At 40.5% G+C, this 144,179-nt stretch overlaps 3 protein-coding genes, 1 long non-coding RNA gene and 1 pseudogene across 8 annotated transcripts in view; 4 read left to right on the top strand and 1 right to left on the bottom strand.

Moving 5' to 3' along the window:
* Positions 1–11,841, bottom strand: part of LOC131407152 (uncharacterized) — a 16,819-nt gene extending 4,978 nt beyond the window's left edge. The window contains exons 1-2 of one of the 2 annotated variants that reach the window (XR_009220452.1): positions 11,720–11,841; positions 6,239–6,292 (exon numbers count right to left, since the gene is read on the bottom strand). This is a non-coding gene — a long non-coding RNA (uncharacterized LOC131407152). Of the gene's footprint in view, positions 1–5,069; positions 6,293–11,719 lie in introns of those variants that run through there. The other variant, XR_009220451.1, reaches the window with a different exon arrangement.
* Positions 11,842–12,101: 260 nt separating this feature from the next.
* VPS26A (VPS26 retromer complex component A) lies at positions 12,102–42,578 on the top strand. 2 transcript variants are annotated; one of them, XM_058543297.1, is made up of 9 exons: positions 12,102–12,186; positions 17,863–18,012; positions 29,915–29,990; positions 31,414–31,570; positions 32,171–32,335; positions 34,407–34,513; positions 36,479–36,547; positions 38,652–38,794; positions 41,293–42,578. In XM_058543297.1, the coding sequence occupies exons 1-9, from the start codon at positions 12,184–12,186 to the stop codon at positions 41,404–41,406; spliced, it is 984 nt and encodes a 327-aa protein (XP_058399280.1). In that variant the 5' UTR covers positions 12,102–12,183; the 3' UTR covers positions 41,407–42,578. The 2 variants fall into 2 exon arrangements, with proteins under 2 accessions (XP_058399280.1, XP_058399279.1); XM_058543296.1 differs by lacking the exon at positions 12,102–12,186 and adding an exon at positions 12,408–12,524.
* On the top strand, positions 38,817–41,286 carry LOC131407150 (large ribosomal subunit protein eL42-like; annotated as a pseudogene).
* A 7,529-nt stretch (positions 42,579–50,107) lies between the features above and the next one.
* Positions 50,108–76,121, top strand: SUPV3L1 (Suv3 like RNA helicase). Its single transcript, XM_058543295.1, has 15 exons — positions 50,108–50,407; positions 58,186–58,263; positions 58,635–58,742; positions 59,730–59,844; positions 61,005–61,173; positions 63,066–63,177; positions 65,922–65,999; positions 67,063–67,154; positions 68,151–68,331; positions 68,873–68,966; positions 69,700–69,919; positions 71,164–71,244; positions 71,601–71,777; positions 74,268–74,416; positions 75,639–76,121. The coding sequence occupies exons 1-15, from the start codon at positions 50,134–50,136 to the stop codon at positions 76,072–76,074; spliced, it is 2,364 nt and encodes a 787-aa protein (XP_058399278.1). The 5' UTR covers positions 50,108–50,133; the 3' UTR covers positions 76,075–76,121.
* A 13,495-nt stretch (positions 76,122–89,616) lies between these two features.
* On the top strand, positions 89,617–137,058 carry HKDC1 (hexokinase domain containing 1). 3 transcript variants are annotated; one of them, XM_058543292.1, is made up of 18 exons: positions 89,617–90,638; positions 95,493–95,655; positions 101,211–101,359; positions 101,460–101,579; positions 105,662–105,757; positions 106,886–106,985; positions 109,130–109,313; positions 112,718–112,873; positions 113,962–114,195; positions 115,028–115,332; positions 117,254–117,399; positions 117,498–117,617; positions 121,997–122,092; positions 122,267–122,366; positions 124,090–124,273; positions 126,304–126,459; positions 131,310–131,543; positions 136,129–137,058. In XM_058543292.1, the coding sequence occupies exons 1-18, from the start codon at positions 90,576–90,578 to the stop codon at positions 136,271–136,273; spliced, it is 2,751 nt and encodes a 916-aa protein (XP_058399275.1). In that variant the 5' UTR covers positions 89,617–90,575; the 3' UTR covers positions 136,274–137,058. The 3 variants fall into 3 exon arrangements, with proteins under 3 accessions (XP_058399275.1, XP_058399276.1, XP_058399277.1); XM_058543293.1 differs by lacking the exon at positions 131,310–131,543; XM_058543294.1 differs by lacking the exons at positions 89,617–90,638; positions 101,211–101,359; positions 101,460–101,579 and having other exon boundaries at positions 95,615–95,655.
* The last annotated feature ends 7,121 nt before the right edge of the window (positions 137,059–144,179 follow it).

Genomic DNA, 144,179 nt, shown 5'->3' with positions numbered 1-144,179 from the left:
AGTTCCCTAGGGGAAACGTTTCCACCAGGGGACACAGTAAGAATCCTATTGAACTTTAAGCGATGGCCATCATCATTCAGGCATTTTAAGCTCTTTGTGCCAAGGGATGAGGGGTCAAGAAGAAGAATTCACCATCTAGGTGGGGGTAATGGACCTGATCATTAGGATGAGGGAGGGCTGCTGCTGCTACACAGTGGGGACAGGGAGGACTATCTTTGACATGCAGGTGATTTACTGAAGCTTCTCTTAGTAATTCCTTACCCAGTTTTGATGGATAAATTCAGCAGCCAGGCCTGAGAAGGGCATGGTAACCAGGGGCTCAGATCCTCATGGTTGAAGGTCTGGGTCAATACTCCAACTAAGCCTCTAGACCAGTAGTGGTGTTAGCCAAGGATGAGAAAAATCTAAATTGATAACAAAGGAGGAATTTGGTGGCTATCAAGTGTAGTCTTTATACCAGCTGCAGTTCATTCCACTGATCTGCCCTTCATAAGTTTTCCCCAGGAAAAGAGCCCTCAAGTGTCCTGAAGGAACTGCTCCCAGAATTTATATGAAACAAATGGATTTGAGTGGCACAGGGGTGGACTGTTATGGATGCTGTGCTGTTCTGTTTTGCCCAGATTTCCCCTTCAGAACTGGAGGGCTTATTCCCCCAGCCACTGGGAAGGTTGGCTGATAGCTACAAGTTTTTGGATGAAGAGAGCCACATCATCCAAGAGCATGCTCTCCTCCCTGGACAGCTCACAGCCAAAGACTCATCACTGTCGGGGTATAGAGGCTCAGACTTCACACTCCACTTGGGACTACTCTGAAGGGACATCCCAGCTTCAGAATTCTTTATGGGGTCAGGTGAAGCTTTGTTGTGATTCCATTGCAGCTCAATTTATACCTGTCTAATCCTACTACTTCCGATCCTGCACAGGTGTTGATCCTAAGAACATTCCCTGATAAGCTTCCTCTATGAACCTGCTTCTCATAGAACCCAACTCATAGGAATTATCTTTATAACATTTTACTTCTGGTGACAGTTGTTAAGTTATACCCTGATCTTTCCATTAATAAATCTATCTGTGATTATTTAACAGGAACTTTATATTTATGCCCAGTAGGGTGTTACTGTCATGAGACCTGTTTTTTGGCTCCCATAGCCATGATAATATAGCAGAGAGAGTAAGGTAAGTTTTAGAAAATATACGTATTGCTTTGTGTTTTCTAGTTAAGCACTAGGTTTTACACATTTGAAGAAGGTGTAGATAGTTTAGATTGATTTTTATAAAAAAATGACACTTTTATTTTAAATGTAGAATATGTCTATCTTTGGAGAGGTCATTAGACTGATAAAAAAGATTATGAGGTTTAGAATTGCAAAGTCCTGGCTTAAATACCAATTTCACTCTTTATTAGCTTTGTAACTCAGGGCAAGTTAATTTTTCTAAGCTTGTCTAGGGAGGGCAATGTTGTGAAGGGGTTAATTGTGTGGCCTCTGGAGCCAGATCACCTGGGTTCAAAGCTCTGTCACTTACCAGATAGGTAACCTTAGATAAGTTACTTAACCTCTGTGTTCCTCAGTTTCCTCCTCTTTAAAATGAAGATAATGATAGTGCCTGCCTTACAGGTTTGTTGAGAAGATTAAATAAATTAATGTATGTAAACTACTTGGAACAATGTCCTTGAGCGAGTGATCAATAAACATGGGCTATTATCATTATCTGTACTATAGGTTAACAACATTTGCCTCCAAGGTTATGGTGAAAATTAAATGAGGCAATGTGTGAGATATGATTAGCTCAGTCCTTGGCACATAGTAAGCCCCTAAAAAACTATAGTCATGAAATGTGTGTTATAGCTACTTTGTAAGATTATTTAATTAATTTATTTTTGCTGAGGAAGATTCATCCTGAGCTAACATCCATTGCCAATTTTCCTCTTTTTTTTTTTTGCTTGAGGAAGACTAGCCCTGAGCTAACATCTGTGCCAATCTTCCTCTATTTTGTATGTGGGTTGCCACCACAGCATGGCTGATGAGTGGTGCAGGTCCACACCTGGATCCGAACCTGCAAACCTGGACTGCCAAAGCAGAGCGTGCCAAACTTAACCACTAGGCCATGGGGCTGGCCTCATGTAAGATTATTTTAAAGATGCCATCTATGTGCCAGGTACTGCACTAGGTGCTGGGGATACAGAGGAAAACAAAGACACACCAGACAGCCTTTGTCCTTGAGCTTAGAGTCTAACAGACTGAACAAGAGTGAATGTAACATGTTAGTCTTGCCCAGCACAAAGGAAGGTAGATAGATGGAAGTCAATATTCTCAGGCACAGAGGGGAAATAGTATATAACCCGTGTAGGTCCTTTATAATTCTTACTCTTTTTAACTTTTGGGTTCTATTTGTCAATCAGTCATTTACCATAATTTTTTTATAGGGGGAGGAGTTGAGGTTTCGTCCAAATTGTACTTTTGAGTAACTCTCTAATTCACAGTCACTTTTTCTCATACAATCAACAAAAACCTACTAAGGACCAACTCAGCAGGAATAAACAGTTAAGACTACTCACAATATAGTGGGGGAAAGATAAATAACTGTAGTACATTTTACATTATAGATTTTTTTTTCAAATCTGTAATAATTATAAACAAAATGCTAAGGTAGCAAAGGGAAGGAAATGATTGATTTTGCAGAAGCTTTTTGTCTCCATTCCCTCAGCATGTAGTCGGTTTTACCATTCGATTCACTGCTTAAAATAGTAATACAATTGATCTTTCAGAACTCTATTTGTCTTCTTAGGTTTATAGTAAACCAGGGTTTCTCAGCCTTGGCATTATTCACATTTTGGACAGGATATTTCTTTGTTGTAGGGGCTATCCTATGCATTGTAGGATGTTTAGTAGCATTTCTGATCTTAGTAGCACTCCCCCAGACCTGACACTCAAAAATGTCTCCAGACATTGTGAAATGCCCATTGGGGAGAAATATCCTCCCCTCTTGAGAACCACTGCACTAAACTAATGATTATTTTTTGACTAAAGTCTTATCAGTTATGTTCCCACCTTGTAATGGAATAGTATTATTTATCATTTATCATTGGTCCCTAGGAACCAGGAACTTTACAACACAATCATTCAGCTACTTTATATGTAATTTGTTACAGAGAAAAATTACATGAGTGATTTATGTACAAATCTACATATTTAGATATTTATATGTTGATTACTAGATGTTTTCTTTCTTTCTCTTCACAGGGACAAAATGCTAATAAAATGGGATTTTCAGAGAACAAGAGCTCTTGGAAATTAAAAATATAACAGTGTCTATTAGTTACCTATTGCTGGGTAATAAATTACCTCAAAATTTAGTGGCTTAAAACAACAATAAACATTTACTGTTTAACGGTTTCTGTGGATCAGAAATTTGGGAGTAGATTATCTAGGTGATTCTGGTTGGAGAGGTCTCTTATGAGATTGCAGTTAGGATGTTAGCTGGGGCTGCAGTCATCCGAAGACTTGACTGGGGTGAGAGGATCAGCTTTCCAAGATGGCTCACTCATATGGCTGGCAAGTTAGTCCTAGCTGTTCACAGGAGGCCTCAGTTCCTCACTATGTGGGCCTCTCCACTGGGCTACATGACATGGCTGCTGATTTCTCTCAGAGTGAGTGATCCAAGAGAGAGCAAATCAGAAGCAGCCTTGGAAGTCACACACCATCACTTCCACCTTATTTTTTTGGTCACATAGACCAAACTTGATAGAATTCGAGAAGAGACTACATAGAGGTATGCATCATTGGGGGCCACCTTAGAAGCTCGATACTGCAATACAGTAATAAAAAAATTATAAGGGTTTGAACATAAAATTGGGGGAAATCACCTACAAAAGGGAACAAAAAGACAGATAGATGGAAAATAGGAAAGAAAAAGTAAGAAAATGACACTGTTAATCCAAGAAGCCCAATATATGACTAACAGAAGATCCAAGAGGGGAGGAAAGAAAAGAGATGGGAGGAAATTATCGAATAAATTCAGCAAGGTTGCAAGATACAAAGTCAATATAAAAAATCATACACACACACACACACACACACAAGCATTGGATGATTGGAAAATGAAATTTAAAAATCTCATTTACAATAGTGTCAAAATAAATGCTAAGGGATAAATTTAACAAAAGATGTATAAGACCTCTACACTGAAAACTATAAAACATTACTGAGAGAAATTAAAGAAGACCTAAATAAATAGAGAAATATACCATGTTCATGGATTGGAAAGCTCAATATTGTTAAGATGTCAATTTTCCCCAAATTGAGCTATACGTTCAATTCAATTCCAATAAAAATTACAGCAGCTTTTTTCTTTTTTGTAGAAGTGGATCAACAATTCAAAAATTTATGTGGAAATACAAAGAACTTAGAACAACCAAAACATTCTTGAAAAAGAACTAAGTTGGAGTAACTACACTTCCTTACTTCAAGCCTTATATAAAGCTATAGTAATCAAGACAATGTGGTATTGCATAAAGATAGACAAATAGATCAATGAAACAGAATAAAAAGTCCAGAAATATATCCATAATTATATAGACAATAGATCTTTTACAAAGGCACCAAAGCAATTTAATGGAAAAAGGAAAGTATTTTCAACAAATGATGCTGGAACTATGTGGACACAAATAAGCCTTCAAATCCTACAGTACGTTATTTGCAAAATTTGATTTGAAATAGACCACATAGCTAAATGTAAAAGCCAAAATTCTCAGGTCATCCAAAAACATTATTAAGAAAATAAATAGGCAAGCTATAGACTGGGAGAAAATATTTGCAATTAATATATCTGATATAGGGCTGGCCCCGTGGCTTAGCGGTTAAGCACGTGTGCTCCGCTGCTAGCGGCCCGGGTTCGGATCCCGGGCGCACACCGACGCACCGCGTCTCTGGCCATGCTGAGGCCGCGTCCCACATACAGCAACTAGAAGGATGTGCAGCTATGACATACAACTATCTACTGGGGCTTTAGGGGGAAAAATAAATAAATAAATAAAATTATAAAAAAAAAAAAGAAAATTTTATAAAAAAAAAATATATATATATATCTGATATAGGACTTGTATCCAAAATATTTAATAAACTATAACTCAATAATAAGAAGACAAACCTCCCAGTAAAAGCTTGGCAAAAGTCTTGACAGACACTCACAAAGGGAGGTATGTTAATGTCCCATAAGTACATGAAAAAGTGCTTGACATCATAAATCACCAGGGAAAAGCAAGTTAAAACCACAGTGAGATAACCACACCCCCATAACAATGGCTAATATTGAAAACATTGATCATACCAAATATCGGCAAAGATGTATAGATAATAAACTTTAATATATTGCTGATGGGAAGGTAAAACGGCAAACCACTTTAGAAAATTGTGTTAGTTTCTTTTTTTTTTTTTTTAATTCTTTTCCCCCAAAGCCCCAGTAGATAGTTGTATGTCATAGCTGCACATTCTTCTAGTTGCTGTACGTGGGACCCGGCCACCGCCTGGGATCCAAACCCGGGCCGCCAGCAGCGGAGCACGCGCACTTAACTGCTAAGCCACGGGGCCAGCCCTGTGTGTTAGTTTCTTATAAAATTAAACATACACCTGTCCTAGACAGCAATTCCACTTTAGGTGTGTTCACAAAAGGACTTGTACATGAATGTTAATAGCACTTTATTCACAAAACAGATGTCCATTAACGGAAAAAAGATAAATATCCTGTGATCTATTCATACAATGGAATATTACTAAGCAATAAAAAGGGACAGACTGCTGATGCATAGAATAACATGAATGAATTTCAAAATCATTATGCTTAGCGAATGAAGAGAGACACAAAAGAGTATTTACTGTATGATTCCATTACTATGACATTATAGAACACTCAAAGCTAACCAGTATTGAAAAAAATCAGAACTATAGTTTATTCTAGGAGATGAGATTGACTGAGAGGATATAAGAAAGTTTTTTGGGTTGATGGCAGCATTCTATATCTTGATAGAGGTGTGGGTTAAATGAATGTATGCATTTGCCAAAACTGATCAAACTGTACACTTAAGACTTGCACATTTCATTATATGTAAATTATATCAATAAAAAAAGAAAAGGGGAGATAAAACATTAAGTATGGGTACATTTAAGAAAAGAACCGTATATAGTGAAAGAAACATTTGGCATTTACAATGCTAACTCAAAAAAGGAAACAAGAATATTTACCATAATTTCAGGTTCACTGGCTGAAGTTGTTAAGCAGAATATATTCTGTCTGGTCTGGAAGGTTAACAGAAAAAAGTGTTTTTATACTCATTGGCATGCTTTAAATTAGATTTTCATTTTTTCTTTTGGTGTATTTGTATTTGATTCTCTTTCCTTAGCTTTGGCTGTCAGCTCTGCAAACAGCTAGCTGCTCCTTGACACTGTCGCAGTTATCAATATGACTTTTTAGTCTTTATGAATTTGGATAAATGGCTATTTTTCTCTTAACTGGTTCCTGGTAGATAAAGGCTCAAATTATCTTTTCACCTAATACTTTTTTACCTAAACCTGGCACTTTTGCTTATGAAAGTAAACGCTTGCAAGTTAGTCACATTTTCCCACCTCTTTTTTCGCAAAGGGATAAGCATAGTGTTTTGCCTTGGCTGGCAGAACACTATGCTTCTCCCAACCTAGCTTTAACATTCTGGCTTGCCAAATATATAGATAGGTAGATAGATAAATAAATAAATAACTTTCTCAACAGTTCCCTTGGTCCCTTGTCTTTATTATGATAGCACAATTATTGGGTTTTGATTAGTAGAAAAAATACTTAGTATAAATTGGCCTCTAGTGTGACCTTCTTTGCCAGCTCTTATATATACTTGGCTTCATCAGTATTTCTTTGCTGCTACTACTTTTCTTTCATTTATTCTCTCTGATGTGTTGATATTTAAGCCCCCTAGACAAAAGTAGGCAGGACCCAGAATAGCTGTCAAGGTAATAGGCAAATCTTCTAAGTGAAAAAAAGCTATCTTCCTCTTTCATTAACAATGTCTTATTTTATGAAGAGTTGCTTTGTTTTTACTGGTTTCTTCTCAGAGTTCAAATGACAATAGCAGTGTCACTATAGTTATGAATAATACACTAAAACCTAATACACAGCTTTAAAATAGCTTTTAGAAATCACTGGACCCCATCCATCCTGATTCTATCTGACTTATTAAATGTGCTTTCACTATACTCTTATTTACTGACGTCAAGTGGGCAGTCTGATAGAGTTAAAAAGAACTCTGTACTGGGAGTCAGGAAATCAGCATCTACACTAACCAGTTGTATGGTCTTGGCCCTAGTAAAATAAAAGAGTTGGATTAGTTGATCTCCAATTAGATCTATAGCTCTAATTAAAAATTAAAACAGAATATTTATTGTGGGGTTAGAGTTTAGGCATTGCACTTGGTCAGAGAGGTGCAGGATGAAGTTGTAGCTTTTGGTCCCTTCCCAAATCCGGTAGGGAAGACAGATTATATTCAAAGGGAATAAACAGAGTGCTCTGTTGCAATGAGGGTGGAAGAAGAGAGTTCTCCTCAAGGTGGTGAAGAGATACACAGGCAAAATCAGAACATGCTGCTTTAAAATTCTGACCTAACACTCCTGCTGGATCTGGAGTTAAGAGAGAAACATCCATGGATCCCCCTCTACTCAACTGTTCTCTAACTACACGTCACCCTTCCCTTCTGTCCCTGTCATTCATGTTTTAAAGTTCATCTCTATTATTGTTGATGCTCAGGTCAGCATTATAAATGCGAGGCTTTGGCTACACTGTCTTTCCATTTCTGGAAAGAATCAAGCTTTTTCCTAGTTCAGGACCTTTGCACTTGATGTTCTTTCTGCCTGAAATGAATTTCTTCCTTCAGTTCTTTTAATAGGTGACTCACCCTTTCAGATTTCAGTTTAAATGTCACTTTCCTACCTCCCTATCTAAAAATAGCTCTTTTCCACCCATCATGTCATGTTTATTTCTTTTTATTGCTTTCTTTCTAACTGAAAATATTTTATTTAATTACTTTTTATTGACCATTTCCTACACTACAATGTAAGGTCCTTGGGGGCAAGGATCTTATTATTATTATTGTTATTGTTATTATTATTTTTGCTAACTAGCTCTAATCCCCACAGCCTAGAACACTTGGCATTTAGTGAGCACTCAATAAATATATGTTTAATGAATGAATGTTAGGATCCCAGAATCCAAATAACTGGCTCCAGCAAATACTCTCAACTATTTCACAGACTCTTACAAAAAACAATCTAAGAAGGAGAAAACATAAAACATATTCTCTAATTTATCCTTGTTTCCTTCATAGTCAGAGATAAAAGGCTTGTACTTGTTTCATTTCACATTTTATCTTCATTTATAACACACCAGCAGTAATAGAGATGAACGTTAAAACATGTATAAAGATGTTGTCCCAGTCTACCAAATAGGAATTTTACAGGTACACAAAGGAGCACATGTAGGGCTAATCCACAGATCGCTAGTTTTACAGAAATTTCTGCTTTATAAACTTGGTTTAGGATTCTTGCAGCTAAGTTCATGAAGGATATTTTTTTTAAATAATTTTATTTATTTATTTTTGTTCCCCCAAAGCCCCAGTAGATAGTTGCACATCCTTCTAGTTGCCGTATGTGGGAGGCGGCCTCAGCATGGCCGGAGAAGCGGTGCGTTGGTGCGCGCCCAGGATCCGAACCCGAGCCGCCAGCAGCGGAGCACGCGCACTTAACCGCTAAGCAACGGGGCCGGCCCGATGAAGGATATTGATATGCAATTTTCTTTGCTATAACGTCCTTGTCAGATGTTGGTATCAGGGTTATGCTGGCCTCATAAAAGAAGTTGGCAGGTGTTCTCTCTTCCTATATTTTCTTAAAAAGTTCATGTAAAAAGCTTGGTATTATTTCCTCCTTACATTTTGGTAGAACTCACCAGTGAATTCTATGGCCTAAAGGTGTTTTGGGATGCGAAGCTTTTAAATTTTGTATTCAATTTCTTTAACTGATGTCAGACTGTTCACGTTTTCTATTTCCTCTTATGTTCATTTCAGAAAGTTGTGTTTTTAAGGAAGATGTCCATTTCCTCTAGTCAAACTTATTGACATAAAAATTGTTAATATATTCCCCTATTATCCTTTTGATGTCTGTAGAATCTGAAATGTCCTCTTTTTCATTCCTAATAATGTTAATTTGTGTTTTCTCCTTTAGTATTGCTAGAGGCTTATCAATTCTAAAGAACCAACTTTTGGATTTCTTAATCTTCTCTATTGCTTGTCTATTTTCTATTCCCTTGACTTCTGTTCTTTGTTTTCTTTCTACTCTCTTAAAGTGTAATTTGTATCTTTTTATTGTAGTAAAAAACATAATATAAAATTTACCATCTTGACCATTTTTAAGGGTACAGTTAAGTAGTGTTAAGTATATTCACGTTGTTGTGAAACAGATCTCTAGAACTTTTTCACCTTGCAAATCTGAAACTCAACACCCATTAAAAAGCCCTCCCTTTTCCTCCTCCCCCTAACCTCTGGTAACCACCATGCTACTCTCTGTTTTGATGAATTTGACTATCTTACATACCTCATATAAGTGGAGTCCTATAGAATTTGCCTTTTTGTTACTGGCTTATTTCCCTTAGCATGATGTCCTTATGGTTTGTCTGTGTTGTAGCATGTGACAGGATTTTCTTCTTTTTTAAGCCCAAATAATATTCCATTCATCTGTCCATGAACATTTGGGTTGCATCTACCTGTTGGCTATTATAAATAAACATGAATGTTCCTATGTGCTATGAACATAGGCATGCAAATATCTCTTTGAGACCCTACTTTTTTGGATACACACCCAGAAGTGGGATTGCTAGATCATACGCTAGTTTTATTCTCAATTTCTTGAAGAACCTCCATACTGTTTTCCATAGGGACTGCACCATTTTGCAATCCCACCAAGAGGGCACAAGGATTCTAATTTCTCCACCTCCTTGCCCATACTTATTTTCAGTTTTTTTTTTTATAGTAACCATCCTAATGGGTGTGAGGTGATATCGTGTGGTTTTGATTTCCATTTCTCTGGTAATTAGTGATGTTGAGCATCTTTTCATATGCTTATTGGACATTTGTATATCATCTTTGAAGAAATGTCTATTCAAGTTCTTTGCCCACGTTTAATCAGGTTATTTGATTTTTTGTTATTGAGTTGTAGGAGTTCTTCATATATTCCGAATATTAAGAATATTCGTTATTGGGTTGTAGGAGTTCTTTATGTAGTTTAGATATCTTATCAGATATATGGTTTGCAAATATTTTCTTCCATTCCATATGTTGCCTTTTCACTCTGTTGTGTCCTTTGATGCACAAAAGTTTTTAAGTTTGAATGTAGTTCCATTGGTCTATTTTTGCTTTTGTTGCCTGTTCTTTTGATGTCATGGCCAAGAAATCATTACCAAGTCCAATGTTGTTGGATACTCTTCTAGGAGTTTCATATTTTTAGGTCTTATGTTTAGGTCTTTACTCCATTTTGAGTTAATTTTTGTATATGGTGTAAGGTAATGGTCAAACTTCATGCTTTTGCAAGTGGATATCCAGTTTTCCCAACACCATTTGTGGAAGAGACTCTCCTTCCCACTGAGTCACCAGGGCAACTTTGTCAAGGTCCTTTGACCATATATGCAAAGGCTTTTTATTTTTTTAATAGACTTTATTTTTTACAGCAGTTTTAGGTTCACAGCAAAATTGAGCAGAAAGTACAGAGTTCCCATATACCCTCTGCTCCTCTCTACTTGGTATATGCTCTTTTTAGCTTCCTGATGTGAACTTAGATTGCTGATTTTAAACCTTTCTTCTTTTCAAATACATGCATTTAAAGCTACAGATCTCCCTCCCAACACTACTTCAGCTATATCCCATAAACCCCGTTATGTAGTATTTTCATTACCTTTTAGATCAAATATTTTAAAATTTCCACTGATGTTTTCTTTGACATAGCAGTTGAGAATATGTTGCTTAGTTTCCAAATACTGGTGGATTCTCTGGCCATCTTTCCGTTATTTCTAGTTTAATTCTGCTGTGCCTAGGGACCATACTGTAATTTCAAGCCTCTTACACTTGGAACTTGCTTCACAGCCCTGCCTCACAAACTTGATTTTGTTTTGTTGTGATGGGATAATTATGGTGTGTTCAGAATGTCATTTCTTTTCTGCTTTGGATATGTGTAGAGAGCACTGTGGTGCTTCAACACTGTTTTGAAACCCTAGAGCAGTATTCCACCCATCTGGAGGTCCTCTAGGCTTACACTACAGTGATTAGGATGCGGTTGAAGCCAGGGTACTCTTCTGCCGCAGCATCAGAAGGCTTTTCCCCCTCTCGGAATGGCTGGGCGGTGCAACTGATCTGTGAGCCCTCTACAGCTGGGTGGAGAGTTCATGAGCTAGCCGCGTACTTTACCAAGCAACGGACGTAGCACCCTAACATTTTTTCTATTGGTCGTTTCTTCAGAGACGACAAAGCTAACAAGTTCTCAAAAACCCAGACTCTCTCAGAAAGAGAGGGAGCTGGGAAGAGTTAGAGAAAGGTGGAAGAATGCCTCATCCTGGATTAAGAGAGCACGTCTTTTGCGAGGCCTAAGGAAGCAGGGCCTCGGCTAAGAGCTCCCCTTCGCCTCCGCAGCCCAGTGACCCACCTGCGGAGAGCGCCTCCCCAACGAACCCTTCCTTTCTTCCATCTTTCCCAGCTACTCCAACTTGCAAGGCGTAGAGGAAACGGGTGTGGCAAAAAGGCCAGTCAACCAACCGCCGGTCACGTGACGGAAGAGACGGCGAGGAGGACCTCGGGCGCCTACGTCCGCCCAGGCCCCTCCCACTCACGTCATCTCAGTGGCCCCGCCTCCTCCACCGTAGGGTGGAGCTCGACGCCCCGCCTCCAAACGGCCTACCCTCGGAGGGCAAGGCTGGCCTGTAGGGCGGGGCGAGAGGCCGGAGGGGGCCGGTGCAGGGGGAAGGGAGGAGAGGAAGGGAGGGGTCACGTGCAGCCCGCGGCCCGGGGTCACGTGACGGGGCGCCGGGGCGGAGGGAGCTGGGGCTGGGAGTTCTCCTAAAGGAAGGGGAGTGAACTGGAGGGGACGCGGCGGCGGCGGCGGCGCTGACAATGGTGAGTGCGCGGCGGGCCGCGCCCTCGCCTCCAGCCTTTACGCCGGAGCGCACGGCGGGACGGCCAACGGCGGGCCCGGCGTCGCGGGGAGCTGCTGGAGGGGTCAGGCGAGCAGGGCGGGCAGCCGGGTTAGGCCTGTCTGGCCACCGCGGGGTCGGGGAAGAGCGGGCGGCGCCGCCTCTTCCCGGTCTCGGCGAGGCCTGAGCACCTGCGGGCGGCGGCGCGCTCTCCCGGCCATGTCGGAGCTTCTGCCCGGGTTCCTCGACCGGCTGTGGGGGCCCTGGCTGGGTACTCGGACCCTGCCTCTGTGGGGGCTCGCCGCTGGCTCCCCCTCCAAGGTAGCCAGTCCTTCCGCTGCTCCCGGGCAGCCTCGCTTCCCTTCACTTGGGGTGACCCGGGACTCAGGGGCTTGGTCACTCTCTTCCAGGGTGTTACGAGCTTGATAAACTCCTTGATTTTTCCTTTTTTTATCTGGGTATGATGACTTCCTGCGATTTCCTGACGCCAGTACAGCCTTGACGTTGACACTTGTAGAATAGGAGAAAAAGAAAAGGACGTTGGAATGGGGGACGTCTATAACTCGAAAGACACTAGTTTCGTGCCCGGTGGTTTAAGCATTGGCTCCCATTTTCTTCCCCAAGCCGTTTCTAGAAACTTAACGCTTTGGGATGTTGAAATGGCCTAGGGAGAGAGGAGGGAGGGAAATCAGAGTAACTAGTTAGTGGGAAGCATCAGCGTGGACACGATGGCGTTTAACTTTGTGTTGGCAATGTCGTAAAGGTTGGGTCTCATTTGGCTCTTTTATGGTAGTATTCGTTTATTCGTTTCATTGAGCAAGCATATGTTGAGCGCCTACTGTGTCATTGAGCAAGCATATGTTGAGCGCCTACTGTGTGCTGTCACACCTACCCGCTTTTCTGAAGCTAACTGGTTCAATAAACTGCTTGAAACTTCTGGCTAAAGACCAAGCTAGGTTTATTTAAAAAACGTTACTTTAAATAAGTATATTGTAAAGTCAGAAATCTTGTTGTTTTAATTAAAAAAAAAAAAGAGACATTCATTCTTAGAGCCTTTTTTTCTTTCATTCAACAAATGATTATTTAGGTCTGCCCAGAGGCCGTGAGCAAGACTGAAACAGCCCTTGCTCTCTTGTAGCATACAGTCTAGAGGGAGATAAACGTTTATTTTTGTAATTATTTGTTTAACGTGGAAATTACAGATGTCATAAATACTAAGAAGGAAGTATTGGGAGACCTTGCCTCGTCAGGGAGTTAGGGAAGGCTTCTTTAATTGAATATAATTTGCAAAGAAAACTTAAAAGGCCCTCCTATTTTTTGCTTACGTTTAAAATTATTACTTTTAATAAGCTTTTGAATTATGTTCAAGAGCAATTTATTTTCAAGTTACTTGTGAGACATAAACTAAATTGTAAAGCTTTATAACACTGAAATGGGCACAAATATATGTATGAAGATTTGCTGTTTCATTGCTTGTGTGTGGATGGGCTAAGTGAATACATTTTGAGAGTGTCCCTTCCGCCTCACCTGAGTTGCATTTCTTTATGTCAGCTGGAGTAGTGAAATTTCTTTAGTGAGAGCTAAAAAGTTTGTCTTTTAAAGTATCCACATGTAATTTTGCCAGATGGTAATGCTCAGTATTGAGTTTACAAATGATATGAAAAATCTTAAATTAACTTAAAGTCAGTAATACGAGGTTTAGGCCATGATTCGAAAATGTAAAAACAATTGCTGTGTTTTCATAGTCATATTTATTGCAGTGTAGTTATTTAAACTAAGAGTTTTAACTTGTGTGTTAATTGTCTTATATTGTCTAGTACTGCTTCTGAAACCCTCATATTCTAAATGCTCACTTGAAGATATCTTTTCCAGAAGTACTATGTAGTCTTTGACTTAAAAGATGTCAAACTGCCTTCTGTAATTTCAGCAAAAGTCTGTGTTTTGTAGGCTAACCCTCTTTACAATTTTTATTCCCTTTCCTTCTTCTAGACTTCACAGTCCTGACAATTCTGTATTTTATTTCCTCTTTACATATCAGAAGTATTATAATTTGATTGTGAATAATTAAAAAAGATTTTAATTTTATGACTTTGAAATGACAGAAGATGCACATCTTGAAATAAAAACTTCAAAAGCAAGACTTTGGGTAGAGAATCTTTTTCTTTCAACTCCTTTTAGAAGGGAATCAAAAAAGACAAACTTTTGTCCTCAGATATTTTTTTCTCTCTGTTGTCTACTTGTTAAATGTAAGACATCCACAGTTTTCTGGAGGCTTGTAAGACTAGTTCATTTTTGATGTGCCTTGTGTAAAAAACTGGATGTTAACCCAGGGCTAAATTCTCATGGTGTCATTAACTTGTTAAAGTGCTGTAATGTATTACTCAACCTATTATTATTTTGCATATGCTATTCTAGGCTTTTTTTAATACCTTCTGATCTCTCCCAATCTTAGTGTTTTGATTGTGTTGAAAAGTACGTCTACTTATGAAATACTTCATGCATACAGAAAATAATAGAGGATAATGTAGTTGTTTCCACTAACAGATGAGTAGTGTAGGTCTGTGCCCAGGAACCGAACCCGGGTATTCTGAAGCAAAGTGTGCAGAACTTAACCACTGGGCCACCAGGGCTGGCCCAACATATAGTTTTTATATACTTTCAATGCCTAGGAATTTTTAATTTTTACATATGGTGTCAAAATAAGACTTATTGTTCAATTATAATTATGTTATTGTGAAATTTTATAAGACTCTTAGTCTACTTGACAGAATTTTAATTAGTGGCAATTTTGATTTTGTTTTATTTTTGATTATTTGATCTTTTAATATCAGCTTTCAAATCCCGAGTTCAGCTCTGTGTTAAGTATATGTATGTGGAAAAGAGTTACCATAATATTTCTTTTTATCTGTAAAACAATTTTTATGGTTTTCAGATCTCATTTTTCCTGGAAGCAGCTCTGGGAAGTATTAAGGGGGAATGAGAAAATTGAATTTCATTTTCCTGCTTCTGTTTTATAACTCAAATGAAGCAGTTGTCTTCTACCCTTTCATAATGGCTCCTCCCGCAGCAGTGCCTCCCCGCCACCTTTGCTGGCTCAGTTCTTTGCACATAGTTGATAGTTAGTAAATATCAGCTGACTGATTTTGAGCTGCTATACATTCTCATATCTGTAGCCCTTAGGAGAAAATACACCATTTTGAGCAAGTTTTGAGTTTAAAACTTGGAGTATGAAAACTAACTGGGAAGGGACAGTGCATGTGACCTATCATTGATGATTTTCATTCTCTCTAAGTTCAGAATAATTTTCTGATTAAAATTAGTTTCCTGGTTTAAAATTGAGTTTATTTGTAATGTTGGTAGGAAAGATGAAGACATCTTGTCAAAAGGAAAATTTGCTGTTTGTGTCTTTGAAGTATGTCAAAAATACTAATCTAGCAATGCTTTGAGTTGATTTCTTGAAATTAAAATCCTTTTGTTAATATAGGATTAATAAAACCAAAGCAGCAAGCTCAGAATTGAGGAAAATGCTATCTCTTTTGTTCATAGTATCACCCTGTGACCTACATAGCCTTAGGAGGATCATTAGCTTGAGGACTGTTACCCTGCAAGGGCAGAACTGAGGCAATGCAAGTTCCTTGCTCTAGACTTAGCTGCTGCACTAATGCTGACTTCCTGGGGGAGGGCTAGTCTTACCAAATATTCCAGATTGTAGCTCATTTCTTTTGTGTATTCACTTATTTTTTATTATTAGGACAGTATGTGATTTATTTAAAATTAATTTAACTTTCAACAGGTATTTGCCTTTTACTAAAGGCTACACACTGCCTATAGCTACTGTGTCTTCAGCCATTAGCAAAGAAAAGGTATCTGTCCTGTGGAGTTTACAGTTCACTCAGGGTGTCAGGTACTAAATAAGCACACCAGTTATAATAAATGATGAAGTAAAACTACGTGGTGTTGTGAGACCTAAATTTGGAGAATCCAATTTTGATTAGGAAGTTAGTGAAGGCATCTTTATGGAGATGGGTCAAACTGATACTCAAAGGATGAATGAATGAAGTTAAGATTCTTGGTCTAGGACAAGGAGGAGACTGGCAGATTTCATGAACTTGAATCATTTGAGGCTGGTGTGGTTGGAGAGATGGATAGAGTGAGATATACGTAGGTCACCTTGGGGAATACAGTGTGTGTCTGTTTAAAATGACATGTCATTGAAGTAAACATTAACTAAAGAAAAGTACACAAATAAGTGTTCAGCTTGTGAGTTTTCATAAAGTGAACGTGTATCAAGCACTCAGATAAAAACAAGCAGAACATTACTAACACCCCAGAAGCTCGCTTTGTGCTTTCTTCCAACCAATTCCTGACTTCTAATACAGTACTATAATGTACGTGTTTTTGACTTTTTAATCAATGGAATCATGCAATGTGTATTCTTTTTGTCTCTGGCCTCTTTCACTCAATGTTGTGTTTGTGAGATTCATCCTTGTTGTGTGTAGTGGTATCTCATTCCATTTCCCACTGTATGAATGTAGACTAAAAATTATGTATCCATTCTCTTTTTGATGGATATTTGGACTGTTTCCTATTTGGGGCTATTATGAACGTTCTCATAATTGTCTCCTGGTTCGTGTGTATAAGAGTTTCTGTTTAGGGTAGATACCTAGGAGTGTAATTTGCTGGGTTATGGGATATGTATATCTTTAGCTTTACCAGGTAGGGCCAACTATTTTCTGAAGTAGTTGTTCAAATTTATACTCTCACCAGCCCACTGAAGGATTTTTTAACAGAGAATTATATGATCAGATTTACGTTTTTAAGAGATCACTGTGGTTGTTGTGTAGGGCAAGTAAGAAGGCATGTAGGACGAAAGGATAGAAGACTGTTCTCTGTGTAAATTTTAAAAAAGACTAGCTTTCATTAGTGACAAAAATAATCCACAACTGTATCTGATATTGGAATTGCTAATGGATTCTATATTATTACCAACTAATGTGTTTTGGCATTCATAGGCAATTGATCTTTGTCCCTTATATTTCTGTTACATTCAGGATTTACAGAAAAAGGCTTATACCTTTTCTTTGGAAAAATTCACAGAAATTTAATTAGTCTCGTCCATTAGAGCCAGTTTTATTCCAAGGGCTTACACAATGTAACACATCCTGTTCAGACCTATATAGAAGTAGATTTACAGTAAGTAGTACATTGTAATAATTCATTTGGATTGTATGAGTTTTGCTATAATGAAAGAACCTCATAGAAGTATAACTAAAGGTAACTTCAAATCCAGATGTTAAGAATTAATTTTTTAGATTTCTGGTATATGTTAGTATTTGATTATTTATAATGGTTATCTATGGAAATGATTGAAATTACAGCATGTTTAAATTTGTTTAGTTTTCTTTTTGTCTTTTTATTATTGTGGTAAAAACTATATAACATGAATTTATCTTAAGTTTTTAAGTGTATAGTACAGAATTAACTATGTGCATATTGTACTAAATTTATTTAGTTTTGATGTAAAATTTGATGTAAGTTTCCTTGTGAACTCACAGATTTGCAGTCTGTTTAACTGTAGGTCATAGGTAATTAAATTTGAATTACAAAATGTAATGAGTGACAAAACATGATAATTGTGTGCATTTTCTTTTTATTTCAGAGTTTTCTTGGAGGCTTTTTTGGTCCCATTTGTGAAATTGATGTTGTCCTTAATGATGGGGAAACCAGGAAAATGGCGGAAATGAAAACTGAAGATGGCAAAGTAGAAAAACATTATCTTTTCTATGATGGAGAATCTGTTTCAGGAAAGGTAAATCTTTTGTTTGGGAGAATTACCTAGTCGTAGGATATTAGAATTAGTCATCAAAGTGCTCTGTGCTGTTTATAAAATTGAATGATTTTATTAGAGATGGAAATTTTTTTCACAGAAGGTCAGCTAAAATCCTTGATTCATTAGAACATTTACAGGAAAGATTCTTAAACTGGAAGAGTTACAGGGACAGAGTCTAAAGTAAATTGCATACAAAATTTTGTGTTTGTGACTATGTGCATCTGTTTAACTTCAGTTTCTCCAGTGGGGCTGCAAGTCACTCAAAGTTTGTTTCTCCTTTAACGTAAAGTTGAGTTATAGATATTGGGGATAATTCTTGAGTATACCTTTCTAAAAGTTTCTTTCTTATTCTTTGTAGCTTCTCTCTCTGTACTACTACCATTGTGTCTATTGATCTCATTTCTTGGTACTCTGTAGAGGACTTAAGTACATTTGGAATGTGTCTATGCATGATGAGATGCGTTTATGATACCTTCTGTAAGATTTCACTTTTTCCCCTTTTTCTTTTCAAATGATGTATAAGATTGTTTTTATACCTTAGGGAATATGACCAATATTCATTAGTCTCTGATACTGAGGAATGGTAATATCATAGACAAAATCAAGCCATAAAACATTTGAAATAATTTTTTTAATAGAAAATATTAGTTTTTCTCCCCTGTTTGTTAAACTAATATATACACATGGGAGAAAGTTTGGGAAATAGGATAATTATCTATGGTCCCATCATATGGAAATCATTCACTGTTAAAATTTGGGTATGTTTCCTCCTAGTATCTCTGCATTAATTAATATTTACATAAGTAGTATATTAAGCATATTTTTTCCCTATTATTGGATATTTAGTTTCTATTTTTCAGGTGGCTTGTAGTATATCACCATATCTTTGGTGATACAGGCATCTATATACATATATTTTTCTCCAGATTTCTATAGGATAAGATTATTTCCTTAGAATGAATTCCTGGAAGTGAGTTGCTGGACCCAAAGACATGAATATTTGAAGGGTGTTAATACATTTTAAACTGGGAAATTTGCATCAATTCACATGTCCACTTATAATGGCTTGTTATACCCAAGGTAGCATTTTTAATCTTTGCTATTTTGATGGGCAGAAATGATATTATTCTTATAATTAACATTTCTTTGGTTACTAGATAGGTTGAACTTACGTTTATTAACCATTTTACTGCATTGTCTACTCTGGTGCTTTGCCAGATTCTTCTCTTGCCGTCTTAGTGTTGTTTCTGAAATAAAGTTTTTGGTTTTCAACTTTTCTTTCCTGGTAGTCTTCCTTTAAAAAGATGGAGAGAAACAGAAGCGCCCTCTCTCTTTAGAGAGCAGACAAAATCATCAAAAGGATGGACCATGTCAAATGAAAGAAGAGTAAAGGAAGTAGCGTTTGGTTAGTGGAAAAAGAAGACTTGTGGAAAAAGAAGACTTGTTAATGTGGTGGGGTTGCAGTGGGTAGGGACACCAATCTAGTCTTCTTTCTAGGGAGAGATTGAACCTGCGAGCATCTCAGATATTTAGTTTATAGATATGACAAGTAAGTAAATAGCTCTCCAGCGAGGTTATAAGCTTTTTAAGATCAGGGGATCAGAGTATGCTGCTGTGTTCTCCATAAGTGCATCATAGTATTGTTTATATAATAGGCTCTCACCAAATATTTATTTGGTTGGTTTATTTACTGTTTTTAAGTCTAGTAGGGAACATTCCCTGCCTGGCTTAAGGTAATTTTATGTCATCTGGGCCAATTAGGAGTTCATGGCTGATGTTTAAGGGATAAAGAAGAGGGGAATCTTTAAGGAAATAAAGGTACTTCAATGTGCTTTTTTAAAAATAGCTGGCATTCTGGCCCGGTGGCGTAGTGGTTAAGTTCGCGAGTTCCACTTCGGCAGCCCAGGGATCGCAGGTTCGGATCCTGGGCACGGACCTACTCACTGCTCATCAAGCCATGCTAAGGCAGTACCCCACATAGAAGAGCTACAACTCTACAACTATGATATACAACTAGGTACTGGGTCTTTGGGGAGAAAAAAAAAGAAAGAGGAAAATTGGCAACAGATGTTAGCGTAGGACCAATATTCCTCAAAAAGAAAATAGCTGGCGTTCAAATTACATTTTTGGAATTGCTAGAGATTGTATGTAGTCCTAATCAATAACTATAGAGTACATTTAAATAAATGATAAATCTCTTATAGGTAAATATTTTCTGTTGCTCAAAAGATAATCTGGAATCTGTTTATTGACCTGATATTTTTTTCATTTTTAACCTTTTTATTGTAAAATAAAACACATATAGAAAACCACACAAAACAAAAATAAATTATTATAGGGCATATTTTCTTGTAATCACCATTCAAGTCAAGAAGGAGAACTTTGCCAGCCACCCCATATGTCCCATCCCAATCACAGCCCCTTCCCCTCAAAAGTAACCGCTATGCTGACTTTTATAACAAACTTCCTTGTGTTCCTTAATTGTTTAGTCTTGCTCCATTAAAAAAAAATTTACATGGCTTTTAAATCTCTTTTAATCTCAGGTTGCCTCTTCATGCCTTTCTTCTTTTAATTTATCTGTTGAAGAACCTGGGCCATTTGAACTGTCGAGTTCTCTGTGATTGCGTATTCATGATACAGTTATTGCCTGTAAATTGCCAGCAGGATCTAGAGGCTTGATCAGACTGAAGTTCTGTTCTTTTGGCAAGAATATAGGTGGTGGTGTGTTTTTTCATCAAGGGGTTCGTGATGTCTGGTTTTCTCTTCCTCTCTTTTTTTCTTTTTTGCAATTGTTGTAACTGTTAATATTGACTTCTGACATACCTTTAGAACAGGTTATTAAATAGATGACTTAGGAGCACTTTGAAAAGAAAGCTTAGGGCCGGCCCGGTGGCGCAAGTGGTTAAGTGCGCGCGCTCCGCTGCGGCGGCCCGGGGTTCGCTGGTTCGGATCCCGGGTGCGCACCAACGCACCGCTTGGTAAGCCATTCTGTGGCGGCATCCCATATAAAGTGGAGGAAGATAGGCACAGATGTTAGCCCAGGGCCGTCTTCCTCAGCAAAAAAAAAAAAAAAAAAAAAAAGAGGATTGGCGGATGTTAGCTCAGGGCTGATCTCCTCACAAAAAAAAAAAAAAAAGAAAAGAAAGAGAAGAAAACAAGCATTGGTTATTTGTGATGCAGCATGGATCAATAAGAGCAGGTCTTACCATGCCAGTCTAGGTTTTTTGAAATGTCCGAGTATAATAAAAAGATAATTGGGCTAGAGTTGGAAGATCTAGCCCTGGCCTTACCTCTGTTTTGGTAGGTAACTCTGGGCAGTCATTTAACTTTCTGAATCTCACCTGTAAATTGAGGAGGTTCGACTGAATCATTGGTTTCCAAACTTGGCATTGCATTGTGGGGTTCTCTGCATAAAAATCCTTCATATATTAGATATAATCTTAGAGATCTGGGAGGTCTGACATCCCACCCAAAGCAAGAATAAATTCCTTTTATGATATTCCTGACATGTGAGCTTCTGTATGTACACTTTTTTTTTCACATTTTTTTTAAGACTTTATTTTTTTAGAGCTGTTTTAGGTTTACAACAAAATTGAGAGGGAGGTACAGAGATTTCCCATATACCCCCTGCCCTTACACATGCATAGCCTCTCCCATTATAAAGATCACTCCCCAGAATGGTACAGTTTTTACCAAGGATAAACCTACCATTGACACATCATAATCACCCAAAGTCCGTAGTTTACCTGAGGGTTCACTCTTGGTGTTGTATATTCTGTGGGTTTGGACAAATGTATAATGATGTATATCCATCATTATAATATCATACAGGATGTTTTCATTGCCCTAAAATTCCTCTTTGCTCTGCCTATTCATCTCCCCTCCAACCCCCAAAATCACTGATCTTTTTATTGTCTCTATAGTTTTGCCTTTTCCAGAATGTCATATGGTTGGAATCATACAGTATGTAGCCTTTTCAGATTGGCTTCTTTCACTTAGTAGTATGCATTTAAGGTTCCTTTATGTCTTTTCATGGCTTGATAGCTCATTTCTTTTCAGTGCTGAATAATATTCCATTGTCTGGATGTACCACAGTTTATCCATTCACCTGCTGAAAGACATTCCAGTTGCTTCCAAGTTTTGGCAGTTATGAATAAAGGTACTATAAACATCTGTGTGCAGTTTTTTGTATGGACGTAAATTTTCATCTCATTTGGATGAACACCTAGGAGCGCGCTTGCTGGAATGTATGGTAAACCTATCTTTAGCTCTGTAGGAAACTGCCAAACTGTCCTCCAAAGTAGCACTACCATTTTGCATTTCCACCAGCAAGGAATGAGAACTCCTGTCGTTCCACATCCTTGCTAGCATTTGGTGTTCTCAGTGTTCCGAATTTTGTCCATTCTAATAGGTCTGTAGTGGTTTTTCATTGTTTTAATTTGCAGTTCCCGACAAGATGATGTTGAGCATCTTTTCATATGTTTATTTGCCAAATGTATATCTTTGGTGAAATGCCTGTTCAGATCTTTTGCCTGATTTTTAATTGAGTTGTTTGTTTTCTTCTTGTTGAATTTTAAGAGTTCTTTGTGTATTTTGGATAACAGTCCTTTATCAGATGTATCTTGGGCAAGTATTTTCTCCCAGTCTATGCCTTGTCTTCTCCTCATTCTCTTAATTGTTACATGGTGTTAATTTGTATTTCCCTGGCATCTAATGAGGTTGAGCAACTTTTCATATATTTATTGGCCATTGGATATCTTTTGTGAAATGCCCATTCAAGTTTTTTTTGGCTCCTTTTTCTACTCAGTTGACTTTTTTTCTTATTGATGTATAGCATTTTTTTGTATGTTCTTGATAAGAGTCTTTTATGCTTCTTAATATAGAGTCCCTTTGTTTATGTATGTCTTTAAATATCTTCTCCCACTTGCTGGCTTGACTTTTCACTATGTTAATGGTGTCTTTTGATGAACAAATGTTCTTAATTTTAATACACTACAAATGTTATGTTTCATTTTTGTAAGAAATCTTTGCCTACCCTATGGGCATGAAGATATTCTTCTTTTTTCTTTCTCCTATAAATTTTTTTATTTTATGTTTCACATTTAGATCCTCAGTTTGCTTGGAGTTCATTTTGTTTGTATGACATAGGAGTCAAGGCTAGTTCCCCTCTCTTGCCCCCCATATGGATATCTAATTAACCCAACATTTATTGAAAAAGCCATCCTTTCCCCCACTGCACTGCGGTATCACCTTTGTCATGACTCAGAGGTTGTGTGGGTCTATTCCAGCCTTTCTGTTCTGTTCCATTGGTCTATTTGTAACACATATGTTATTTTCTTTTTAAAAAAATAGCCTTATTGATGAGGCTGGCCTGGTGGAGTAGTGGTTAAGTGCACGCGCTCTGCTTCAGTGGCCCAGGGTTTGCAGGTTCGGATCCTGGGCGTGCACTGATGCACTGCCTGTCAAGCCATGCTGTGGTGGCGTCCCATATAAAGTAGAGGAAGATGGGCACAGATGTTAGCAGGGGCCAATCTTCCTCAGCAAAAAGAGGAGGATTGGCATCGGATGTTAGCTCAGGGCTGATCTTCCTCACCAAAAAAAAAAAAAAATAGCCTTATTGAGTTATAATTCACATGCTATAAAATTCACCCTATTTAAGTGCACAATTCACTGGTTTTTACTATATTTTCAGAGTTGTGCAACTATCACCCCTATCTAATTCCATAACATTTTCATCACCCCAAAAGAAACACCTTACCATTAGCAGTCATTCCTTTGGTGCCACAGACTGAATGTTTGTGTCCTCATAAGATTCATGTGTTGAAACCTAATCCCCAGTAGGATGGTATCTGGAGGTGGGGCCTATGGGAAGAGCCCTCATGAATGAGATTAGTGCCCTAATAAAAGAGACCCCAGAGAACCCCCTTGTACCTTCTGCCACGTGAGGAGACAGTGAAAAGACAGCTGACTGTGTACCAGAGAGCGAGTTCTCACCAGACACGAAATCTGCTGACGCCTTGATCTTGAACTTCCCAGCCTCTGGAACTGTGAGCAATAAATTTCTGTCATTTATAAGCTGCCCAGTGTATAGTATTTTTTTTATAGCAGCCTGACTGGGCTAAGACACCTAGCAACCACTAATCCACAAATCTGCTTTCTTTCTCTATGGATTTGCCTATTCTGGACATTTCATATAAATAGAATCATAAAACATGTGGCCTTTTGTGTCTGGCTTCTTGCACTTAACATGATGTTTTCAAGGTTCATTTTTTTAAAAAAAATTTTGGTAAAATATATATATGTAATAAAATTTGCCATTTTAACCATTTTTAAGTATATAATTCAGTAGCATTAATTATATTCACAATGTTGGGTAACCATCACCACTTTCCAAAATTTGTTCATCACCCCAAACAGAAATTTTGTACCTATTAAGCAGTAACTACCCATTTCCCTTTTCTCACAGTCCCTGGATACCTCTAGTCTACTTTGTTTTTCTATAAATTTGCTTGTTCTAGATATTTCATATAAGTGGTCATACAAGATTTGTCCCTTTGTGCCTGCCTTGTTTCATTTAGCATAATGTTTTCAAGGTTCATTCATGCTGTAACATGTATCAAAACATTCTTTTTGTGGCCGAATAATATTCCAGTACATATCCATGTGGTATATGGATATGCCACGTTTCCTTTATCCATTCATCAGTTGAGGACATTTAGGTTTCTAGTTTTGGTTATTATGAACAATGCTGTACATATGTGTACAAGTTTTTTTTTGTGTGATTATGTTTTCATTTCTCTTGGGTCTATACCTAGGAGTGGAAGTGCCAAGTCATATGTTAATGCTACGTTTATCTTTTAAAGGAACTGCCAAACTTTTCCAAAGCAGCTGCACCATTTTACATTCTCTCCAGCAATGTATGAGGGTTCTAGTTTCTTCACATTCTGGGCAATACTTATTATTGTGTGTGTTTTTGGTTATGGCCATCTTAGCGGGTATGAAGTGGTATCTCATTATAGTTTTGATTTGCACTTCCCTACTGACTAATAATATTGAGCATCTTTTAATGTGCTTATTGGCATTTGTATACCTTCTTTGAGGAAAAATCTATTCATATCCTTTGACTATTTTTTATTGGGTTGTCTTTTTAATTGTTGAGCTGTAATAGTTCTTTATATATTCTGGATACAAGTCCTTCATCAGTTATGTTTTGCAAGTATTTTCTCCTGTAAGTTATCTTTTCACTTTCTTAAGGGTGTCTTTTGAAGCAATAAAGTTTTAAATTTTGATGAAGTCCAATTTATCTATTTTTTTTCTTTTGTTGCTCATGCTTTTTGTGTCATCTAAGAAATCATTTCCTATCCAAGGTAATGAAGATTTACACCTATGTTTTCTTCTTAGAGTTTTGTAATTGTAGCTCTTACATTTAGATCTTTGATCCATTTTGAGTTAATATTTATATACAGTGTGAGGTAGAGTTCCAACTTCATTCTTTCGTCTGTTGATATTCAGTTGTTCCAGCACTATTTGTTGAAAAGAATATTCTTTCCCCATTGAATTGTCTTGGGACACTTGTAGCATATACTTTTTAAAGTTAAAATTAATTGTTGCCTGTCAAAAGTTTTTTGGAGAGTTTTTGAAGCATTCTTTAAGACAACTGGAAATATCTAGATTATCATAAGATAAATAGGGGAATTCTTAAAAGCTACTTACTCAGGTTCTTTTTATCCTTAGAATATTTACTGCTTTGGTTCATGTCAAGTGACAGATCTTTCTTAAGTCTAGAACAGTTGGACTGTATCCTAAATTTTTTATGCTTTAAGAATACATTTAACCTAAGTTTCCCCATTTTAAAATACAGCTTGTATCACTATACCTTCTGAGTAATTTTGAGAGAGTCTTGCTGACTGTATGTTTAATTATTGAGGTACAGTGTTGTTTTTTTGAATTGTGAAAAATTTGACTAGTAATTTATCTGGGGATTTTTTGAGGGGGGTTCATTAAGTTATAATTCCTTAACCAGGACATTCTTTTAGATTGGTCAGTGATAAGTAAATTGTCTTGAAGTGGTGGTACCAGTGCCAAGCCACCTGTAGTGAATTCTACATCTATTCCTTGTTGCAAAAGTGAACAAAGGCATATGTTTAGTCTGAGATTATAGGAGTTTATAGTTTAGTTCTTTAAGCAAGGAATGTTATTGTTGTTTCTTTCATCAACATGAATATGGACCATATTCTTCTGGCAGCAGATAGAAACTAATCTTGAAGAACCACAATATCCAGCAACAGTAATGTACAGATATCTTGGTGCCTCACTGTAGATGCCCCTATAAATGGCATGTAGTACATTGATATATGTTTAAGTACAGTGTGGATAAATTTCATTCCTTAAATAGATCCTAGGGCCGGCCCTGTGGCTTGGTGGTTAAGTGCGCGCGCTGTGATGCTGGTGGCCCGGGTTCGGATCCCGGGTGCGCATCGAGGCACCACTTCTCCGTTCATCCTGAGGCCGAGTCCCACATACAGCAACTAGAAGGATGTGCAGCTACGACACACAACTATCCACTGGGGCTTTGGGGGGAAAAAATAAAATAAATAAAATCTTAAAAACTAAATAAATAAATAAATAAATAAATAAATAGATCCTGAATCCAGCATTGTTTGAGACATTTATGGACTATTATATGCTGAAGAATGAGCTTGGAGATTGGCTTGTTAGAGCAGTGAATATGTTTTATATATAGATTGTTTCCCTACAGTCTGTTTTCATAGCCTTTTAAACATATATACATAGCCTTGAGTTTCTCTGCTCAAATTACATTCATAGCAAAGGGGAAAGTAGTAACTTTCAATTGGAGAAACTTGGTCGATCACCTTGACCAAGTGATCAAAGTTAATGTCACCAATATTGGAACAAACTGGCATCATGTGCTTCCTAATAAGATACACTGGGAAGGACACAACTTCACTTCTGTGGTGTTCTTGCCAAAAATGCATAAACTGAGTCTAATGGTGATGAAACATCAAAGAAACCGAAATTGAGGGACATTCTACAAAGTAACTGACCTGTATTGTTAAAAAATGTCAAGGTCAAGAAAGGCAGTGACTGAGGAATGTTCTAGATTAAAGGAGACTAAAGAGACATAACTATATGTGATGTGTGATCCTGGATTGGAACCTGAACTGGAGGCAAAAAGGATATAAATTACCTTATTGGGACAATTGATGGAATTTGAATATAGACTATGGAATTTTATCTTTCCTGATTTTGATAATTGCACTGTAATTATGTAGGAGAAAGTCCATTTTCTTAGGAGGTACACATGAAATGTTTAGGGATAGAGAGGCATAATGTTTCTAACTTATTCTTGGTTGTGAAAGAAAAGTGTATGTATACGTGCACATGTGTATATAGAGAGAAGATGATAAAGCATATGGGACAAAATATAAACATATGCTGAATCTGAGGAGAGGTTATGTGAGATTTCCTTGTGCTGTTCCTGCAACTTTTCTGTAAGTTTGAAATTATAATAAAAGTTAAAAAGTATAACTTGAGTTGGTGTTAAAATTCTTTAATCCAGTTCACTGTCATAGTTTCATTTACTTTTTTATGCTCCCTTGCAGAATAGCTTTTAAACCAAGATGCTTAATTATGCCTTCCGATTCTGGGATCCTTCAGACTCCAGAACAGTTTGTATTAGGCTTAAAAGCAACCATGTTGTAACATCAGTGGGAGATGAGATCAAGGAAAATTTCAGAGTTTAGGCAGTTAGGTGGGAAAACAGTAACTTTGCATTTCTACCTTAATACTGTGGTTTCAAAATGTCTCTTGAAGAACTGTAAATTTTAAAAATATCAGACACAGACATGTTCAAACAAAGACATTCTAAAAAACTCTTGCCAAATTGACATTTTTTAAGGTATACTTTTTTCTATGTGCTTTATTAAATTAGAGAATAGCTCTAATTACTGCCTGGCTTATGAAATAGCTGGGGGTTATGTTTGTTTTATTTGTGGTTCGAACCTGAAATTCAACTTGATAATGTATGTGAAGCCTCTTTAAGTTCTACTTTTTTTCTTAAAATAAGTGTTTTTTTGACTTTGAAAGTATTATTTGCCTATTGTAAAAAAAAAAAAAAAAAAGTTAGAAGAAAACAAAATTACTCATAATCATACATTCCAGAAGTAACTGCTGTTAAGAGTATTTCTTTTCTGTAGTTTAAAAAAATATGATTGGCATTATACTTGTATACAATTTAACCATGCTTCTTTCATGTAATATATCATGCACATCTTCCCACATCATTGAAAATTCTTTGACCTTATTATTTTTAAACTTTAATAATATTCCATCATATGGTGTACTACAATTTATTTATTTACTTTTTTCTGAGATATTAATTTGGAAGGCAAATAACCAACTCATCCTGGTTATACATACGGAATATACAGTAGAGTGAATATTTTAATTTATATAGTTTACAAACAGAAGTAATTGGACCTCTATTTTTATTGGTCCTCGATTTCTGTTATCTTTTGAGAATTGTTTGAAAGAGCTTTTAATAGTCTTACCAGTATTTTTTATAGTAAAGAATAAATCTGGAAGTGTGCTTTTCTTTTGTATGTTAATCCTTAAATGTTTCGAATTTTATTAATTTATTTGTTTGGTGAGGAAGATTAGCCCTGAACTAACATCTGTTGCCAATCCTCCTCTTTTTGCTGAGGAAGATTGGCCCTGGGCCAACATCCATGCCCATCTTCTTCCACTTTATATGTGGGACACCTGCCACAGCATGGCTCAATGAGCAGTGTGTAGGTCTGTGCTTGGGATCTGAACCTGCAAACCCCAGGCCACCAAAGTGGAGCATGTGAACTCAACCACTATGCCACCAGACCAGCCCCTGGAATTTTATTTTTAATGTGTATGTATAGATATTTTATCAAATTAAAAATTTATAGGGGCCGGCCCTGTGGCCTAGTGGTTAAGTTCAGCATGCTCCACGTCGGCAGCCCGGGTTCGAGGGTTCAGTTCCCGGGCACGGACCTACACCACTCATTGGCGGCCATGCTGTGGTGGCGACCCACGTACAAAATAGAGGAAGATTGGCACGGATGTTAGCTTAGGGCGAATCTTCCTCGGAAAGAAAGAAAAAAAATTTATAAAATTAAGATTTCTATTTGGCAGGTATGAATATTTAGGGATTCTTAAGATTATATATTTTACTTCAAAAGTATGTAAGATAAATTATACTCAAAAGTTAAATTGTTAGATATTCGGGGCCGGCCCCATGGCGCAAGTGGTTAAGTGCGCGCGCTCCGCTGCGGCAGCCCGGGGTTCGCTGGTTCGGATCCCGGGCGCGCACCAACCCACTGCTTGGCAAACCGTGCTGTGGCGGCGTCCCATATAAAGTGGAGGAGGATGGGCACGGATGTTAGCCCAGGGCCAGTCTTCCTCAGCCAAAAAAGAGGAGGATTGGCAGATGGTAGCTCAGGGCCGATCTTCCTCATGCAAAAAAATAAAAAAAATAAAATGCCATTGTTGTAGAATTATCTGACTAGAAAACACACGTGAATAGTTGAAAGTTTTCCCTTTTTTTGATTGAGTCTTTATAGTTCTCCAGCTAGAAAGATAGATTCCTTCCTAACAAAGCAGTTGCTTTAAGTGTATGTACTATAAGTAATAGGTTCATTAGTGATTGTATATGAGTAAGTTATACCTTCTCTGGTGCTATAAGGTCATCGTGATCTAAGTGTGTGGTGGTGTCTCAAACTTCAGAAATGAATACCTCAGATAATTATATATTGCATTCATCTGGAAGGAATCTACTAGTAGGCCCACTCAAAAGATTGTTAATGTCTCTTACAATTTCATGTTTTGGCAGGTAAACCTAGCCTTTAAGCAACCTGGAAAGAGGCTAGAGCACCAAGGAATTAGAATTGAATTTGTAGGTCAAATTGGTGAGTTTTGAAATAGTATTACTTTTTTTTTTTCTTTGATAACTGAATTTGAAGAGGGTTGGATTTGGCACTTAAATAATTGAATTAGAGCTTAGCTTTGTGGAAGGAAGGAATTGATTTTGGCATAATAAAAGAAGGATTTATCTTATAAACATTAAATCAAATGTTTCTTTTAATTGTATTAAATGATATTTGATTCATCCTGCCTTTATTTGTTATTAAACTTAATTATTGAAAATAAAAGGAGTCATGTAAGCTGCCAGTCTTGAAAAATAATGCAAATAAATTAGTTGACTCACTTAAATTTCCATCTGCCTACATTTTTCACGAGCTTTACTCACAGTTACCAGTGTCACCTTCATCCCTCACTTTCTAATTACCCATGCCATTTGTCTTCCTAACCTAGTTGTGCCTGTACCCAGACGCACCTGTCAACAGAAAATTCCATGTGAAAAGGAAAGGTGTAATATCTTCTTGACTTAGATCAACTTGTGTATATTTCCATACATGTATTTCAGAGACACTCTTGATTTAGCAGGAGTTAAACTGTATAAATCTTTTGGCACTGCAGATTCAGAAAAGAGAAAAGAAAACAGGTCTTTATAATACTGTATACATGGCTAGGTTTTAAATCTAGCTTTCTAAGTTTTACTGTACATTTTTAAAGTATCAAAATTGGAAAGCGTGGATATTTGTTTACATGTTTGTTCTAGATGAGTTATACTTGAGGGGAAAATTATAGTAATTAACTGATAGTTCATTTTAGTCTTTTGTGTATTTTAGTTTTATCAAGGTAATATATTTGCCTGCCTAAAGCAAACCACAAAACACTTTTTGGGGGCCGGCCCGGTGGCGCAAGCGGTTAAGTGCGCGCGCTCCGCTGTGGCGGCCCAGGGTCCGCTGGTTGGGATCCTGGGTGCGCACCGACGCGCTGCTTGTCAAGCCATGCTCTGGCGGCGTCCCATATAAAGTGGAGGAAGATGGGCACGGATGTTAGCCCAGGGCCAGTCTTCCTCAGCAGAAAAAGAGGAGGATTGGCAGATGTTAGCATAGGGCTGATCTCACAAAAAAAAAAACAAAAAACACTTTTTGCCTTGAAGGGAGGAAGTTCAAATAATTGCTGGAAATGTGTCTCTTAAAACAGCTTCATATTGGGCAAACTCTAACTACATTAGGGAAATGAATTCATTTTTTTATAGTAGAAGTTTTCATTGGGCTGTGCTATGGGAATTTTTTTATGCCGAGGTGGAGCATAATAATAAGAAAGATAATGGAGTTCAGATCATAGCTCTAGTATATTAAAGCAGAGACAAATCCAACTAGTTCTTTTGGTAAAAATTATTTGCTTTGGAGGTAGAAGTTTGGGTTTTAATGAAATGGATATTAACAATAACTGGTCTTTTTGCTTTTTAAAATTTCTTAGAACTGTTCAATGACAAGAGTAATACTCATGAATTTGTAAACCTAGTGAAAGAACTAGCCTTACCTGGAGAACTGACTCAGAGCAGAAGTTATGATTTTGAATTTATGCAAGTTGAGAAGCCATATGAATCTTACATCGGTGCCAATGTCCGCTTGAGGTACGAATGTGTATTAGAAACCGTAGACAGAGTCAAAACCAGAAAGTAATGGCTACTATTGAATGTCTTATTAGAACTTCTGATTATAGTTCTGGACTGGAAGACTTAAGAGTTTAAAAAATTCTGTCAAATATTTTGTTTTGTCTGGATAATGCTGATCTGAGGTACTAAGAGCCTTATATCATTATAGATTTAGAGAACCCCATTATGAGAAATTTTAGTCATACACTTCCCTTGTATTAATCATCCCTTAGGTACTTCATTTGTTGTATAAATAGAATTACTCTCTAAATCCTTTAGTTTCCCAACGACTCTCATTTAGTGTATGGTTAAGAAGTGATCTAGGAAGTAGGCTTGATGGTAGCACTCCAAATTCATCTAAAAAGTATATACACTATTCTTAAAATTAGACTCTGTATTTTTTTCATGGTAGGGGCATTTATTTAACAATTAGAAGTCCTTCATGAAGTAAATGAAGTAAGTTGATTCCAAAGGAGTTGCAGCAAGGAGAAGCTGAGTTGCAGTTCAGGTTTGCTTATTTAAAACACTGAAATTTATCATAGAAGATTTAACTTGTCCTCTTTACCATTAACTTTGTAGGTATTTTCTTAAAGTGACAATAGTAAGAAGACTGACAGATTTGGTAAAAGAATATGATCTTATTGTTCACCAGCTTGCCACCTATCCTGATGTTAACAACTCTATTAAGATGGAAGTGGGTATCGAAGATTGTCTACACATAGAATTTGAATATAATAAATCAAAGTAAGTACTTTTCACAAACAGGTAACTTAGATGTTCAGGGAAAATTAAGAAATAAGCTTTTCAGGTCTTTGTAAATCTGTCAAAGTAAGGGTAGAATTGACATTAATCTGGTGTTAACAGACCAACAGAATCTCTGAGCTGAAGGAAACTTGAGGATTTTGGTCTGGCTTCCGACTCGTTGCAGGTGTCTTTCATATTCTATTCCTGATAAGTCTCTGCTTGGCCATTTTTTGTAGAGGATCTCACCATCTCAGAGGGCAGCTAATCCCTAGGTCTGTAAACATTTATGTTACTGGCCTGACATCACTTTGGCCTGGTCACCTCTTTAAAACTAAACAAAAATACTTTTTTTCTGACTACATAAGCAATACATTTTCATTATGGAAAAATCTGACAATGTAGAAAAGTCAAGTGAAGTAAAAATATCACATATTTTCACCTTACCACTTAACCACAGTTAACATCCTCTTGTATATCTTTACATGGGAGAGAGGGAGATTTATATATATATTTATATATGTTGTATTTTTACAGAAATGGGCTCTTATTTTGTTAATCGTTTAATGCCTTTTTAAACTTTATTATGGAAAATTTCAAACATGTACCAAAGCGTGTGAACAATATAATGAATCCTCATGTACTCACTGCCCAGCTCCAACAGTTATCAACACATGGTTGGATTTGTTTTATCTGTATTCAGCCCCCACACTCCCCATGGATTATATTGAAGCAAATTCCAGATACATAATTTTATCCTTAAAAATTATCTATCATTTTTAATATGACCACAATACTGTTATATCTAAAAATATTAATAATTCCTTAATATCTTCACATATCCAGTCAATGTTCACATTTCCCTAATTATCTCATAAATGTGTTCTTTTTCCTGACTTGGATTGTTTAAATCAGTATCCAAACAAGATTTGTTCAAATCCAGTGCATCCAAAACATATTGCATTTGATTATTTGACTCTTAAATCTCTTAATTTATAGGTTTTCCCCCTATTTTTTTCATTAAAGTTTATTTGTTGAAGAAATGGAAGTACACTCTTTTTTTTTTTTTTATAATTTTATTTATTTATTTTTTTTCCCCCAAAGCCCCAGTAGATAGTTGTATGTCATAGCTGCACATCCTTCTAGCCGCTGCATGTGGGACGTGGCCTCAGCATGGCCGGAGAAGCGGTGCGTCGGTGCGCGCTCGGGATCTGAACCCCGGGCCGCCAGTAGCGGAGTGCGCACACTTAACCGCTAAGCCACGGGGCCGGCCCTGGAAGTACACTCTTTTGTCTCCTTCCTTTGCACTCTTCTGTTATCTGATTTTTATTAGTTGCCACTCCCTGGTTTACATCACTGAAAATGTGATATGCAGGTCTTCAGAGTCTTAAATTATATTGTTGATAAAATTATCAGATCGTTTAGGACCTAAAGACTTTGTCATTGAAAGCCTTCCTTCAGACTGACATAATCGCATTAATCAACGCTTGGGTTATTATTTTGAGATCCAAACCTGGGAAGAAGGCTAAAAAAGCCCTCTGGATATTGTAGGGATTCTCAGATTTATTACCACATCATTTCAAGGTACACCAGGAAAGGTCGTTGATTCTTAGATATTACAGCAAGAAACTCAATCTACAGAGTCTGTCTTTGTGACCAGGTGATTTATTAGCTGCACTGTTCTAGCACTTAGAGTAATAATGACACTAAACTCTATACAAGAGTTTTTAATGTTCAAAAACATCTTCACATACTAAGTAAATATTTCAAGCATAAAAATCTCACTTTTCCATGCTGAAGTTCTTTGGAAACTAAGTTAACCTCTAAGTAAGGACTGACAATTAATTAAGCTATTTCTTCCCTCTAAAGTGTATTAATGGTTAAGTAAAAGTTTGATTCCATGTCTTCATAGTAAAATGATGAATAGTTTTTTGAAAAAAATATGAATAGTCAAAATGGTATTCTTAAATAGTTATTATCCTAAAGATGTCTAATACAGCATTTCAGGACATATTTCACTCTTTTTGTTTTTTAAACTAATATTTAGTAAGTGAGGTATATTCTTTCCCCAAAGGTATCATTTAAAGGATGTGATTGTTGGAAAAATTTACTTCTTATTAGTAAGAATAAAAATCCAACATATGGAGTTACAACTGATCAAAAAAGAGATCACAGGAATTGGTAAGTGGAAAAGAATATTTGGATTAAAATTCATGTTTTAATTGAAATTTAAAATTTTTTAAATAATTTCAATCTTTTGCTGTTACAAACAGTGCCTCAGTTAATGTCGTTTTGCATGTGTGTGGGTATGTGTGCAAGATAAAATTTTAGAAGTAGGATTGCTGTTTCAAAGGGTATATTCATTTGTAATTTTGATACACATTGCCTCGTTAGGGGTTGTACTAATTTGCTTTACTATCAGCAGTGAATATAGGAGGGTGCCTCTTCTTCCTCATAGTCTCACTAGCACAGTGTTATAAAACTTTCAGGGCCAGCCCTGGTGGCCTAGTGGTTAAGTTTGGCATGCTCTGCTTTGATGGCCCAGGTTCAGTTCCCTGGGCACGGACCTACACCACTTGTCAGTGGCTATGCTGTGGTGGCAGCTCACCTACAAAAAAAAAAGAGGAGGACTGGCAATGGACGTTAGCTCTGGGTGAATCTTCCTCAGCAGAAAAAAAACCTTTCAGCTGATCTGATGGGTAGGGGGAAGAAGTTCCCCATTGTAGTTTTAATTTAGTGTTCTCATTTTGAGTGAGAGTGAGTATCTTTTCATGTGTATAAAAACCATTTGTATTTCTTTTCTGTAAACTGCCTATCCATATCCTTTGCTTCATCTCTATTGGTTTATTAGTCTTTTCTTATTGATTTGTAGAAACTCTTTATATATTAGGGAAATCAATCTCTTTTTCTGTATTAAGAGCAGCAAAAATTGCCCCAGTTGGCTTGCTTATGGTGGTTTATGCCATGTAGAAGTTCTTGAGGTTTATGTAGTTAAATTTGTAAGTTTTTCCTTTTATGAACTCTGGGCTTTGTGCCACAATAGGAAAGGCCTTTTTCACACTGAGGTTCTAAAAATAATTTTCTGTGCTTGATTCTACTAAAATAATACATTATAGTTTGGGGATTTTGTTTACATTTTTAATTCATTTGGAATTTGTCCTGATGTAAGATATGAGGTACGGATTCAACTTGACTTTTTTCCAGATGGCTGATCAGTTGCCCCCAAATCATTTATTGGTTCATAACGGCTTTTAAATTTTAATTAGTATATAGATTTAGTTTGTCCCCTTTAACTTTGTTGATTTTTTTACTGAAAATAATTTTAGGCAACACTTTTTAAGAATTTTATAATTGGTAGTCATAATTATAAACATCTACGATTTCTTAATCTCCGTTTTTCACCTGCTAATAAAAGTTGAAGTGATTTAAAGACATGAAAACCAAACTTCAAGTTCCCATTGAAAAGAAATTATTTAAACTTTTTTTATGATTATAAAAATTATATTTGATTCTAGAAAATTTTAAATAAAAAATAATCTGTACTCATCATCCAGAACAGACTTTAGTCTTTGCATATTGTATATTTTACAACATTGAGATCATTACTATATGTTTTGGTATACTTTTTCCACTTAGCATATAATTGACTTTTTAAAAATGTCTAGGTTCAATAATTTCTTAGAGAGTGATAGGTTCAATAATTTCTTAGAGGGTGAATCCCCAAATTTAAAAGAACTATATTTCAATCAAGTATTCAGTTAGATGTTTTGTCTATGTTAAAGTTAACTAACTCTGAGAGAAAACAGTTTGGGTCTTGCAGAGAAAACTAGCATATAAATGGTTAGTTTTGATGTGTATTGCTAGTTTCTATTTTAGCAGATATTAGAAACGAGAGAAAGAATTCTGTCAAGAAGATTCTTTCTACAGTGTATATTACCTTTGGGAAGAAGGGAGTGAAACATTCAGTTGAGTAATAAGTTATGTTAAGTGTAGACCAAGAAATAGAAAAGAATGATCAACATTTTCACAAAATGGGCAGATAAATTAGTACTAAAATAATGTAGTTGGAAAATAGGAAGAAGGTATAAGGCTGGAAATTATATTCTGGAAATATTTAAATTAATATCATTTACATTATTGCGTTAGGACCCAGTACCACAACAGAAACAGAAACAATCGCTAAATATGAAATAATGGATGGTGCACCAGTAAAAGGTAACCCACTTTTCATTTACTTCTTTCGTGTTATAGGTTGTGCAAACAGCAGGGTTCATGGCAGTTTAGTTTGAAAGTATTTATTCAGTGTGAAAGTATTTGTGAATTCTTCTTACAGTGATAGTTTTTAAGATCATCTTTGTATAGATACTGAGAAGACTGTAGTAGTACCTCCTAGTCTAAAATAAGGTTTAGTTCTTAGTTTAAATTTAGAATTTAGAAGAGACATTTATATATCTCTCATCTATTTCTGTATTTGTAATATTTTGATTGTCTTGTTATAATAGTTCATCCCTGTAAATCTTTTTTACTCATGCTGAACATAAGGTACAGTATAGCTGAGCATTAATTCCTGTGGGATTTTGGAGTCCTTTTAGCCCCCAAGAAAATAAGCAGTTCATTACTAGATAACCTTCAGTGTCTAAGATAGTGAAGCCAGTAATTTATCATCTTGAATTTATGTCATTGGCTTTTTCTCAACCTGTTAGTAATTACTTCAAAAAGCAACTAGCATTTATTGAGTGCCAGCTGTAGATGAGGCATTGTACTCTCAGGTGCTCTAAAGTTCCCCACCACCCTTTGCGTTAGGCGGTAGTATCCCTTATTTTACAGATGAAACTGAGATGCAAAGAGGTTAAAAAACTTGTTAAAGGTGATATAGTGTAGGAGAGGCAGAACTTTACCTCTACTCATCTTAGATTTTCAGCTGGGACTCTTTAACAAAAAGACAGATTAATAAGAGAACAACAGGTTATTAATACACGCAGTGCACATCACGTGGGAGAAACCTCAACAAAATGTAACTCAAGGTGGTAGCTTAGAATTTCAGCTTATATAACATCTTCAAAAGAACAATACATTGGAGACAAATGACTGGACAAAGGAAAGCAGTTTTAGGCTTCCAAGGGCGGCAAACTGGGGGAAGGTAAATACATGGAAGGAAACTAATAGAGTAAGGTTTGTTTGCAGATTCCTCTGGTGCTATTCCTGGGCTGATAAGAGTCTGTCTCCAGTAAAAGGAGAATTTATATTGTGCCTTTAGGCAAAAAAGGGGGAGCCTTTTCTGCTTTTGCTCCTTCTTAATTGCCCTCAGCTCAAAATAATTTTTATGTCAAAGAGGCATATTTTGTGGTGACATATTCTGGTTTCCTTCAATAGCTAATCATTGCAGAGTTGGAGTTGGAGCCTAGGGCTTTCTGACTCTAGGACCCCATGTGTGTGTACTCTTGTTGTTATGCAACATTACTTTGTAAAATTCCAGCAGCCACAAATTTTTATGTAAAGTGATGAGTCGTATATCTTTCAGGAAATAGACATGCACAAGAAAAGTATTACATAAAAGATTCAAAGCAGAATATGCAAATAATTACCCTTAGGAAAAGAAAAGCCATGAGAATCTGAATAGCAATCTTTTTGGTAATGACCGAATGTCATCATTCTGAACATGTTTGTTGCTTTGGACGAATTAGTTAATGAGTATTCAAGAATTTATACACATGATTAGACATCTTGGTAGACTTCATGAAAGCAGAAAATAACAAAACTAAAACAGCACTTACCTGCTGGCACTGTTGTAAGCTTTTTATGTATGTTAACCCATTTAGTCCTTACAAATTCTGTATAAGATGGATATTACTGGTATTCCCCATTTCACCGATGAGGAACTTGAAACAGAATGGTTAAGTGACTTGGCCAAGGTCACACAGCCAGTAAGTTGTAGAGTTGGGATTTGAATTCAGGCATTCTGGCTCTAGAGCAGTGGTTCTCATCTAGGGGCAATTTTGCTCTCACAGGGGACATTTGGCAATGCCTGGAGACATTTTGATTGTCACACTTGGAGAATGCTATTGGTGTCTAGTGGGTAGAGGCCAGGGATGCTGCTAAACCTCCTACAGTGCATAAGACCCTACCTACAACAAAGAATTATCAGGCCCAAAATGTCAACAGTGCCAAGGCTGATAAACCCTGGCCTTAAGTTTTTATTATGCTGCAGTCTCATGAGGAACTGAAGCATTAGTATCTTCTCTATAATGCTTAGTTCTAGGTGTTATGTGACTATATTAAATCATCTTTTAGAATTAAATGGAAATTGCTTCTCTTTCAGGTGAATCAATTCCAATAAGACTATTTTTAGCAGGATATGACCCAACTCCAACAATGAGAGATGTGAACAAAAAATTTTCAGTAAGGTACTTTTTGAATCTAGTCCTTGTTGATGAGGAAGACAGAAGGTACTTCAAGCAGCAGGTACGGTGTCACCCATGCTGGTAGTTTGTTCTATGGCAGTTCTGAAAACAGCTGGAAAGCACTCACTTTTCTAAGCCTTATTGTACTGAGCAAGTGGGGGTTTCTAAGGGAAAACACTGGGTGTATTATAAGGAAGTAGGAGGGAATGGAATTGTGTTGTGATAGATCTCTTCCCAGCCATTCTGCAGGACTCCAGGATGGGCTATGATTTGGCTGGGTTTTTATTTTTCTCTTGAAAGTTATGTTTTTCATAAAAACAATACTTGGTGTTTGTTAAAAAAAAAAAAAAATCAGCTTTCCGTGCTGCTAGCACTCTCACAAACATGGTGAACGTTCCTAAAACCTGCCAGACTTTCCGTAAGACGTGTGGCAAGCACCAACCCCACAGTGACACAGTACTAGAAGGGCAAAGATTCTCTGTATGCCCAGGAAAAGTGGCGTTATGACAGGAAGCAGAGTGGTTATGGTGGGCAGACTAAGCCAATTTTCCGGAAAAAGGCTAAAACTACAAAGAAGGTTGTACTGAAGGGTGAATGTGTTGAGCAGATCTAAGAATGCTGGCTATCAAGAGATGCAAGTATTTTGAACTGGGAGGAGATAAGAAGAGAAAGGGCCAAGTGATCCAGTTGTAAGCTTCATCTTTTGTCTTATTATGAAGACAATAAAATTTTGAGGTTATGTTTAAAAAAAAAAAAATCAGGTAATAAAGAACAGAATGGGGGTCAGCCCCGTGGCTTAGTGGTTAAGTTCAGGCACTTCACTTTGGCGGCCCACGGTTTGCAGGTTCGAATCCCGGGCATGGACTAATGCACTGCTCATCAAGCCATGTGTGGTGGCATCCTATAAAGACAGTAGAGGAAGATGGGCACAGATATTAGTTCAGAGTCAGTTTTCCTCAGCAAAAAGAGGAGGATTGGCAACAGCTGTTAGCTCAGAGCCAATCTTCCTCAGGAAAAAAAAAAAACCAGAATGAAGTAGAGATCAACAATAATTCTACCACCACTGTGATTAGTTTTCCAGACAACTTTGTGTATGTGTGTTTAGATCATATTATGCATGTTGTTCTTTAATTTGCTTTTTCATTTGATAGTGTCTTGAATATTTTTCCTTTATCAATGAATATAGATTTCCATGATCATGTTTAATGACTGTATTACTTGATGAATTTAGGGGTTTCCATTTTTCCCTTATTAAACAATTCTGTTATCAATGTCCATGAGATGACCCAAATCTATTAATTTTTTTATATAAAATGTTTATTATAAAACTTGTTCTCATTTGAAAATCAATCAAAAGCCCTTGGTGAATTTGTAATGAAGATTGTGATTAGAATGGTCTTTTGTATTCTGAAACAGATTAATAAATATTTGAATGCCAGTTGACTGTTCAAAACTAAATTAGAAATTATTGTTTGCTGAGTACTGTGAGGAATACAAAAACTACCTTTTATACATATGGTTTGTCCTCAAGGTCCTCACATTGCAGATATATGGAAAAAGAACAAGCATATAAGTTAATTAACAGAAAAATTAATAGTTTAATGGTAATTTAGAAGAGAAAACTTATTCCACTAATGCTTCCATAGTGCTATATAATTAAACATAGGTAATTTATAACTTCAGAATAGATCATATGAAATTTACAATTCCCAAATCAATTACATATTGTGGCCCTATTGAGTAAGTATATTGCTTCCCATGGGCATTCATTTGGATGCTTAAATTCTGATATGTTAGTTTAAAAAAAATGAAATAGCCTTTATTAAGCAAATAATTTTAGGAATTTAGAAGAGAGAGATCTCAGGATGGATTGGTTAGGGTAAGATTTAGATAGGCAAGAAATAGGGGTTTGAAGAATATATCGGGGAAGATGTAGGGCAAGTTTATTTGGAGTGCATTGGAGGCAGAGAGTAACTCATTTTGGCTGGTGGGGGACAGGGGTCTAGGGACAGAAGGGAGTGATGTCAGTAAATTGGATAAAGGCTATGGAGGGCCTTGAATGCCTGGTTGGAGAGTTATCCTGGAGTCACTGAGAACTATTGAAGAGGATTCCAAGCAATGTTTTAGACTAATCTGGTAGTGATAGGAAGGATGGATTAGAAAGGGGCCTCAGGCAAGGGAGGCAGAGCCATCTACTAGAAGCTATTTTAGTATCTAAGGTTGAAGTGTCTAGGGCTTGAACTTGGATAATGGCAGTGGAACAGCAAACCAAAGGACAGATTTTAGGAATTTTTTAAAGCAATAATAGCTAGAACTTTGAGCCTGATTGGATTGGTGATGGTGGTGTGCTTGGGTGCTGGTGGGGGAGCCGAGTTGGCAGGAGGGGCAGTCCAAGATTAGAATTGGAAGAAAGTGGGTCAATCAGGAAAGAGCAGGGCTTGTGTAGGGAAGGATGTAATTTTGTTGTGGATAAAACTGAAGTGGCAGTATTTCCATGTGAAAATTTAAGGCATAATGTGAGAACATTAATTTGTTGATATCTTGCATTTGTTTTATTAGGAGATCATTTTATGGAGAAAAGCCCCTGAAAAACTGAGGAAACAGAGAACAAACTTTCACCAGCGATTTGAATCTCCAGAATCACAGGCATCTGCTGAACAGCCTGAAATGTGAACTGAATAGGAGAAAAAAAGGAAAACTAAAAACTCCTATATCCGTTGAGATTAAGTTTGGCAGGGTAAAGATGGTTGCAGCGTGTAGGGAGAAAAAGGCCAGAACTCCATTTATAATAGTCTTCCTTTATCTTACAGTGCTGCATTTATTTTATGATATAATGAAATGTCCTTCATGTATATACATTAAAGAAAATGCTTTCTTTGAAACACTGGAACTTTCCTAAGCTGCCGGTTTGTTTTTTTACTGCACACTTTGATTTGATGATAAGCACTCAGATATGCCTCAGCATAAACATTAAAGATTTTCATGTGAGTAGGCTGGTATTTGTAATTTTGCTTTCTTTCTGCATAACGTTGATTATAAACCCTTTTCTTCTCCTTTTTCATGCTAATGATTACCTCTTACTCTCTACATGCAAAAATTAACTATTTTGTGTTCAAATAAAATTACAAAACCTGAGTGGCCCTTACATCCTGCAAAGATTTAAAACATGGCATCTCAATATTTTTGAGAACTACATTTATGTTTTTACATATGTGTTTGAGAAATGCATATGGAGTGTTTCACTGTAGGTGCTTCTGAGTCTACCATTCCATGGCTTCCTGGATTTTATCCTCTTTTAAGTCTTCTGTGGTATGACTATTTTTTTTCCCCCAAGGGATTATGTGGCATGTCTTTGTAGCCGCCTTTTTTTTTGGCCATATTAAGTAACCATTTTGCTACTGCTATCCAGCAGGTACCACTGTCTGTTTTCTGCAATGTGGAATTGACTCTATGTTGGCATTTTAGAATTCGTTCAAACTATATAATTTTTCCATATATACTTTGAATTTGTTTTTAATTTAAGGAATTTTTTTACCACATATAAGCAAATATAACTTTCTTGACTTCACAAATATTCTCTTCCCTTTTCAGGAGAAAATTTGAGGATGGGGACTCAGGAGGACCAGTGAAGCATGTAGTTATCCAGATCTGGGGAATTTCATGTTTGTTAATCAAATTTAAACTTTATTGACTCTTTAAATTTTTTTTAACACTAAATTCAAGTCATTTGTTCAAAGTCTCTAAAAAAGAAGGCTGCAGTCATCTGTTCATATGCATGGGCTCTGATCTCAAATACACTAAATGTGGGATGTAGGAACTAAAATAAAGCCTGCTGTGTGAAACTACTTTCACTTATGGTTCATTGGTTTTTGTACCAATAATTTTTTATACACTTCAGTGCAAGTCTTGTCAGTTAACCTTACTTGATGAGTAAGCTAAGTAACCCAAATTACATTTCTTTAAACCTATTTTACTACTATGGCACTTTGATAAAATGGTCAGTAACCAACTTCTTTGCTGGCAAAAGGTTCCATGTGCCATGTGCTGGAGCATCTATTTTAAATATGGGTATCTGTGAATGGTAATGTTTTCCTTCATGTAAGTGCCTGTTCAGAGTTTCAGAATTTAAAAATGCCAAATATTTTCATGGTCACTTGCATGTAGTAATCTAGAAAATACTCGAGATTTTTGAAAACAAATTGTATTTAACCAGCCTCAAATTGTGCAACCATAGTATATAATAAAGAATTTGAAACAGATACTGAGCTGGCTATTTGAATGATTAAAATAGTCCTATTCCCAAATCTCTTCTCATTGTCAGATTTATTGTTGAGGACAGGATTGCTCAGTAGTTTAGGAAGCTATAACTGTGACCATTAGTTTTTATAAATGTTGTCAGTTTCCATTTAAAATAGCTATATAATGCTTTTCATTAGGCAGCTTAAGCCACTGTCATAAATATCAGGCTTACTCACTTTGCTTGAGACTTTGTTGCATAACCAATTTGAAAAATGAAAATTTGAATTCAGTATTTGGTGAACTGAATAAAGTTGGCCAGTTAATTAGAAATAAACTGAAAAAGAAACTTGTCTTTAATAAAGAGGACAATAGGGCCGGCCCCGTGGCTTAGCGGTTAAGTGCACGCGCTCCGCTGCTGGCGGCCCGGGTTCGGATCCCGGGAGTGCACCGATGCGCCGCTTCTCCGGCCATGCTGAGGCCGAGTCCCACGTGCGGCAGCTGGAAGGATGTGCAGCTGTGACATACAACTGTCTGCTGGGGCTTTGGGGGAAAAAAATAAAAAATTAAAAAAAAAAATAGGACAATATCTAATCCAGTGGTTGTCAACCCTGGCTGCATGTTCAAATCACTAGGAGTTTTTAAAAATATGCCAGGTCCTACCTAGACCAATAAAATTAGAATTTCAGGGGCCCAGACATCAGCATTAAAAAAAGTTACCCAGGATTGAGAACCACTGTCTAAACCATTTATATAGTTATTTCTCCACTTGTGAAGAATTTTGGGGAGGAAAAACTTTTCCTCCACCCTCTTATGTTCTTTGTTTGGGAGCCTGCTAATTAAACTGACAAAAGACAGATCAGCAAGAGAAAAGACAAATTTTAATTGAGTATAAGGGAGTTTATTAAAATGTGACAAATATATGGTTAGAAATTGGGGCTTATATATCATCTTGAGAGAGGAAAGAGAGGAGGGGGTGAAGGACACTTACAAATGACTTAATAGGGAAAGTTGCGGGGGAGAAAGGGCACTTCCAGGAAAGCAAATGACTTGTAGGAAAGGTAAATGGGCCCTTAGAATAGATGGTAGATATGATAGCATTGTGACCAAGTGCTTAGCTGTCTGGCTGACTTCTGTCTCTGGTGATAAGTTAATCTTTCCTGGTTGCTCCCTGAGGGGATTTATGAAAATTGAGTTCTGGGAGGCTCTGCTTCTAGTTAGATAGATTTCAGGAACTCAAATACCTCTACTCAAAATTTTTATGCGACAGTAGCATATTCTGGACCCCTTCAATATGGGTCACATAGTTGGAATACTCAATTCTAATTACCATGTGAGTCAGTAAAGTCTTAAGTTTAATTATGTTCCTTTTATATTCAGCTGAACCTGTTGAACATATATAAAGGCACTCGCCAGGGCTTTATACTAATCTGGATTGGAATGTAACATATTTTAAGTTTCAAATCAGACAAAGGCATAGTGAGGAAAATGTGCACCCTTAAGTATAACAGGTCTGTCTTAGGCTTGGGGTCTTCTATGAGCATAACTCTTATGTCACTCCCCTATCTAAAATCTTTTAGTGACTCAATTCCAGGATAAAGTTAAAATACCATATTGCAAAACACCCCTTCAGCTCCAGTTATGCTAGACTCTTTGGAGAATGCCCGCCCTCTTGCCTGCACTCCATCTAACTCCAGCTCTCCTGCCCAATCTTGCCTGACACCATCTCCATCTCCAAGTCAAAGAGTTAGATGTCCCTTTGTTGTGCTGCCAAGACAGCCTATGCACACTTCCAGGACTGTGCTTACCACACTTTTAAAAGACTTTTTCATTCTATGGATTTTAAGCCTCTTGAGAGCTCAGTCTGTTTTGTTTTGGTATACCTTGTGCTTATCACATAATATACACTTGATATCTGAATAAATGGATGAACATCATTTTCCTAGTGATTATAAAATTAAAGGTGTCCTCCTTTAGAAAAAAATATGGGTCCAAATGTAATAAAATTATGGATAAGAACTGTTATTGCGCCTCAGTATTAGAATAAAGGAAACAGCCTAGCTTCCCTAGGAGTGTTGTCAGGCCCTGGAGAGAAAGCAAGACAGAGCAGAGCAGGACCATGTGGGTGCTACCTACGAATTCCACAAATGCATCTGATAGTTGCCCCCTCCCTAGGTTTGGGGAAACTGGACCAAATAATTTCTAAGACCCTTCCTGCTCTAAATTCCATGATTCTAAGAGTAAATCTTAAAAATTCACTTGGAAAAACAATTTAATATCTAGATCATGATAAACTTACATCAGAAAAATACTATAAACTTTAGATTACAGAATTTGGTAGGCAAGATGTGAGGGGGAGAAATCTACAAGGACATGCTTTTGTGAAAACTTCTATACGAGGTTTTGTTAATAGCAAAGGCAAAGAAGAGAAGAACTTGCTGATTTTATTCCCTACCACCCGGGTTATCTTTACTACTCCCACTTCCTTTCTCCCTCTCCCATTTATTTCTGTATTTATGCATACATTCAGCATGTTTCCTGAGTATCTCAGTGCTATTTCATTGGCCCTACCCTGAAAGAACTACAATCCAGAGCAGTCGTTCTCAAAGTGTGGTGCCCAGAGCAGTAGCTTCAACATCATCTGGAAACGTATTAGAAATGTAAACTCTTGGGCCCCACCCCAGACCTACTGAATCAGAAACTCCAGGGGTAGGGCCTCACCAATCTTGTTTATAACAAGTTTTCCAGATGATTCTGATGCACCTTCAAGTTTGAGAACTACTACTCTCGAGACACAATTATGATACAATTTTAGTGCTGTGATAGCAGTTGTACTAGGTCCTCTGGTGTACGAGAGCACCCAACGTGTTCAGAGGTACGGAAGGGAGAAATGATGACATAACTGGTGTGTAGTTCTGGAATGAATAGAAGGATAAATATGGGGAGTAGAGAGATGAGGCTGGAAGAGGCATATAAAGAGAGCCAATTTAGGAAGGGGCTTGGATGCTGTACAAATGAATGGAGTGGGGGCTTTATCTGAACACTTAAGAGTTCGATGAAGGATTTTAAGCAGGAGTAACTTAATCAGATTGGTGTTTCCAAAAGATCATTATGGTAGACTGTGCAAAGTATGGATGGAGGCTTGAGAGCGGGCAAGGATACCAGTTACATGTTATTGCATTCATTCATTCAACAAACAAAACACGTATGGAGGCTCTAATACATGCTAGGTGCTGATAACACTTAGTACTATAAATATCTTTCAAAGAGAATGACAGCTTTCTATCCTGTAAGAATAAAAATGTTATGTTGATTTTTCCCATTTCAGTGTTTATAGAACTCTATGAAAGGCTGAAGGGGAAAACCTATATATACTATCATAAAATTCAGACTGCACTTTATACCTGCAAGAGGTACAAAGTTACCAGCTAAAATAGTTTTAAGATTTTTTTTCCTGCAAAACTATATTAGGGTACGTTACTATGTCCATAAGATTAGCAACAACTGTTGATTCTGGCCCAAAAACTATAAACAGTTGTCAGGAATATTAATAAAAGGAATAATAATGCTTGCCTCGGTTGCATATTAAATGTCTGGCTTATGCATTCTCCAAGTTTCCAAATCTGATGAGACATCCTTGGTTAATGCCGTTTTCTATCATATTTAGTCACTTACTAAATTGTCTAACGATTCCTTTGTAAAATCTCTGCATTACATATACACAGCCTCTACCATAATTCAGACACACTAATCCACCATCTTCAGCTAGAACATTTGCTATAGTTATAATTGGTTTTCCTTCCTCTGTGTTTTTTTTTCCCGGGGGGGGTGTTTGTTCCAGTCTATCCTGGATATTTTCTAAACTGATTTCTCAAAAATTTAATGACTATTTGTAAAACATACAAAGAGGCCTACCTTAACTGTGGTATTTAAAATTTTTCAAGACACCTTTTGCATAGTTAAGCTTCTGCTTACATAGCTTCTTCTGACTAGAATTTCCTGACCACTTCTCTATCTGTCTTGTTTACTTTTAAGTCTTGCAGAAATCTCTTCCATTGATCTGTGTGTCTGTTTTTGTGCCAGTACCATGCTGTTTTGGTTACTATAGCTTTGTAGTATATTTTGAAATCAGGGAGTGTGATACCTCCAGCTTTGTTCTTTTTTCTCAGGATTCCTTTACCTATTCGAGGTCTTTTGTTGTTTCATATAAATTTTAGGATTCTTTGTTCTATTTCTGTGAAAAATGTTGTTGGAACTTTGATAGGGATTGCATTGAATCTATAGATTGCTTTAGGAAGTATGGACATCTTAACTATGTTAATTCTTCCAATCCAAGAGCATGGAATATCTTTCCATTTCTTTGTGTCTTCTTCAATTTCTTTCGAAATGTTTTATAGTTTTTGTTGTACAGACCTTTCACCTCTTTGGTTAAGTTTATTCCTTTTTTTTTTTTAAAGATTTTATTTATTTATTTTTTCCCCCCAAAGCCCCAGTAGATAGTTGTGTGTCATAGCTGCACATCCTTCTAGTTGCTGTATGTGGGATGCGGCCTCAGCATGGCCAGAGAAGCAGCGCGTCGGTGCGAGCCCGGGATCCGAACCCGGGTCGCCAGCAGTGGAGCGCACTCACTTAACCACTAAGCCACGGGGCCGGCCCTGGTTAAGTTTATTCCTAGGTATTTTATTCTTTTTGTTGCAATTGTAAATGGGATTGCATTCTTAATTTCTCTTTCTGCTACTTCGTTGTTAGTGTACAGAAATGCAACTGATTTTTGTATGTTGATTTTGTATCCTGCAACTTTACCATATTCGTTTATTACTTCTACAAGTTTTCTGGTGGATTCTTTAGGGTTTTCTATATATAAAATCATGTCATCTGCAAATAGTGACAGTTTCACTTCTTCCTTTCCAATTTGGATCCCTTTTATTTCTTTCTCTTGCCCTATTGCTCTGGCTAGGACTTCCAGTACTACGTTAAATAGGAGTGGTGACAGTGGGCATCCTTGTCTGGTTCCTGTTCTTAGAGGGATAGCTTTCAGTTTTTCACCACTGAGGATATTAGCTGTGGGTTTCTCATATATGGTCTTTCTTAAGTTGAGGTACTTTCCTTCTATACCCATTTTATTCAGAGTTTTTATCAAAATGGATGCTGTATCTTGTCAAATGCTTTCTCTGCATTTATTGAGATGATCATGTGATTTTTATTCTTCATTTTATTAATGTGGTGTATTACGTTGATTGATTTGTGAATGTTAAACCATCCCTGCATACCTGGGATAAATCCCACTTGATCATGGTGTATAATCTTTTTAACGTATTGTTGTATGCGATTTGCTAGTATTTTGTTGAGGATTTTTGCAACGATGTTCATCAGTGATATTGGCCTGTAATTTTCTTTTTTTGTGTTGTCCTTGTCTGGTTTTGGTATCAGGGTAATGTCAGCTTCATAGAATGAGTTAGGGAGCTTCCCTGCCTCCTCAATTTTTTGGAAGAGTTTAAGAAGGATAGGTATTAAGTCTTCTTTGAATGTTTGTTTGGTAGAATTCACCAGGGAAGCCGTCTGGTCCTGGACTTTTATTTTTGGGGAGGTTTGTGATTACTGTTTCGATCTCCTTACTGGTGATTGCTCTATTCAAATTCTCTACTTCTTGATCCAGTTTTGGAAGGTTGTATGATTCTAAGAATTTATCCATTTCTTCCAGATTGTCAAATTGGTTGGCATATAGCTTTTCATAGTATTCTCTTATAATCTTTTGTATTTCTGAGGTGTCTGTTGTAACCTCTCCTCTTTCATTTCTGATTTTACTTATTTGTGCCTTCTCTCTTTTTTTCTTGGTGAGTCTAGCTAAAGGTTTGTCAATTTTATTGATCTTTTCAAAGAACCAGCTCTTGGTTTTATTAATTTTTTCTATTGTTTTTTTGGTCTCTATTTCATTTATTTCTGCTCTGATTTTTATTATTTCCCTTCTTCTACTGATTTTGGGCTTTGTTTGTTCTTCTTTTTCCAGTTCCTTTAGGTGCATTGTTAGATTATTTGAGATTTTTCTTGTTTGTTGACAAGTCTTGCAGAAATCTCAAGGCTTTGAAATTGCTCCTTTCTTTGAACTCTCATTAGTCTAGAAGTAGTAAATATTTGCATTATTTAATGTATACTTTATCACTAAAACCTGATCAGAAACTCTTTGAGGGGAAGGGACCGTCTACTTTTATCCCTGATGTTTAAAAAGTATTCTGTGAATCAAAGGCACATAGCAGATTGTTACTGGAATCCTATTTGACACACAATATAACGTATTACATGACACGTTCCTTCAAGTCACAAATATACTTAGTATTTTAAGTATAATCAGAGACAGAGAGATGTGGAAAATCGAATGGCGTATTTTGAATTTAATACGTTGCAATCTCACATGACACAGCATCCAACTAACGCAAATAAAACTAAACTTTCGCCGGGGTAGGGAGGACATATTTTGCTATGCGGTCGTGACATATCAGCTACTAGGATGATGTACACAAACTGCTCACATTAAAGTATAAGTACTTACACACTTGTCATACAAGGAGTTTACCTAAGAACTTGCAGAACAAAGTACCTTGGCAACGTTCCTGAAGGGCAAATCAAGTTATGTTCTCTAATGCTACTCTATCAGAAAACAGAAGTTAATAATCCAAGAAACTTTTGGGAAATGCTCTTCAGCGTTCAGGTCCGCAAGCCACACTAGTGCCCACAGCACACGCACTCGCTTCTGCATCAGTCCTCCCCACACTGCTCACCCCGCTGCCCACGTGCCTCTGAACACGCGCTTACGAACAGGGCCTGAGGGGGTCACGTAACACAGCTTGCAGGCCCCTCCTCTCATCTGTGACATCTCCAGAGGTGCCCGATTCTTTTCTTTTCTTTAGAGAAAGCTGGCCCCAATCCCCAATGAAAGAGAGAGAGAACAAGAACCTATCTCTTCTGGTTTCCATTTCTAAGCTTTTCCTTCCTTTTCAGAGCACTCTTACGGCACTACTTTTTCTTTATTGATCGGGCGTTTTTCTGGGCAGCTCCTTTGCGCGGTCTGGGTCTTTCCAGACAGTAGGCGCTGGCGATGCGCGTCACTGTCCACCGCCGTGTTCCCGGGGCTGCTGCAGTCAGCCTCCTGTAGGGCCTGTGGCCACCATGTCCTTCCCTCGGTGTGCCCTGTTGTGGGCTCGGCTCCCGGCGGGGCCCCAGGCTCGCTACCGGGCAGCCGTCTGCTCTGCCCTTCGCGCCCACATTGGGCCCGTTCCCGGGGGTCTGGGGCGCGTTCCTGCCGTTGCCTCCGCCTCCTCTTCTGCCTCAGGAGGCTCCAAAGCCCCGAACACCTCCTTGTTCGTGCCGCTGACTGTGAAACCTCAGGGCCCCAGCGCGGATGGCGACGTCGGGGCCGAGCTAACCCGCCCTCTGGACAAGAGTGAGTGTAGGAGCTAGTGAGGGCAGCGGGGGTGGTGTCTTCAGGGCCCAGACGCGGCTGCGGGAATATGCACCCCCTTCACCTGGAGACCCGAGGTCCCCTCGAGCGTTGTCGTCGTGACTGTCAGAGTTCACCTCCCTCGCTGGTTTGTGAGCCTCTCAAAGCTTGGGGCTGTGTCAGATTGATTTTTTAATGTGCCACTCCAGAAGTGGCATTTTCCCTTTCACTGCTCTCCTTTCTGAATGGTTTAAAGCCTCTTGTGATGGAACCTTTTTTGAGTCGTTAGGTGGATGACGGCTTTTTCTAGCATCCTTCTTTATTCCTGCTTTGCTGCCCAGAACAATTGCTGCCGAGAAGGGGCAAGGGAGTGGGGCAGTGAAAAGCCTGAGGAGGACTTCTTTCAGGATTCTTTGTCACTGAGTGGGCACTTAGGCAAACTGGACACTGTTAGGTTGTATGATGGTTGCCAAGAACAACCAGACTCAAATCCAGATCTACTCCAGAAACTTACAGTCTTGTGGGGAGGAGAGACATATGGATGACTACTGTAACACAAAGTAGAACGTGGTAAGAATGTCTTTGCCAGAAGTGGTACCTACCCTGATCATCCGGGGCTCCGGAGAGAAAGGAGTCGCTTAGCATCAGCAAGTGGCAGTGGGTTTTGTCTCTAAAACTAACTTTGGATAGATTTATTAGGGAGGCATGTAAATGTTTTCACGGAGAATTTCGGATTGTAGGAGTGTACTTCTTTAGTTTCTGGGTGATTAGGGAGGTCAGGGAGTTTCCTCTGACCAAATGAAGCTCTGGGAGGCTGAGGGGATGCTGTAGGCATTAGCCCTCCGGGAACTATCTCCAGGCAGTTAACTTCAACTAGCAACATCGTTGCGTCCTATTGTAATTTCAGAGTATAGAGTACAACATGCTATGGGTCAAATCTTGTTTTTCAGGGCAGAAGTACAATACTTTCACTGAAAACGTGATGGAACTCTGTTATTCTTTAACCAGTTCTTCGAAGCAGATGTTAAGCAAGCTGTTTCACTTTACTTGGAGTTGGGAGCTAGCTTATTTTGGAAATTTTGATAATGTAATTATTTATGTTACTATTTATTATTTTAAAATTGTGATAAAAACACATAAAATTTACCATCTTAACCATTTTTAAGCGTAAAGTTCAGTAGTAAGTATATTTGCATTGTTGTGAAACAGATCTCCAGAACTTTTTCATATAGATCTCCAGAACTTTTTCATATTTTGAGACTCTAAACGTGTTAAACAATTTCCCCATTTGTTTTATATTATTTTAAGGCATTCAGTAATTTGTGTGAGATAATTTGCCTTATTTATTAGATTTAAATATAGATAAATCCTAGGGCTGGCCCCGTGACTTAGTGGTTAAGTGCGCGCGCTCCGCTACTGGCGGCCTGGGTTCAGATCCCGGGCGCGCACCCAGGCACCGCTTCTCCCTCCATGCTGAGGCCGCGTCCCACATCCAGCAACTAGAAGGATGTGCAACTATGACATACAACTATCTACTGGGGCTTTGGGGGAAAAAAGGAGGAGGATTAGCGATAGATGTTAGCTCAGAGCCGGTCTTCCTCAGCAAAAAGAGGAGGATTAGCACGGATGTTAGCTCAGGGCTGACCTTCCTCACAAAAAAAAAAAAAAAAAGATAAATCCTTATTTTGTGCAGCTATTGCAATTGACCTGAAAGTGTAAGTGCTTTTGATGCTGCCAGTAAGGAGGTAGAATGAAGACGTGAATTGTCAGCACCAGGTTTTCTTCTGGTTGAGAATCCTTAGGTACCTCATTGAGTCAGTGTGTGCTGGGTGACTTTTCATTTCCGTTGACTAGGATTGGTCCAGACATTGAACTTGCTAGAATGATTTTTCAGCGTTGCAAGAGAGACTCCAGACAACAGTGAATTACTACAATCCTATGTAGCCACGTGGTTAAGGTATCAAGATTTTCACACAGAGATTGAGACAAGAAGCTGTTACCTCTCAATCTCTTGCCTGCTCTTTGCCCAAAAAGTTGGTTACTTCAAGGCTCTGTCTTATGTCACCTTCCCTCCTTATTCTATGTTCTCTCCCTAGGGTGCTCATTCTCTTTCCTTTCTCCTCAAGTCAGTATTCCTCCCAGATCTTTGTCTCTAGCCTGGACCGTGCTCATTCTCCCTGGACCTGTATATCTAGCTGCCTGCCAGCTATCTCCACTTGGATTTCCTGTGTGCATCTGACCTTCGCATGTCCAGGACAACTTATCTACCTGAGCCTCAACCTGCTCCTCCTCCAGGTCCTCGGTCAAAAACCTGGTAGTCTTGGTTCTTCCCCTCGCCCTCCCCATACATCTAACAATCAGAAAGTCCAGTTGACAAGTCATATTGCTTCTACCTCATAAATATTTATTGAATTAACTTCTGTCCTTCTCCACTGCAACCAACCTAACCTAAATTATCAGCTTCTGTCTTTTGACAGGGCTGTTGAAATAGTTCTTACATGTCTCCTTGAACACCTTTGATCTCTCTAATCCATTCTCTACCTACAGTCAGAATGTTCTTTTTTTAAAATTTTTTTAGTGGGAAAGATTGGCCGTGAGCTAACATTTGCTGCCAATCCTCCCCTTTTTGCTTGGGGAAGATTGTCCCTGAGCTGACATCTGTGCCAGTCTTCCTCTGTTTTGTATGTGGGACCCCTCCACAGCATGGCTTGAAAAGCAGGTGTGTAGGTCCGCACCTGGGATGTGAACCTGCGAATCCTAGGCTGCTGAAGCAGAGCGCACGAACTTAACCACTATGCCACTGGCCTGGCCCCAGTCAGAATGTTCTTTTAAAGAGATCTAATTATGTTGCTCCCCTCCAAAAAATTGTTTAATGTTTTTCCATTGTCCCCAGTTTAAAAGGGTCCTCAATCACTAATATGGACTGTAAGGCCCACCTGATGTGGCCTGGGTACCTCTCCAGCTTCATTGCACACCACTCTTCATGTTCAGCCATATTGATGAAATGTGCACTTTTGCCCTAGGGCCTTTTACACATGCTAGTCCCTCTGCCGAGAATATCCCTGTGGTTCTTTCATTTTCTTTCTTTTTTTTAATAGCAATGGCTAATATTGAATGTTTGCTAGAGACAGGTACCATTCTAAGCATATGACTTATTTAATCTTCCTAATAACCCTTATGAGGTAGACACTGTCTTTATTCCCAACAAATATTTGTTGAATGTCTCCTACCTGCCAAGCACTGGCCTGGTCACAGAGTAGGTGCTCAACATATATACGTTTTTTCTGGTTGATGGTAACACTTTTAGCCGTGTGGATGTAGACTGACTGACTACAAGTAGAAAGATGGTGCATATTTGTGATAGTCGTACAGCACTAAAGTGACTAGCCTGATTTACAGTTTACTTACCTTTTCTCCGTTTCCTAATTGGTAAAATGAGAATAATATTTTCTCTGCCTACATGTCTGGACTGTGAAAATCATCATAACATGTTTGGCAAAGCACTTTGAAAAGTGTAAAGGGATGAACAAATGTAAACTAGTTTTAACAAGTACTAAATCATTTGTACTAAACATTTGCTATTTGAAAAATGGAATTAAAAGTTGTTGGGTTGTTATCCTGCTCTAGAATCTGTGATGTGTGGAAACTGGGAAAACTATTCCCCTAAAGCCCAAATAATCTACCCTATCTGTATAATATAGTTTGATGTGAGGATTTAACAAGATAATGTATGAATTGTTAGCTTATTGTGTAAATAAGGGATTTGTTTTTCTAAGCCTCTCTTTCTTTAGGCTGTTAATAGCTGGTGTAAAATTCCTTAGATATATTTCTACTTATAATCAGCTGGCTCCGCCAGAGCAGGGTTTTTAAGTCTTTTGGGCACTGTGATGAATTTTTAAGTGTTGGGAAGTTCTAGCAATGAGGTACAGCTACCTTTGACAGCAGAGTGGCCCTCCACTTTCTGGGAAAGTTGACTAAGCTGGAAGCTTTGGGTGGTCTCAAGTGGAGCAGTGAAGGAGGAAGGTACCACCCAGGCCTTGAGATCAGCCTAGTGAGCCCGGGCTGCCCACAGGTAACAGATGTACCTCTAGAGCATGATCTCCTTTGATTTTTTTTTTGATGAGAAAGATTCACTCTGAGCTAACATCCGTTGCCAGTCTTCCTCTTTTTTTTTTTTTTGCTTGAGGAGGATTAACCCTGAGCTAACATCTGTGCCAGTCATCCTCTATTTTGTTTGTGGGATGCCTCCACAGCATGGCTGATGAGTGGAGTAGGTCCGTGCCTGGGATCTGAACCCTGGCCGCCGAAGCAGGGCACACAGAATTTTAACCGCTTGGCCGCAGGGCCGACCCCTCTCCTTTGATTTTTGATTCATCACTGGCATATTTACAGGAGGTGGCAGCAACAGATAATATTGATGGTGGATTTTATTAGTGGTTGTGACTCCTAGGGAAGGTATCAGATTAATTGAGGCAGATTGTGCTGGTTTCCTCATAGATTCTAGTAGTGGTAGATGGGTAGGTGCAGATTGGAACTTGGATTTGTGGCAAGAGGGTTAAAGCCACTCACCTCCCTATGAGTAGGGTGAACTGGAGTCAGAGTTTGGGGAAGCTTGCTTGTTAAAACACCTGGACTGGTATGTTCTGGCATACCACTTACAAAGTACAGAATTGGAGTGTAATGCTAAGAGGGTCAAGATTATGGAGACAGTCCCTGTATAGGCTATTAGGCAACACTTTTCTGATCAGAGCACATCTAGCTTCCTGGATGAGAATCATGCTGTTGGTTGCAAGAGGAACCTTATGAAAGAGCAGAGGCTTAACAAAGTCGTCGTAATTTGTTGTAGGTGTATCAGGTAGACATGTCTGGGGGTGTAGGGACTAGCCGAGACTCCTCAGTCTTAATGCTGCCATCAACACCCATCACCCATCATTTCTGAGATGCAGAAAGGTCAGAGGCATTTGGCGTAATGCAGCTGTCTGCTGCAGTAGTGGCAGTTTTAGCAAATTTAGTACCACTTTGTATAATTCCCTTTGTGATGCCATGAAAGATTCAGCATGAGTTCTACCACTACTAGTACAATATCTGCTACATCTTCATATTCAATGACAAGGGTAGTAATACTAGTTATAATATTAATGGGGTAGGAACAAAATGCCACGACTAAGTGGTTTTTGATACAATCTCTTCAGGATTGATTCTGCCTTTCCTTTTTGGATCCTAGAGATTTTCTAACCTATTCTGATCACTTCTCTCCACCTGTGTTTCCACTGTGCCTTTGGCCTTTCCAATTCTATTATGAAGAAGTTGAGTTGCATACCTTCCCATCTGCTTCTCCAACCCTCAAATGAGCACGTAGCTTTGGTGTATTCAGATGGGCTTCTAGTTAATTACTGATGAGTACAGTGAAACAAGTGAATTAAAACATTTTAACAAAATGGGTAAATCACTTGGGTTTAAGTAGTCCCAAGCCTCTGATAATAGCTACTTTGTTCTTCATCTGGATGTAAATGGAGTGAGTAAAGTAGATCATTATTTTCATGTAAAGACTCATGTGAAGACATTTACATTTTAGAAGAGAACCTACTCTTATGGACTGTCTGGAACACTTTGTTTTCTCAAAAGAATATGTAATTGTTTAAAACACAATGCAACTGGCTTAGAGTTTACAGTTGGCCTCTCAATTTTAGCAAATGTAGTTGAATCCCAACATAGGGATATTAAATGGCAGGCTCCCATTGCGGGGAGCTGGAAGAAAGCTATTACCTGGTTAAATGTTGTTGTGACTGAGTCATTTCTACTATCGCTGAAATCCAGAGTGTCTCCTTTAATCACTGTTAATTTTAATGAGAACTAATTATGACCAAAAATCAGGTCAGTCTGTTAGGAACAATGAAACAGTTAAAGCTTAATTTTTATGAAAAACAAAACTGTATTTCCATATACTTCTTTAGATTACAATTTCTTTCAGTGCTATTTCCATTGTGTTAATGTGTTTGCAGTTATCTTTAAAAAATTGATAGTGGATTTTAGAAAGTCCTTTTAGATAAAATAAAGTATTGATACAAAGAAACCTCTTGTTTTGTGTGGGTAATATTCCTTTTTTAAAACAGCTTTAAAATACAATTTACATACCATAAAGTTCATCCATTTAAAGGGTATGATTGATATATTTGCAGGGTTGTACAACTATCACCATAATCTAATTTTAGAACATTTTCATTACCCTAAAAAGAAATTCCATACCCAATAGCAGTCACTCCCTATTCCCCTATCTCCCACTCCCCTCTGTCCAGCCTGTGGCAACCACTAATCCATATTCTGTTTGTGTTTGGACATATCATGTAAATAGTATCATCTGATATGTGGTCTTTCCTGACTAGTTTCTTTCACTTAGCATGAGAAACCTCGTATTCTTGACGCATTTTATCATGATTCTTGTATAACACCGGAGTGTTAGTTACAGAAAATGGGTTAATTGTAAATAAATGTGATGTCATCAGTTTGTATTGAGTTTATACATCAGCAGAATTTCCCCAAGCAATTGTGTATGCTTTTTTCCCATCTTTTATCTGTCACCGATTTTCCCACTATTGGTGCAAAGAAACTGTTGCCTCCACTGGGTACAAAGTAACAGAAACCCAGACTTACGAGGATAGCTGCCTGTAATAGGAGATATATATGTATGTATCTCACAATTAGTTGTGGGCAACTCTAGCAGCTAAACCAGCGATTTTGAAATTCCCTCATTCTGCAAAACAGATTCTTGTTGGTGGGATGTTTTGTTCAGGCTTAATTTCTTCAGTGAGCGTTGTGTGTGTTGTGGTTGCATGAAAATGCGGTTGGTACTTTTGTAGGAGATTAAAAAACAGGCCACTTGGCCTTTCTGTTTCGCGGGCAAAGACTGTATCCTCAATTTTGGCCTGCCTTCCCAGAAATGCAGAGTGTGTAGCTGGATCAGTAAAACATTTTATCTCTACAGAATAATGCAGTAGTATTTTAACATGCACAAAGTTAATACAATCTCAGCTTGATTAATACCTTTAAAGTTATTGGTTCAAAGTGGCATGTTACTTCACTAGGCATCTAATTCAGCCTCTCCTACCACACCGTAGTTTCTCTGCCATCACCCTTGAAATACAGTCATCTAAGCCTTGCTTGAGTACTTTCAGTGACAAAGGGCTGGCGTTTTTGTGAGGCAACCCGTTTTCGCTGTTCTAATTGTTAGGAAGGTCTTGTGTAAATTCCACTGGAATTTGCCTCCCTCATTTCCCACTAACTTTAGTTATGTCATCTAGAACAAGATAGGTATAATCTGTTCTCCCTAAAATCATCATCTTCAAGCTAAAGATCATCCCTGCCTCCTTTAGTCATTTGTGTGAAAGCATGATGATCTGCCTTTGCAGTATTAGGTTGTCTTTCTAGATACCTTTTAGCTGCTGCTATTAGATGTGCAGAATGGCTGTGAGTAAATGAAACAGAACATGGTTATCTAAAAGTGGCCTGATAGAGGCTAGGGATGCTGTCTAATCCTGTAGCGACCTGCTTATTCTTTTGCAGTATAACAGGAATATTGCATTGTTTGACTATAATTTTTCTAGACACTCTATGCCCTTAAACCATAAAGAGCTTGTGATCAACTAAAACCTTCAGGTTCTTGCAACACTCAGTAGACTGCCTTCTTGAGTGTTATGACTTCAAGTTTCTTTTGCTTTTTAGGCGTTTCTCTATCTGGAAAACAAATGGTAAACAAATGTTAAATTTTGATATTTTTCTTCCAGATGAAGTAAAGAAGATCTTAGATAAGTTTTACAAGAGGAAAGAAATTCAGAAGCTGGGTGCTGATTATGGACTTGATGGTAAGGCTTTCATTAGAGATATTTTATTACTTCTTAGATCACAGCTTTATCAGTATTGTATGGGACCTTGTGTGGCCTGGACATAAGTACATTGTAATCTGGAGGACACTCCTGACCTTTGCTTCTGTCTGGGCAGGAGACTGGCAAGATGCCCCTGGTGAACCAGACACATGGCAAAGGAGCTGTGCATTCAGCTTTCCTTCACGTTGTGCTAGGATTTCAGTTTTAGCCCAGATCATAATAAACTAGCTGTACTACTACCAAAAAAAATACATTTTGTTGGGTTAGGTGTGATGTGTATATGTACTTTTTTAAATGAGAAATGAAATGAAAAATAAGCCCTACCTATTTTGGTTTTATGTTTCCCACAGCTCGTCTCTTCCATCAAGCTTTCATAAGCTTTAGAAATTATATCATGCAATCTCATTCCCTGGATGTGGACATTCACATTATTTTGAATGATATTTGCTTCAGTGCAGGCAAGTGTTAAGAGACTTTTTAAAATCCTATTGAACATAACTTTCTATTTCTGCTCATATGCCATGTTTATTTCTCTAGTTAGGGCTTATTTCTTTGAGAATAGGCCCTATTAACATCCTCTGTAGAATATTCAGTGTTTTTATAGGAGGCCTTCTAGGTCCTTTTGCTTTTATAGTAGGTCCCTGAGCTAATTATTAAATCACCCATGTGTCTTAGACTGGAGGAGGGCTGGGGCCCTCATCTGTCACATCTCCTCTCCACTATGTGTTAGTATAGGCCACCATAAAATGAACTCTTGTGCAAGATAGAATTAATACATAGCAAATTCCATCTGTTTCTGCCACTGGGTTTTTCCTCGTATCAGGACAAAGCTCTTGCTATAAAAGAAAAAAATGTAAGAGCATCATTGTTTTGTTCCCATAGGCAGTTTGACTTTGATTATATTTTTAAAATGTGTTTGACTATTAGACCTTTACCTTGTGCCAGGCATTGAGGTAGAACCTGGATACAAAGCAAAATGGGACACAGCCCCACCTTCCTCAGAGCCACTAAGGTGTAGAGACTTCTTGCTGAGGAATCAGTTCACTTGCATGTTTTGTCTCTCAGTGGTCTCTGTAGTTTAAAAAATGTTTGCACCTGCATTTCTCTTCAGTAACCACAGGCCTTCTCTCTAATGTATATTTTCAGGTTCTTTATTTTTAATTTAACTTTGCATCAATACTGATCATTACCTGTTTGCAGTGGAGGAATAGAACATGGTGGTTGGCAGCCAGTTTTCTGTTTTCCTAGAAAATATAAATGAAATTAGGAGGAGAATGTAAGACAAAGCAGGATCTCAGAAAAGGATAGAGTTCCTTGCTCCAGGGTTTTTCTTTTTATCCTGGCAATGTCTCCCTAACTTAGCTCACTAAGAAGAAAGATTTCACTAAATTCAGTTATGGCTAACATGTATATTGCATATGTTAATGCACTGTTTTATTTTCCAGCTCATGTGGATGATTTATTTCCATTTTTCTTGAGACATGCAAAACAGATATTTCCTGTGTTGGAATGTAAGGATGATCTACGTAAAATCAGTGACTTGAGAATACCACCAAACTGGTTAGTTTCTTCATTTGTGGATTTGAAATTTTCAGTTTCTAGTTGGGAGATTAGTGATAATTATATTTTTTTATTCTGTGCTGGGTGATAAATCATAAGGAGTCTAGATTGTGTTATTTTCCCTAAAAAACTGGCAGTTAATTTTGGCAGGTATTTACCTGGTGTCTCCCCTTGATCCTGATCAGACTTGGTTTTAGGTTTTATTAGGACAGATCTAGAGTAGCCCTTACTTTAGAGTATTGTCCTTACGGTTCAGGTGTGGCCTTTCTGGTGTCTCAGCTGAGTGCCCCGGGTATTAAAGAGCCCCCTCCACCACCACTGTGGCTGGAACTTCAACATCTCCTAGCATGTTGCCCCCTCTTTGAGACCATCCCTTCAGACCCTTAGCAAGCTGTTCTCTGCTAGGCCCTGCACTTGTTCAGCCCAGCCCTTGGCCAAGGACCCATGGGGAACCCCCACACAGACTTCCAAGCTCCCTCTCCACTGCCCCCTTTCTTCCCTTCCACACTCTGCCCGTCAAATTCCATCTGCTTCAGCTACTCTGCTGCTCAGCTCAGTGAGACTATTATATTTTGCTTGCATTCCACCTCCCTGTGTCCTGCTGGGATACAGTAGGGCTCATCTCAAGTGTTCCCTTCTTTCGGGGCTTGTAGTCCTGCACTGCCTGTTGTCCATGTCCCCAAGTAGCTACTGCTTATATTTCTTGTTTGTGATGGGAGGGAAAGTCCAGTACCACTCATCCTGGCCAGAAGCAGAAGACTCGGTCCTTGTATTGTGTACATTGAAGTTCAGAAGCTTGGGAATATTTGCTTATAGGGTCATGTGTTTCAAGCTGTCAAAATGATGTGAACCTATCAGTGGAGCTGATAGCAGTTTAAACATATTTTAAGTAACTCCTGAGGAAAAGAGATTTGTACGATGGTAAAAATATCTAGGAGATTAATTTGCATTTTTCTGTCCTCTAGTTAGTAAATGCCATTCTTGGAAAGCAGTCATTATTTTAGTGTGGATATGAAACTTGTCATTTAATTTACTTTTTCAAAGATGCTATCTTGTGAATGTTAAGAGGATGTTTCATTGGAATTTTTTTGAATTGATACCTTTGCCAGGATGGATTTTGAGGTTAATGGGATTAAGCTATTTACCTACTCATGTTTTAGGTATCCAGAAGCCAGAGCCATACAACGGAAGATAATATTCCATTCAGGCCCCACAAACAGTGGAAAGACTTATCATGCAATCCAGAAATACTTGTCAGCAAAATCTGGAGTGTATTGTGGCCCTTTAAAATTACTGGCTCATGAGATCTTCGAAAAGAGTAATGCTGCTGTCAGTATATTATGAAATATTTGCTCTTTTTCTTGTTAATTTTGGGGAGGATAGAGTGAAGGTTGGGGGGAAGAGCATATATAGTATTATTAACAAAAGTTGCTGTATTTCATTGCACCTAAGCAGCTGTCAATTGTAAGATGTACCATTATTTTGTGTACAACTGAGAAAGAAAAAGATGCTGCCAACTGAATTCTGACATGCCATCAATTGTTAAGATGTATCCTGATTTCAGAGATACTAAAATGTGAAAAAATACATGTATTAGAATGAATGAAATACAGTATTACAGAATATTTCACATATACAGAGAAGTGCAGAGAATAACATACAGATAACCTGAGCCCACTATCCAACTCTCATTGGATTCTAACATTTTGCCATAACTTGTTTTATTTACTTTTTTAGGAAATAAAATATTAATATAGTTGAAATTCCCTCTGAACCCATCCTTTGCCTCCTCCAAATTAACCACTACTCTGTTAATTTACCTTTTTTTAGATTAGACCTCTGATGCTATCTACTAGAACTAATGATAAAAGACTGAAGCCACCTTTTCAAACCTGGAAAGGACTGCATGCTTTGTGGTCTAAGGCATTATTTCCCTAAATGGGCCACATTTTGGTTCATTGTTTTATTATAATATGACTTTATAATGTGAGATTACCAGTTTTGGTAGGTAATTTGCATTCTTTATTTTTTGTTCTGAATAATTTGTATAATTTGCATACATAATAACTTCTTATCCATAAATACTTTCAGAACAAAGACTTTTCTTTTACATAACCAGAGGATATTTATCTAAAGCAGGACATTTAATATTGATAGAATACTATTATTTAATCCACAGTCCATATTCTATTTATTTATTTATTTATTTATTTATTTAATGAGGAGGACCAGCCCTGAGCTAACATCCGATGCCAATCTTCCTCTTTTTTTGCTGAGGAAGATTGGCCCTGGGCTAACATCCGTGCCCATCTTCCTCTACTTTATATGGGACGCCACCACAGCATGGCTTGACAAGCGGTGTATTGGTGCGTGCCTCGGATCTGAACCTGCTAATCCCGGGCCGCTGAAGCGGAGCCCGTGCACCTAACTGCTGCGCCGCCGGGCCAGCCCCCGTATTCAAATTTTGCCAGTTGTCCAATAGTAACACCACTCCCCTCCTCCACCAATATTCTGTCCAGGGTCTCACACTGTGTTTGCTTGTCATATCTCTAGTTTCCATTAATCTGAGACAATTCCTCAGTCTTCTTCGTCATAATCTTTACATTTTGGAAGACTACAGATCAGTTGTTTTTTAAGTTGTCACTCAGTTTGCATATGTCTGATGTTTCCTCATGATTAGTTTCAGGCCACCAGGGAGATGAGCTGTCCCAGTTTGCCTGGACTTTCCCAGATTTAACACCAAAAGTCCTTCCTCCTGGGGAACCCCTCAGTCCTGGGCAAACTGGGGTGGTTGATTGCTCTCGTGTGCCATAGCGTTGATGTTGGTCCTTTGCAAGGAATTAACTTAGGAGGCCTTTACATTCTTAAATTTTATTTATAATATTCTTGAATGTAGAAACAATTCATGTTCATTTTATTTTAATAAACTAAAATAGTACAGAAATGTGCAGAGTTAAAAAGTGAAACTGCTATAATTTCTCATGCTTTTGTTACCTGAGAATTGAGCTGATTTGAGATGTTTCCAAGTTTACCTAGGTTATATAAGAGAGTGGCTTTTATTTTTTATTAAAAATTTTTTTAAAAAGAATTGATTGTATTTTGTTTTAGCTGTTAGACAAATTTGATGGTAATGGAGAGAATACTGTATTAAACATCAAAAACTTCTTTTTGCTATTGTTTTCAAGGTGGAAATAATTCCAGGTTTCTTTTCGTCATCCTAGGGTGTGCCTTGTGACTTGGTAACAGGTGAAGAGCGTGTGACAGTAGAGCCAGATGGGAAACAGGCTGCCCATGTTGCTTGTACTGTTGAGATGTGCAGTGTTACAACTCCTTGTATGTATACACCATTTTGAAAACTTTATGATTTAGTATTTTTTTATTTCAAAATACATATGAACATATGAAATGTGTTTTTTATTGTGAAAAAAATTTTAAAATTGAGACAAAGAAGAGAACAGTAGAACAAATACCCAGTACCTACCACCACTAGTAAATCCCAAACTCTGTCATGTTTGCTTTTTTTTTTTTTTAATAATTTTATTTATTTATTTATTTTCCCCCCAAAGCCTCAGTAGATAGTTGTATGTCATAGCTGCACATCCTTCTAGTTGCTGCATGTGGGACGTGGCCTCAGCCTGGCCAGAGAAGCGGTGCGTCGGTGCGCGCCCGGGATCCGAACCCGGGCCGCCAGCAGCAGAGCTCGCGCACTTAACCACTAAGCCACGGGGCTGGCCCTGTCATGTTTGCTTTTGAATGTTCTTTCCTTTTTCTCTTAAAAGAACTAAAATGTTAACAAGTATGAAGTTTCCTTTGTATCACTCCACAGTTCAGTTCCTCTCCCCTCTTTTGATCCAACTGCTATCAAGTATTTGGTGTATATCTTTCCTATCTTGTTTTATATCGCTGATATATATTACCTATCAATACTGTACACTGTGTGTTTTAAAACATTTATGTGATTATTGTATTATACTATTATACAATTTGCTTTTTATTCTACACATGTTTTTAGATCTGGTCTTGTTTTTTATATATATATCAAGTTTATTCATTTAAACTGTTATATAGTATTCCATCTTAGTCACTAAAATTATTCATTCCCCTATTAAAGGATATTTAGGTTGTTTCAAGTTTTCCCTATTATATACAGCACTTCAATGAACTTCTATTTAAGTAGTTTTGAAAATTAAATGAAAATTTTTTTCTGCTTATACAAGCAGTCATATTTTCATTATAGAAAATATAAAAATTCAAAGAGAAAAAAAACATATATAATCTCTCAATCCCACCCATCCAGAATGAACAAGTATTAACCCTGTGGTGTACATTTCCAGACTTTTTCTATGTTTGTGTTCATATTGTGTATTCATATACCTATATGTGCATTGTGGGTATGTATATTAAATAGGGATTATACGTTATGTACTATTTGGCAGCTTGTTTTGTTCATTTTAATAATCTTAACTTTCTGAGTAAATGGATAGTTTTTAAAAATTAATTTATTATAAAAAGAATACATTGTAAAAATTCAAATAGCCCAGAAGTTTATAAATCAAAATTCCCTCTTCTGCCTCCTTTGTTTTTTTGTTTTTGTTTTTTTTTTTGTGAGGAAGATCAGCCCTGAGTTAACATCCATGCCAATCCTCCTCTTTTTGCTGAGGAAGACTGGCCCTGGGCTAACATCTGTGCCCATCCTCCTTCACTTTATGTGGGACGCCGCCATAGCATGGCCTGACAAGCAGTGCGTCGGTGCGCACCCAGGATCCAAACCCGGGCTGCCAGCAGCGGAGCGCCTGCACTTAACCACTATGCCAGGGGGCCGGCCCTGCCCCCTCTTTCTAATCTTGTTTGTATATACCTGGATGCAATAAGTAATTTTTTTATTTTATTTATTTATTTATTTTTTTTTTTGTGAGGAAGATCAGCCCTGAGCTAACATCCATGCTAATCCTCCTCTTTTTGCTGAGGAAGACCAGCTCTGAGCTAACATCTATTGCCAATCTTCCTCCTTTTTTTTTTTTTCACCCCAAAGCCCCAGTAGATAGTTGTATGTCGTAGTTGCACATCCTTCTAGTTGCTGTATGTGGAATGCAGCCTCAGCATGGCTGGAGAAGCGGTGCGTCGGTGCGCGCCCGGGATCCGAACCGGGCCGCCAGTAGCAGAGTGCGTGCACTGAACCGCTAAGTCAGGGGGCCGGCCCAGCGATAAGTAATTTTTATACTTATTGTATAAGTATAAAATTAGCTTTCTTTTGTTTTCCTAAATGTCATTGCAGCCATATTAAAAAAAATTTTTTTAATGTGTCCTTTTCAACTCCTTGGTATTTTGGGAATAAAATTAAAATATAATTTGTATGACTTAAAAAGAATAAAAAAATATGTTTGGAAACATTCTGGCATTAGAAAATAAAATGAGGCACTAATTTTTGCTATAGTGATGAACTTAAAACCCCCAAGAATGAGCATAGCTGGAGCTCAGGGAATTACACGTCCCACTCCACTTTCTGCTTCTGACACCCATTTGGGTTCCTGTGGTAGAGATGCATCATTTACAGCAGGGCTATCTGCTCATTGTTCCTGGAAGCATAGATACTTACTTTCTTCTTTTGCTACTGTGTAGGTGTGTTCGTTCTTATTAGGTAGATTCTCTAGGCTGCCTGCGAAATTGGCAGAAAATAGGACAAATGCACCTGCTCAATTTGGGAGGCAGTGCAGTAGAGTGGTTAAGAGTGTAGACTTTGGAGCTAAATGGCCTGGGTTTGAATTTCATGTTTTTAGATCTTAACACTTACTAACTGCACATACTGCGTAAGCTTGGGCCAGTGACTTAACTTCTCTGGGCCTCAGTTTATTCTTCTGTAAAATGGAGATAATGATGATACTTACTTGATAGGTTTATTGTGAGGATTAAATGAGTTATAACTCTAAAGCACTTAGAACAAGCCTGCCAGAAAAGAAGCGCTTAGTGAGCAATAATGATGATTATAGTGGTGATGAAAGCTTGAATTTTGGTGTTGTAATTTATTTATAATTCTGTTTAAGTAGATCGTATTGTTCATGATAACTTTTTATTTTAAGATGAAGTGGCTGTGATTGATGAAATTCAAATGATTAAAGATCCAGCCAGAGGATGGGCCTGGACCAGAGCACTTCTAGGTAGGTGGTCTTAATGCTATAAAACCTGTGCTTTGTGACATCTACACTGGGATGCATTTATCTGTTTGACATTGCCAAATAGAGCCAGCTAGATCCTCTCTTTTCGACACAAATCAAAGTCAGCTAAGTGTGAGTTTTTATTTTCTAAATATTATTTTAATGATGGGAAGTCCATTTTTCCTATTATAAAATTAGCATAACCATTTAGTTAAAGTTAAAATGTTCACATCTCACCATGTTGAAACAACCACTATTAATATTTTGGTGTCTTTTTCTCACGCATATGGTGTTTTCTGAATATACATAATTATATATCTTGCTTTTTTTCAGTTCTGTTGTTTCATAGACTTTTTTTCACACCACATATTAATGTTGCACATTCTCCATTGAAGAGCTGTGTTATAATTTGTTTCATAGGGTTAAACAGTTTCCCTATTATTAATAATGCTGCAGTAAAAATGTTTGTGGCCGGAGCTTGTTATTTATTTATTTTACTATTTCTTTAGGATAGGCTCCTGGGAATGGAGTTCTTGAGGTCCATGAACATGAAGGAATGTTTCTACTGCTTGATAGTAGAGTGAATTTTTGATCAGCCTGTTGTAGGGCAGGTGTTATCAAATTTAGAAACAAATAGCTGAACTCTTCAAAGAGTATACGTTGAAGCCTGTAATGTAAAACAGATGAAAGTGAATCTGCAGGATTAAGGAGCTTGGAGGTTCTTCTGCTCCAGCCCGTAGTCTCTGAGGCACCTCGGTGATTCCATGGAGCCTAATTTGAAAACCACAGGTGTGGGACTAGTGTTCAGTACTATCCATCAGAATGCCACGTTTTAGTCCTGACTGGCTTTGCCCTCTAATAGACTCAAAACCTTGGCCAAAGCAATGTAAAAGCCCTGAGATTTATAAAAATGGAGATAATCTTTGCCCACTAGAAGGTTGTTGTTTTGAGGTTTGAATCAAAGAAATAATATTTATGAAAACACTTGGTAAAGTTGTAAAGCAATAGGTAAGCAGGCTTAAAGTATTTTTGCTATCTAAAGTGTTGCGTATTTAATTTTATACAGGACTCTGTGCTGAAGAAGTCCATTTGTGTGGAGAATCTGCTGCTATTGATCTGGTTACTGAGCTTATGTACACAACTGGGGAGGAAGTGGAGGTACCAGATCATATGCTTTGTTCTCAAGGATGCATAGCAAATAGCCCAGAGTACCCCAGCAGTGGCTTCATAGGCCCCAGATAGTGGCAAAATCAGAACTTAAATAAAAAGAAAGCTTCATTTCCTTGTAGTTGACTAGATCATACATCTTTAGTTGAATCTCATGATCTGACGTTCTGACAGAGTGGCCATCGCACCCTACGTCTTCCAAAAGTACAGGAGATTCTTCATCTTCTCGTGACAAAAGCTTTTGGAGTTTGAGTAGATCTCTTTACAATTAAATAAATTAGGAATGTTGAAAGTTTGAGGCTCAGCAAAAGGTTGTGGTTTTCAGTCTCAGATGTCAGATATTGGGGCCTTCGATATCCATCTAATTGCTAGAGATAGTTTGTATCTCTTTCTCAAATTCCTAGAGTAGGAGGAAGTAACTGATTTCCTTTTCATCCTGCTTTTCGTTTTCTTTACCAGAATTCTGTAATAAGATGAAGACATATTTTAAAATTGGCCTGTTACTTCAGTTTTGTGCTGAGCTTTCAGGGAGCGATGGAATGTAGTGGAAGAAATTCTGGGTTCTAGTCTGGGCTTTCCTGTTACTAGCTTTGCGTTCTTAGGCAAATCACAGAAGGCTAGAACTAGAACAATCCTCATCAGACCTATCTTTTATTGGGATCTATTTTACTCTTTCATAAAATGGAAATAACAATTAATAACCCTTCTGAGCTTACTGAGTTGTTATGAAAATCATGTATATATGAAAGTGCTTTGAAAATCTATGAAACAGTATATAACACTTTATTAATTTAGAAATACCAATGAAAACTGATGGTAATATTTATAATTTCATAATAAATATTTTTCTATGTTTTCCCTTGAAAAACACTGGAACTTGTCAGGTTTTTAGCTACTGTTGATTGCTTTGCAAGTTTTTCACTTAATTATTACTCACAAGAAGTTGAGTTAGGTGTGTTATTTTACAACATCATGTCTTTATTGTAGGTTCGAAACTATAAGAGGCTTACCCCCATTACTGTGCTGGATCATGCACTAGAATCTTTAGACAACCTTCGACCTGGGGACTGCATTGTCTGTTTTAGCAAGAATGATATTTATTCTGTGAGCCGACAGATTGAAATTCGGGGATTGGAATCAGCTGTGATATATGGCAGTCTCCCACCTGGTAATTATTGGCTTTCATCATGACAGGATATGAAATCTCTTATTTTTGCCATTTATGTTGAGATACGGATAGAAAACACAGTAAAAGATATTGAATTAAGTTGCTTGATATATTAGTAATTTGTTATAGGTCATATAAAATAAATATTTCTCTAATTCATCTTGGTATAGAAGTATTTTAATTATTTTTAGCTCTTGTTATTTGCTGCTATTAGACTATTTTAAATGTTGAGCTGATGATTTTCTTACAGAGGTGTCATTAAAATATGAAGTTGGTAATATTCTTCAAGTTGTAGTCCTGATATCTGTTAATAAGTGTCCTCAGGAGTGATAAGACTAATGTGGTGGGGGATTCTGTTCCTCTATGTGGGCATATTTAAAGGAGTGGAAATAAAGGATAGGTGGCTCTTCTGAGGATATAAAGAAATAAGTTTGAAACAATTAGAATTATATCCATAAAAATGAGAGTTTCCAAGATATACTTAGTTTGATGTAGTAAAAGATTGAGATCACTGATTTAACATAAACTGTTCTTATTTTAGGGACCAAACTTGCTCAAGCAAAAAAGTTTAATGATCCTGATGATCCGTGCAAAATCCTGGTTGCTACAGATGCAATTGGCATGGGACTTAATTTGTAAGTAATTTGTTTTAATAATCATGGATATTCAGTGGGTTAGATGGCAATTAAAAAATTTCTGATTGGCATTAGAGTGACCAAACACTTTGATTTAGGAGAATGGGTACTATAGTATAGATCTGAGATTTATCTTGCTTACAGCTGTTGAGGGATTAAAAAGAAAATATCTCATAGCACTAGGACTTTTGAGTGCTGCTCCTTATCACTGCTAAGCTGTTTTATTACTTCACTTTATTTTCAGTTTCTCAGTCAGCAAGTGTGTGAGTGCCTATTATGCATGTGAGGCTAGCCATTATCTCTAGGGGTGACAGTATTAAGCCTAAATATTCCTCTCTGGGGAATGAAAGCATCTAAACACCTTTGTGAATCAAAGAACTATTCAAAGCCATTAATGGCGGCCAACTTCTAAAAGTAGTCTGAGAACAGATTATGTAGTTTACTTGTAAAAAAGTTATTTTCTGTAGCCTTACTGAGGTATAATTTACATACTGTACAGTTCACCCATTGTAAATGTACAATTTGATGATTTTTAGTAAATTTACACAGTTGTTAAAAAATACTCTTCAAAGGGAAGAAAAAGAATTACCAACAAACCTCTTTATTTTGTAAATAGTGGACAAGATTACAAGTAGGGCTAAACTAGAATTGGAGTGAGCATTTCTGCAGTAACCCGGATGATGGAGGGTTTTTCACACCACAGTCTGTGAGATCACTTTTATTTCTATTTCAGGAGCATAAGAAGAATTATTTTTTACTCCCTTATAAAGCCCAGTATCAACGAAAAGGGAGAGAAAGAAATAGAACCAATCACCACCTCTCAAGCTTTGCAGATTGCTGGCAGAGCTGGTAGATTCAGTTCAAAATTTAAAGAAGGAGAGGTTACAACAATGAATCGAGAAGACCTCAATTTATTAAAGGAAATTTTGAATAGGCCTGTGGATCCTATAAGGGTAAGGTGTAACATGTTAATTATTTCCTCTCTGTGGAGGACAGTCATTCCTTCCTACCTTCGTTCCAAACTCTTGCCTCAGACACCTGGAAACAGCAATAAGCAAAGAAAATTTTGTGCCATGAAAATCATGTCAAGAAAGCCCTACTTTATTGCTTCGGAGAGGCACAGAGACCCCGTTGTCAGAGAATGGTGTGCAAGTGAAAGATCCAGATTGAACAAGTTTACTAACCTGATTTTCCTTTAGTTCTTCCTGTAGTCTAGCAGTGGGTGGGGATAGGGGCACAGTTCCTTCAGGTGGGCACGCAGCCATGTCAGCAGACTGAAAAATTACCAGAAGTTTGAATGTAGAAGAAACCCTTGAGTGTGGGGCAAAAACAGCACTAAGCAATACAACTTGGAGCCAGTAAGGACAAGGTCAAATTTTGGTTGGTGTAGTTAATGAGGCAGAAGTGTACTATTGTAAACAAACTAACTGTTACAGTTTAAAGTGGCCTGGAAAATTCTCTTAACATGGCTCATCTCATTTTTCAGTGAGCCTAGGTAAAAGGAATATAAATGAGATAATGTAAGGAAAAGTTCCTGGAGGAAAGCTGTGGTTGAAATTGTTTCTGTAGCTTTTGTAAAAAGTGCTGTTGGTAATGACACACCCCCATTTCCCTCCTGTGAACCTCATTTCTTGTGCTCTTGCTCCCTCCCACCACTCATATCTCTTTCCTCCTTTCCTCTTTCCCATTCTTTTTCTCTCTTTTTTGCTTATACTTACTTGTGGGCGTTTCTTAGCACTGCAATATACTGTTAAAGAGGTAACTGACCTCCGGTTTAGACAGTTCTCATATATTTATGTATGTTATATGTCAGTTTTATTGCTCTAGTTAAAGCAGTTGGTTTTTTATTGTTCATTTTTGTTCAGTAGAGAGAAATGAGACCCTGGAAAGCATTTTTGGTACTCTATCAGATCATCATAGATTTTAGAAATATAACAATATAACTAAAATGTAAGGGAAAAATTGACTAATTACTCAATGGGTATAATTGGTTAGTTTTATTAAATCATCTCATCAGCTTTCCTAAGTGCTAATAAATGGCAAAATGGTGATGCTTTTCTCTATTTTACTCAAATTCTTGTCATTTAATTCAGCAATATCTTAGACTGAAATATAGGACTTTGTCTTGAAAGAACTTAAGAAAACTTGTCCTTTTTTAAAAAAAGTAAGCTTGCGATTGTTTTTTCTTTTACTAAAGGCAGCTGGTCTTCATCCAACTGCTGAACAGATTGAAATGTTTGCCTACCATCTCCCTGATACAACGCTTTCTAACCTCATTGTAAGTACAAACTCACGTCTCAATCTCTTTTCTGAAAGTGTTGATACATCAGACAATTACTAATTAACCTCGTGGGCATGAATGGATAGTCTGTTTTTGTGAAGTTGCTATTTATGAAGTTTATCTTGAAAGTCAAAACTTTCTCTCAGAATCTGAAACTTTTGTCCTGAGCAATTTTCTGAGTATTTCAGGTTGCGAAGGCTGTGGGGAAAGTCAGTTAGTTTGAGGAGGCAGTGAATTAAGCAGGCCTTTCTAGAAGTCGGTTATGGGTTAAAGAGATAGTCTTTTGTAGACTTAAGTACTTTATTATGCCCAATTAGGCAGTCCAGTAACTTAATATATCTTCCCCCCCCCAGGATATTTTTGTAGACTTTTCACAAGTTGATGGGCAGTATTTTGTCTGCAATATGGATGATTTTAAATTTTCTGCAGAGTTGATCCAGCATATTCCGTTAAGTCTACGAGTGAGGTATGTTTTCTGCACAGCCCCTATCAACAAGAAGCAGCCTTTTGTCTGCTCTTCATTGTTACAGGTAAGCTTTTCTTTATGATATTTTGAGTTGTTTCAGATTGATGCATTTTCCCCAAACAATACTTTGTTACTCAAAATAAAACAATTGGAGAGTACCCTTTAATATGAGATACTACGGAAGAACTTAAATATAAAGTGGCTTTTTTTCCCTTACAGATAATTTTTTGAGGAAAGGAGGACTCTTGCTTTGTATTTGGGCTTATATGGTAGCCTTTGTGAAGAAGCTAAAACAAAAATAATGAAATACAATTTTTTTGGAGGGAAGGGGGTCTTTTCCTTATTGGTGTTGGGTAATATTTTTTGGTGGGGAGAGGAATCAGGGATTAGCAGTGGAGTAGTATTCCTTCTTCTTAACTCCAAGACACTGCCCAGGGATTGCTGTTTCATGTTGAGTTCGGTGGCAAGGTTCCAGCCCCTTTTCTTTTAACTTATTTGCATCAGGATACAAATCTCTGACTTCTGAGGAGCACAAGATTCACCCAAACAAGGGGGCCAGGGAAGGGCAGTGGGAGCTGAACTTCCAGCCCGCTCAGTGTCGTCTCATCTCTCTGGGCCCTTGCTTACCGTATTGCCTCTACTTGGAGTGCCCTCCTCACCTCACTAATCCCAAAGGTCACCTCCTTGAATCTTTTTCTAACTCTTTGTAGTTTCGATGCCATCTTCTCTATAGACTTTGGCATTCTGCATACTAGCTCTGTTCTTATCAAATCTGTTTCTGAATTTTATTTCTAAATTATAAATTACATAATACATAAATACTTTTTCTTTACACAAAATTAAAACATTACAGGTAGGTTAAATTGGGCTACCACCCCCAATCTCAGTCCTCTGACATAATGACTATCAGTTTGTGTGTATCCTTGCACACCTTTTCTGTTGCATTTGCCTGCATGCGTGTAAGTGTAGAAATTCTAGTTTTGTTGTGTGGGTGTTTTCTCATAAATGTTATAATGAATTGTTCTGTAACTTGCCTTTTTCATTTTCCATTAATATGTCTTTGAGGTATTCCACGTCCAGGTATTTACCTAGAAAATATGCTTCTTAGAGCTGGCATTTGTGAGAGAGCTAGCTAGCATAAGGTTGAAGTTCATTCAACAAAGACCTGGATGGAACTCGAACCCGTGGCCCTGACCCCATTCACACCATCCTTCAAGCAGCTATTCTAATGAAGCAGAAGCATTTACTAAGGAGTAGGGAGTCTGGAGCAGTACAGGTCACCAGTTGCTTATGTGTTCTGTTTACAGATTAGAATGTGAAATCTAGAGATTTTTCCTTTTTTCTTAGTTTCCATTATTACTGAACTATAAAAGAGCTCAATTCCATTGATGGCCTCTGATGCCCCTTAGGACAGGTGTTTCGAAACTGGGCTTTACGGAGCTCCTTTAGGGCTGGCTGCTGGATGGAGGTATCTGAATAAATGGGCCTCTCTCCCTCCCCCTCTCTGGGCAGCTCTGTACTTAGCTCTTTTACATATTGGGCTTCCACTAGTTGTTGGTGGCCAAAAATATTAAAGCCACTGCCTTTATAAGAGAACTTGTGTTTGGCATAGCCTGCTTATTTAGCATAGTCACATTTCCATCCTTCATGGCTATCCTACTTGGCATTTATTAAACTTAGCAGAATGCACTGAATTTAATAAAATCGTAACATTATTTAACCACAATTGTTCTAAAACTGCCCTGCCTCTCTAAAGTATTGACCTTGCTTAGGTTAAACATTTAGAGATAATTTTCCCTAATCAGGAAATGAACCTTTTGAAATTGGTTTTATTGTTGAAGCTAAAGATTTTAAACTCTTGCTTGAGAGGTCTTATATGGTTGTGTTTCCGCCTCCTATAGTATATTGTGATATGTAATAATGCCCAGCATTGTCTAGGGGGCGGCGTGGTTTTCAAAGCACATTCTCCAACAGTGTCTTATGGGTCGAGAAGGAGGGTGGGGGTCTATGGTATTGATGAGGAAGCTGAAGCACAGAGTGGTGACTTGGCCAAAACCACACAACTAGTAAAGAGACTTCATCTCGATTGACTCATGACCAACCTTGCATCAAGGCACTTCAAAGAGTTTCTGTATAATAAAAGAGGACATTAACAAGATACAGAAAATCAAGCTCATATTTGAGGTTATAGGACTATCACATGAAGGGATAGAAACGGGAGTCTTCAGGTACAGTCTGCCCAGAACTTAGAACATTAAATGTTCATCAACTCAGGCCCTGGAAAGTTAGTTCTTGTACAACTTCTGATGCACATATTATTGCTCTGGTTTTGGAAAAAGAAGGAAATCATCCTTTTTTTTTTTTTTGAGTACCTCTATAAAGTGTTAAATGCTCTTAAAATATAGAAAAGTATAAAGAAGGAGAGAAACCAGCCTGTCTGCCTATTCAAACACAACCACAGTTAACGTTTTGTTGTGCTTCCTTTTTTTTTCTAATCACAGATTTAAGTGAATTCTGATTCTTTTACCAAACACTTTTCTTCTTTTTCTCTCAGTTTGCCAGGCAATATAGCAGGAATGAGCCCCTGACCTTCTCATGGTTGCGCCGATATATTAAATGGCCATTACTTCCACCTAAGAATATTAAAGACCTCATGGATCTTGAAGCTATCCATGATGTCTTGGATCTTTACCTGTGGCTGAGGTACCAACTTTTTCCTTTATGTGCTCTCATTTTTCTAAGTAATATGGCAAATCAAAGGTTTTATGAATGATCTTTTACTCTTTCAGATTAGGCACATGTTTGCAGGGTGCTCTATATTATGTTTATTGTCCATTAAGACAGTTGAGCCTGGTTTATACCCATTCCAAAAATGATGTAAGGAGTTAATATGATTCTAGTTAAGATAGTTAGGTGAGAAGGGCCACTAGATGCTTGCTACATGAATGGTGGTCCCTGGACCAAAAGCATTGGTATCACCTGAGGGCTTGTTAGAGCTAGAGAATATCAGGGCCACCCCAGACTTAATCAAATTCTGCATTTTAACAAGATCCCCAGGGCCGGCCCCGTGGCTTAGTGGTTAAGTGCGTGCGCTCCGCTGCTGGCGGCCTGGGTTCGATCCCTGGCGCGCCCCGACGCACCGCTTCTCCAGCCAGGCTGAGGCCGTGTCCCATATACAGCAACTAGAAGGATGTGCAGCTATGACATACAACTATCTACTGGGGCTTTGGGGGAAAAAATAAATAAATAAAATTAAAAAAAAATTGTTTACATTTTTTAAAAAAATAAAAAATAAAAATAAAAAGATCCCCAGGTGATTCATTTGTACATTAACATTTTTTTTTTTTTTTGTGAGGAAGATCAGCCCTGACCTAACATCCATGCCAATCCTCCTCTTTTTTGCTGAGGAAGACCGGCCTTGTGCTAACATCTATTGCCAATCCTCCTCCTTTTTCTCCCCAAAGCCCCAGTAGATAGTTGTATGTCATAGTTGCACATCCTTCTAGTTGCTGTATGTGGGACGCTGCCTCAGCGTGGCCAGACAAGCCGTGCGTTGGTGCACGCCTGGGATCCGAACCCGGGCCACCAGTAGCGGAGCACACGCACTTAACCACCAAGCCATGGGGCCAGCCCCCTGTACATTAACATTTGAGAGAGACTGCTCTAGATGGGTGATTCTCAAAGGAGAGGCGTGTCCCACTGGGGAGCATATCGGAGTCACTTGAGGTACGAGTGATGACCCTCATAAAGACGTATTTCTTGGGTGTCTTGGGGCAGAAATAAAGGTTGGGCAAAGGCACTGGACAGAGTTTACAAAAACAGAACATTTGGAATTAATCAGTGTTAACATGTAGTTACATCATTGAGATTAGGTCAGCAACTGTGATAAGAGCTGTTGCTATAATGTAATATGTCTTTTTCCCAGCTACCGATTTATGGATATGTTTCCAGATGCCAGCTTTGTTCGAGACCTCCAGAAAGAACTAGATGGCATTATCCAAGATGGTGTGCACAACATCACCAAACTGATTAAAATTTCAGAAGCACATAAGCTATTGAATTTGGAGAGCTTGTCAGCAGAGAGCCAGTCCCGTTTGTCAGGAACGTTAAAGAGCCAAGGTAGAAGAACGCGCAGCACCAAAACTTCAGGGAGTAAAGCTGCTGAGCCAGCCTGCCCCAGTGCAGGAGAGAAGTCCCTTGCTTCCAGATTGGTTCAGCAAGGGCTCCTCACTGCAGACATGCTGAAACAGCTGGAAAAAGAGTGGTTGACACAACGAACTGAGCATGGCAAAGAAATAACGGAATCTGGAACTTACTCGAAAGGGACAAGAAGAAGGAAGAAGGAACCTGATTCAGATTAGTTTTATTTTATTTATATTTTTGCAAATAAAAATCTATTTCAAAATCCTTTTTTCCTCATATGCATTTACTGCCTGTTACGATATTGTGGCATACTGGGTTTCTTTCACCCCCGCTGAAAAATTAACTCTTGAAGATGACTAAACTGCTGTTTCTTTCAACATTTTGAAAATACAGAATGTCCTAGAGATTTTATTTAAAGTTTTATATAATGGCCATTTGTAGTGTAGCACTAAGACAAGGCACTATAAGGAACTCTGCATGGGAATAAATCTAATTTGGTGAATTGTTTTGACCAGTTTCCTGCACCATTGCTGAGGATGTCATGGATGGTATTCTTGACACATCTTGCTGTCTATTGTACCCACATACCAGAGGCTATGCTAGGTGCTGGAAATATGCAGTAAGCAAGACAGATAATGTTCCTGCCCTCATGGAGATTATATTTTGATATGGAGACAGACAGGGATAAGTTAACAAATAATGTCAGCTCTGTGAGGGCAGAGATTGTTGTCTGTCTAGTTCACTGCTATATCTACAGTGCTTGGAATATAGTAGAAGCAAGATCAGTCTTTGTGAAATGAATGGATGTAATGTCAGAGATAAATGCTAGAAAGAAGCAGAATAAGGGAAGAGAGTGACAAGTGGTGGTGGTGGGCTGTTTTAGATGGAGTAGATGGTCTTCTCATGTCCAAAGGCCAGTCTGATGCATAGTGGCCTCTACTTGTCCCACAAAGTGTTCAGCCCTGGTTTAGAGACGCAGCTAAAGGGAACTTAAGGGCATAGGCTTTGGAGTTGGACAGACCTGGGTTCAGCTTCTCTCATCACTGCCAGCTCAGTGCCCTTACCCTCTCTGGGACTTGGTCTCCGCATCTGAAGAAGATGGACGGTAATGCCTACTTAGAGTTGTTGGGGAGGTTAAATGTGATGAGATGCCGTTTAGCACAGGGCCTGGTATGCAGGAAGTGTTTTATGAATGAAACTGAAGGTTTGGGTTCATTCTGGGCTGTGTATTGAGCTCTTAGGTCATTGCAAGAACTGAACTAATTTCTTGAGCAACTGCTAAATGGTGGCAGGCTTCAGACTAGGGATTAAACCTGATTTAGTTGAAGTTGGGTCAAGGAACAGTCAAGTTTGCCAAGCTAGTCATCTCTCTGGCTTTTTCTTCAGTAGGTCAGAGTTCAGGTGATACTTAATTGAGATGGCAATCTTTATTCTTTTAACCTTTGTCTTCATGGAAATAAAGGCTGAAGAGGTGGCACTGACTATATTTCTGCCTTGCTTGTGAGCAAATGGTAGTGAAATGCCCGGAAGGGCGTATTTCTTCTGATAGTCGATGTTTGAACAACTTCCGCTTCTAGACATTGCTTTCCCCTGTGACTTAGACCATAGCAGACATAGTCTATTCTTGCCCAGATGGGCTCAAGAAATAACCGTGAACTGAACTGAATAATGGATTTGGTCCGTTGTGTTTAAGTGATAAGAAGTATCACTTAGAGGGTTATTAATTCTCCCACTTTCTCCAGTTTGAGGGCCAGAGTTGGTAAGTCAAAGACAAGACAAGCTTAGGCAAGTTAAATGTTAGGGAAGCCTCAGATAAAAGGAGTGGGGGTGGAGAGTGCTATAAGGGAAGGACTGCTTGAACATTGAGCTAAAGAGTGTTTATAAATAATGATAAATAGCTTACCCTTCACCTTTTTCTGCTTTCTGAGGGAAGGAGCGCTCTGTGGTTAGGCAGAAGAAGAGACTAAAGAAAGATGAAATCAGGTGAAACGTAAAAGGGAAAATATTTGGAGTGGCCCTGAATAATCTCTGCAATGTGCTTAAAATTGTCACCATGAAAACAGCCTGGTCATCCTTCTCTGCAACAAGTTTGACATGTCACTTATCTTTCTTTGTGGGCTTCTGGCCCAGCTAAGTTCCAGGCATACATTTGACTAAGGTCATGTTCTCAACCTTTCTAAAACACAACTCTTGTTTTTTTCCCTGCAGTTTTCTAACAGATTTTGAAGTACTTACCTGAAAGCCCTCCTTGGATTATTGTGGATTCAGCTGAACATCAACATGGGGTGTGGTCTGAGGCTTAGATGCTGACCTCAGTTCCATCAGTACAGATCTGGGTAATTTAATAAAATGTGGTTAGTACATAACTGAGTAGGAATAATAACCAATGACTCGTAATGCTTCATACATTGTATTTATGGATGAGTGTAAATCTACAAAATGGAATTGGATCTTTTGAAAAATGTGTTACTGTGAATCACAAATATACAAAACTATTATCATTGATCACCAGTATCTTGCACCTCAGAACTGGGAGTCTGTAATTATGATACAGTCATTCTTTGTGTGTCTAACTCCAAACAAACCTATTAGGATAAAATGAAAAGTTGTGGTTTGCTAAGAGACAAGCAAATGGGTAAATGAGGCCGTTTCTCTCCTCTTATTTCAAAGCTATAAAATACATAGACTTGAGCAAAGATAGCAATGTTTATAAACGTGCTGCTTTTTTTTTGGTGAGGAAAATTGGCCCTGAGCTAACATCTGTTGCCAATCCTCTTTTTGCTTGAGGAAGATTGTCCCTGATCTAGCATCTGTGCCTATCTTCCTCTATTTTGTATGCAGGACGCCACCACTGCATGGCTTGAGGAGCAGTGTGTAGGTCTGTGCTTGGGATCCAGGCCCGCGAACCCCAGGCCGCCGAAGCGGAGCATGCAAACTTAACGACTACACCACCGGGCTGGCCTCATAAATGTGCTTCAAAGTTGTCACTAGCATCTAAAAGCCTGTTACTTAACATAGTGGGACAATTCCATACAGAGATGATAAACAATAGTTGTCTTTATGGGCAAAGGAAAATGCTGGAGAAGGGAACAAAAGCTTTTGAAGTAGGATTGAGCTTTGAAGACAATTTAAGAAGCTACTTTTGGTAAATTTGGGTAGAAGAGGTGATTTTGAACTTTGTCCTTTAAGGCTACACTCTTACAGTCTACCCAGAGGTTCGATATCATGTGCTCTCTATCCACTCCACGCCCTTGAAAAGCCCCTGGTGCTTACAGAAGCTTGGGAAAGGCTTGTAACCTCAATGACTGCTTTGAACTACCATTTGACACACCTCTAAAGTACAGTGAAATTGATAATCCCCCACCGGAAAATCTTTTTTCTCAAGTGCTTGTAATCAGGTTGAGATCATATATATGTATTTAAATTCTTTAGTTTGTAATGTTCACAAATTGCCTTGTTCTTTTCTCTTAACAGCTACATTTTCATTTTCTTTTTTGTGAGGAAGATTAGCCCTGAGCTAACATCCATGCCAATCCTCCTCTTTTTTTTTTTTTTTTTTTGCTGAGGAAGACTGGCCCTGGGCTAACATCTGTGCCCATCTTCCTCCACTTTATGTGGGACGCCGCCACAGCATGGCCTGATAAGCGGTGCATCAGTGCGCGCCTGGGATCCGAACCCAGGCCGCCAGCAGTGGAGTGTGCGTGCCCAACCGCTACGCCACGGGGCCAGCCCCTCCACTTCCCTTTTGCTATAGCTATTATTCCTTTTTTGTTCTTGTTAAATCAGTATTTCGAAATTATACTCGTGACTTTTATACTGCTTTCTAGGCAGCTTCTCCAACTTTATCTTCTAACATATTGAAATTTAAATTTTCTCTATCACAGTTTTCGTTTCTTAGAGCTCTTTATTATTATTTGATAGTTACTTTTTTCATTTTGAAAATAAGAGGAGTAACAATAAACAATGTAATGTCTACATCTGAGAAGAGATTCAGATACACATTTGGAAAGAAAGGGAGTCAGAATTCAGAAGAATAAAGGGGGGTATGGAATTGAGGAAGAAAGAGGGTAACAATTTTGTTGCTTCTTGTGAGAATGTTGGTATTCCAATAGCTGGCAGTCCTGAGGTCTTAGAAAGTGGATGCTCTCAGCGCTGGGCTTTTCTTGGAGGCTTTCAGCCATTAGAAGAGAAGAGTCTCTACCTTGAGATGATGGAAGAAAAAGCTCCCATGACTTAGTCTCCTCAATTCTGCACAGTGATTTTATTTCATCACCACCTGGTCCATGTACCATGACTTTTTACTCAGTTTATATGTGCAAATTTACATAAATGATTTCCAGCTGAATTATCAATTCTGCCTCTTGTTATTTAGTTTTCAGTAATATTAGAACTCCTGTATTTTTACATATTCTTTTAACTTTAAATCTTGCCCTGATCTTAATACTTCTTAGCTTATCTTGCTTGTTTTTCTAGGCTAATGCTCTTCTTTCCTTATCAACTGAATACACCATATCTTGTATTGTTATGGCAAAGTTTACAATGTATGCATATATGTATTATCCTTATTTCATTTACAGATAACTCTAGGTTAGTATTTCTTAGAGGCCGTTATCTTATTAGCTGAAATTAAACTGCTCGAAGCTAATTAAGAATGCTGTAAAATGTAACGTTTAACACTATCAAAAGAAAAAATATTGGAAAATGTGTCAGAGAGTACACCTTTGAATCATTCCCAGAAAGTTTTATTAGGAAATTCTCTATAGATTCATATAACCTTTTAATCAGTTATGGCTTTTCCTAATTAGCCCAAAGTTAAATTTCTCTTTTTGAGTTTAAATCTCTTACTAGGAAAAAAGTACTGAATTTTTTTGTCTTTTTGCTGAGGAAGATTCACCGTGAGCTAACATCCATGCCAGTCTTCCTCTATTTTTGGTACATGGGCCGCCAGCACAGCATGGCCGCTAACAGAGCGGTGTAGGTCTGCATCTGGGAACCAAATCCGGGCTGCCGAAGCGGAGCATGCTGAACTTCACCACCAGGCAACTGTGGCTGGCCCCCTGATTTTTTTTTTTTTAAGTGTCATATAGTTCTTCCCCTGCTGCCCCCAGTTCTCTTGTTTTTAGTTATCATCTTGTTCTTGTTTCATGGTTGCAATATCTTGTGTCCCTAAAGAGACAATTTTTAAATTTTCTGTTTCCTACATTCTTTCTTTTTTTCTTGTTTGGTTTGATTTCTGCCTTTACCATTGGAAACTTTTCTTAAGTGTCTAGTAATCGTTGGCTATGTTCATATTTAAAAGTGAGGAATTAAGCTAATGGGAAGCTCTCTTTACATGAGTAGGGCTTATTGATTTTTGGGTTTTGATGCAGGCTGATTGGACTGTAAGCTGGCTTTTTTTCTAATGGAGAAATAATTGATATATAACACTGTAAGTTTAAGGTGTACAACGTGTTGGTTTGGTACATTTATTTATTGTAATATGATTACTACAGTAGCATTAGCTAGCACCTTTATCATGTCACATATTTATCATTTCCTTTTTGTGTTAAGAATGGTTAGGATTTAGTTTCTTAGTAACTTGGAAGTTTATGATACAGTACTGTTGACTATAATCACTATGTTGTACCTTAGATCTCCAGAACTTATTTATCTAGTTATAAGTTTGTACCCTTAAACAACATCTCTCCAACTTCCCCACCCCCCAACCCCTGGTAACCACCATTCTACTCTCTATTTTTACAAGTTCACTTTTTTTAGATTCCCCATATAGGTGATATTATACAGTTTTTGTCCTTCTTGGTCTGACTTATCTCACTTAGCATAATGCCTTCAAGTTCCATCCATATTGTGGAAAATAGCAAGATTTCCTTCTTTCTCATGGCTGAATAATATTCCATTGTGTATGTATATCACATCTTTATCCATTCATCTGTTGATGGACACTTGGGTTGTTTCCGTATTTTAAAAGGCTATTGTGAATAATGCTGCAATGAACATGAGTGTGCAGACATCCCTTCGAGATACTGATTTCAGTTCCTTCAGATAGATACCCAGGAGTGGGATTGCTGGATCATGTGGTAGTTCAATTTTTAATTTTTTGAGGAACCACCATACTGTTTTCCATAATGGCTGTACTGATTTACATTCCCACCAACAGAATATCAAGGGTTCCCTTTTCTCTATATCCTCACCAACACTTGTTATCTCTTGTCTTTTTGATAAAAGCCGTCCTAATAGGTATGAGGTGATATCTCAGTGTGGTTCTGATTTGCGTTTCCCTGATGATTAGTGATGTTGAGCACCTTTTCATGTACCTGTTCACCATTTCTAAATCTTTGGAAAAATGTCTCTTCAGGTCCTTTGCCCATTTTTTATTTATTTATTTTTTTTTTTGTGAGGAGATCAGCCCTGAGCTAACATCCGCCAATCCTCCTCTTTTTTTTTTTGCTGAGGGAGACGGCCCTGGGCTAACATCAGTGCCCATCTTCCTCCACTTTACATGGGACGCCGCCACAGCATGGCTCACCAAGCAGTGCGTCGTTGCGCGCCCGGGATCCAAACCAGCGAACCCCGGGCCGCCGCAGCGGAGCGCGCGCACTTAACCGCTTGCGCCACCGGGCCGGCCCCTTGCCCATTTTTTAATTGGATTATTTTCTTTTTTGCTATTGAGTTGTGTGAGTTCTTTATAGGTTTTGGATATTAATCTCTTATCAGATATATGGTTTGCAAATATTTCGTCCTATTCTGTAGGTTGTCTCTTCCATTTATTGATTGTTTCCTTTCCTGTACGGAAGCTCATTAGTTTACTGTAGTCCTACTTGTTTGTTTTAGCTTTTCGTTGTCTGTGCTTTTGGTGACTTATCCATGAAATCATTGCCTAGACCAATGTCAGATCTTTTTCCCTAAGAGTTTTACGGTTTCAGGTCTTACATTTAAATCTTGGATCCATTTTGAGTTAACTTGTGTGAGTGGTGTAAGATAAGGGTCCCATTTCATTCTTTTGTATGTGGATATCCAGTTTTTACAACAAAGAAACTGTCCTTCCTCCATTGCGTGTTCTTGGCATCCTTGTCAAAAATTAGTTGACTGTATATGTAGGGTTTATGTCTGAGTCCTCTATTCAGTTCCACTGATCTATGAGCCTGTTTTTATGCCAGTACCATACTGATTTGATTACCATAGCTTTGTAATATAGCTTGAAATCAGGTGTTGTGATGCCTCTAGCTTTGTTCTTTCTCAGGATTGCTTTGGCTATTCAGGGTATAAGCTAGCTTTTTTAGTGCATTCCCTGAATATCACATCTGTAGGATTTTTAAAAAATAAATTAAAAATTTAGGGTACTTTTAAGAGGAAGATTGGCACAGATGTTAGCTCAGGGCTAATCTTCTTCAAGCAGATAAAAGAGGAAGATTGGCAACAGATGTTAGCTCAGGGCAAATCTTTCTCAGCAAAAAAAAAAAAAGTACTTTTAGACTTATAGAAAAGTTGCAAAGATAGTATGAAGAGTTCTCATGTACCCCACATCGGTTCCCCCTACTGTTAACATTTTACATTAGTCTGTCATATTTGTTATAATTAATGAACCAAGATGGATACATTATTATTAACTGAAGTCCACAGATTATTTAGATTTCCTTAGTTTTTAACCTAGTGCCCTTTTTCTGTTCCAGGATCCCATCCAGTCTTCTTCATTACATTTACTCATCATGTCTCCTTAAGGCTTCTCTTGGCTGTGACAGTTTCTCAGACTCTTTTGATGACTTTGATAGCTTCGAGGAGGACTAGTCACATTATTTTATAGAACGTCCCTCAATTGGTATTTGTCTGATGTTTTTCTTATGATTAGGCTGCTGGAGTTATGGGTTTTTGGGAGGAAGACCACAGTGGTAAAGGGCTATTCTCATTACATCACATATAAGATACTGTCATGCATCACTTAACTACGGGGAAACATTCTGAGATATGTGTCGTTAGGCAATTTTGTCATTGTGTGGACATCATAGAATGTACTTACACAAACCTAGATGGTATACCCTACTACACATTTAGGCTATATGATACTAATCTTACGGGACCACCATCGTATATGCAGTTAGTCATTGACTGAAACATCATTATGTGGCACATGACCGTACGTACTATCAATGTGGCAGACCTGATGATGTCAGCCGTGATCATCTGGCTGAGGTAGTGTCGGTCAGGTTTCTCCACTGTCAAGTTACTCTCCACCCCCCTTGCATACTGTACTTTTTGGAAGGAAGTCACTATACATAGCCCACACCTTGGGAGTGGGGAGTTATGCTCTGCCTCCTTGAGAAGGGAGTATATACATAAATTGGAATTCTTCTACATGAGAGATTTGTCTTTCTCCCCCATTTATTTATTCCATTATTTATTTATATCAGTTTGGATTAATGGATAGTTATTTTATACTTTGGGTTATAATCCACTAATACTTGATCTTGTTGCTCAAATTGTTCTAGCTTTGCTTATTGCCAGCTCTTTCGGCTGGCTCCAGGGTCCCTTTGACATATCCCCATCCTTTTGGTGCTTTTTTTTTTTTTTTTTTTTTAGCATTTCCTTGTTTTCTGGCACTACAAGATGCTCCAGGCTCTTCCTGTATATACCCTGCCCCAGCTATAGAATCAGACATTTCTCCAAGGGGCCCTGGTTCCTTTTTTTTTTTGTAGAAAATATTAGAAACCAAGATCTGGGTACTAGGTGTGCTGGTTGCTATGGGTTATCATTGCTTGTAGGGTCTCTCAGCTGACAAAGCAAGGAAATATATGAGTGTACTAACCTATGTACATGCACATATCTACAAGTTTTTCTATATACATATAAGTATATATCCATCTGTATCTATATTAAGCTAATAATGAGTTTATACTGATGTCCTCAACTTGAATCCAGTAACATGGATCATTCTAACCACCCCCCGTGCCATCCTCCAATGCTTTTCTGTAACCTTTCGCTCCAACAGTGAGAAACCTACCTCCCGCCATCCACCCTCCCTTTACTTAAGTGTCCAATTCCAGTATACATGTATAGTAGTTTCAGAATTGTTAAGCCATGCTCCTGGGGGAAACAGCCTTATCAACCAGAGTACAGTGCTGTGTGTAGCTCCTTTTGCCTTTTGTCTTGCTGACTCCATTCATTTCCAGAGTTACTTAGGTCAGCATCTTTTCTCCCTATCCCTTTCAGTGGAGCTATTTCATACATTTGTAAAATAGTTAGATTCTTTTGTTAGTCTGTATTACATCCCTGATCTTCTAAATATTTTCTTAAATTCCCATACATTAAATTTATTCTTTGTGCTGTAAAGTTCTAGGGGTTTTAACAAATGTTTTGTGTCACGTATTCACTGTTACAGCATCCTACAGAATAGTTTCACTGCCCTAAAAACTCCCCTGTGCTTCACTGATTCAAATTTCCTCTCCAAATCCTGGCAACCACTGATCTGTTTGCTGTGTCAATAGTTATGCCTTTTCCATATCTGTAGAAGTTAAAATGTTTGTCTCAGGCCATTTAGTTCTACCAGAGGAAAAACTGGATCCCCCAGTCCCCACCCCCCCACCCCCCACCTCCCCAGTGAGGGAAGAAAGGGATGTATACAGATAGATGTCTGCTACTGGAAACCAGACAGAAAACAGTGGTTTGGGGTCTCATTGTTCTGTTTAGGGGTTTCACTTGGTGGCCTTATTTTCAGTCTTGTGCCTCACTTCCACTTCTCTTGGTGCCTGGTAGTCTGAAGTCCAGAGGCAGTTGGGTTCCATCTCTCCAGAGAATAAACCCCTAGTCTCCTTTAGGGGTGGGGGTTGGGTGGCCATTCATTGCACTAGGTGGAGGGGGACACTTGGGATGTAACTACTTTAGACTTTTAGCCAATCTCTTGTTATTGGCTCTATGTCTTGCCTCCTGATTTTCTGAGGTATCTTGGGTATCTGAGCGTTTCTAGTGTTACAAATGCCATCGCTCATTTCTCAGCAGAATCACTCTGCAGGCACTTAAGTTCAGTGTTTCCTCTGCTAAGCTGTTATTTCTCCATCAGCTTTCTGTCTTCCAAAATTATGTTAAGATCTCTTATCAATAACTGTTTTATTTCTCTTTGTTCTTGTGGGTTTATGCCATGTTTAACCAGAATTCTGATTTGTGTTTAGAAGTTTGCTATTTTGTGCAATTGAGATTGTAATTACTCTGAAAAGTGTTAAAAGCCATATGAATTGGATTTCCTTGTATCACTTGTCTCTCCTTGGTATTGCAAATATGGCTCTTTTGCAAATACAGCTCTTAATGTACAGTTGTTATAAAAAACAATTGTGTGCAATTGGTTTTTCACGAGCCTTCACTGTCTTCTCTTGTGTTAGGAATAAATCTATGAAAAACCATCAGCAGCATTCTTTTGAAACTTGCTGAGGTTAACATTTCTGCTTCATTTGTAGTTGCTCCCATGGCGACACCATAGTAACTGTAACTACTGGCAGGGCTGGGAAGTTTCTACGTTGACTTTCTTTTATAGAAGTTTGTTCTCTCACACACTCTTTCTTATTCTTTTGCAGCAAATGGAATACCAGCAGGTTAGACTGACTTATGTTATGGACAATTTAATTTTGGACTTATCATTAACAAGAATATGGGACAGAATTCAAGATCTATTTTCTTTAGTAACAGGAATAGAATTAATTATAAAATTCCTAACTGTTCCTATAATTCCAGTAAATGGAACTGTACCTTCTAATGGTTTATGGTTATGTTTTGCTGAATGTACTGAAAGGGCTGCATGCATTTTCTTATCCTAAGGGATCAAATGGGATGAGATGAAATAGCAGTTTTAAGGAGTCCCTAGCCAGGTGAAGGCTTAGATTGAAGAGATGCTTTTAGTGTGTCCACTATGGGCCACATGCCTTCCCTTATGTGATGTCATTTACTTTCATTCTCGTAGTGACCACTGAGGTGGCTATGAACCCTCTACAGATATGAACTTGGAGGCTTTGCCTTCAGTGAGGCACAGCCAGAGTGGGAGCCCAGGGCCTGTGCACTTCCCACTGTGCTATCAGGGGCTTTGGGCTGGTTTTCCCAGCTTAGGTCCCATGTTTCCCCTGTGCTTTGCTTCCAGATCAGTGAGAGCCAGTGTAGCACAGTGGTTAAGCATGGACTCTGAAGCCACACTGCCTACATTCAAATATCTATTCCAGGCTTAGTGGTTAAGTGCGCGCGATCTGCTGCTGGTGGCCCGGGTTCGGATCCCGGGCGCACACTGACGCACCGCTTCTCCGGCCATGCTGAGGCCGCGTCCCACATAAAGCAACTAGAAGGATGTGCAACTACAACATACAGCTATCTATTGGGGCTTTGGGGGGAAAATAAATAAATAAATAAATAAATAAAATCTTAAAAAAAAAATCTATTCCACCATGTAGCAGTTGGGCTCTGTGCCTCAGTTTTTCCATCTGCAAAATGGAGAGAATGGTAGTTGCTGTGGGAATTAATATTGTAAAATACCTAGTTAACCCTATACAAGTGTTTACTAAATAAAAAGGTAAATTCTGTTGGACTTCTAGTCTTCCTGCTGTGCTGAGTACTTAAAGGAAAGCAGATATTATTTTTAGGCCTTGCCTTAAGGGAGAGCTTTACAGAAACAAAGATGTATACAGAGGTGATAGAGTTTCCCTTCTTATCTGGAAGATTTGGGCCAGATGGGTAATACACTTTAACTAAAATGTCCTTTAGCAGTGCCAACCCTCAAATGGGTATTTTTAAGCAAAATCTAAGTGCTTATGAGGCTTACACCCAGATATCCTTGAATAGCTACGTAGAGCTTTTTTTTTTTTTTTTTTGTGAGGAAGATGAGCCCCGAGCTAACATCCATGCCAATCCTCTTTTGCTGAGGAAGACTGGCCCTGAGCCAACATCTATTGCCAATCCTCCTCCTTTTTCTCCCCCAAACCCCAGTAGATAGTTGTATGTCATAGCTGCACATTCTTCTAGTTGCTGTATGTGGGACGTGGCCTCAGCATGGCCGGAGAAGCGGTGCGTCAGTGTGCGCCCGGGATCCAAACCCGGGCCGCCAGCAGCGGAGCGCGCGCACTTAACCGCTAAACCACGGGGCCGGCCCCCTACATAGAGCTTTAATGAGGGTGAAAAATTCCAAAGGTTAGAGTGGGATAATCAGATGAGAAATGGTAAAATAATTGAATTATTTTGTCTTTATAAAGTGAAGGGGCAGAGCTAGATGACTCCAAAGGCACGTGATTTTTGTAATCATTAAGCTTCTTGGTTTAGTCAGCTAACTCAGACCTGGAATGTGGATGCCTATGTGCTTAGATAAAAACAGAATGATGTAACAGATGAAAATCCTGTGGTGTCATTTGCCTCATTAAAATTCCAAAGGCTGCCTATCTGGTGATACAAGCAACCCTGAGATTGCAGAGATCTTTGGTTATGGCTTTAGGTCTTTTTGTCCGCTGGTCATTGTAACCTCTTATCCCTATGTTGAATAAATCAGTGACAGTGCCGTCCTGTACTGCCGAGGTTACTTTTTAAATGGAGGAACTAAGACAAGTACCATTATCACTTGTGGGCAGGTGACTTGCCCCATGATGTCATCCTCAGCCGGGGCAGACTCAGGCATAGCATGCCTGTTACAGAATACCAACAATTCCGCATGGTTTCACTAAATAGTTTCAACAACTGAAGGTTAATCTTTGTTTTTCTTGTATGATAGACACAGTACAGGAGCTAAAAGAAAGTTCATAGTCTGAGGGGTAAACAGACTGAAAAGGATAAGGTTTCTCAATATGGGAGACGATTTTATATCAATCTGAGAAGAGTATCTGGAGTAATTTTAACCAAGCACTGCAGGCTTAAGGTGGACTTCCGATGGCTGGTCCACAGGCTGGGTGGGGAAAGAGCACTGATTGGAGAATCACCGGCTTCTGAAGAGGCAGCTGTTGAAGGTTCTCTCACCAGGCAATTGTTTGGTAATTGTTGCGATTAATGAGATTGTGCAGTAGAAAAGCAAACAAAGCTGAGGCTGCTAAGCTGACCAGGAAAACACATTGTTTCCCTTGTATTGAAGAGCAGGTGCTGCGTAGGAGCAAGAAGCCTTGGGGTGCCCAGCCCACCTTCTTTGACATCTGGGCGGTTGCTAATTTTAGGAAGCATTTGATTAGTATTTGGGAAGTTATGGTCAGGAATTCCTTCATTTGCCTTTTTCCCTCACTGGGAAGACCCTATTGAAGAGATCTCTCTGTATTTAGTTTTCCAAGTAGTTGGAATTTTTTTTTTTTTAGTGAGGAAGATCAGCCCTGAGCTAACATCCCATGCCAGTCCTCCTCTTTTTTGCTGATGAAGATTGGCCCCGGGCTAACATCCGTGCCCATCTTCCTTTACTTTACATGGGACGCCACCACAGCATGGCTTGGCATGCAGTGTGGTGGTGCACGCCCAGGATCCGAACCTGCGAACCCCGGGCCGCCAAAGCCGAGCGCATGAACTTAACCACTGTGCCACCAGCCCGGCCCTTGGAATTCTCGATAACAGAATGCTGCTGCTACTAATAGTTATCACTTGAGTATTTATTGCATGGAGAAAGAAGAGAGGCAATATAATATATTGGTTGAGAGCTGGCCCTAGAATCAGACTCCTGGGTTTGATTCCTCACTGTACCATTTACAAGCTTTGTGATTTTGAGTAAGTCACTTAACCTTTCTAGGCCTCAGTTTTCTCAACTAAAAAAATGGGAATAGTAAGTGCTGCATCCATATTAGCTGCTGTCGTTAACACTGTTGTTGTTATTGATTTTGTTAGCTGATCACTGACTGTGGGAAGAGTGCAAGGTCTGTTGTACCCACACATTGGCGCCTTCCTGGGTCCTTCTCACATCAAGTATGACAAGTGAGATAAATGAGTAAACCAAATATCTTAGTGGCGTGAGACATTTCCCATAGTAATTTCAATTTTTCTAACAGCAGCTTCCCAGTGAGTACTGGTGACTTGAGTTCATACTTTCTCATGCATATTTTTTTCTGGGTCACTACCTGTGAAGTCAAGGTTTTCTAGCTTAACATTGTAAATAGATAAAACTTTATCAAATCTTTTCCATTACCAAGGGCTGTTAGCTAAGAGATCTGATCTGTCATGAATGGAGGAATTTGTTCCAACATTCTTGGAATCTCTCTGCCCAGGACAAAGTTTAGTCTTAAAATTAAGACAGTGCTACAGAGGAGCAGGGAGTCGTGGAGTTATACCGCTGGGTTGAGGAGAAAAGGACTAATGAGAAAAGCCTGAGAGTGGACATTTGCAGAGCAGCTCAGCTGGTTGAAAGTTGGCATTGTTTACTGCCCAACATCTCAGAAGATTTTCCTCGGCTGAGTGGGCTTGGTGGAACACTGGCTTGCGAGTGTTGCTTAGCAACAAGATTTTGTGGCACCCGATTCTCAAAGAGGCAAGCAACCCATCAATTCCCTGCCTCCCCCTCCACCAACCCTCAGCTACCATGCGGAGCCTCCTATTAGAGAAATGTGTGCTGAAGGGAGGGACCAGAGAGAGGGGGCGAAGTTTAATCATTGAACTAAGCAGCCTGAAAGTATTTAATCTGTGGCACCAGTTCCCCAGAGGTCTGCAGCTTGAACTGGACTTGGGCAGCACTCTAGAGACGTGGGAGTAAACACTGCACAGAAATCTCTGCCCATCTCAGGAGAAACTAAACTTGGGAAAAATGTTTGCGGTACACTTGATGGCGTTTTACTTCACCAAGCTGAAGGAGGATCAGATTAAGAAGGTAAGGACTCAAAAAGCTGAGAGATGCCTGATTCGTTCTTCGCTAACAGAACTGATATTCTGCCTACATCCAAAAGGATTTAAGAGAGCTTATTAGAAAAGATACAGGGAGCATAGGACCAGTAAAAAAATCATAAAGGGGGAAGAGGAAGTAAATCTCCCACGAACTGGGCGTTGCATATTGTCCTGAGTCTTGAATTTCCCTTGGAATTTGTCGGCAGATATCAGATGGGAGGGAGAGGAGGAAGTCTTTAGAAAGCTTGAAGACGAGTGTGTTTGATATAAGGGATGTCTGGGGAGAAAGGCTACAAAGGAGGGAGTCATTTTTAAAGAAATTTTGAGGACTTTTAAAGTAATTCACATGATTCTTCATGTGCTTGAAAAATATAAATTTGGGCACCCAGAGGGTTGTGAGTTTTAATGTACAATAATTAAATATTTGTTATTGGCATGTGCTCTTTGCCAGTGGTATGCTATTAATGGTGTGCATTATTTTGCCACTTTGCCCAAGAAACCTGTCTACAAAATTTACTCCAAGGTGGGCTGGTTAAAAGTTGCCAAGGCTCCTCAGAGGGCCATGAGCATTCTCCCCTGGTGGCCTGGAATGAGCTCAGCCTACCATTCTAGCTACACCAGCTGCCAGCAGCAGGGCCCTGGGCACTAGCATCTCAATTTACAGAGAACAGAAGTCCTCCCAGCTGGTGAATTATCCGAGGTCACGCAGGTATTTCAGGTGGATCAAGGATTGCACCCAAGTTGCTGACTTCTCCTCCAGCATTCTTTACATTGTGCCATGATGCCACCTGGCCTTTCAAACTGAGAGAGGAAGCATGGCCACTTACAGCCCTCATGTGCTTGGTAGGATAAACTCCCACTATATTCTGTTCATTAGAGAATTGGGTTAGAGATTATAGCAAATCTTAAAATATTATAAATCAATCAGATTTAATCTAAGATTTTCACTTGTTGATTAGATTCAGAGCCCTCTTTTAGCTTCTCAAGGAAGTGGGAAAATCCTGAACAGCACTGCTTAAGAATTCACTTTCTGTTATTACGTGCTTAGTCAAGATGCAACCTGTGTGCTGTCTCTCCAACCCCTAAGGGGGCGTCTGGAACCTTGACGCCTTTGGTGCTGTACGTGTTTCATCTCCTTGGGCCCCTTTGTGATGGTGAACGTTTCGTTACACCCTAGAATCAGGCGGGACGTGTTTGTCCACCAGCACTGGTGCAGGCTCAGGAGGCCCCTTTTCCTGGAATTGGAGCCTCCACTGATCTGTTCCAGGTCCTTTTAGTTGGAGGGTCAGCCTTTGTCCAGGCCTGGAGTTGACCCTTCCCTCTCCCCATGGGAGACAGGAAAGCTCGTGAGAGTGAGCTGAGCAGGGATAGTCAGGAGCACTTTGCAGCCACCTTAAGCAGGTGACCCAACAGGTGTCTGGGGCAGTATGGAAGGCTGATTTATGGGTTGCTGGGATGAGTCACAGTTTCTGAGAACACTGGCTCATTGACTCCTCTGCGGGGTGAAACACGCCTGGTCAAAAGGCACCGGCTCTTGCTCTTTCTAGGTCAGATAACCAGGCCCCTTCTTAGTTCCTGTGCTTCCTGTGTCTAGACTTGTTAAGGTCCTGGGCCATACTTGCCTGCGAGGGTGATTATTCAGACCCTGGAACAATTTTTTAAAAATCTCCATATACCAACATTAAAATCAAACCAAACCAAAGCAAAACAGAAAGAAAGGACAGAAGGAAGGAAAGAAAGAAAAGAAAGGAAGGGAGAAACCACTCTGACAGCTTCTCTTCCAATTCAATATATGGACATTATTTAACCTATTGATAACGTTGGGCTGGGCCTGGTCGCTGACCTGCAGATTGTTCACTCACAAAAGAAGGACTGGTTAGGTTTTCAGTGTGTACTTTTTACGGTTTAGTAAGAAAGTCAACATTACGAAAAGTGGAAATGTTACCTTTAATCCCACCCCTCTCACAAACACATTTGCAGTGTGGAAGAGCTTGTAGTCTTCTTTCATGGTGTATGTTTTTACAGTTATATTGTCCATAGAATTCTGAATCTTGTGTTCTTCACTTATTGTTATATTGTAACCACTTATGTACATTTCTCCATTTCTTCATAATTATCATTTTAATGTCTTCCTAATATTCAATCAAGTTGGATATGCCATAATTTGACCTTTTCCCTCTTGTTGGACATTCGGCTACTTTCAAAAACATTTTTTAACAATTAAAATAGTGCTATGATAAACATTAGTATGTATTTAATGCTCTCCATCTTTGGGATTATTTCCTAAGGATAGATTCCCAGAAGTAAAATCACTAGGTCAAAGTGTTGAACCTTTTATGACTCTCGAATCATAATACAGGACCTTTGGACTAAGTGATCTCTCAAGTCCCTTCCAGCTCCCACATCCTGTAATTCAGCAGCTCTGAGCTTACATTTTTGAATTTACTCTTCCTACGTTAAACGTGCTGCTCGTTGGTTCTTTTGTTTAGAAGATATCCATGTTCTGGTTTGTGAGTCACTCCAAAAGTGGGCTTTGATTTTCTGCAACTCAAGCACCCTCCCTTAGTGCCTGCAACACAGGTGCCTTGTTACACAGGCCCCAAATCACCTGTTTGGATTTAAAATATAGCTTTTTTGTCCCAACATATGTTTCATTCTTTTCTTCTAGTTACCATACCAGGTGTTGTGGAAGATTCAAAGAAAAACAAGCAACGGTTGCTAAGTTGACATTCTGTCTGTCATAACTTGAACTTATCGAAACAGCAGCAACAGTAACCCAAAGTCCTACATGGCTCTGTTAAACTGCAGCTCCTGAACGACCCCGATGGGGCCTCGAACCATTATTTACATAGACGGGATGACACTCTGGGGATGCCCAGAGAAGCTCTTTATACTTTGGGTCCAAGCAAAAATGAGCAGCAGGTTCAAGTGCACTGTCGGAGGGGCCTTGGGATGTTAAAGGAGGAGGTTTAGTTCCCGTTTGGTGCATCTCACCCTTCCCCAAGCCCTAATTACTTGGGTCACGTCCCTTCCTTCGGTTTTCTCTGTGTATGTGGCTGTGCCAACCAATTAGTCATAAACAGACTCAGGGTGAACAAGAAGCCCTAATGAAGCGTGACCTGGTTCCATCCTATCTTCTCAACTATGCTGAAAGCCCAATTGTCCTTCTTTGCTAATGGCTCTCTGATAGTTTTCTGGCCTTTGTCTGGCCCCCAAGTCCCTGGAGCCATTTCAGTCTCTGTATTGGCCCCAGATTGAGCTGGGATGCCTGCCCTCCAGGCCCGGCTGATGACTGGGTGCCTGTCCTATGATAAATGTCATGTGACCCCTGCACTTTTGGCGTAATTCCTTGTGGACCCCCCACTGCGCTATGAACCAAAACCAGGCTGTGGAGTGAAGAGTATGGAGACTGCACTGTGGTCCCAGAGCTGCCACTTAACTACGACTCGACTAATGCCGCTTAAGGGCTCTGAGCCTTGGATTCCTCATCTCTCAACTAAGGACAGTAATTTTGGCCTTACCTAGCTGCCTCAAAGGGAGGTCATGGAGATTAGATGAGGTAACATACATGAGAGCACTTTGTAGACTGCGACATATGTTCTTAGCCATAGATAAAAGTGTGGGAGAGCACTTTCTCCAGGAACGTGCTGGGATCAAGCCTCCTTGTGACCTGGATGGGTAAAGAGGCCACTCAGTATATAAAGAAGGAGTGGCAAATACCGGGCGCCTATGCCACTGTCGCTTCTCCTGCCCCAGCGATAATCCATCCCAGTGGGCTCTGGGAATCCAGGCTGCCAGCACCAATTGATTAACATTAGCATGAGGGAGGAAGCTTTTCTGCCATCCCTGATGGGACATGTTACCTTCAAGTGGACTGAGCACAGCCGCAGTGATTTTTATACCTTCCCTCCACTGGGGCAGTGGTTCTTTGCCCCAGTTTCCTGGTTGCTTGAGTGACATCCACTTATTTCCAATAGCAATTTGAGCTGGCTTTAAAAATTAAAATTTATCTTAATTAGAACAACTTTAGTTAAAAACAAAATGGAAATTTCAAGGACTAGATTTTAGAGATTGCAGTTGGAAACCAAATTTAGCCCTGAGCCTCCTAGCAGCCAATCAACAAAGGGAAACATGTTTGGATACATGTTGTCATCATTGGACAAAAGAAAGCTTCTGTGTTTGGGAGTTTAAGGTTCAAGCTATAGCTAGTGTTTTCCAGTGGAGAGGCAATGGAACAATGGTGAGGGCCCTGAACTGGGAATTAGAAACTCTGAATCCTTCTTAGTTTTTGTCCCTCCATTGTCCCATCAAAAAAATGCAGGAATTGTTTTTTTCCTCAGAGTTTGACCTTCAGTGGAATAAATCCCCACCTCCTCCTCAGCCTTCCATTTCATTCTGTTCTTCCAACTCCTCACCTTATCCCAGCTTGATGAGGAGTCAGGCAAGGAACCTTTGGGAATCCGTATCAAGAAACTATCCCCAGAGCCAGCCCTGATGGCCTAGCAGTTGAAGTTTGGCGCACTCTGCTTTGACGGCCCAGGTTTAGTTCCCGGGCATGGAACCACACCAGTCGTGTGTCAGTAGCCGTGCTGTGGTGGCCATCTCACATAGAAGAACTAGGACTTACAACTAAGATATACAACTGTACTGGTGCTTTGGGGAGGGAAAAAAGGAGGAAGGTTGGCAACAGATGTAGCTCAGAGCAAATCTTTCCCAGCAAAAAAAAAAAAAAAAAAGCTTTCCTGAGAGTCAGGAATGTAGCTTCATAATGGGAATGGGAATTTACAGCCTTGACTGGAGGGCAAGCAGCCAACCCTGGTCACCCCGGTGTCTGTTTCAGGTGGACAGGTTCCTGTATCACATGCGACTCTCGGATGAGACCCTTTTGGACATCATGGCTCGGTTCCAGGCTGAAATGCAGAAGGGCCTGGGGAAGGACACCAGCCCCACAGCCTCAGTGAAGATGCTGCCCACCTTTGTCAGGGCCATTCCAGATGGCTCGGGTGAGTGGGGCTGGGGCCGCCAGGGACTCTGATCCTCCTGGTTTTTTTCTTGGCTGATGGGTACCTGAGGTTTGCTCCTATACCCCAGCTTATCTCTCCAGCTTTTTTTCCACATTCCTCCTCCCACCCTCCCTGACTTTCTCTGCTTCAGTTGCACTGAACACCAGAAGTTTTGAACCAAAGTTCCACGGACAAATGCACCTTGCTTTCTCTCTGCCTGCCTTGCCCTCACACATCCTGTTCCCTCTTCTGCTGGAGCGCCCCCATGTTCTTCCCCCCGTAAACACCAACTTAGCTGTGCCATCTCAGGGTAGAGATAACCGCCTCCATTTGGAAGCATCCCCATGCTGGGTTAGGCACTTGTCAGAGTGCCTGTCATCCTGCTCTTTATGCGAGTCTCCCCACTGGAACAATCTCCATGAGGGCAAGGTCTGTCTTCTTTGCCACAGTGTTCTGAGCCCCTGCGATAGTGCCTGATGCACTAGGCCCTGAAATATTTGTTGAATGAATAATAAATGGCATTTTACTCCTAGGTATCTAGATTCTAGGCTCTAGATAGTAAGTAATGGAAGGAAGCATGATGTAGTGGAAAGAATATTAAATGATAATTCAAGAAACCTGGGTTCCAGGCCCAGCTCTGTCATTCTTCAATGACTTTTGGCAAAATGTGTAGCCTTAGTTTCTCCATCTGTAAAATGAGGGAATTGGCCTATGTATGAATTTTTTATCTCTGCTGTAACAAGTTACCACAAACTTAGCAGCTTCATACCACACAGATTTATTCTCTTACAGCTCTGGAGGTCAGAAGTTTGGAATAGGTCTCACTGGGCTGTAATCAAGGTGTTGGCAGGGCAGCTTTCCTTCTGGAGGCTCTAGGGGAGAATCTGTTTCCTTGCCTTTTCCAGCTTCTGGAGACCACCCACATTCCTTGGCTCATGTCCCTTTCCATCTCCAAGCCAGCCATGTAGCATCTTCAAATCTCTCTCTGACTCTGACCCTTCTGCCTCCTTCTTCCACATTTAAAGACCCTGTGATTACATTAGTCCAACTCTGATAATCCAGGATAATCTCCCAACCTCAAGGTTAACTGATTAGCAATTTTGATTCCATCTACATCCTTAATTTCCCCTGCCATGTAACCTAACATATTCTCAGGATCATGCATTTGGATGTAGACATCTTTAGGGGACAAGTATTTTGCTTACCCCAGCCTAGAGACCTCTAGAGGGAGTCTATGAGGTTCCATCCAACTCCCTTATTCTCAGCCTCTGGGCAAAGCCATAGGAGGGAAAGGAACTGGTATCTACCAGGTACCTCCTGTGGTCATGGGGTGCTAGGGGCTCACTGTCTCACACAATCCCCGTAAGAACCCTGTGGTGTAACTATTATTCCCTGGTCAGATGATAGCATGGAGGACCAAGAGGCTTCCCCAATGTTGGGGACTCAGTGCTCCAACCAAGCTTCAGCAGGGGCTTTTGGGCTCTTGAGGGAGTAGGGACTGAAGTTTGGGGAGCTCTCAGGGGCCTTTGATTATATTAGCCAGGTTCTGGTCCCCTCTGGGACAATGCCTGGGTAGCTTGGCTCTGCCATTTGAGAGGCCCCTGAGAAACTGGGATGGGAAAGGCCTGTTCCCTTGCTGGTGGGTGGGTGCATAGGGTGGTCAGTGTACCACCCTGCAGGAACATAAGCTTTGGGGAGAGACAATCCTGCCTTGAAATCTTGCCTGGTTCCTGACACTGCTCTGTGAGAGTGCTGAGGGGACTTGACAGGTCATCCAGGGCTATTCTGAGGAAGCACCTGAGTCATGGGGTGTGTGTGTGGGAGGAAGACCCAGGGCAAAGTCCTCCTGGCTTCCTGTGCTGTGGCTCCTCCTGCAGAGGTGCATTCCCCAGAAGCAAGGGAAAGCGGACTTGGATGGTGTGGAGGCTGCTGGGCTGGGTGTGCCTTCCCCAGGCCTGGCAGCTTCAGGAAGGTTTAGAAGTGAAATTGACCAAGAACTCCCTCCTCCTTAGGCCAGGAATCACCACCTCCTTTCTTCACTGTCTCCTCAGAGCCTCTCATCACACAATAAATCTCACCAGTGATCCTGTTGTGGTGAGGTCCCTGGGCCCAGAGTCCCTGTGGAGCCAGGTGGCCTCGGTAAGTCCCAGGACCACAGCACTCCTGTCCGCATCAGTAAAAGGGCCGTGGCCAGTTTGTCCCACCAAGTTGCAGGGTCGTTAGGGTCAGATGAGGTCATGTGGAAGGAGCGCTTTAAAATCTCCAGAGCGTCCAAGTCCTGCGGAGCTCCTGTGAGCTGGTAGTGTGATTTTATGATTACTAAGCAACAAAACCACACAAATAAAACTCTCCTGTTCCCTTGGGGTCTTCATGGCAGAAATGTATGCAGTTTCCAGAGAAATCCTCCTCAGTTCACCTGCTGTCTGTAGTTTCCCCTCCTTTCATCTGAACCTACCTGCGAGGGGGGACCTGTTGGAGCCTTAGTTACCTCCCCTTCTTTCAGGCAGGGAACTGCGAGGGACTGTCCTTACCAAGTGCCTTAAAAGTGGTGTTATCATTTGTGCCTTCTCTACTAGTCGCAGGGAAGGGGGACAGGAAGCGCTGACATGGGATTGTGAAGGTGACAGTGATTCCGTAGGCCCCACCCCATCCGCCTCTCTTCTTGGCCTCTGTGTCCAGGCAGTCTCCCAGGCCTCCTGGAGGGTGAGCCCCGGGAGCCCCGAGGTAGTGAGCTGATGGGTCCAGGGGTCTGCACTAGGACAGGGTCCTGGACTCCCCTGAGCATAAGACTCACGTGGGGCAATTCCTAATCATGTGGTTTCCCAGGGCTCTTCTCCCCTGGAGATTCTGAATCTCCAGGAATCTACGCATCGAGTCATTGTGCGCCTCTGGGAGACACTGCACTAGGGAGTGGGGAAGAAGTGGAGGCACAGCCCTGGCCGTGGCTCAGGAGAAGGAAAGCTGGTGCCCTAGGCAACCTGGAGCCACTGAAATTGTCAAGGAAACTTCACTCTCTTGGGAGGTCATTTTCCCAATTGCTGTAAAGACCCTGATGGCCCCACTGCTGCTGTTGCCTTCTTCTTCTGGGCTGGTCCTCCCTCACCCCGGGATTCAATGAGTCCTTTTTCTGGGATCAGAGTCACAGAAGGGTGCGTGTCACGTGGTTTCCATGAAATAGCATCTTGAGTCACTGGTGGAGCGAGCTGATTGCACAGTGATAACGGCGCTGGTGGCTGGAGGGAGGAATGAGTCTGTGCAGACGCTACGCCAGGTCTTGAATATCACCTCCAATCTGGATTGTAGACAAGAACCTCTTCTTTTGTTAAAACCCTCCATTCCATCCTCATTGGTGCCAGAGATGGTTTCCCAAAATCTTAATCAGATCTTGGCACTTCCTTGCTTAAAATCTTTCTGTGGCTCCCCCTTACCTGCTGGATAAAGCCCAAGCTACTTAAGGTGGGTTTCCCAATCTTTCCTAATTTAACCTGAGACTACCTGCTAGCCTCATGTCTGTCACAGCCTCCCTGTTTCCTCAAAAGCATAGACCCACCATGTGCACTCATTCTTTGCTCCCGGTTTCCCCTCCCTGGGACCCCAGCTCTCCCCTGTCTGGCTGCCTGACTCCCTCTCATCCTTCAGCACTCAGCTCTGTATCACCTCCTTGGCATGTTGACTCCTGCTCTGATTTAGAGGCCTCTCCCTGTGCTTCCCATGATTGATCAAAGTACTTGTCCTACTGTATGGAAATGGCTTATGTACTCGCCTCTTTCTTATGGGCTCCCCAGGGAGCCCACGGTCTTTCCATCCCCACTGCCTGGCGGGTTACTTGGCACAGAGTCAGTGCTCAGTAAATGTTCATACATAGATTGTGCGATCTACCCTACTTCCTATGCAATAAGACGACGTCTGTGAAAGCATCTCTTGCTTGGTACATGATGAGTGCTTAGTCAAAGTTGCATAGGATTAGGTCCCTGGATTCCCTCCCTGAATAATAAACAGCTCCATCAGGTTCCTTTCAGGACTGATCTGGGGAGACAAGAATCTCACTTTCCAGATGTCTTCACAAAAACAAAAGATAGAGCTGGCTGGGTTGAGATTCTAAACCCTTGCTTCTCTAAGTGTGGTCCACAAACGTGCAGCAGCAGCAGCAGCACCTGGCAGCTTGTTTAGAAATGCAAAATCTCAGGCCCCACTTCCAGTGAATGGCAATCTGCATGTTAACGAAATTCTTGGGAGATTCACACACACATTAAAGTTTGAAGAGCACTGCTCTACGCCAGTCAGAGGGCCTGCTTGCCTCCAGCTCTTGGATTGCCAGGAACAGAGAAACCCAGTCAAGCTAGGTCATGAAGGTTTTGTTGTACAAGGACACATAGACCAAGAAGGGAGACACATAGGATCTCATGGGAATCCGAGGGCAGGACCTGTGGCACATTCAGGCCTCGAGGGAACTGGGACTCGCGAGTTTTCTTCCCTGTGGTTGCAGCCTACGTACATGTCGCCACCTTGGCTACCCAGATGACCTCTGGTTTTGGGGATGCTTCCATTTCAGTTTTTACCACCTACTAGCAACTTCCCACTATGTTTTATTTCATATTTCACAAGGAGTGAATCTGAATAGCCAGCTGACCCCTTAGATCTACAAGGCTGTGTCTAGGGTCACATGATACAAAGCAAGACCATTCCATGTGGCATGGAGTTTCACTTAGATGTGCTTTGGGCACATATCATGAAGCATGCCTGGTACATGTAGCCACTTTTTAGGCACAGATAATTCTATACAAAGGCTTGTTGGCTTAAGAGTATGAGTTCCTGTTCCATATCTGTGGCTGACACTGAAGGTGCTGGTTGGGGTCCTGGACAGGAATTCTGGCTGGATCCTGAGTAGAAGTCATCAGAGTGGGCTGCCTCACCCCAACACATGTGTCATTTCCACCTTTTTATTAAGAGCATCTATCTTGCACTGGTCTAGGTTGTGTTCCATTTTCTCCTTTTGCAGTGACTCTGGCCCAAAATATTAAGCATCCTTGGCCCTTGAAGATTCATCATTTGGTCCCCACCCGCCTGGATCATTTTCCTTCTGCCTGTGAGACTGAGACTTGATGGGGCTGGTTTCTCTTCCCTGCATTTCCCTTGCCTTTTCCTCTGAGCCGTATCCGCATTTTCCCTAGCATGTAGTATCAGCTGTCTCTTCCTGGTTGTGGCGTGCTAGAACAGTCTCCACCCTCAAGGCCCGTTGCTAATACCACCTGCCTGAAGCGGGTTCACATTCGCCTTCTCCAAATGAGCACATTTATTCCTTACGGCATGGTCCAGCGGGCAGGGCTCAGGCTGCAGAGTCAGGCAGATGGGTCACACCCCAGCTCTGCCACTTACTGGGAGGGCTCAGATCAATGGCTGCACTTCTGGAGTCTCAGCAGGTGGACATAATGATACCTAGCGCATGGGGTGGTTGTGAAACGTAGTGACATTTATTACCTATCCGGCTTCTAATGCAAAGCTTGCTGTATAGCAGACCTTCAAGAAATGGTAACTTTTTATTTGTTTTCTAATAGAAAATGGGGAGTTTCTTTCCCTGGATCTTGGAGGATCCAAGTTTCGAGTCTTGAAGGTGCAAGTCTCTGAAGAGGGGAAACGAAACGTCCAGATGGAGAGTCAGTTCTACCCAACACCCAATGAAATCATCCGAGGGAACGGCTTGGAGGTACTGGGGGAGGGGCCCTACAAGCAGGGGGGAGACTTGGCATCAAGTTTATAAGTGACCGTGCCTTAGCCCAGTGTCCTGTGCTTTTTCTTCTCTGCAGCTGTTTGAATACGTAGCTGACTGTCTGGCAGATTTCATGAACACCAAAGGGTTGAAGCATAAGAAATTGCCTCTTGGCCTAACCTTTTCTTTTCCCTGCAGACAGACTAAGTTGGAAGAGGTAAGGCTGATGCTAGGGAGGAAGAAGCTGTGCAGGACTTGGGGTTGGGGCTGGAGAGTATGGGCGTGTGCAGGAGTGAGGCTGGGGACAGGAGGGATCAACAGGAGTTTTCTTGTTTGTTTTTTTCTTTTTTAAACAATGAGGTGGAAATGTGAGGCAGAGAACTTGTTAATGTGGCTGCAGCTGCCTTGATTTTACACTTAATATGCTCCCATCACTAGGGGAACGGGGTGGTTCTCAATCCTTAGCTCGGTGGTTCTCAGACCTTCATGGGCGTTGGAATTCCTGCAGGGCTTGGTAAATACAGATTGCTGGGCCCCACCCAGGAGTTTCTCAGTCAGTGGGGCCTTAGATTTGCATTCCTAACAGGTTCCAGGTGGTGCAGATGCTGCTGGTCTGGGGACCACACTTAGAACCATGGACATAGCTGACTGGAGAAAGAGTAGGAAGGCTCAGGGAATCTTGCCTCTACTCTGAGCCCTTAGGAGGAGGATTGAGGTGGGGTCATTAGAGTGACAATGTTGTTGAGCGGACACTGCACCTGGGATGTACAGTCTCAGCTGTGCCAATAGCCGCCTGGGGTCTCGGATAACTCATCTGTGTGTAATTTATCTCATTTTTTCAATTTGTTAACAGGGAGAAGTCAAACTTGATCTTATGTAAATCTGTGAAAATAAATATGTCATATAAAAGGACAATGAACTTTCTGGGGCCAGCAGGTTATGGTCAAGAGAGTCAGGTCTTCCCAGGCCATGCCTGTCTGGGGTGGTGGCCCGTGATCTACTGCACATACTGGTCATGCGCCCAGCTCACAGTCAATTCGTGGACCACTGTGATATCATGGACTGCCTTAAGATGTGTTTGATGTTGTTGTTTTGAGCTACTTATTGGTGTAGGCTAGTGGAAAGGGAATGGGTTTTCAGTCTCATAGACTTGGCTTTGAATCATGGCTCAGAACAAGTTGTGTCCCCTGGGCAAGTTACTTAACTTCTTGAGACCCTTGTTTTCTCATCTGTAAAACAGGGATAATGATATCTACTTGCTGGGCTGAGGTGAAGCTTAGACAAAACATGTGTAACCTGCCCAACACTGTGCCTGGTGCATCAATGGCAGCTGAGGGGTACGATGATGATTGTCCCATGACTTGTCTCTTCATGCTTTTGTACCTTGTCCCCCAATTCAACAGATGTTTCTGGAGGGCAGCCACTGTTTTATATTGATCTTCCTCTCCACCTCCAGGGTCTCTAGCACATATCTTGTATTTAATAGATGCTTGATAACTGTCTGATAACTGAAAGGTACAATCAGTCATTTACTTGATTCCATTGAATGGGAATTTGCCATCATCTATCTCTACAGGGAATGGGCTGCGATTTACTTTTTCATTATTTTATAAAGAAAGGATTGGAAGAAAAAGAGTATAAAGAAGTTTTCAGGGAATGTTAGAAGAGGTGGCGCTTTGCTCTGAAGTGTCATCATCTTTGCTGTCTGGAAGAGTAGAGGCCCCCGGAGACGTAGAGGAAGTGGGAGGATGAGCTGGGAATCAGGCCTCAAGATTGGGTTCACCAAACAAACACCTCTTCTTCGAGCTCTGTCAAGGAACAGAGACCACAGCGAGAAGGAAGAAAATTCTCAAGCTCTGTGGGAGTTAATTTAACTTTCAGAACCAAACTTGCATATTTTTTTGAGAACTGGGGGAGTGAATGTATGGTTTGTCCATTCCAGGATTTTGGCATTTATCTAAGTCAAATACCCACCAGCATCTTTCTATAATAATGATAATAATGATAATAATAGCACAGTACTTCAGATTTTGACACTGTATCTTGCACTATGCTGAACTCTTCATGTGTATTATCTCATTAAAATACCAAAACAATCATGTGAGGTAGATATGATTATTTTCATTTTATATTTGAGAAAAACTGCAGCTCAGAGAAATTAAGAGACTTGCCCAAGGCCACACAGCCAAGAGTGGCTCAGCCCAAACTCACAAACTTCCCAACCACACTGCCTTTCCAGAAAGACGCAGGTGTTTAACCTTGTTTAAAATACCAGCGGGTGCCTAAAAGCATTTTGACCCATTTTGTGTTGTATCCCAATAAGGATTTTCAGGTAACATTTACAGTAGGGAAGGGTACTTGATTTATCGAGGAAGGGAGAAATGCTTTTTCTCATCAAAGTCTAGTTGAATTACTTGTATTTTATAAAATTTCCTTCCAAACTGCCTTTTAGTGTAGTCTAGAGTTAAATAGAAAAGCTTCAGCCACAAGAGAATGCATTAGTAATAGTAACTGAGTGTGGCCATGGCTATGTGACCACGGTTCTGCTGCGGGTATAGATTTTGTGACACTAAAATAAGGACTCTGAGAGAAGGTGGGGTCTGATTAGCCATATAAGTGCAGAAGGAGGTGGGAAGGAGAAGCCTTCATGGGGAGGTGTGGTGGCTAAGGGGGCCTCTTTGTGGAACTAAAAAATGGTTGAAAAAGATAAGATTTAATTCTCTTTTTTTTTTTTTTAAAGATTTTATTTATCCATTTTTTTCCCCCCAAAGCCCCAGTAGATAGTTGCATGTCATAGGTTCACATCCTTCTAGTTGCTGTACGTGGGGCTCGGCCTCGGGTTGGACGGAGAAGTGGTGGCTCGGGGCGCGCCCGGGATCCGAACCCGGGCCGCCAGCATCAGAGCGCACGCACTTAACCACCAAGCCACGGAGCCAGCCCGAAGATTTAATTCTCTTAAATGGATATTAAAGGAAGAGGTCACTTTGTTGTTGCTTTAGTTTTTTAAATGAGGGAACAAAAAAGTTTTAGCCAAAGAGAAATTTCTTTGTGTGGGTTTCTGCTGATAAAATGGTAATACTTCTTTAAGGTGGAAAAAGAGAGAGAGAGAATAAGGTAGGAATTGAAAAGTTTAAAGAAGAAAATAGAAATCACCTCTCATCCCAATCTTCAGAGATACTCATACTAGAATTGTTGGGTTTTCCTTCCAATCATATCTATACTAAATACTGGTATTATGCTGCATATATAGTTTTTAAAAATATAGTTCTGTGTGCTGCTGTTTTTTCACTCAACACTATAGCACAAGAATTTATTCCCCACTCCCCCATGCACTCTCCCCGCGTCAGGTCCCACCTTGTTCCTAGCACCCTTTTTGTGGGGGACGCTGCCCTATCATCTCTCACTGCTCTTATCAGGTGAGGCAGGGATGTTACAGCAGCCTATGAAGGCAGAAGTTAGGGAGAGCTGCCACTAGATGGCGCTGTGGTGCAGGGGAAAAAAACCTGGTCGCTAGTGGGGAGTCAGAGACCCCTGGTCCAGTGGACTCTCCTTCCCTCACTGTGGGACCTAGAGCAGTTCCCTCCTCTCTAAATCTCAGCTTCTTTATCCATAAACTGAGGGATTGAGGAAGATGTGGTCAGGGAGTTGTGAGTTTGAGCTCAGCCACTCTTGACTATGTGGCCTTGGGCAAGTCTCTTGATCGCCAAGTTCTCTTCCAGTCTGAAAAATTCTGTGATTATTCGCTATTTTAGACATGAAACTCTTGGGAAACATCAATTTTAAGCAAATAATTGATAATGCAAATTGAGAAGCATTTTTCTAAGTTGAAATTAAGTTCCCAAGGGAGTCCTACAAGGTAAAACCATGTTAGTTCTGTTCTGTAGACCTGGCAAACCATGCATTCTGCACATATGTTATGTATCTACCACATGCCGGGTATTTCCATCAGAGCATTCCTGTGACAGAGGCAAGGAAGTGATATTTCCATTTTACAGATGAGTAAACTGAGGCTCAGAGAGGTTAAATGACTTGTCCAACTCCTTGTGACTCCAGGTGTTCTGCTTCTTCAGCAATTGTTCTTTCTGCCACTGTGTATAAAGTTTCAAACTGCTCAGATGAGGGTAATAAAGATGTCTAAATTATTAGAAAAGGCCTCTGAAGAAATGTTGAAAGAATTAGGGTGATTCAGCTTAAAGAAGAGAAGGCCATGGAAGATGTACTTTAAGCATGAAATTTCCGCAGTTCATTTTCAGACTGAGTGCCTTCTTCGTTTTAACTGGATCTGGAATCTTCCCCCAGGGTGTCCTGCTTTCATGGACGAAGAAGTTTAAGGCGCGGGGAGTTCAGGACACAGATGTAGTGAGCTGTCTGACCAAAGCTATAAAAAAACACAAGGTGAGGAATTCACCTCAGCATGGGGAGCTCTCCCAGTGCTGGCCCCTTTTTCTTGAGGGAGGTCTCATACTGAGCCTGCCTGGAAAAAGAACCAGAGAAGGAACTGATCTTAGGGAAGGTCTCACTGTAGTAAGATGTGGCAAATTTGAATAAACCCTCTGGTGGCCCTTGCATGTGGAGATTGTTCCCATCTCTGTGGAAAGGCGGCCCTCACCTCCCAGGGACCGCTCTAGCTGCCACAGCCGCCTCAGGGGGTCTTGGTTAGACCCCATGCTGTGTGTGCTTCTCCAACCCCTCCTCTCCCCTCTGAGGCTTAAACCATCACTTTCTTTGTAGTCAGCTCCCTATTCCACTTTCCACCCTCTAGTCATTGAATATCTCTATTTTTTGAATAAATTTTACAATAGTTTAAATAATTGCAAAAGCAAGACATGCTCCTTGCTGAGCTGAAAAGTACACAAATAAACCCAAATCACTTGTTACCCTGACGGCAAGAGGAATATTTTGATGGATACCCTTCCAGTCTTTTTTTCTCTTTAAAGATCTGATTGTATTCTTTTGTGTCCTGTGTTTTTCTCCTATTGTTTTCATTTTACTTTAAAATGCTCCCCCAAGCCTTGGGGAACTGTGGTGCAATAACCCAAGTCGACTCAGCAGAACGGGAAACCCCGGTGGGAACCCACGGTGCTGCCCATGGAGAGGACTTGGCTGAGGCTGGTTAATATGTCCCCAAAGGCCCACCAGAATGGCCAAAAAAAGAGGTCCCCAGGGCAAGGACTTTGGTGTTTTCTCCTAGAAACGCCATTGCTCCCAGGATAAACATGCTTTCCTCAGCGTCCCTCAGACAAGGGCTGGAGTCCTGGTCTGTCCCTCATGTTTTCATTGCAGAGAGGACTTCACCCATAAGGCAGGAGCATGGGTTTCCCTCAACTCCCAGCTGCTCTTTCTCTCCCCTGGACCCCTGACCCTTGACAAAGGCCTTGTCTCTTCCAGGCAGGCCCAGCAGGCAGGATCTCGTGATTGTCTCAACCAGTCACTTTCACTACTTTTGCTTCCTTTGTGGGGAAAGATAAAGGGATAACGCCCCCTCCCCCCCACTGATGCCCTCTGGGCCTTGTGTTCCATCAGGACATCCATGTGGACATCCTGGCCTTGGTCAATGACACCGTGGGGACTATGATGACGTGCGCCTACGATGATCCCTACTGCGAAGTTGGTGTCATCATTGGTAACTCAATTTGACTTGTATTTTGGGGGTGGGGGAAAGGGGCTGGTTTGGGGCTTAGTTTCAGCAAACTCTAAGTAAATTCTGTGGGAAGAGTATTGGCACTTTTCTATTTAGGAGAAGCAACACAGGGAGATGGAAAATTAATACACATGTTCATTCATTCATTCATTCAACAAGTGTTTACTGAGTGTCTGCTGTGTGCCAGGCCTGTGCTCTGCATCGTGTTCTCGGTGATGAATTAATACTCAAAGGTTCGTGTACTCATGGGGCCTTCAGTGGGGAGGAGGGTGAGAGGCGAAAAGGTCTAAACAAATAAGATAATTTCAGGTGGTGGTTAGTGTGACCAAGGAAATAAAGCAGGGTGATGTGACTGAGAGTGAGACTGTGGGGTGGTCAGGGCAGGCCTCTTTGAGGGGTGACATCTGAGCAGGGACCTTAGTGGTGAGGATAAGAGAGCAAAGTGGAGGTCGAGAGGGAGTGAGTCCCTGGCAAAGGAGAGAGGAAACCTGTGGCGTCTGAGATGGGATGAGTCTCTGGTGCTTGAGCAACTGTAAGAAGCTGAATGGTGGCTGAGTTCAAGTGAGTGAAGGCTGAGAGCAGTAGGTATTCGGGCCAGAGAGAGTGGACGGGACTGGGCAGATTGCGTAGGACGGGACCCACTGTAAGGTCATCGGCTTTTACCCCAAGGGATACAGGAAGGCACTGGAGGACTTTGGGTGTGGGGTGGATAAATAGGATATGCATTTTTCAAAACCTCGTTTTGGCTGCTGTGTGGAAACGGGACTATTGGGGACAAGAGTGGAAACAAGCTAACCAGCCAAGAGGCCATTGCACTGTGCAGGCGAGATGTTCTGGTGGCCTGGACCAGGGAGGTTGCAGTGCAGCAGAGCTGTTCAGAGGATGGTCAACACCTGAGCTGGGATGCACTCTGCCAGAGGGATCCGTGAGAAGGCAGTTTGGGGGACAATGAAACCAAATGGATTGGATTTATAGGCAGTTCTTGAATATCCCTTCTGCCACCCCATTCCTTTACCACGATTGGAGAAAGTTTTCTGAATTGCTTTTTCTTCATTTCCAACCCCACTCTCCTCAGCCTGACTTTCCTGAAGGGCAGGATCTCTACGCCTGAGGGGCTTGGTCTGCCTTCCTGTTTCCGGAGCCCCACACCTCAGAATGGGATGGGCGCTTGCCAGTCATGGCATCCAGCTACTGTCCACTGTGTCTGTCTTGGTGACTCTGTCGGGTAACCCGCAGATTGGGTGCCATGCTTAAACAGTGTCCACACTTTTCTGAGAAAAGCTTTTCCAAATATTGTATTACATTCTGCTTCTCTACATTTCTTATTTCTCTTGTTGGCCTTTAAAATCTTCAGACCAGAGTATCAGCCAGGGGAAGATGCTTTAAAAATTTTTTTAAAAACAGCTTTATTGAGGCATAAAAATTCTCTCATTTTAGGTGTACAAATCAATGATTTTTAGTAAATTTACAGAGTTTTGTAACCATCACCACAATCTAATTTTAGCACATTTCCATCATCCCATTAGGTCCCAAATGGATTGTGCCCATTTGCAGCCACTCTCCAATACTGAAGTGTTTGAGGCATTTCCTTGGAGTGATTTTGTGTTTGAATATTGGAATGTTGCTTTCTTATGTGATAGCTAATCACTGTTCAAGATACGGAAGTAGCTTATGCTGGGAACAATTTGTGGCAGGCCATGAGTAAAGAATATTTTTAGTATCAAATAGAGAAGAGGCTAAGTAGCTTAGGGAAAGGATTAAAAAATTGCTGTGGATTGGTGATTTTTCTTTGGATATTTATAAGCTTAGGTCAACTCATCCTCCTCTTTGTAAATGTGCTCTGTCAGCTTTCATACATATTCATCAGGGACTTCTTTACAATTGACTCCATTCATAACAGCAAACCATTAACAGCCTGAGAAGTGTAGACTTGACATGTCAGCTTTATCCTCATGAACTCCCTCGCTTGCCAAAGCTGCTTCCCTTGGCGAGAACCAGCCCCGGGAGTGGATCAAAAGCACTTTGTGGTACATTCAGAAGACTCTCAGGCGGTTAAGAGTTCTCTCTGTCTTTGCCCAGCTGGGAGCCCTTCCATCTTTGCACATTCTCTCTGATCCCTTGTTCAGGCACTGGCACCAACGCGTGTTACATGGAGGACATGAGCAACATTGACCTGGTGGAAGGTGACGAGGGGAGGATGTGCATCAACACCGAGTGGGGGGCCTTTGGGGACGACGGGGCCCTGGAAGACATCCGAACCGAGTTTGACCGGGAGTTGGACCTCGGCTCTCTCAACCCCGGGAAGCAACTGTGAGTACCCTCGTGCTGTGATCTGGGCATCGGCACCAGTAAGTACCCAATCACTCAATGCGCTTTCACCTGGGAGGTTTTTCAGTTGTGACTCATTATCCATCACAGTGCGTTTATGAGGCAAGGCTTCTATTTAGTTTCATTGGACAGATGAAGAAAGTGAAGCCAAGGAAATTGAGCGATTTCCCCTGTGTCACCACCTGAATTCTAATTTAATCCATATTTCTGGAGTACATATGTGTGAGGCAGGGGAGATACAGCTGTGAACCAGATGACTCGGGTCCTGCCCTCTTGGCACATTTGGACAAGTGGCCATAGGACAAACCAGTGCAGCCGGAGGAAGCAGGACTCAGCCAAATTCCCCATTTGTGTTTCCAATGCTCCCCTGCCACCCTGCTTTCTCAGGGGCTAATCACACGGCGCCTGGTGTGATTCCTTCCCAGCCTCAGGAGTTGTGGAGCCTGTCTCAGCTTTCATCCTATGCTCACCTGCAGTGTGACTCCTGAGGGTCTGCCTCAGCTCTGGACGCTGAGCTCTCTGAAGGCAGGCTGCACGTGTGATGTTTCTTTCCTTTCTACACATAGTGTCTTAAACATTATTGCAGCTCTTTAAGTGTTTGTTGAATGAAAAAACATTTTTAAAAATTTTAAAATAATTTTACATTTACAGAAAAGTTGTGAAAATAGTACAAAATTCCCCTTCACTCAGATTCCCTAAATAGTAACATTCTCTGTGTGTTTGTGTGTCTCTGTATATAGACACACATAAAATACACACATACATAAATACACATGTCTGTATAAAATTATTTTTCTGAACCATTTGAGACGAAGCTGCAAACATGATATCCCTCTACTCCTAAATACTCAGAGTGTATTATCTTAAAACAAGTGTATTCTCTAATATAACCAAAGTGTAATTATCAAAATTAGGAAATTAACACTTTATCAGTTCTTTTTTTTTTTTTTTTGGTGAGGGAGATCAGCCCTGAGCTAACATCCATGCTAATCCTCCTCTTTTTGCTGAGGAAGACTGGCTCTGAGCTAACATCTATTGCCAATCCTCCTCCTTTTTTTCTTCCCCAAAGACCCAGTAGATAGTTGTATGTCATGGTTGCACATCCTTCTAGTTGCTGTATGTGGGACATGGCCTCAGCATGGCTTGCCGAGCGGTGCGTCGGTGCGCGCCCGGGATCTGAACCCGGGCTGCCAGTAGCAGAGCGCACACTTAACCGCTAAGCCAGGGGGCCGGCCCCACTTTATCAGTTCTGATATCTAATTTACAGACCTTATTCAAAATTCACCAGCTGCCCCACTAATGTTCTTTATTAAAAAAAGAGAAAAGATTGTCCTGGTCGAGGCTCCAATACAGGATCACACATTGCATTTTGCTGCCATGTCTCTTTAGCCTCCTTTAATCTGGAAAACTTCTGTAGTGTCTCTTTTTTTTCATGATACATACAAGCTTGAAGCATACAAGCCATTTATTTTATAGACTGTCCCTCGATTTGGATTTGTCTGATGTTTCCTCGTGATTAGAGTCAGGTGATGCATTTTCGCAGGAATGTCACACAAGCGGCGTGCATCCTCCTCAGTGTGGTATCTGGAGGTGCATGGTGTTTGTTCCATTACTGGGGATGCTAACTCGAATCACTTGGTTAAGGGGATATCCAACGGGCTTCTCCACCATAAGGTTATTATTAATCCCTCTGTAAGGAGTATCTGGTGAAGAGATACTTTGAGACTATGTACATATCCTGTTTCTCTTTAAACTTTCACTTTCTAGTTTTAGCACCCATTGATGAATCTCTGAATCCATCATTCCCTCTGTTTATTAGTTGTTATTCTATTGTAAGGAAGAACTTTCCTGCCTCCTCCATTTATCTATTTATACTAATATGGACTCATGCATTCTATTTTAATTTAATGGGTTATGATTTCTTCCGATCATTATTTATTTTGATGCTCAAATTTTTTCAGATTTGGCCAATGGAAGCCCCTTCAAGCTGATCCCTGTGTCCTTTTGACATACATGTTCCCATCACTCTTTAATAAGTACTCCCTTATTTTCTGGCACTGTAAGATGCTCCAGGCTCATTGGGCATTTTCCTAGCCCCAGCCCTGGAATCTAACATTTTTCCAAGAAGCCTTGGTAAATAAATATAAGTACCTCCTAGAAACCATTCAAACATTAGAACTGCATTCCCAAAAAGCAAATTTCTATTTCTATTTTTTTTTATGGTTTTTTTTTTGGTGTGTGTGCGGAAGATCAGCCCTGAGCTAACATCCGTGCTAATCCTCCTCTTTTTGCTGAGGAAGACTGACTCTGAGCTAACATCTATTGCCAATCCTCCTCCTTTTTTTTTTTCCCCAAAGCCCCAGTAGATAGTTGTATGTCATAGTTGCACATCCTTCTAGTTGCTGTATGTGGGACGCGGCCTCAGCATGGCCGGAGAAGCGGTGCGTCGGTGCGCGCCCGGGATCCGAACCCAGGCCGCCAGTAGCAGATTGCGCGCATTTAACCGCTAAGCCACGGGGCCGGCCCACAAATTTCTGCTTTGGGTGTACCTGCTCCCCAGCACATACCCATTTCACTGGTGACGCAGAGCAGTCACGGCCCAGGAAAGAGGTGCCCATTTTTGGGGCTTGATCATTCTCACTCTCTCTGTTTCACTTAAAGTAAATTCCATTCCCTCAAATCCAACTTGAATTTCTTTTGATTGTCTTCTGTTTCTGCAATGTTCTCAGACTTTTTATAATGAAATAGATAAAGTTGATTAGGAGAGAGACCATCCTTGATTTTGTGTCTTACTATATTTAGAAAATAAAAATTAGATTTAGTAGTTTACCTGGGAAACAATTAGTAATTGCTTGTTGGATGCAGACTCAGAGTCAAGGTGTAGGTAGCCTGGTGGGGTAGTTCATCCGCATGACTGTAGAACCTCTTTGGGGCTTTCCCAGCCCATCTCACAGACACAGCATCTTTCTGTCTTGGATAGAAGCACAGTGTAGGAGTTGGAAGCATCTGAAATTTGGATTTGTCTTCCATGGTTGGTGATCTTGGGAAAGTACCTGAGGTCTCAGAAGTTGAGATTCCTTATGCCTAACATGAGAATGGCACCAAGGGTCATTTGAGATAAGGATTCTTGGAATTAAGAACTTTGTGAGCAGGAATCTCCTCTAGTTTGGTCCTCCCCTTTTCTAGGTGAAGCGAGTGCAGCTCAGAGAGGATAAGTGGGCTCCTAAGGGCACCTCAAGCTGGGACGGGGACTGAGGCCTCCTGACCTGTGGAGCGGCCTTTCCGCTACTCGTGCTCCTGACCGGGGGCCGCGGCTCATGGGCTTTGGGAAAAGATGCTGCATAACCAAAGGGGTTGCTGCCACTGATCCATTCACCAAATTGTAGGTTTGAGAAGATGATCAGCGGCCTATACCTGGGTGAACTCGTCAGGCTTATCTTGCTGAAGATGGCCAAGTCAGGCCTCCTGTTTGGTGGTGAGAAATCCTCTGCTCTCCACACTAAGGGCAAGATTGAAACACGGCATGTGGCTGCCATGGAGAAGTAAGCTACCGGCTGGATGCCCCCTGCCTTGACTCTGCAGAGGGTTAGGGTGGGCAGTCAAGGTGTGGTATGCTCATGGTAGTGGGACAACAAGAAGGAACCAGATCTTCCTTCTTCACCAGGACGATTTCAGACCTGGGCACAGCTTCAGGTGGGTTATCAATGCCTGCCATGACTCAGATGTGGCTTCTTGTTGATTCCATCAGCCAGGGATTCTACTGTCGGAGGTGTACCTCCTCTTCATGTTTTGCTGCCTTCTTCCTCCCTAAAGGGGAGATTTATAACTTTTTTAGGGTCACAGACCCCTTTGAGAATCTGATTCAAGTTCTAGACCCTTTCTGTTTACACACAATTTAACTTACAATATGAGGGCATCCTTAGACCCCTTAAAGCCTACACATGGAATCTAAGTTAAGAACTCCTGCTGTAGCGAGAGCCTTCTCTACCTAGTACTGTTGGGGACTGGCTTTGGTGATCTGAGGCCTCACACACGGGTCCCTACAATGGGGAGTTGGCTGGTGAAGGCAGCTGGCCCCAGTCAACTCAAGGTCCTGTTCCTCAGGCTTAGAAACCCTGGCACTGCCCTGAGCTTTGTAATCAATTTAGATTCTGAGCTCAGCAGTGTGGCATCTGACTCCTAGAGTCTGTGTTTGTGCAGAACTTGGCAGGGACTGAGTTTCTGTGAAAGGAAATATTGTACAGAGTGGTTAAAAGGTTGAGCTCTGTAATCTAACTGCCTGAGTTCAAATCATGGCCCTTGCACTTACTAGCTGTGTGACTGTGGACAAGTTACTTATCATCTCTGTGCCTCAGGTCTCTCTTCTGTACAAGAGGATAATGATAGTACTTTCCCCAGGATTGTTATGAGGATTGAATTAGTACATGTCAAATCCTTAGACACGTGTGTGGCACATAGTAAGTTCTCAATAAATGGTGGCTACTGTGATCATTGTTGATATTATTATTGTTACATTACTATGTGCCAGCCGATTTATTTTCATGATCCTGAGATGTGGGAAAGCTGGTTGTCTGAGGGGGATCCCATGGAGTGAAGAAGTGTAGTCCTCTCATTCCTGTCCCCTGGCCAGGTATAAAGAAGGCCTTGCCAATACAAGAGAAATCCTGATGGATCTGGGCCTGGAGCCTTCGGAGGCTGATTGCATTGCGGTCCAGCACGTCTGCACCATCGTCTCCTTCCGCTCAGCCAATCTCTGTGCAGCGGCCCTGGCAGCCATCCTGACACGCCTCCGGGAGAACAAGAAGCTGGTGCGACTCCGGACCACGGTGGGCATGGACGGCACACTCTACAAGATTCACCCTCAGTGAGTGCTGCTTGCTGCCCACACCCCCGCAAATGAGTCTCCCCTAGAACAGAGTCCCTGTGTCCCCTCTAAACTATGCTGCTTCTCTGGGTTGCTGGAACCAACCATCTCCTATTGGTTCTGCGGTTATAGGGGAAAGGGTAAATTCAGAGTCTACATTCATCTAACTGGCTAGGTTGCTTAGAGGGATCATTCTTAAATATTCTGCTAAAGCCAATTGACTGACTAGAAAGGCCATCCATCCGTGCATTTATTCATCTGTCCATCCATTTATCCATTAATTCGTCTATCTATCCATTATCATTGGATGCCTACTATGTGGTAAGATTGGAAAGTAAGATACACCCAGTTATAGAGGGGGAAACATCAGGATGGCAGAGGTTGCGAAGTTCACATGAAGGATACTGGTAGGAAAACACAGGGAAATGAGTATTTCCCAGGAGGAGGGAGCACAGAAGCCCCTCTGGCTAACAGAGCTGGTGTTGGGAGTCAGGTGGGTAAACCTGGAAAGAACTGGGGAAAGAGCTTCCCCTTTGGGCAGAGATGATGTTCAGCCAATATGTTATATGTGGACATGCCCTACTGGTTGAAGTATTAGTGATAAAATAGTCACTTTTTTGAGCCTCCCAAGTGTCCCTTCCACTGCCCCAGCTGCCCTAGTCCCTGCCCCCAGTCACCCCCTGCCCCCCCACCATCCAGCAACTAAAAGGGTGAGCCCTGGCCCAGCAGGGCTTCCCAGGAGCCCATTCTCCTGCTACTCCTGAGTCTGTTCTTACTGGCTGGGTGCAGGCCTTTATGATTGTTACATGTTTTGCCATCACCCTGCTTTCAGGTACCCAAAACGCCTGCACAAGGTGGTAAGGAAACTGGTCCCGAACTGTGACGTCCGCTTCCTCCTCTCGGAGAGTGGCAGCACCAAGGGGGCTGCCATGGTGACAGCGGTGGCCTCCCGCGTGCAGGCCCAGCGGAAGCTGATTGACACGGTGCTGGCTTTATTCCGGTTGACCCAAGAGCAGCTCGTGGGTGTGCAGGACAAAATGCGGGCTGAGCTCGAGTATGGGCTGAAGAGGGACACCCACCCGCTGGCCACAGTCAAGATGCTGCCCACCTACGTCTGCGGGATGCCGGATGGCACAGGTAGGCTGCGCACAGCTCCCTTCTCTGAAGGGCCACCCAGAGCTCCCATCAAAACTCCTTAAATCTAGTTAGGTTTTTTGTTTTAAGAGCCTTGGATTCATGTCTGTAATGGAGGGAGGGAGAGTAGGGTAGAAGGTCAATACTCCTTCCGAATCTATTTGCCTTGGTTGATCCAAGGCATTTGCAGTGAAAGAATACCTGAGTTAGGTCCCACGCGTGCAAGTATCCATGTAGTTGAGAACACGGAGTGTACCCCATGCTGTTGGCAAACGGAAGACCCAGATGCTGTCCCTGGGAGCTTCCATCTGGACGCTTGGGGTCGTCTGGCTTGTCTTCCCACTCGTTTCCCTGCCTCTCTTCTCCCCTGGGGCTCAGCTCTCTTCCTCTCCCCTCTCATCACTCTCTGCCCCCAACTTCTCCGACACTTGATCCTTCTCCTGGTCCTCTGTGCTCAGCTGAGAGGAGCCACTAAACAGGTGGAGTCAGTTCTTTCACCTCTTTGAGCCTGAAGGGCTCACCCAGAAATAATGACCTTTGTAAAATGCTTTATATCTTGTAATTTGCTTTTGAACCTTTAATTTCATTTTGTCTTCACAACAACTTTGTACGTTACATAAAGAGAGAATGATTCCCATTTTTTTTTTTTTTTTTTTTTTTTTTTTTATTTTGTGAGGAGATCAGCCCTGAGCTAACATCCGCCAATCCTCCTCTTTTTTTGCTGAGGAAGACGGCCCTGGGCTAACATCGGTGCCTATCTTCCTCCACTTTATATGGGACGCCGCCACAGCATGGCTTACCAAGCAGTGCGTCGGTGCGCGCCCGGGATCCGAACCAGCGAACCCCGGGCCGCCGCAGCGGAGCGCGCGCACTTAACCGCTTGCGCCACCGGGCCGGCCCCTGATTCCCATTTTATGGATGCCAAAACTGAGACTCAGAGAGGTTAGATGACATGCTCAAGGTCACACAGCTGTACTTTGGGTCTCTCAGCAACAAATATCTTTGCCAGAGCCAATATCCTTCAAGTCTACATGGGGAAAAAAACTGAGAGCGGTAAAAGACACTATTCAATTATTCATTCATCCCTTTTATCCTTCTGCCTTCATTGCTCAAGTTTCGTTAAGCACTTACTATATGTCAGGCTCTGTTCTAGGCACAGTGATAGAGCGGTGAGGAAAACACAGTCCCTACCCTTGTGGAGCTCACGTTCTGTTGGGCTGGCAGACAATGAACAAATAAATGCCGTATGATGCCATGTAATGACAGGTGCTGTGAAGAAAGATGATCAGGATAAGGGTAAGGGAGCTGGCTGGGAGTGATGTCTTTGGAAAATTCAAGGAACAGCAAAATGTGTGTTCTAGCCACTGTGGCTAGAACAGAGTGAGTGAGGCAGCGAGAAGGTGAAAGTTTACACAGAACAGACTGTGAAGCTCTGCCATGTTGGAGAAGTGAGAGGCACTGCTCTGGGGTGGCCCTGGACAGTAGGGGAGTTGGACTTGGTATGCTTCCTTATTAGTCAGGTGGCATTTGGGGAAAGAGAGAGTGGGGACAGGAAGAATCGTTTCATGCTCTTGGTGAACAGTTCCTCTAGGCCATACAGACAGGATGGAAACACCTTCCGGAGTTCTTTGCAGTCAGGGTAGCCTGGCCTGGATTCACCCTCAGAGGCTCCTTGAGCATAAATATCAGGTGTGACCTTTACCAGATACCGAGAAAAGTGAGCCAGCCTCAGACAGGCTCAAAGTGCTGGCCAGTACTCTCACGCTGTGCTCAGTGACCGCCACGCCCCTCTGCCCCATGAACCCCAGGGGCGCAGGCTCTGGGGCTGCTCTGCTTCAGCGTCTCCTCTTCCTCCCAATGCCTCCACACGAGTCCCTGCTCTGTGCATGCTGGTGGAATGCAGCCCCCACTTTCTCTACCACAGAGAAAGGAAAGTTCCTTGCCCTGGATCTGGGGGGAACCAACTTCCGTGTTCTCCTGGTGAAGATCAGAAGTGGACGGAGGTCGGTGCGAATGTACAACAAGATCTTCGCCATCCCCCTGGAGATTATGCAGGGCACCGGTGAGGAGGTAAACGCTGGGGAGTGGGGTGGTTCTGTGCTCCGAGGTGCCAGCCTGCCACCCCGTATCACTGCTGCCTGGGTGTGACTGCCGCTCTCTCCCTGCAGCTCTTTGACCACATTGTACAGTGCATTGCTGACTTCCTGGACTATATGGGCCTCAAGGGAGCCCAGCTGCCTTTGGGCTTCACGTTCTCCTTTCCCTGCAGGCAGGCGAGCATTGACAAGGTAAGACAGCCCAGCCAGGCTCACAGCTAGCCCAGTGGGCAGAGGAATCTCAAGACGCCTCTGAGTCCCTGTTCATCCTATGTAAGGGTCTCAAGTTCAGGGTAGTTAGAGAAACATGATCGAGAATTTGAACCATTTATTTTTTTCTATTTATTATGTTCCATTTTTGTTATTTTTTGGATTGAAATTCACAAAAGAATTTAGGATAGTATACAATAAAGGGACACATGCATAAGAGTACTGTTAAAAGAGAGGTCAAATCATATTATGAAGAGATAGAAAGAGGTAATGAGCAGTTAAGGCCTGTAATATTATCTGTGTCTTCCTGGGCAGCCAGTGTAAACAAGGAAACACAATAGGTTGTCGGGTTTTTATTGTCTGATGAACAAAAGCTTACCAGTACATCAGAAGAAATGCATTTCTTTCCTGATATTAGAATCTCGGAAGGAATTTATCACAGGGACACTTATTTAGTTGACATTGAAGAACACCATGGATAATAATTTTAATAAATTATTTGTAATAATTTAGAAACATGTATTACAAGGTCTCTCTTGGAATTCTTGGATAAAAACACCATCTACCAGCTTGTGGAGAGCCGAGCGCGCTCTTTCTCTCTAACAGGCTTATGTCAACCAGGCTTATAGGCCTGGCATAAAAGCAGAACACCATTCCTGAATTTATAGGGAGAACTCCAGTCGGCACAGCAAGTCAACCAGAGAGCTCATGACATTAATAAGAAGAGTGACACCAAAGATTTGTTAAGATTTTGTCTAATCCACTCAATGTCCCCATGAGGTACACAGTTTTTGTTTTGTTTTATTTTTTACTATTTATTTATTTAGTTATGGTAAAATAGATATAAAATTTACCACTTTAACCATTTTTAAGTGTACAGTTCTGTGGCATTAAGTACGTTCACATTGTTGTGACACCACAACCATTATCCATCTTCTGTACTTTTTCATCTTCCCGAAGGGAAACACTATACCCATTAAACAATAACTTTCCATTTCTCCCTCCCCCTAGATCCTAGTAACCTCTATTCTACTTTCTATGAATTTGACTATTCTGGGTAATCTCATATAAGTGGAATCATACACTATTTGTCCTTTTGTGACTGGCTTATTTCACTTAGCGTAGTGTCCTCAGTGTTCATCCATGTTGAAGCATGTGTCAGAATTTCCTTCGTTTTTAAAGCTGAATAATATTCCATTGTATGTATAGACACTATTTTTAATCACCATTTTGTGGTTAAGAAAAACAGGCACAGAGAGATTAAGTAAGTTGCCCAAGTTGCCCCATCTATAAATGGTGGTGGAGGGTTCCAACCCAGGACACTGGCCTGAGAGCCCAGGCTCTTGCACTCTGCCCTCAAGGGGACCAGGCCCTGGAGCCCAGTGTTTTAGGGCCATTTTGGCTATAATGCACGTATATTTAATCAAAGCAAAAAATAAAGAAATAATACTTACCTTTATTGTGTACATTACACTCTATTTTCTATCCTATTTCATTTTTCATATGAGGAAATTGAGGGATGCAGGTCTCAACTGATGGGTGGGTGCGAAATCAGAACTGAAGCGGAGCTCCCCGGGGCTCTGAGAACGCCATGAGAACACATGCTTAGCAGGCCTACCCACCCCCCAACCACCCCAATGATTCAGAGAACGGGGCGAAGGGGGTTCAAAAGGCTGAATTATCTGGTAATATGGCTAGATCTCTCAAAATTAAAAATGACAGAATGCTAAGAGCCAGAAGATCCATTTCTCAAGATTCCATTTCTCAAGCATGTGCCCGAGGAGGAATGAACAAGATGTTCACCACAGCATGTCTTTTTAATAATGAAAAATTAGAAATAACCCAAATGTCTGGCAATAGAGAATGACTACATAAACTATGGCATATCAATCATATGGAATTAATTCCTTGATTTTTATAACAAACACATACATAGTGCTTGCTCTGTCCCAGACACTGTTCTAAGTGCGTCACAGATATTACTTACCTGCTGGGGAGGCAGCAGAGTGCAATAGTTAAGAGCACGGGTCTGGAACCACATTGCTTCAGTTTGAATCTTGGCTTCTCCACTAACTGGCTGTGTGACCTTGGGCAAGTTATTTAACCTCTCTGTACCTTGGTTTCCTCATTTGAAAATTGGGGATAAAAATAATACTTATTATATAGGTACGTTTTGTGGGTTTTTTTATTTCTATGCAATTATATTTGAGGAATATTTTTTTCAGTGAAGGAATGTGGCAGATCCATATTAACTGACCTGGAAAGGTCTAGGAGATACATTTTTGAGTGAGAAAAACACATTGCAGTAGTCCACACACAGAACTTATTTATTTAGAAATACGTGTAAACAGAGAGAAAACGGTCTGGAAGGATTCATATGAGAGTGGTAATAGAGGTGACCTCTCAGATTGGGGGGATAGGGAGTTAAAGGAGTTGATCCTTATCAGTAACACTTTAATTTTTTATAAGGATAATGCATTTCTGTATTACTGCTACCGTTAAAAATTGATATACTGTCAGGGAGGGGAGCTGTGTGCAGCTGGTCTTGAACAATCGATGGCACCAGGACACGGCTGGTTCCTCCTGACCCAGGATGCTGGGCCTCCAGGCCCCTCTCCCAGCAGTTCTGACAGGTTCACAAAGACACAGCTAAGAGGGAAGAGGAGACCACGGGACAGCTGGGAGCAAAGCTGCCCATGGCTGGGGAGAAAACAGAGAGACTTTTAAAAAATATTATTTATAATTGCAACTAATAGGAAAGAGAGATTTTTCATTTGGAGGTGAATCTCTAATGTTCTACATACATCCACCAGGAAAGGAGCAAGGCAGTCCAGCTTCCCAAGGGCTGTGGGGAGAAGGAGGGAGACTAGGGCTGAGGGCCTCAGGGTGAGGTGGCCGTCTAGCCCATGGGGTTGGGGACGCTACCATCAGAGTTGCTAGCCACCTCTCCTATTCCAGGACCTCTCCTGGCCTAGATGTCCCAGCTTTACGTTCCCTCGCCCCACCCCTGGCTCTAGGCTATGGAGTCTGAGGCTCGACTAACTCCTGCCTCCAGCTAACAGTGTAAGCTTGAGCTTCCTTTTAAAAATTTAAAATACTTTTTTATCAGTATTATAAAAATTATGCATGCCAATTTTAGGAAAATTAGAAAATATAGACAAACAAAAGGGGGAGACTAAAAGGCACCCATAATCTTGCACTGAGAGAGAACCACTGTCAACCCTCTGGTGCTCCAGATCTGAGTGTGCGTATGTGTTTTTTTTTTTTTTTTTTTTTTTTTTTTTTGTGAGGAGATCAGCCCTGAGCTAACATCCGCCAATCCTCCTCTTTTTTTTTTTTTTTGCTGAGGAAGACGGCCCTGGGCTAACATCGGTGCCTATCTTCCTCCACTTTATATGGGACGCCGCCACAGCATGGCTTACCAAGCAGTGCGTCAGTGCGCGCCCGGGATCCGAACCAGCGAACCCCGGGCCGCCGCAGCGGAGCGCGCGCACTTAACTGCTTGCGCCACCGGGCCGGCCCCTGTGGTTTTTAAAAGAATAATAGAATAACTCACCATCTGTATTTGTTTAATGTGTGTTCACTTAACAGTGTATGGTGAACATCTTTCTCTAACATCATCGTTCTCTTACAGCATGATTTTTTATGGCTGTATAACATTTCCTACATTGATGTACAAGATGATAAATCCATATTATTGGAATGATTCGGTGCCTCTACTTTTTCACTGTGGAACAATGCTTTGATGAATGTTTTGTAACTTTATCTTTAATCACATCCTTTTTTTTTTTGGATGTGATTAGCCTTGAGCTAATGTCCGTTGCCAATCCTCCTCTTTTTTAGCTCGAGGAAGATTAGCCCTGAGCTAGCATCCCTGCCAATCTTCCTCTATTTTTTTGTATGTGGGATACCTCCACAGCATGGCTGGTGAGTGGAGTTGGTCGGCACCCAGGATCCGAACCTGCGAACCCGGGCCGCCGAAGTGGAGCGTGTGGAACTTGAACCACTCGGCCACAGGACCGGGCCCTTTAATCACATCTTAATCTGTCCTTGGCTAAATTAGAAGTGGGACCGCTATGATCCAGGCCTTTGTTCTGTGCAGTCATGGCCAGGGAACATGAGTTGACCCTTGATGAATATGAATTGCTACAATTATTCCACTCAGCGGTAGACCTTGTTTGAGCATCATGCTCTGTGATGCCTCTGGGCCCAGTGTTAGGGGTGCAGAGATGGCAGCACAGTCAAAAGCACATGCATTTGACCAGCAGTCAACTACAGTGCCTTGCATCTATTTGATGTTGAGGTTGTACAGTAGTCCCAGCAAACTATTTCTCAAATGAATTTCCTCTCCTTTCTTTCAGGGAACACTCATTGGGTGGACCAAAGGCTTCAAGGCCACTGACTGTGAAGGGGAAGATGTAGTGGACATGCTCAGGGAAGCTATCAAGAGGAGAAATGTACGATATGGTGTTGAGGCTCATACCTGATCTTGCCCCTTCTCCCAGGCCCCTCTGCTCTGCCATCCTATATCCAGCCCTGTGACTGGCCTCTGCCCCCCTTGGGCTGATATGCCCCTCCTGAGCCTGTTTGGCTTGTACATTCTACTTACAGTAGAGCTGTTTCCTTTGCAGGAATTTGACCTGGACATAGTTGCAGTCGTGAATGACACAGTGGGAACCATGATGACCTGTGGCTATGAAGATCCTAATTGTGAGATTGGCCTGATTGCAGGTAAGTGGTCAGGCATGTCCCATTGGCCTACCCCCATCTGGTCTTTTGGAGGTTCCCTTTTAACATAGTAAGAGGCAAGGGGGTCATTGTTCCATTACCTAGAGGCTCTGAAGCCGGCTTTGTCCGAGGCAGAGATGAAGTTAAGATTGAGATTCCAGGTGTCCTAATTCCTAAGTCATTACTTAATATCTTTTTCCTTAAGGGTTCTAAGCAAAGGTTGTCCTTTCTGTTGAGGAAGGAGAATAACATAGAAAGAGAAGATTTTCAAATTAAGGCCTTGGGGCAGATTATCCTGAGAGGAAGGAGACCACAGTTGGATCATGTTGGCCTGGGGCTGAGGGAGCTAGATTTTCATGCTGGCTCCAACGTATACCTCCTCTGTTCTCTGACCTCTTCTGGCTGTCAGGGTGCACAGGATGGGGAAGAGTTGGAAAGGAATCTAGGAGAGGATAAGGGAGTGGCCTGAGGTTTGACATAGGCATTTTGGGAATCTTCAGGAGAAGTCTAGCAGTGATTAAGGACAAGGGTGGATTCCAGAGGGATGTCTCTCTCTAAGATGTGAGGGCACAGGTGGGATTTGAACAGGTGGAGCAGGGATAATGGGCATTCCAAGTGACAGGCACAGGTGAAGTAATGACAGAATCTGGGAAAGTTGTTCCAGTTGGTTGTCTGGGCTTCCTGAAGGTGAGTAGTAGATAGAACAAGGAGATGGGGATATACTGAGATGTTTTCAATGCCAGGTAAAAGGTTTCGTCTCACGCTAACTCTGACCCATTCTGTGACCTTGGGCAGGTTACTTATTCTGTCTGGACTTGAGTTTCCTCATCTGTGGGAAAGGTTGGGCTAGACCTAGGAGGGCAAAGAGGTGAGACTGTTTGATTGAATATAATAGTTGACGGGACTGTTGTGTTGAGAATAGTTCTGAGACCAGGTCATGGGCAAAGGAGAAGAGGGTGGCTTACAGATGCCAAGTATTTACCTATCCAAGACTAGATGGTTCTTCATGATCCCTTCCAGCTCTGACTCCTAACTCTATGACTACTTGGAAGCTCACTTTGTATGCCTATAGCTTAACAATAATGATGAGGATGATGATGATCTTATATGATGATGGTGATGATGATGATATCACAAGTACCATTTATTGAATACTATCTATGTGGAGGAAACTTACTAGTGTCATCTCATTTTTTTCTTTTTTTTTTTTTTTTGAGGAAGATCAGCCCTGAGCTAACATCCATGCCAATCCTCCTCTTTTTGCTCAGGAAGACCGGCTCTGGGCTAACAACTATTGCCAATCCTCCTCCTTTTTTTCCCCAAAGCCCCAGCAGATAGTTGTATGTCATAGTTGCACATCCTTCTAGTTGCTATATGTGGGAAGCGGCCCCAGCATGGCTGGAGAAGTGGTGCGTAGGTGCGTGCCCGGGATCTGAACCCCGGGCCGCCAGCAGCGGAAGGCGCACACTTAACCACTAAGCCACGGGGCCGGCCCCTCATTTTTTTCTTTATAGGGCAGGTATTATTTCCTTTCTACAGATGAAGAGATTAGGCCTCTGAAAGATGAGATACTTGTCTATGGTTACCCAGCTATGAGTGTAAAGCTAGAATTCATACCCAGTTGTATCTGGCTTTAAGCCTAAATTCCTATCCACTGCACTCCACTGCCTCTTTAAGACCTTGTGGTGTCTTTTGAAGACTGAAGTCCCTTCATGATTCCTTCTAGGAACAGGCAGCAACCTATGCTACATGGAGGAGATGAGGAATATCGAACAGGTGGAAGGGGACGAAGGGAAGATGTGCATTAACACAGAGTGGGGAGGATTTGGAGATAATGGCTGCATAGATGACATCCGGACCCAATATGACAAGGAGGTGGATGAGGGGTCCTTGAATCCTGGCAAACAGAGGTGAGGAGGCAGATGTGTACATTTATGCAGGTTGTGCAGTATATGACTTTACCAGATCTAGGGGGGGTTCCGTTTTCATGTCATAGACACTATAGCTTTGTATATTTATTACAACTCTCCATCAGGTGTCAGTGAAGTGTCTTATTTGAACAAAAGCAAAATGTAATGATAAGTTTCCAACAAGTAGAAAGAAGGGGTGCCTTTTTCTAATTACCATAAAGTACCATGAGGTCTAGTAGTGGCTTTGGAAGTGAGGCAGAGGCTGTCAAAAAGTCCTTTGACTGTGGGCTGGGTGTTACAGAGCAGGGACATGGTGACTTAGTGGGCCCTATAGGGATGGGCTTCTAGTAGGTCCAGTTTAGAGGTCAACATCCTCAGCCTTTCAAGAGCTGGCTGCCAGGTGGATGACCTCTGTTGTTCTGTGGGTGGAGAAGTGGCCGCAGGTGATGGATATGAGTCTGGTTCTCAACCACAATATCATGTCCCACCATGGGTCACAATCACTTGTGAGGTGTATTCCAATTACTAACCATACTGAAAATAATAAATGATTCTTTAAAAAAAAACAAAGTACATTTTTAATTGCATTCTCATATACCTTCCTGAGTCGGAGAGAAAGGGGTAGATAGAGACAGGCTAGCATGCTGGGAATTGATAATTAACCTGGGCCAATCCATTACAACAGGGGTGGGCAAACTTTTTCTGTAGAGGACCAGATAGTAAATTTTTTACTATCATGCCATATTGTCTTTGTTACAACTAAACTCAGTGTCTTAATATATAAAATAAGATGAAAATATAGATTTATCGTGATGGATGATATCCAAGTGAAGAAGTCAGGCAGATAGGAAAAGTAATGGGACGCCTGGGCCTCAGACACATTGGTAACTGCTGAACTGAGAACATTGTATAGGAGAGCCTTGGGCAAGGCCAAGATGAGCCTTGGGCAAGGCCAAGACAGGCCTTGGTGGTCCCTGTCTTCCTTTGTTATTGGTCTTTGAAGCTGGGAGGCAAATGAGTTATGGTAAGCCCAGCTGAACTAGGGTTTGCTCCAGAAAGAAGGGACCTTATCTCTGAATCCCAAGTTGGGACATCTGAATATCATGACCTCTTCTCAAGGGGCAGGTTCCTTCTGACTTAATTTTGTGTCTAAATCCACTGGAGGCTCATATTTTTGGAGTGAGAGTTTAAGGGGGCAACACATTTGAATTTGCCTTGTAGTCACCATTATTTACTCTGTTTCATGTTGGTTCCTTAGACTGATGAGGTCCTGAATGGTTAAGAGAACACAATTCCAGCACATAAGTCTCAGGCACACTCAGATTTCTATTTGGCTCTGCAGGCAGTGGCAGTCCAGCTCCACATCACTGTTATTAATGCTGTCACACATGCCTGTGCAGAGTGCCTGGCCAGTGCCTGTCTGTTACAAAGCCCCTTTTCCTCTTGTTCCTTCCCTCATGGAGCTCACAGCCTGCTAGAAAGGGGGAAGGGAGCTAACATTTTTTGAGCATCCCTGCTATGTGCAGACAGTTTAAATATATTATCTTGAGGAGCAGAGTCTGTAGTGGAAGAGATTTCTTCAAATACAAAGCCAAGGAGAATCTCCAGTAGAACAGGTTTATAATGCAAAGCCAAAGAGAACTGGCTTTGGGGCCAGGAAAGGGACTCACCTTGCTTAGTGCCTACTGTATAGCAGATGCTTGCCTCCCGACAGTCTTGTGGGATCATTGTTTTGCTTCCGGTTTCGTAGATGATGGCTTACAGTGCTTGCTCAGGTCATGCAGCTAGTATGTGTCAGAGGGAGGACCTGGCTCTGGTCAACATGGCTCCAACGCCTGGCTTTCCCACATCATGCTGTCTTCTGCATTACGTTTCTCTTGGCCTGCTGCCCACTCTGAACCACTCCGATCCAGGCAACTGGCTGATGCCAGTGGTGTGCTTTCCACCTCCCGACCCGTGGTCCTTTCGGGAACCACTCGCCAGTGCTGCTTTTCCTGCTCTCACCAACCTCATCCCTTTTCTCCAAACAGATACGAGAAAATGACCAGTGGGATGTACCTGGGGGAGATCGTGCGGCAGATCCTGATTGACCTGACCAAGCAGGGTCTCCTCTTCCGTGGGCAGATTTCAGAGCGTCTCCGGACCAGAGGCATCTTTGAAACCAAGTTCCTGTCCCAGATTGAAAGGTGACATTTGGTCAAGTTTACCTGCTCGGTGCGAGAGGCCCTGATTGGGATGTGCTGCCGTCACGCCAGGGTCCAGCAGATTTGAGATTTAAAAATAAAAACAGTAAGGGCCTGGCTGGGCCGGGGGTTGCCTCCCGGGGCTACTCCCTGTCTCCAGCTACATCAGCACCACAGCACATAGCTGAGGGACCAGCTGCCTGCCTGAACTGTTATGCAGGAGTTAGCCTAGGCTAAAAAATGATCCTCTTTTGTTCCTGAAAAGATGAAGTATCCATAATATGAAAGAAAAGTCTTTAAAAAAATCACCCATATGCTCATTACTAACTATAGCTGTTTTTATTTTTGCATATTGTATTTCCTTTCAAGTTCTTGAATGTGTATAAACATATTTTTATAATTGCAATCATATTACACATATCATTCTGTATATTGTTTATTCAGTTTGTTCATGGAAATTTTCATTTATAATTCTGGTTTTTATTTTATTTTTTATTATGAAAAGTTTTAAACATATTCAAAAGTAGAGGGAATAGTAAGATGAACCTAATATTTCCATCACCAACAATGATCAATTCATGGCCAAACTGGGTTCCTCTGTATGTCCCCACTTTCCCACCCCCAAACTGGATTAATTGGAAACAAATCCCACATTTTATGTCAGTTCATCCATAAATATTTCAAAATGTATTTCTTTTTTTTTTTTTTAATTTTTTGTTTATTGCAGTAACATTGGTTTATAACATTGTAAAAATTTCAGGTGTACATCATTGTACTTCTATTTCTGCATAGATTACATCATGTTCACCACCAAAATACTAATTACAACCCATCACCACACACATGTACCGAATTATCCCTTTCACCCTCCTCCCTCCCCCCTTCCCCTCTGGTAACCACCAATCCAATCTCTGTCCCTATGTGTTTGTTTATTGTTGTTATTATCTACTACTTAATGAAGGAAATCATACGGTATTTGACCTTCTCCCTCTGACTTATTTCACTTTGCATTATACCCTCAATGTCCATCCATGATGTCACAAATGGCTGGATTTCATCGTTTCTTATGGCTGAGTAGTATTCCATTGTGTATATATACCACATCTTCTTTATCCATTCGTCCCTTGATGGGCACTTAGGTTGCCAAAATGTATTTCTGAACATGAGTTCTCAAAAAAATAACATAACCACATTGCCTTACCATCACCACACCTGAAATAGCTAATGATAAACTTTAATCTCATAAAATATCCTGTCACTGTTCCTGTTTCCCAAATTGCCTAAAAATAATGGTTTTTACAATTCATTTGTTTGCATCAGTATCCAAATAAGATTCATACAGTGCATTTGGTTGATATGTTTTTAAAATCCCTTTTAATCTATAGACTTCCCCTCCCTCTCTTGTTTCCCCTTGTAATGTATTTGATGAAGAAACTATCATTTTATCCTGTGAGTTTCCTATGTTCTAGATTTTGCTGATGCAGCATTTAGCATTTTCCTCTGTCCCTTGTATTTCCTGCGAACTCATAGTATACCCGGGTGTGTGGTTAGATTCAGTGTTGAATTCTGGACAAGAATATTTCATAGGCGGCATTGAGTTGTCTTCTTTCTCTCTATGATGTTAGCAGTCACTGATGCTCATTGCCCAGATCTATGATTTCACTAGAGATTGTAAAATGATGATAATTCAGTGCTATCACTCCTTCTGCATTTATTAGCTAGAATACTTCTTGAAAGAGAAACTTCCCCGTATCAACTCTTTGGTGTAATTATCATTTTAAATGGCTGTGTAATGTTATATTATGTTGCTATACTATAATTTACTAAACTTTCCCTTTAGTATAGGATGTCTAGCTTATAATTTATGGATTTCTGCAATTCTGAGTAACACCATAATTATTCTTTTTGTACACATAGACATTTGCATCTCATAAATTATTTCCCTAGGAGTAGAAGCATTTGGTTAAAAGAAGCATTTCTCTATGGACACACTTTTAAAAAGGTAGTCCAGTTTCCACCACCACCAGTTATGTACAAGTACGTCTGTTTCACTGCTTTTCGTAGCAGTGCTGGATGTTATCAGAGGCTTCATGTTTGGAATTTCTCTCAATTTGCCTTCATTCATTTAATTCTCCTGGTCTTTATGGCCAGATGCCAGCAAGCCAAAAATACTTTGGGAAGAAAAGAAACTGTTTATAAATGAAAGTAGTACTCACGGAGGGAAATCAGATGGACTGTTGCAGACGCGCTCTCACTGTCTAAGGAGATGGTGGTAGGAGCAGCGGCAGCAGCAATTTTGTGTTTTGAAGTGTTGATTAGCAGATGTTTGGCGTCCTTCTTTAGTCTGGTCTTCAACCCATCAGATTCAAAAGCGCAAGTTAAAAGTCATCACCTTTGGTGACCAGAGGGATCCTCTTTTGCTGTGGGGGAAAATAGTTTCTCCCTCATGTGCAAGAGATAAGCAGATTGACTTATCATTGCCTTGGTTTTTTTTGGCCTGAATACAGAGAAAGTTGTTCCTGGACAAGAGCAAGTCGGCAGGACCTCGATGCCTCCAGGAATATTTGCTTCTGCCACACAAAATGTGCCTGCTTTGGATGCTTTGATTTCTATAGGCGTTTTTTTTTTCCCCCCAAATTTCATGGAATAAAATGAAAATCATATCCATCTAGCACCAATTGGAAGATAGTAGGTGCTATGCTGACTGTGGCCCATTTCAAAGCATGTTGTTGGTTGAGTGGGCCAGTGATTGTCAGGGGAAGAATCCTGGGTTTACCGTCTCAGAGCCCAAGTTTAAGATTCATCTCTACCACTTCCCTTATTTGTGCTGTGTGACCTGAGGCAGGTTGCTTTACCTCTCTGGACCCCACTTTACTTCTGTATAGGATCAATAATTGCTCTGCTGCTTAACCCCAAGGATTGCTCTGAGGATCGATTAAGGGAATATTTGTGAAAGAACTAGGTAAACTGTGAAGGGTTAGACCGTGGAGGGAATTTCAGGTTTTATTTTTATACATACTAGAAAAACCCACCTTTTTTCTTCCTATACAAATATTACTCATTTATAAGCAAAAGGAAGAAATAAAAATTATTGGTAATCCTACCAGCATCTGAATAGATTTCCTTCTGCTCTTTTTTTCTGTGCAGGGGCAAACATTTGAAAAACAAACCAAGATCATATGGCACATACTATTTTATAAGCTATTTTTTCACTTAGTATGTCATGAACATTTTCCGTAGCATTAAATGTTCTCATGCAAACTCATCTTTAAGGTCTACAAAGAATTCCATTGTCTGGCTACACCACCACTTCTCTGCCGAACCTACTATATGGCCATACGGGTTGTTTCTCAGTTGTTCCCTCTTGATAACACTCTTCTTCCTTAAGTACACTAGTCCCCCCTTATCCACAGTTTCACTTTCCGTAGGTTCATTTACCTGCAATCAACTGCATATTAAATGGAAAATTCCAGAAATAAACAATTCATACGTTTTAAATTGCGCGCCGTTCTGAGTAGCGTGGTGAAATCTTGTGCAGTCTTGCTCCACCTGCCCTGGACGTGAATCATCCCTCTGTCCAGCATATCCATACTGCACACACTACCTGCCCATTAGTCATTTAGTAGCTGTCTGGGTTATCAGACCGACTGTCGTGGTATCACAGTGCTTGTGTTCAAGTAACCCTTATTTTACTTAATAATGGCCCCAAAGTGCAAATTAGTGACGGTGGCAATTCAAATATACCAGAGAGAAGACGTAAAGTGCTTCCTTTAAGTGAAAAAGTGGATGTTCTCGACTTAATAAGGAAAGAAAAAAATCCCATGTTGAGGTTGCTAAGATCTATGGCGACTTTTATTACGGTATATTGTTATAGTTGTTCTATGTTATTATTAGTTATTGTTGTTAATCTCTTATTGTGCCTAATTTGTAAATTAAACTTTATCATAGGTATATATGTATAGGAAAAAACATAGTATATATAGGGTTTGGTACTATCTATGGTTTCAGGCATCCACTGAGGGTCTTGGAACGTATGCCCCACAGATAAGGGGGGACTACTCTATTAGCTGAGACACTCAAGGATATAACTTCACATTGTTTAGCTTGGGAGTCAGAACTCTGTAAGTTCACTGTGAGATAATTAGGGTCCAGACTCGAGACTAGTGTGTATCCACAATGGGTGCTTCTCTGCATGTGCTTATGGTCCTAATGGGTTCCCATTCACTCTGATGCTGATTGTACGTTGTATATGCACTTATTCACTTGCTCATTGAAAGTATGCAGCCCTATGCTAGCTACTATTGAGAATACGGTCTTATGCTCAAAGAGCTTGTGGTCTAGTTGGGAAGAGAAAGTAGAGAATCAGAAAAAGCTAAATAGAAGGAAAGTTGGCCTCCAATGGAATAGGGTCAGAGTACTGGAGCTGGTGGAGCTGGTGTGCTCAATGAGAGAGGCTAGACCTGGTGTGAGAAGGCGTGTGTGTGAATCTCTGCTCTCTACTGTCTGTGGTCGTCTCGAGCACTCTGAACCTCAGATTCCTCTTCTGAAAAACAGGTACCTGGTGTGTTAGTTGCTGAATCTAATGATAGCTCCTAGTGGGATAATAGGTTTGGATATGCCTAACAGTAGAGGTGCTCACACTTTATTTTTTAAAGATGATGGGACTTCCTGGGGGTGGCAGACCTTCTGGAGCCTCAGGTTCTAAGGTGTTCTGTTCCAACTTAGCCATTGCCCGGATCATTTTCTCCTCCCTCCTGCTAGGGCGTCTAGGGATGAGGGGGCTGTGAGCCACGTGGAGCAGGTGCCAGAGCCCCAAGAAGCAGATCCTGACATCCTGCTGTGCTTGCCTACAGCGACCGGCTGGCCCTCCTCCAGGTCAGGAGGATCCTGCAGCAGCTCGGCCTGGACAGCACATGTGAGGACAGCATCGTGGTGAAGGAGGTGTGCGGAGCTGTGTCCCAGCGGGCGGCGCAGCTCTGTGGCGCTGGCCTGGCTGCCATCGTAGAGAAAAGGAGGGAAGACCAGGGGCTTGAGCACATGAGGATCACCGTGGGCGTGGACGGCACCCTGTACAAGCTGCATCCGCAGTGAGTGCCCCAGAAAGGTGGACGTGGGAGGGTGCTGTGTGGACCCGGTTGAATATAACAGGCAAGGTGTGAGCCCTGGGGGATCTGCTTCTGAGAGGTATGATGTGGGAGTGTTAGCCATCTTCTCTGAACCCCAGTCTCCTCATCCATAAAAGGTGGGCAGTAATAATCTCTATCTCATAGGGCTGTATGAGGGTTAAGTGGGTTAATACATGCAAAGTGCTTTACACAGTGCTCAACAAATACAGGTGATTATTATGAACATATTCCCACCCCACCTCAAAAGGGAGGGGACTAATGAGAACTGAAGATTTTGCACAACATAGAGTGTTTGTCAAGTATGAGCTGGTTATAATTTTCTTAGTTCAGAGTCAGTGGACAGAAGAATTAAGAGCCCTGTCAGGCAATGTGAGTTTGAATCCTGGCTCCACCACTTAGAAGCTGGGAGGCGTAGGGCCGGTTTCTTACCCTCTTTGAGCCTCAGTTCTTTATCTGTAAAATGAGCGCAAAAATTGTACCTACCTCCTAGGTAGTTGTGAGGATTAAGTTAAATAGCGTCTGTAGAATGCGTGGCACATCACAAAAACTTCAACGATGAAAGCTATTATTTTTATTTAATGTTTTACATTTTGTTTTGGTGAAGAGGAAAAGTATTAACAAACTTATACAAATTTCCAATCATGCTGAAATGTATCCATGAGCATATTATTATTGTAATCCTTGATCCTTAGCTTTTCCTATGCTGCTAACTAATATCCAAAATAACTGACTGGTGTCTTTTCTCTTGGTTTTCCCCTTGGGATCACATATTTTTAGCGTGGTTGCTGCAAGCCTCTTCCTTGAACCAAGACTTGACTAAGGGACAAAAACCGCACGATCAGGTGCAGACAAAGGATTTGATAAAATCCAACACCTTTCATGATAAAAGGCATGAGGGGATCAACAAACTAGGCATCAGAGAACTTCCTCAACCTAATAAAGAGCATCTCTGAAAAACCCACAGCTGACATCATACTTACTGGTGAAAGACTGGATGCTTTTCCCTTAAGATCAGGAGCAAGACAAGGATGCCCCCTCTCACCCCTGCTATTTTAACACTGCATTGCTTCTAGCACTGCCTCCAGATGGTCATGTGGTTTTTGCTTCTCAGTCAAATCTTCATTTAAGGGACAGGCTTATAGGAACCAGACCAAAAATATGTGACCTCAAGGGAAAAATCAAGGGTGAGTCTAGCCAGGGCAGTTGGGTAAGAAAAAGAAATAAAAGGCATCCATATTGGAAAGGCAAAAGTAAAACTATCTTTGTTTGCAGATCACATGATTTTGTATATAGAAAATCCTAAGGAATCCATGAAAAACTATTAGAAATAATAAACAAGTTCAGCAAGGTTTCAGGATACAAGACCAATATACAAAAATCAGTTGCGTTTCTATGTATTAGCAATGACTAATCTGAGAATGAAATTAGGAAAACAATTCCGTTTACAACAGTATCAAAAACAATAAAATATTTAGTAATAAATTTAACAAAAGAAGTGCAAGACTTGTACATTGAAAACTACAAAACATCGTCGAAAGAAATTAAAGAAGACCTAAATAGATGGAAAGATATCCTGTGTTAATGGATCGGAAGACTTAATATTGTTAAGATAGCGATACTTCCCAAATTGACCTTCAGAGTCAACACAATCACTGTCAAAATCCCGCAGACTTCTTTGCAGAAATCGACAAGTTGATCATCCATAAAGTTCATTTGGAAATGCAAGGAATTCAGAATAATCAAAACAATCTTCAAAGAAGAACAAAGTTGGAGAATTCACACGTCTCTATTTCAAAACTTACTATAAAGCTATGATAATCAAGACAGTGTGGTACTGACGTAAGGATAAACATAGAGATCATTGGAATAGAACTGAGTCCAGAAATAAACCCACATGTTTATGGTCAATTGCTTTTCAACAAGGATGCCAAGACCACTCAACGGAGGAAAGAATATTCTTTTCAACAAATGGTGTGACAACTGATGTCCACATGTGAAAAAATGGAGTTGGACTCCTACCTCATATCCATGTACAAAAATTAACTCAAAATGGATCAAAGACCTGAATTTAAGAGCTAAAACTATAAACTCTTAAAAGAAAACATAGGTGTAAATTTTTGTGACTTTGGATTAGGCAATGATTTCTTAAATACGACATCAAAAGCATATGTAACAAAAGGAAAAATATGTAAATTGGACTTCATCAAAATTAAAAACTTTTGTGCTTCAAAGGACACCATAAGAAAATAAAAAGACAGAAGGGGAGAAAATATTTACAAATCATATATCTTAGGAGGGACTTATATCTAGAATATATAAAGAACTCTTACAGCTCAAGAATAAAAAGACAAGTAACCTAATTAACAAATGGGCAAAGGGTGTAAACAGACCTCTCTCCAAAGAAGATCTGCAAATGGCCAATGAGCACATGAAAAGATGCTCAATATCGTTAGTCACTAGGGAAGTGCAAATCAAAACCATGAGATACCATTTCACACCCACTAGAATGGCTATAATAAAAAAGACTGACAGTAACAAGTGTTGATGAAGATGTGACAAAATTGGAGCCCTGATATATTGCTGATGGGAAACAGTCGGGCAGTTCCTAAAAAAGATAAACATAAAGTTATGATATGACGCAGCAGTTCCATTCCTAGGTGTACCCAAGAGAATTGAAAACGTGTTCACCTGAAAACTTGTTGGATGTTCATAGCAGCATTATTCATGATAGCCAAAAGGGAAAACAACCCAAATATCCAGCTGATGAATGGATAAACAAAATGTGGTGTGTCCATACAATGGAATATTACTCATAAAAAGGAATGAAGTACCAATACATGCTACAACTTTGACAAACCTTGAAAAATATCATGTTAATGTGAAAGAAGCCAGACACAAAAGGCCATATACTATGTGTATGATTCCATTATATGAAATGTCCAGAATAGGCAAATCTATAGAGATAGAAAGTAGATTAGTGATTATTGGGACTCCTGGGGGTTGGTGTAAATGGGGAGTTATTATTAATGGGTATAGGGTTTCTTTTTAGAATGATGAAAATGTTCTGGGATTAGATAGTGGTGATGGTTGCACAACTTTGTGAATGCAGTAAAAACCACTGAATTGTACACTTTAAAAAAACTTAGGAAAAAAAGACTTTGATCCGTGACTGCCAAGCCATTTTCTCCTTTCTCCAGAAAGTCTGGGGCTAACCAACCTATATGTGCCTCCAGTAAGACCTCAAACCTTCTCTTCCACTTAACCAGTAGGGCCCCAGGGAGCTTCAGTGGTTGGCCAGAGTCACCCACTGGCTGCGTGTTAGAGTTGGGTTCAGAACCTGTTCTGGCATGCTCGCCCTCAGAGATGACCACCATCAATACAATTCACAGTAATCCAGGATCCCGGGACCTAAGGCCTAGATGCCCAGGCCTCTGGTAAACACACTTAGACTCCAGAGACTGGCATGGTAACTGACTCCCAAGATGTCCATTCAAATAGATTTAATATTTCAAAAGATAGATGAGAAAGGCCAAGTATCACTGTGATTAAGACTGTGTGTTTTGGGCCGGCCCGGCGGCTTAGAGGTTAAGTGCACGCGCTCCGCTACTGGCGGCCCGGGGTTCGGATCCGGGTGCGCACTGACACACCGCTTCTCCGGCCATGCTGAGGCTGTGTCCCACATACAGCAACTAGAAGGATGTGCAGCTATGACATACAACTATCTACTGGGGCTTTGGGGGGAAAAAAAAAAAAAGACTGTGTGTTTTGGGGGAAAATTAATGGAGGGAGGGGTAGAAGAATGGATGGGTGGAGAAGGTAAATAGGGCAAAATTTTAACTTTTGTTGAATCTAGCAAGAAGGTGTATAGGTGTTCACTGAACTATTCTTTCAACTTACCTCTAAGTTTGAAAAATTTCAAAATAAAAATTTGGGGAAAATTTGAACAATAAAAAAGATAGGATTTGGAAGAAGGCCTGGTTCAAATCCTAATAAACTTACTAGTTGTACAAACTTGCACAAGTTTCTTAACTTTTGAGCATCAATTTATGTAGTAAAGATAATAATTGTTTTCAAACTATTATTTATTACACTTTGACATTCTGTAAGTAAAACATCTAGAATAGTCTCTGGCATTAGTAGTTGCTCAATAAAAGATAAAATTAAAAGAGTTATATAAGAAGCTGTTCTAGAGCCTTGAGAACGAAGCTGGAGGGAACAAACTAGATTGGAATTATTCATAAACATGTTGATTCTTTTTTTTTTTTTGGTGAGGAAGATCAGCCCTGAGCTAACATCCATGCCAATCCTCCTCTTTTTGTTGAGGAAGACTGGCCCTGGGCTAACATCCGTGCCCATCTTCCTCCACTTTATATGGGATGCTGCCACAGCGTGGCCTGACAAGCGGTGCCTCGGTGTGCGCCCAGGATCCGAACCCCAGGCCACCAGCAGCGGAGCGCATGCACTTAACCCCTACACCACGGGGCCAGCCCTATAAATATGTTGATTCTATATGTAAAAGCTGATGATGTTTCTCTCTTTTTTGTAGCTTTTCTCGGCTATTGCAGGAAACTGTGAAAGAACTAGCTCCTCGATGTGATGTGACCTTCATGTTGTCAGAAGATGGGAGTGGAAAGGGAGCAGCTCTGATTACTGCTGTGGCCAAAAGGTTACAGCAGGCAGGGAAGAACTAGGAGTCCCTCGAGGTTGGGCTTGATGCTCCTTGGATACTGACCAGCCCTTCCTCTGGCAGATGAGTTGGTCAGGGACCAACAAGCAAGCTTCTGGCTGACTTCACCTTCTGGATGGCTGAAAGAGAACCCCAGGTTCTCGGGTACTCTTAGCATTTTGTTACTGGTTTTCAAGGGCATTAAATGACATCTTTATTTGGCGTATTGGGGCCAACTTGTAAAATCAAAGCGTCAGACCCAAGAGATCCCCTTTCAGCAAATTTTTCTGTTGAGGCCTGAGCTGTTAGCTCTCTATGGCTTTGGGTTCCGTGGCTGCTGGACTGGGAAACATATACACGATCTGCCCACGTGACCTGGCTGGCTGAGTTCCCCACTGGGATGCTTCAGCTGTAGCTTGTAGTAGATTGGGCCCTCTACTGTGGATGAACATTTGAGAGGGATAGGGACTCATGTAATAAACTGGAGATCTAATCTAACTTGACCTTAACTTGTGTGTTGACTTCAAATGTGAAGAGAGAACAAAGACTTTGGAGTATTCAGCTCCAGGATGAAGAGGAGTTGATTGCCAGGGAGCCCTGTAGGACTCTTTTCATGCCTAAAGTGAGTCATGTCAGGACCCTGTAGGGTTTTGTTTCTCAATATGCTTGTGTCATGGGGAAGGGTGCCGTGTGGGGCACCTATTTTTCATTTTACATGTGGTTTGTGTTGCTGCTGTTGATAGTTGTTTTAAGGACTGTTAGGTATATGAAATCCAGTAAATGAATAAAAAATATTTGATTTCCTGAGAATCTTTCCACAAGGTATTAATATTTCATCTGGGAAGGTCACTTGGCAACTTCATGTTCTGCTGGTGGAATAAGGGACATGTAGAGTTAGAAGTTGCTGAGAGCATCTCTTCTTCCTTCCAACAGGGGGAAATATAGGGAATACCTTCTACAATATCTTTAACAGATTATTCAATTTCATTTGAATGCATGCTTTGTGGATTGGGCATTTACCACATGATCCTACAGCCCTTGCTTTTGAACAGCTGGAGTTGACAGGAAGTCCTTTGGACCTTCAACTGACCTTGGCCTCCCTGGAACTCGGCCCCTCCCACATGCCCCATTAGTTTCCACTCTACCTTCCAGAACTAAGTGAAATTGGCCTGTCGCTAACCATTTCTTCAGTGAACATCCTCTCTCTTTCTCTCTTTCTTCATCCCTCCCCTTTATCTGAACCACCTGTGACTTCCCAGCTTGTCACAGAGTTATCTGTATGCCTTTCTCATCTGGCCTAGTAGATTGTAAGCTCTTTGTTAGACACGTTTTTGTATTGCCCCAGTGAACCCAGCTTTGTGCCGTTCTTATCAGATACTTATTAGATGGAGGCATAATTGAAAAATAAAGTTTTCTAAGAAATTTTCCTTGGAAAAAGTGGAGACCATTATCATGGGAAACCAACTGAAAATAATATTCCAGATCATCCAGGTTGATTTTATTTTGATTTATATACTTAATTCCTAGTGCTAATTGTCACCATTTGCTGAATCAGGACATTCAGACAGACAGAATGGAGGAGGCTGGAGGAGGGTAAGAGAGGCCAGCCGGGGCTGGGGACAGATGAGGGAGCTGAGGGTCCTTGCGAAATGTTTTTTCATACGTTCAGTAAACATGTATGGAAATACTGCTGTGGGCGGGTCCTAGATTTACCAAAATGAACTTTTTTGTATTTTAAGGACATATCTCTCTGGGGAGATGTTGTATGGATTTATTAAATTTATCTCTTTGTATTTTGCTGTTGTGGCTCTATGGGGAAATGTTTTACTTTACCAGATTTTGTCTTAGTTAATCCCAAACCTTGTTGCCCTTGTTTTCTTTCCCCAGTTCTCCCATTCCTTAGTAAGATGCCCCCAGCTCCCAGTCCCTCTCTCCCCTTGTTCTATTGGGAGTCTCTTCCTTTGCCATTCTGCCTGGACAGATGATGGGGCCCAGAGGCTCAGGTAGTTGTACCACCAAGTTCTCCCACGAGCTGGTCTCTCAGTATGTGTTTGGCAGGTTTGAAGATGTCACCCAACCTACTTGTCTCCTAGCTCTGGTCTTTTACGAGAAAAAGAAGCCCTGAGGTATCTAGGCAACGTTGTACATTCTAACTGATTGATAGCATCATAGAATCCTTGAAGCAGATTGGAACTGCAGAGAGGGCAGACATACATCTTGCTGTCTTTGGACAGGCCAGCCCCTGAAACACCTGGGGCAATGGAGGGCTAACTTTTTCTCCGAGTTTACTAGGGAAGACCAGCAACCGCACAACAAGGTAAACTGTCCTCATGCAGACCCCACAGGCTTTTCCTCTTAGGAAGAGCATCTTCATCTACATTTTCTAGTCCTGTGGTTACTTTTGCCCGGTAATCTTTTGGCTAGAAAGAGCTGATGAATATAGATTTAAGAACTATGTTTTCCCCATGACTCTCCAGAACAAGTGACCTCATTCCCATTTGTCTTCAGAAATCTTGTTTTCTCTTCTTCCCATTAGCTGAAATGGGCATTGTAAGAGAATAAGGACTTTGTCTCATTTTTCCTGTTGTCCCCAGAGCCTACCACAGTGGCTGGCATTGAGTAGCCGTTGGACAATTCTCTAAATGAATGAATGAATGAATGTTCAAACAAGCACGTGAATGAATTATTGCTCTCAAACTCTCTCCATTCTTCTGCCTCACCCAATGGGACTTGAGCCTTATACACAGTAGATACTCTATTCAATGAATGCCAAACACTGTTCTAGGCACTGAGGACCTCAAGAAATATAAGATACCATTTCTGCTCTGTAAGAACTCACGGGCCAGCAAGGAAGGAAAGACATATAAATATCTTCAATACAATATAGTAAACAGGAACAGGGTGAAGACACAATTCCTCACCATGTCCTGCATCCTTTAGTTCAGGAACTCATGGTCTGTGTGTATATGTGTGTGCATGTGTGTGCACGTGTGTGTGTATGTGCACCATAAACCCCTTTGGCAATCATATGGAACCTAAGGATCCTTCCCCAGAATAATGTTTTTAAATGCATAAAATACATAGGATTACAAAGGAAACCAATGGTATTGAATTACAGTTATTACAATATTAAAGTGGTGATATGGTAATATATGTGCTTATTTATTTATTTATGCACTCTATAACAAGATCCAGTGGGAACCTAAGGACAATCATAATTTTGAAGTCCTGATAAGTATAAACAGTTTTTTGAGACATTTGCAACAACAGCACAGATATGAAAATGTCTGATTTCTACTGGAGACACAGTCACCAGTGCTGCTAAGCCTACTCTGGCTTTTTGCCCACATTCGTAATGGAAGGAAATGCTAAATTTCAATTAGAAATGATTGAAAATAAAGTTGCAACTTTTTCCCAAAGAAGTTTATAGACTACCCCCTTTGGGGGTCCCCTCCTTGGGACCCAGGTTAATAGTTCTCAGTTGAAATGTCCTAATAGATCTGGCAGTTATCTAGGGATAGCATCTTAGATGGCAGAGAGACAGTGTGGTTTGGACTCAGGAGAACTGGGCATGCGATTTAACCTTCCTGAGCTTCAACTGCCTCGTGTGAGAAAGGAGAATAATATAACAGCCTAACAAGGTTATGTGAACCACACAAGCTAAATATGTGGACATGTGGGTAAGCTATAAGCCACTTGTACATATGTGAGGTGGTTGTGTTATGGTTGTTGCTGTTGTTAGGGGGCCCATCTTGCCATTGGTATGATCAACTTGAACATTGATGTTAAGATCCTTCCAAGCCTATTGCCCAGACATGTGGATGGCTAATGAATGGCATTTTGGGGAAATACATTTCTCACACCCACTTCCTTCCACCCCACTGTATTGATATTTTCTCTCTTGCTGTTTCACAGTTGAAACTCTTGGTGAACCGTATTTTATTAGAGGAAGGAGGGGACTTGAGAGAAGTTGGATAATAATAGAGGGATCTGGTAGCTCGCATCTGGGGTGAACTAAGAGGGACAATTAGAGTAGAAGAGTTGGATTCTTTTTTGGTCCAGCCAGGGAAAGAATGAAGCTGGGGAGAAAGCGAAAATACTAAACATCTTCTAGTTTTTTTTTCTTTTTTAGTATGAGAAGGAAAGCGAGATAGGGTGAAAGGTAGGTCATTGACAATTTAGGGACTCAGAATGGCTTAGTGGATTGGCCTAAAGAGCAGGGATGCACTAACACCACAAGGGACGATTCCCTTCATAGTCTGGGTCAAGGGTGCCATTCACTTCATAGTCTATAGATGGCCCAGTTCCTATCAAGTCACCTCTGTGCTAGCTAGCATGATCCAGAGTGGCCTTCCCCAAAGGATGTCTTAGGTTTAACTGGATGTTCCCAAGTCTGCCAATCTCTGGAGTCACCCTTTCCTTTAATACTCAAATAAAGTGATTCATTTCTCCATCCCACATACTACAGAAAGGTCTATCTCTCACCCTAATATTTCAAAAATTCCTGAAGGGAATGCTTATGTCCTCCAGTTACTACTCTAATTCTTCCTCCAGTTTGCTTCCCACTCATCCCAATTGCTCTCACAATTCCTTTCTATTTTGCCTGATGTACAGAATTGTCCCTTCCTCTTCGATTCCCTAAAACACTGTTAATCCAAGGCCAGTGTCTGGAACAGATTTATCTAAAGGTTTGGGGATTGTGGAGGCGGACTACTTCACAGAAGGGGAAACAATTTAAACATGAATATTACATATCAAAGTTCTATGACCAGCCCCACCCCTGAGAATTTCTCACTGGCCCTCTTTCTCCTTAGGCTCTGCTGGCTACTGTGTTTTATGGATTCTTCCCACTTTCTCTGGAGACTTCTTTCTCATATTATCCTCTTCTCTGAAATTTTGACAACTCCCATAAAATGAAAAATTCCTATTGTTTTATTTCACACGACAGGTGACTCTCCTGTGGTCTCAACCCGCTCCTAGACCAGCCCAAGGAACCTCACCTTTTCCAACCAAAAAGGCCCATTGAGGTGTTTCAATAAAAAGAGGGGTTTTCAGTCTGAAAGGAATTATTCTGTTCTCTTAGAGTCAAACTACAGCAAGCTTTCTTCCTTGACATACAATAAATTGCACCTATTTAAAGTGTATAATTTGATGACATCATTACCGCAATCAAGATAATGAACATATCCATGACCACCAAAAGTTTCCTTGTGACCCTTCCCTCTGTAGTCCCTCCTTCCCGCACCACCCCCCACTGTTCCCCTATACTCAGATAACTACTGGTTTGCTTTCTGTTTCTATATAATTTAGTTTGTATTTTCTACAATTTTATATAAATGGTATGCTTTTTTGATCTGGCTTCTTTACTCAGTATACTTGAGACTCATTCACATTGTTGCATGTCTCAAGAGTTTTTTCTTTTTGTTGCTGAGTATTCCATTGTATGGATATACTTTGTTTGTTTATCCTTTCACCTGTGGGTGGACATTTGCGTTGTTTCCACTTTTGGGCTATTACATATAAAGCAGCTATAGACATTGTATACAAGTCTTCGGACATACGCTTTCATTTCTCTTGGGTAAATACCTAGGAGTGGAATAGCTAGGTCATTTGGTTAAATTTTTAGGTAAAAGCCAAACTATTTTCCAAAGTAGTTCAGCCATTTTACAGTCCCATCAGCAGTATATGAGAGTTCCAGTTTCTCCACATCTTTGCCAGCACTTGGGTTGGTTGGTCTTTTTAATTTTAGACATTCTAATAGGTGTGTAGTAGTATTTAATTGTGGTTTAAAGTTGTATTTCCCTGAGATTGAACATCTCTTCATGTGTTTACTGATCAAATGTTTTCTTTCTTTTGTGAAGTGCTTTATTCATGGCTTTGCCTATCTTTAAACTGAGCTGTTTCTTTTTTATTGATTTGTAGGAGTTCTTTATATATTATGGATCTAGTCCTTTGTCAATTTTAGGCATTCCAAATATCTTCCCCCCATTTATAGCTTGTCTTTTCATTTTCTTTAATGTTTTGATGAACATAGTTCTTAATTTAATATTGTCAAAATTATCGATCTTTAAAAAAAGTTAGCATTTTTTGTGTCTTGTTTAACCACTCTTTCCTTACCCTCAAGGTCAGAAAAATTTTCAACAGTATTTTCTTTTAAAAAAATTTAAAGTTTTGCTTTTGACATTTAGTTCTTAATCCAAGTGGAGATGATTTTTATGTGTGGTGTGAGTTAGAAACCAATTTCATTTTTTCCTCCATATAGATAACTAGTTTTATAAGCTCTGTTTCTTAAACAGTCCCTTCTTTCTCCACTGCTATGCCATGCCAGCTTATTAAATTCCACACACACAAAAAAACAAAAACACCTCTATTTGTAGTTGTATTGATGTTGCATTGCATCTATGGATCAATTTGGGGAGAATGATCTCTTTAAGATGTTAATTCTTCCTAGTTATTAACATGGGATGTCTCTCCATTGATTTAGGCCTCCTTGAATGTTTTCCAAAAAACTTTGTAATTTCCTGTATAGGTCTTGCACTCTTTTTTTCTTAGATTTATTCTTAAGTAGTTTACAGTTTTGTTGTGACTATAAGTAAAGTCCTTTTAAAAAATTTTTAGTTCCTGATTGTTTGGTTGCTGATGCAAAGAAATGCAATTGACTTTTATTATTGATCTTATATCGGATCACCTTACTAGACTTTTCTATTACTTTTATTAACCTTTTTACTTTGAAAAAAATTGAAATCTATTGAAAATTTGCCAGAATATTACATTAAACTCTCATTCATCCTTCACCTAAATTCACTCATTGATAATATTTGCCACATTTGTTTTATCTCCCTCTCTTTGGGTGTATATATATAACATAACATAATATAACAGGGATGACTATTCATATTCTATTTTTTTTCCCCCCAAAGCCCCAGTAGATAGTTGTATGTCATAGTTGCACATCCTTCTAGTTGCTGTATGTGGGACGTGGCCTCAGCATGGCCGGAGAAGCGGTGCGTCGGTGCGCGCCTGGAATCCGAACCTGGGCCGCCAGCAGCAGAGCGCACACACTTAACCGCTAAGCCACGGGGCCGGCCCTATTATTCCATTTTATTTCACCTATTGGCTTTTGAATTATACCTATTGTTATTTAATGCTTTTACTTTCTTCTGAGAGAAAATTTGCATATAATGAAATGAATAATCTTAAGGGTTCTATTTGATGAGTTCCAACAGATGCATACACTGATGCAACCTAATTAGACAACATTATCATCACCCTGGAAAAGTTTACGTTTTTTAAATTGGTAGTCTAAGGATTACAATATGAATTTTTTATGTATCACAGCCTACCTTGAATTAGTGCTTTACCATTTCATGAACAATGTAAGAACCTTACTGTATAATTCTATTTACCTTCCTCTTGCCCTCTATGCTATTGTTGACATAGTTTACATCTATATTTTTTATAAATTCCACAATACATAGTTGTTATTGTTTTAAACAGTCGACAGTCTTTTAATATTAAAAACTGTGTTATATTAATCCGCCTGGCTACTTTTTCTTTCATAGTGCCACTTCATGATTCCACCTGGGATTATTTCCCTTCAACATGAAGAACTTCATTTAGCATTTCTTGTAATACAGTACTGCTTGTGGTAAATTCTCCCAACTTTTGTTTGTCTGAAAATGTCTTTTTTTTTTTCCTTGCCTTGTTTTTGAAGGGTATAGAATTCTAGTTTGATGGGGTTTTTTTCCTTCCAGTATTTTAAGTATGTCATATTCTTTCATATTCAGTATTTCATATTCTTCTGCCTTCTACAGTTTTTGGTGAGACGTCAGTCATCATTCTTATTGTTGTTCTCCTGAAAGTAATGTGTCTTTTTATTCTGTTTTTATAACTATTTTTAAGGTTTTCTCTTTATCTTTAGTTTTTAGCAG

Source organism: Diceros bicornis, chromosome 6 (genome assembly GCF_020826845.1).
Source record: "Diceros bicornis minor isolate mBicDic1 chromosome 6, mDicBic1.mat.cur, whole genome shotgun sequence".
Classification (NCBI taxonomy): Eukaryota; Metazoa; Chordata; class Mammalia; order Perissodactyla; family Rhinocerotidae; genus Diceros; species Diceros bicornis.
This window is presented reverse-complemented; position numbering and strand designations above follow the sequence as displayed.

What these genes read in the sequence shown, in the direction of transcription:
- VPS26A (XM_058543296.1), top strand. Translation starts at nt 12,423, where the DNA reads ATGTCGGAGCTTCTGCCCGGGTTCCTCGACCGGCTGTGGGGGCCCTGG. An exon ending in AAAAGAGATCACAGGAATTG is followed by an intron (nt 34,514 to 36,478) that starts GTAAGTGGAAAA and finishes TTATTGCGTTAG; the next exon opens with GACCCAGTACCACAACAGAA. An exon ending in GAAGGTACTTCAAGCAGCAG is followed by an intron (nt 38,795 to 41,292) that starts GTACGGTGTCAC and finishes TTGTTTTATTAG; the next exon opens with GAGATCATTTTATGGAGAAA.
- HKDC1 (XM_058543292.1), top strand. Translation starts at nt 90,576, where the DNA reads ATGTTTGCGGTACACTTGATGGCGTTTTACTTCACCAAGCTGAAGGAG. An exon ending in GACAGACTAAGTTGGAAGAG is followed by an intron (nt 101,580 to 105,661) that starts GTAAGGCTGATG and finishes ATCTTCCCCCAG; the next exon opens with GGTGTCCTGCTTTCATGGAC. An exon ending in TTGAATCCTGGCAAACAGAG is followed by an intron (nt 124,274 to 126,303) that starts GTGAGGAGGCAG and finishes TTCTCCAAACAG; the next exon opens with ATACGAGAAAATGACCAGTG.
- SUPV3L1 (XM_058543295.1), top strand. Translation starts at nt 50,134, where the DNA reads ATGTCCTTCCCTCGGTGTGCCCTGTTGTGGGCTCGGCTCCCGGCGGGG. An exon ending in TGCTGATTATGGACTTGATG is followed by an intron (nt 58,264 to 58,634) that starts GTAAGGCTTTCA and finishes TGTTTCCCACAG; the next exon opens with CTCGTCTCTTCCATCAAGCT. An exon ending in CTGGACCAGAGCACTTCTAG is followed by an intron (nt 66,000 to 67,062) that starts GTAGGTGGTCTT and finishes AATTTTATACAG; the next exon opens with GACTCTGTGCTGAAGAAGTC.